We start from the raw sequence: 142,536 nt of genomic DNA on the forward strand, positions 1-142,536 counted from the left end.
GGCTGGCTTCTTTTTTTGAGTCGGAGAAGAACTTAAAAAATAATTTTTATTGAAGTATAGACATACAAGGCTATATTAATTTCGGGTGATTCCACAATTCTATCCATTACATAATGCTCATCATGATAAGGGTAGTTACCATCTGTCACCATACAAAGTTATCACAATATTATTGACTATATTTCCAATGCTGTACTGTTCATTTTCATGCCTTACTTATTTTATAGTTGGAAGTTTGGACCTCTTAATCCCTTTCATCTGTTTCTCCTATATTCTCTATGCTATACTTTTTATCCCTGTTACTTACTTGTTTTATAATTGGAAGTTTGTACCTCTTAATCCCTTTCACCTATATTGCTCCACCGCTTTGGCAACCACTGGATTATTCCTGTATTTATGTTCTATGTATTTATGATTTTATTCATTTGTTTTATTGTTTTGTTTTTTTTATGTTCCACATGTAAGTGAAATCATATGGTATTTGTCTCTTTTTGTCTGGCTTATTTCACTTAACATAATACTCTCAAGGTCCAGTCATGTCACAGATGGCAAGATCTCATCCTTTTGTATGGCTGAGTAATATTCCATTGTATATTTTGTATATATGTATAGATATAGCACATCTTTATCCATTCATCTATCAGTGGGCATTTAGACTGCTTCTATATCTTGGCTATTATAAATAATGCTGCCCTAGACTTAGGGGGACATATATCTTCTCGAATTAGTGTTTTCATTTTCTTTGGGTAAATACCCAGCAACAGAACTACTGGATTGTGTGGTAGCTATGTTTTAATTTTTGGAAGACCCTTCAAACTGTTTTCCATAGTACACAATTTACATTCTCACCAACAGTGCACGAGGGTTCCTTTTCTTTTAATTATTTTTAAAGATTTTGTTTATTTATTCATGAGAGACACGGAGAGAGAGAGGCAGAGACACAGGCAGAAGGAGATATAGGCAGAAGTCGGCTCCCTGCAAGGAGCCCCATGCGGGACTCAATCCTAGGACCCCAGGATCACGACCCAAGGGAAAGGCAGACGCTAACCACTGAGAAACCCAGGTGCCCCATAAGGGTTTCTTTTCTTTTCTTTTCTTCTTTTCTTTTTTCTTTTCTTTTCTTTTCTTTCTTTCTTTTCTTTTCTTTTCCTTTCTTTCCTTTCTTTTCCTTTCTTTCTTTCTTTCTTTCTTTCTTTCTTTCTTTCTTTCTTTCTTTCTTTCTTTCTTTCTTTCTTTCTTAGGGTTCCTTTTCTTCATAGAGTTGGTTTCTCCTGAGGACTTCTCTTATTGGCTTGTAGATGGCTGTCTGTCTTCACATAGTCTTCCCTTCTGTATGTCCTACTGTCTTTTTTTTAAAAAAAGATTTTTTTTATTTATTCACGAGAGACACAGAAAGAGAGAGGTAGAGACACAGGCAGAGGGAGAAGCAGACTCCCCACAGGGAGCCCCATGTGGGAAGCGATCCCAGGACCCCAGGATCACGACCTGAGCCGAAAGCAGACGCTCAACCACTGAGCCACCCAGGTGCCCTTGTCCCTCTTTTTTATAAGAACATCAGCCACAGTGGGTAAGGGTCCACCCAACGAACTCATTTAACCTTGATTACTTCTTTAAAGGCCTTCTTTCCAAATAGTCACATTCAATATATGAACTTTGGGGGACACAATTTAGCCCACAATAGCTGCTTTAACTGCTATGACCATTTTGGTGCACATTTTGTACTGTTGCCCAAAATGATTGAACCAGTTTTTTTTCACTCCTGTTAGCAACGTAGGAGAGTACAGTTGTTCTAACATCCTAACCAGCCTCTTCATCGTGTAGATGAGAAACAGAGACCCATAGAGTTGAAAGGCCCACTTCCCTCACATACAGATCATAGGTTTGAGGTTGCAGAGCAGAGCACGCAGAGGAAGCCCTGTCCCCAGTCTGCCTCAGGATTTTTTGAAATTCCCCAACATATCACCTCATTTAATCATTCACTCATCAAGAACTCTGAGAAACACCAGAAGCTCAGGTTCTGTGCTAGGCTCTGAAGGCTGCCTTGAGCCTCAGTGGCAAACAAGAGAGATATGAAACTTATATTTCAGTTGTAGCAATAGACAATGTGACTAAGTACCTGCAGATTGTGGTGAGTGCTGGGCAAGGGATGACCAGAACCGGAGCTAGAGTGTAGGGGCTTGGGAGTGGGGAGGGTAAAATCTATAGATGGATGATTCCAAGGGCCTCTCTGAAGGGAGAGCCTTCAGGATTTGAAGGAGCCAATCAGACCGAAGATCAGGGAAAGTGTTGAAGCAAAGTGAATAGAAAGATTATCAGCCCTGAAGTGGGAACAGCTCTTGGAGGTGGGAGATGGGCAGGAAAATGGTGGTCTGTGTAACTGGAGTCCAGTGCAAAAGGGCAGAGGAGAGGCAGGAGTGAGGTCTAGAGGGCTGAGCCCAGACCATGCAGGGCTGACAGGTCTTGAGGAGGAGCATGAATTTCATTCTCAGGGCACTGGGAAGCCACTGGAGGGTTTCAGGCCAGTGACAGGCAAACTCCACCTGACATTAACCCGTGCATTATAAAGGGGGAACAAGGAGGAAGAAGCAGGAAAGGCATCAGGAGCTTCTAACCTTGCTTAGGTGAGACATATCGGTGACTCAGACTCAGGAGATTGCAGAAGAGATAGATCGTGGCGGGAGAGACGATAGGACGTGGTGATGGGTTGGATAGGCCCGTTCAGAAGCGACGGTGAGTCAAGGATGACTTCTAAGTTTTGAGCTTTGAACCTCCAGACAGTGAGCAAACATCTTTCACCTATAACCTACTAAGCCCCGTCTGTGCATGTCCTTGTCCATCTCACTACTGTATATCTTGAGCCTCAGGATGTAATAGGTGTTCAATAAACATTTTTGAATGAGTAACTGCATGCAAGAATGTTTTAGCACACGGAATGAGTTCAATTTGAAGTTTTTATTGCCATAAAATTCGCATAACATAAAAGTAACCATTTTAGAATGGACAATGGCATTTTAGTACATTCCCAATGTTGTCCAACCATTACCTCTTTCTAAGATATTTTTATCCTCCCCACAGGAAATCCTGTACCCACTGAGCATTCACCCCACAAATCCTCCTCCCCACCAGCCCCAGCCAACCACTAATCTGCTTGCTGTTCCTATGGGTTTACCTATTTCTGGATATTTTGTATAAATGTAATCATACATTATGCAATCTTTTGTGTCTGGCTTTTTTTTTTTTTTAAGATTTTATTTACTTATTCGTGAGAGACACAGAGAAAGAGGCAAAGACAGAGGCAGAGGGAGAAGCAGGCTTCTCGCAGGGAGGCAGATGCAGGACTCAATCCCAGGACCCCAGGATCACATCCTGAGCCACAGGCAGACGCTCAACCGCTGAGCCACCCGGATGCCCCGATGTCTGGCTTCTTTCTTAGCGTGATATTTCAATAGGTAATATTTTCTAGGTTTATCCATATTATAGCACATTTCAGTACTTCCTTTTTATGCCTGAATAATATTCACTACACAGATGTGTCATATTTTGTTAACTATCAATCCCTCAATGGATACTTGTGTTCTTTCCAAGTCTTGGCTATTGTGAAAAACTGGGCTAGGAACATTTGTGTACAAACATTTGCTTGAATAACTACCTCCAGTTCTTTCAGGCATATGCTTGGGAGTTATAAGCATTGCTATATCATATGAGAATCGCTAGGTCATATGGTAATCCGTGTTTAACTTTTTGAGGAACTGCCGAACTATTTTCCAATAAATAGCTCAGTAAACTTTTTCTGAATGAACCGAAGGCAAGGTTTCCCTACCCTCCACGAGCAGCACTGGACTCTGCCTTTTGCACACTGTGTGATCCTGGGGACCCAGGATCGAGTCCCACGTCGGGCTCCCTGCATGGAGCCTGCTTCTTCCTCTGCCTCTCTCTCTCTCTCATGAGTAAATAAATAAAATCTTAAAAAAAAATCGCTAGGTCATATAGTAATCCATGTTTAACTTTTTGAGGAACTGCCAAACTGTTTTCCAATAAAGAGCTCAGTAAACTCTTTCTGAATGAACCGGAGACAAGGTTTCCCTACCCTCCATAAGCAGCACTGGACTCTGCCTTTTGCACGCTGTGTGATTTGGTTCAAATTACTTAAATTCTCTGGGCCACCTCTTCATCCTCAACGAGGGGGGAAAATAAAACTTAACTTCTGTGAGTTGAATGAGGTCTTGTTTCTGAAACTTCAGGCATAGACTAAGCTCTGTAAAAAAATTTTTTTTAAAGATTTTATTTATTTACTCATGAGAAACACACACAGAGAGAGAGAGAGAGAGAGAGAGAGAGAAAGAGAGAGAGAGAGGCAGACACAGGCAGAGGGAGAAGCAGGCTCCACGCAGGGAGCCCGACGTGGGACTCGACCCTGGGTTCCCAGGATCACGTCCTGGGCTGCAGGCGGCGCTAACCGCTGAGCCCCCGGGCTGCAGGCGGCGCTAACCGGTGGGCCACCCGGGCTGCAGGCGGCCCTAACCACTGGGCTACCCGGGCTGCAGGCGGCGCTAACCGCTGAGCCCCCGGGCTGGAGGTGGCGCTAACCGCTGAGCCCCCCAGGCTGCCCTGGCCGCCGAGCTCCCTGGGCTACAGGTGACGCTAACCGCTGGACTACCCAGGCTGCAGGCTGCCCTAACTGCTGAGCCCCCCGGGCTGGAGGTGGCGCTAACCGCTGAGCCCCCCAGGCTGCCCTGGCCGCTGAGCCCCCCGGGCTACAGGCGACGCTAACCACTGGGCTACCCGGGCTGTAGGCGGCGCTAACCGTTGGGCCACCGGGTCTGCAGGCTGCCCTAACAGCTGGGCCCCCCGGGCTGCAGGCTGCCCTAACCGTTGGGCCACCCGGGCTGCAGGCGGCCCTAACCGCTGAGCCCCCCGGGCTGCTGGCGGCGCTAACCGCTGGGCTCCCCGGGCTGCAGGCTGCAGGCTGCCCTAACCGCTGAGCCCCCCGGGCTGCAGGCTGCAGGCGGCGCTAACCGCTGGGCCTCCCGGCTGCAGGAGGCGCTAACCGCTGAGCCCCCCGGGCTGCAGACTGCAGGCGGCGCTAACCGCTGGGCCTCCCGGCTGCAGGAGGCGCTAACCACTGAGCCCCCCGGGCTGCAGGCTGCAGGCTGCGCTAAGCGCTGGGGCACCCGGTGTGCAGGCGGCGCTGATAGCTGAGCCCCCTGGGCTGCCCTAACCTCTGGGCCCCCCGGGCTGCAGGCGGCGCTAACCGCTGGGTCACCCGGTCTGCAGGCGGCGCTAACCGTTGGACCACCCGGTCTGCAGGCGGCGCTGATAGCTGAGCCCCCTGGGCTGCCCTAACCTCTGGGCCCCCCGGGCTGCAGGCGGCGGTAACCTCTGGGCCCCCCGGGCTGCAGGCGGCGCTAACCGCTGGGCCACCCGGTCTGCAGGCGGCCCTAACCGCCGAGCCCCCCGGGCTGCAGGCTGCCCTGACCGCCGAGCCCCCCGGGCGGCCCCGAGCTCTGCGGATCGCTCGGCCTCCAGCGCTGTGGCCCTGGCCCCTGCGCCCCGGGCACGCCCCCCCCCCCCCCGCCCCGCCCGGCTCTCCGGGACTACGACTCCCAGCAGCCCCGAGCCGGCCGCCTCCGCAGCCCGGTGCGCATGCCCTGGCAGACGTGGCACCGGGACCGGGAGGCGGGGAGCGGCGGTGGCACCGACCGAGGCGCGGGCGCGGGAGCCCGGGCGCAGCGCGGAGCCGGGGGCGGCGGCGGGGATGGCGCGGCTCGGGCCGGCGGGGCTGCTGCTGGCCGTCTGGGTGAGGCTGCGGCCCGGGGCGCCCCGCGGTGGGGTCCGCGCTGCGGGGGAGCCTCGGGGTCCCGGGCGGGGGCGGCCCCCGTGCCCTCCCCTGTGCCCTCCGGGCGGAGCGCCCCGGGCGCCGGGTGCTTGCAAGCGGGGGCGGGCGCGGGGTGGGGCGGCGGCACCTGTGTGAGTGCGGGTGGGAAGGGGGTGATACCTGCGCGGCCGGAAACCCAGGAAACCGAGCTTCGGACCCACCTGGCGCCCGGGACGCGGGCTCCCACGCTGGGCAGCCGGGGACCTGCGGGTCAGCGCCTGGGGTCCCCCCGCCCCGGGTGCAGGCCAGGCTGGGCGCGCCGGCTGGGGTCCTGCTGCTACACCGACCGCCCCTGGCTCGAGCCTGAGCCTCGGCCACTGTCTAGCTGAAGTTCGAAGGGAATCCTTTACCGTACCCGACTTAGTCTTCCCATCCATGAAATGGGGCCGGTCAAGGCGCCCCCTCCCCAAGGACATGAGGGGGGTCCGATGGAGGAAGTTCTGGGAATTGCAGCTCCAACTCGAGCTGGGATGTGCAAGGGGTGGGCCAGCGTGCTGGGAGGGGTGACTCTCTGAGAGGGGTTTGCTACACTTGGGGTTGGTGGGGGGGTGCAGGGTGGTGGCTCCAGGGCATCCCTAGAAGAGGCCAGAGTGTGTGTGTCCCCAGTGCCCAGGGCTCCCCGGGCCTGGCCTAGGTGTTACTGTGGGCGTGCAATGGGATAATGTGGCTTCTTTGCACATGTCTCCATAACTTCTGGTCTCTTGTTTTAGCACAGTTGGCTCCTTTTTTTTTTTCCCTTGAAGTTCCAGGGAAAAACTTTCTGCTGCTAGCAGCACCCTCTCCAGCCTAGCTTTTTCAGTTTTTTTTTTTTTTTTTTCTTTTGGGTGTGGCAAGGATGCTGGGCAACATGAGACAAACTGGAGTGTGGATTTAGTTACTTTTAAACATTTCTGTTTCCGGGTACTCTGCCTTTTGGGGATCCCCAGTGAAGAGTGGCCCTGCATTTTTCTGGTTGTCTGGAAGTGGGTGGGAAAGCAAGTCACCTGTCCTCTAGATCTGACCTTTCTCCCTCTGGAAGAGAACCAGTCTGGAGTGGGACAGTGCCCTTTCACCTGCATCCATGTGTGGATGATCTGTTTGCATTGTTTTCTGGAGCCAGCTGGCCTGGGCTGGTCTCTAGGCGGGGGGTCCTGCAGGGCGGTGCAGAGGGGGCCAGCTCTAGCAGGGGCCCCTATCCTGTCTTTGCGCTTGGGCTGTGTTAGGATATCCTGCTCTTCTCTTTTCTTCTTTTCCACCTTCCCTGCTGTAAAAATAGAGGGCTTGGGAATCTGACTGGAAAGAAGTTTCATTCAGCAAACATTTATTTATCAACCACCTTGTTTGGCACTGGATTGGATTTGGGGTGGAGAGCAAAGCACAGTGTGTCCCTGCCCTCCGGTGCTGCCCTGCTTTGCGCCGGGGAGTCAGTCCCATGAGCAAATAAAGACAGGACAGCGAGCCCTGATACCCCAAGTGCTGGGAGCCTCCATCGAGGGGAGCCATACATTAATTTGGTGGGCAGGTCAGTCCTGGCCTTCTTGAGGCAGTGGGTTGTACGGTGTGGAGGGGGTGTGGGGGGAGTTGGTAAGGCTGTTGAGGCCTGCTGGGCCCTCCCCCTGGAAGCACGGGGGGCGGGGGTAGGTTTGCTGAGAGCGCTAGAACTGGGAATCTGCAGCATGGAGTTGACGTTCTCCTTTCCCCACACCCTACCTTGGCTCAGCAGGTGTCAGCAAGGCCGTGTCACTGCCGAGTGGCTGGTAGACACCAGGGTGGGCCTCGGTAAAGTTAAACTCCGTGTCCATCTGATAAGGGCTTCCCAGGTCCTGGGAGTGTATTGGATTTCCTTGTTCACTCAATATTTACTGAGAGCTGATATGTGCGGAACCCTAGGCTGTGACCCAGGGGACATAAAGCAGTATAAAGGGGTCTACAGAGATTCATGGACAGTGGCAAATACCTACCACATTTTTTACAATAGCAAAAATTTGGAAATGGCATAGATGCCCAACAGTAATGGCATGGTTTAAATGACTTTTGGTCCTGTCCATGCCGTGGAAAGTGATGTTTATATTTACTAGAATGCCGTGATTATCAAAATATTTTATGATGCGTGTGAAGACTATTTAGGGACATGGCAAAGTGCTTCCGTGCGGTAATTAGGGGGAAAGCAGGGTATAAAATGAATTCCAGGGTGACTGAAGATAGCTACATAAGCGGTGGAGGAATTAGCGGTGCCTCAGAATGTCAACGGCGATTGTTCAGGAAGGCACAGCTGTGGTTGACTTTTGTTTACTTCTTTGCTTATCCTGTTTTTTCTGTTTCCCCAAGTTTTCTGTATGAATATTATTAGTTTTTTAAATAGATTTTATTTATTCATGAGAGACACACACGAGAGAGAGAGAGAGAGAGAGGCAGAGACAGAGGTAGAGGGAGAAGCAGGCTCCATGCAGGGAGCCCGACGTGGGACTCGATCCCAGGACTCCAGGCTGAAGGCAGTGCTAAACCGCTGAGCCACTGGGGCTGCCCTATTATTAGTTTTTTTGATCAGAAAAAGTTAATAAAGGAAAAAAGATTCCTTTGGGGCCTCTCAGCCTTCCATAAAGCATCCAGGGATGAAAAGAGTCACAGTCAACACTTGGGACGAGTCAGTTCCAGCACCTCCCTCCTGGCTGGGTGTCTGTGCCCTCTGCCGGGGGAGGCTGAGCTGTCCTGTCCCTACCCCTGCCGCGGACTGCCTCTTCCTGCTGCCCAGCCCAGCTCCTCTCTGCGGTGGCCCTGTCCCCAAACCATCCACGCTGATTGTGGTGTAGCCTACCTCCAGCCCTCAGAACAGAGCCCTGTTGGAGCCGGCAAGGATGCAAAGTCACCCAGCTCACGTGGTTCCAACGTCAGGCCGAGGAGCGAAGCTGGGCTGTGACAATTTTCACAGGTCCATAGACACATTGGAAAAGTACCAACAGTGAATGGTTTTTCCACGAATCCAGATATTTTCCGTTTAAAGACTTGTCCATTTTTTGGATGTGATGTCGTACTGGAGGAGGGTGGGGTTCAGTGTCCTTTTGAAAAATTAAAGTCATGATTGTATATCATGGTTTTTTTTTTAGAAGGTATTGACAAAATTGATTTTCAAGTATACATTATATATTTAAAACGTATGTTATATATTTTAAAATATTTTATTTATTTATTTATTTTTTAAAGGTTTTATTTATTTATTCATGAGAGACCCAGAGAGAGAGAGAGAGAGAGAGAGGCAGAGACACAGGCAGAGGGAGAAGCAGGCTCCATGCAGGGAGCCCGATGTGGGACTCGATCCCGGGTCTCCAAGATCAGGCCTTGGGCCAAAGCAGATGCTCAACCGCTGAGCCACCCAGGTGTCCCTATTTTAAAATATTTAAAAAAAATATGAAATATATTTGAAAAATATATCCCTGCTAGTCTGAGATTCAGAAGTCTGAGAACTACTGATGTAACTCAGCTCTTTCCATTTTAGAAAAGTGAGGCTTTGAGAGGGAAGGGTCTCGAGGCCACCGTGTTTGTAAAGGCAGAGCTGGGATTGGTGCCAGGTTCCTGAATTATAAATCAGGTTTCTTCCTGCTTCATCTCTGCCATACCCCCCCTCCCCCCACGTCTTCCACCTGCTTCCCTCCTCCCACGTCCCTGCTCTGGCCTCTGCCCTTGATGGTGGCTTGACACTCAGCACCTGGTGGGACAGTGGGCGGAGGTGCAGGAAGCAAGAGATGCTTGTCCCTGGTGTCTCCTGCAGAGTTTTTAATGTACACGTATTTTAGGTTCTACACCATTATATATTTAATGGACTTTTGTGGGCTGGCCTGGGGATCTAATTGCCATTTATAATGCTGCTTGGAACCTGGAGTGCACTTCTCCCACAGAAATAAACACGTTATAGAGGAAGTTTTAAAACAGAGCTGGCACATAAGTTGGAGAAATAGCTGAGTGCCATATGGGTGGCAGACACGGAGTGCTGTGGATTTGGGCAGGGATCAGGCCGCGGGGCACCTAGACACCAGAGAAGGGTCTTAGCTCACACCTCATAACGAGAGCTGACTCTGGGCTCTTTGACCGTGGGCATCCTTTCTGTTCTGCTCATTGTGTCCCCAGCACCTAGCCCGGGACCTGGCATATAGTCATCCCCAGTCCATAGTTGGCTGAAGGAACTAGTGTTGCAGGCAGAGAAAGGAACCTGAGACAAAAATACAGGCGATGAGGAGTTATGGGCCAGGCTGAATGGAAGGAGAGATTTGAGTCTGGGGAGGGGGAATAAGATCAGAAAAGTGGATTGTAAAGAACCTTAAATGACTGGCAGAGCTTTTGGGACTTGATTCTCTAGGTAATGGAGAGACATGATGAAAGCTGCCCTTTTAATAACAAGAGCAGTCAGTCCACAGTGTAGGCTTGGATTGGAATGGAAGAGACTGGGATTAATTTTCTCAGAACAACACTTTCTTCCTCTCACTTTCTTCTCCGTTGTCTACAAGATGAAGTGTGGTGCAGTGGATAGAACATGGGTTTTTAGCCAGCCTGACGTTCAGGAGCTGTGTGACCTTGGGCCCTGCCTCAGTTTTCTTGCTTGTTAGTGGTCGCAATGATAACCATTTGCAGAGTTGAAAGCATCCGAAGTAACACAGGAAACACCCAGCATGGTGCCGGCACCCGCGAGGGCCCCATAAATGGGAGCCATGGCATGTATCTCAAGTTGAGAAGGAGAGGTGCTAGGGAGGCCAGTTAGGAGGAGGTGGCAGTGGAGGGCCAGAGCGGGTGTGAGCAGAGACTTCAGGCTGGGAGTTGGGGGCTCCTGGTTCCTCTGAGCTGGGCTCTCGACTCTCCTTGCCTCTCCCAGTGGGCCCCTGTAGAGCCTACGGATGAGGAGGAGGGGGCTACAGAGGGGCGAAAGATTTAGGTGCTCTCAGTTTCTCTCCCCTTTCTTCTGACAGGGGATCTTCTTTTGAGAGTGATGATACTAACCACAGTGCCTCCCTGGAGGATTTGCCCCAGCTTTGCGAGTTTGTTTTGTGGGGCTCTTGTGTCTCATTCAGCAGGTTTTGGAGGCTAAGTGACAGTGGGTCAGAGAGCGATGCCTGCGGTATAACGAGCCTAAGTTCTCTTATGTTACTAGGACTTCCATGGTTTCTTTGCCTCCCATCCTCCCCTTTTTCCTTCCCTTCTTTCTTACCCAGCATCTTAGATCCCAGTGGAAGAAGGGAGGAACAGTGATGCCCACCCCATGCTGGACTGCCTGGCCCATCCTCCAGCACTGACTGGAGCCTCTGGCCACCCTGTTGACGAGAATTATAAAGCCCTGGACACACTTGTAGAGGGCTTTGGAGTTTGCAGAGCATTTCCATGTATTTTATGTTGATGAAACCACTTCTAATTAGCTTTGCAATCATGTGGTGGAGGGTTAAACACACTTAGATGGACTGTGGGGTCAGAATTGGTTTCTTATTCTCCAAGGTCATCCTGATCCCCCAGTTTGATGTACTCTGCTCCCAGATGGCCTGACAGCGAGTCTGTGCCTGACTTCATTGAAGCTATCTGGAGTTGGGGTAGAGCATCCCCTCACCCCAAGAAGCCTACCATTCCCCCTGCCCTTTAGCATGAGCATATGTCTTTAACTCACAAGCGGATGCTTCTAATCCTTACTGTGGAAGGTATTGATGGAGATCTAGGTTGAGGGCCCTATGCTGGGGCTGAAACATAGAGGTGATCTTGCATCTCAGCTGAGAAGTGGGGTTGGCTGGAAAGTTCTGTTGTTGTGCCAAGTAGGGCTGGCTTGCAATTGACAAGTGGGTTTGCTTTTGTCAAGGGGTCTGACTTTGCTAGGTCCTGGGCAGAGTATGGCACGTGCTCTGTATCTCTGAGGAATGTGGACAAGCATCTGCATGCTACGCGTGTCATAGATGTTCATTTATCCCACAGGCCTTTCTTTTTCTTTTTTCTTTTTTTTTAAACAGATATTTCTCAACAGGCTTCTATGAGTTAGATATACCACGCTAAGGCATTAGGGACATAATGATAAATAAGATGGACACCGTCCCTTCCTCCCATAGCCCAGTGGGAAAGCCACTAATTTATTACTCCGGGTAGTAAAGTGCTAGAAAGAGGAAATATAAGGTGATAAGAGAATGTGCAATACGGGTCCCTAACCTAATGCAGGGAGCCAGGAAAGGCTTCTCTGAGGGCTTATAGACCCTTTCTTAGAATAATATTTCTAAATGTTTAAAACAATGCATAGGATGACAAAGCAAATCAATGATATTAAAATACAGTTATCAAGATATAACAAATATGTGACAAAAATATTTATATTCATAAATGCATCATTTGAGTAGATCTCATAGCAGGTTTGGTGCTTTCTGTAAAATTTAGTGATGAGCAGAAACAGTGTTTCAAGATATCTGCACCTATTGCCTGTTGTTGTATGAGAAAAATGTGGTTTCTGGGGGCAAAAAAATACGTATGATTTCTGTTAGTGGCAAAGTCAGAGATGCTGCTAGTGCTACTATAATTTGTTACCTACATTCGTAATAATAAAGGTAAGGCTCTAATTTCATTTAGAGGTTAGTGAAAATAAAGATACAATTCTTTCCCCATCCAAGTTCATAGACCTCAGTGTAAAGAATTATTCGAAAACTTGGACAGAAAAGGTGATTTAGTGTCTTTTTAATGTCATATTAGAGCGTTGTCGAAGAAGGCCACCTGAGGGCCATCCGGTGCGCTAGGGAATATAACTTTGCTTTTTATTCTTTAGGACCCGTACTCTGCTGGTAGGTAAGATGCAAATGATTTCTGTTTGGTAGAGAAGAGAGACTGGGAGGGGATTGCCCTGTAAGACATGAACCAGTTTGATAGCTCATTTAGCAGTCCTATAACAGGATTCTTTACTCCCCCACCCCCCCATGAACCATATGCATATTGATTTCTTATGACTTTTTTTTAAGATAGATTTATTTATTTATTTATTTATTTATTTATTTATTTATTTATTTATTTATGATAGACATAGAGAGAGGCAGAGACACAGGAGGAGGGAGAAGCAGGCTCCATGCCTGGAGCCCGACGTGGGACTTGATCCCCGGGACTCCAGGATCGCCCTGGGCCAAAGGCAGGTGCTAAACCGCTGAGCCACCCAGGGATCCCCTTAAAACTTCTTTTTTTGAAAGATTTTTAAAGTCTTTTTGTTATATCCTTTTTTTTTTTTTTTTTTTGATGTAACTATCTTAGTGGGCCCCTTACTAAGAGTTCAGTAATACTTTGAAAGGTGCTCAAGGGCAGCCTTGGTGGCGCAGCGGTTTGGCGCCGCCTGCAGCCCGGGGCGTGATCCTGGAGACCCGGGATTGGGATCGAGTCCCACGTCAGGCTCTCTGTGTGGTGCCTGCTTCTCCCTCTGCCTGTGTCTCTGCCTCACTCTCTCTCTCTCTCTCTCTGTCTCTATGAATAAATAAAATAAAATCTTTAAAAAAAAAAAGAAAGGTGCTCAATATCTATTTGTATGAGATTTCAGTTTTTAACACTTGAGAATTGTGTGTGACCCCAGTTTAAGAACCACTGAGTGAGCAGGATGTGAGGATGTCTGGGCTGCATATGCTAATATAGGGGTGCTGCTCCGGAAGGAGGTGGGCCAGACCCTCACAGAGAGGAAAGAGAGGTGGAGCAAGTGAGCTCTGGGGAACTTCAACATTTAAAGGTTGGGGGGACCAGGGATTGCAAAGAGGTTAGGAAGCCTGGCTGAAGAGGTGGAAGGGAGGCCAAGAGTGTCCTGCTGGAGACAGAGGAGAACTGGAGGTGTGTGTAGGGTGTCTGTGTGGAAGTCATTGTGATTCATCCTCATTGAGAGCCTTCCCGGTGGTGGTGGTAGGCAAAGATCTGAGGGGGCTGAGGAATAGATGGAGGCAAGCGGAGATGGAAAATTCTGGCTGTGAAGGAGAGGGGAATGAGGTGGAGTCCAGAGATGAATGGGTGGTGGAGGTTTCTCAGCCTGGCTGTGGATCTGCATCACCCCAAGGGAATATGTGTACAGTGGGATTCCTGGCCTCCCCAGATCTGCGGGATGATGTCCTTCAAGGACAAATCCCCAGGAATCCATTTCCCTGTACTTAGAGCTGTTGTGCCTACAAACCAGGCAGGTTTACAAGTTACCGACATTAGTTTTGCCCGGTGCATGGTATCTGGCCAGCCAGGGCTGTTGCTTCTGGTTGAGTGGTGTGGACCCCGGTTTTGCCCCTGTCATGATTCATGATTCACAGGCGCTGGGAAGGGATGTGGTGCGGTTGCACTTGGCTTCAGGTGCCCTGCCGAGCTCTTCTCTGGGGGTGGGTGGGGAGCTGCAGCGAGCGGGCAGCAGGTAAGGATGCATCAGGCTGCTGCGGCTCTGACCCTTTGGGGGTGCTTAGTGGCTGCACGGGGAAGGGAAGGCAGACCTGCTGGCCCTCCAGTCTCGTTTGGTGGAGCTGTAGTGAGTGGAGAGGGCTTGACGGAGCCGGCGCCGAGTGTGCACGCTGACTCACTGTGCTCAGAGGTCAAGCAGGTCTCGGGCTTCACCTGAGGGCTGTCCCTTCACTTCTGTGAGACTCAGTTTTCACATCTCCAAAGTGGGGACAGCACCACCTCCCACACAGGTTGTTTATGACAGCTTCTCAGGTGTTTTTCCTGCGTGGGATTCCCGCAAGCACGATTGTGCATTTTACATTATAGCCAGGTGTATATGTGCATGAATACAACACGTATGAATGTTTTACCGGATGTCTTGCTATCTGCGGTATGTACTGATGTTGTCTATTTAATGTCGTTTAAAAAATGCTGGTGGCAATCCACTGAATTGATTTTGTGACTTGGCTCTCAGGCCGAAGCCCAAAGGGTCGAAAACACGGTTTTAAACCCTCAACTCCAGAGGACTGAGTGAAATAATGTGTATTAAAGCCTGGATGTATACCATGGATCTTGAGCACTTGAATTGTTATTTTCTTATCAATTAACTGAGCTTTGAGGCAGAGTCGGATTTCCGGAGTGGGAATTTACCTGCTCCTCCCCCCTCCCTGCTGCCTGATTCACTGTTCCCTCTACCGCACTCTTCCTTGTTAGCAGGCCTGGCACACCAGGCTGGCAGCGGCCCAAAGCCCTCTTGGCGCTAGGAGAGGTTTTTCAAAAACATTAAAAGCTTGAGGGACTTAAGTTCTGGTTAAATGCACTGCAGTTGCAATTTCAGGATAAGAAAACCTGTTTTTATAAGCTCTCGGATCAGTTGTCCGGCCCTGAATTGTCCCTTGTTGACAGCCACACGCTGTGGGGAATGTAGGGGAGGAGAACCGTACTGCTGCGTCGCCCCCATGTAAGGTGTGGCTTTTAAAGGAAGCAAAATAGAAGAAATGCGGCTGGCTTTGTATTTAGAAGAGCAAGCAGTAAGGTGTGTGTGGCTCCAGGAATCTGTGGTCTCTTCCTGCAGCCAGGGCACCCGAGCCTGGGAGACGGGGCTCTGAGTCACAGCACTGTCACCTACCTGCTGTGTGACGCTGAGCAAGTTTCTTAGCTCCTCTTCGTCTCAGTTTCCTTGCATATAAAATAGATCTACTAAAAGTACCTACTGACTTCCCTTGCCAAGATGATTAAATTAGGCAGGCACGCGGATTGCTTAGCAGCCCCTGGTCACAGGGTAAGCTCCCTGTACTCGGAGCTGTTGTCCTTACCATGGGCTCATCCCTAGACCCTGGATTTGGAGACTGAAGAATTCTCTCTTGGGTTCTGTTCCTTGCCAAGTGCTTGCCCATGTCTGTCTGCCCTGCCTGCCTGCCTTTCTTCTTCGTCTCCTCCTCCTCCTCCTCCTTCTCTCCTTCCTCCTCCTCCTCCTCCTCCTTCTTAAAAAAAGATTTTATTTATTTGAGAGAGCATAGCAGGGGGAGAGGAAGAAGCTGACTGCCCACTCAGCAGGGAGCCCAATGCGGTCTTGATCCCAGGATTTCGGATCATGACCTGAGCTCCTGAGCCGAAGGCAGACGTTTGACCAACTGAGCCACCCAGGCGCCTCCTCTCTCTTCTTTTTTTTTTTTTTTTTTTTTTTTTTGTTTTCCCTCTCTCTTTCTTAATAAGCACCTTTAACTTCTTAGCTGCAGCTACTCAGAGGTGTGCAACTCAGGGCCAGGCCCTCTCTGTCTGTCTGTCTGATGCACACACACCATTCAGGGACTCACAGTGCTTGTGTTTGTTTCCAAGGCTGCTGGGTAGTAGACATTTGCACGTTGGCAAGTATCAGCGGTGAAATTCCCAAACTTGGTTTGTGGTGAGGCCTTCATTCTGGTGAAGAGTGTTATTTAGCCTTGGTGGATGGTGACAGATGCTTAAAATTTGCCTTATTAAGGGGCACAAATTACCCATATTTAAAAATGAATGTTCTTTTGTATTTCTCTTTCTCTCTCTCATCAAAGCCATTCTAGGTATGTGTTGCATGCAGAGTGCTTTGCAGATTTCATATAATAGATCCTATAAAAAAATTCCACAGCATCAGGTGAACAGAGGAGCAGAGTCAGCTGGAAGGGAAGAAGGGCAGAGAAGCATCCTTCTAACATGGGAAAGTACCACCAGCGCGCTGGCTGGCCAGCCAAGGGTGTCAGGAAGAGGTGGGGACAGTATTTGGTTGTGTTCTGGGTCTTTTTTTTTTTTCTTTTTTTAAGTAAGGTTTTTTTTTTTTTTTCTAATTTCAGACTTACAGAGGAGTTGCAAGAAGATTACAAAGGATTCCCATCTGCTCTTTATCCAGATTCCATACATATTAACATTTATCACATTTGTTTTATCACATTCTCCCATAACATTTGTAAAGTTCACAGACGTAATGATGCTCCTTTGCCCCCTAAATCTTCAATATTTCCTAAAAGGCAAGGATGTTCTCTTACATAACTATAGTGCAATGATCACAATCAGGAATGTAGGCATTTGGCCCAGAACCCAGTTCAGAATCACACATTGAATTTCATTGTTGTTGTATCTCTTTAGTCTCCCTTAATCTGGACCGTTTCTCAGTCTTTGTCTTTCATGACCTTGATAATTTTGAAGAATGTCCTTCAACTGGGTTTTTGATGATGTTTCCATTCAGTGCATCATATCCCGAGGCGTATGGTGTCAATTTTACCCATTACCGGTGTCGCTATGGCTGCTTCCTTAGTTAAGGAGGTTTCCATCAGGCTTCTCCGCTGTGAAGTTATGTTTGCTTGTGGGGTGATACTTTGAGATTGTTAATTATTTCCATAATGGTGGCCAAATGGAGATAATTTTTTTTTTTTTTAAGATTTAAATTGGACATGCCTATTACGGTGAATGAGAAAAACAGACAAAGAGGAAGAGGAATAAAATCTATCCAAGGACAAAGTTTCACTTTGGTGCATTTTTTTCTTCCAGTCTTTTCCTGAGCATAATTTTGCATATAGTTGTAATCATACCGTGTACATTTGAATTCTATTTTTTATTTTATTTTTTAAGATTTTATGTATTGAGAGAGAGAGTACACATGAGCGGTGGGGAGAGGGTGAGGAAGAAGCAGACTCCCCACTGAACAGGAAGCCCGATGCGGGGCTGGATCCCAGGACCCCGAGATCATGACCCGAGCCAAAGGCAGATGCTTAACTGCCTGAGCCACCAAGTCCACCCTGAATTCTATTTTTCAAAACTTAATGTTAAAACAAATACTTTTCCTTTGTACAGTCTTCAAAAACATCATCTAAATGGCTGTGTTATTCTCTTGAGTGGTTTCCTCTAAATAACCATTACCCTGCTCTTGAGTATTTAGGTTGTTTACAGTTTTTGACTCCTATGAGTAGGATCGTGTGAGTCATCTGTCAGAACCTCTGCTAATTTCCTCAGGACAGATTCCCAAAAGTGGAATTACCAAGTCAAGGAGCATAAATACTTTTAAGATACTTGATAAATTGTGCCAAATAGCTTTCCAAAAGAATTGTACTTTGGCCAGAACTGTATGACATCTGGGCGCCATAATTTAAGAGATTTGTTAATGATGCTTTTCAACTTTTTTTTTTCTTTTCAACTGTGCCCTACCAGTCAAGGTTTGTGTTGAGATTAATTTCCTGTATTTTGAATTATGAAAGCATAGGTATTTATTTCCCAAAATAAATTCTAGTAAAATAGCACATTATTCTTTCCAAGCTCTAAAACTCCGCTGCCGGCATGGGATAGCTCTGAGAGTCATGAGCGTAGCTGTGTCTAAGGTAGGGCATTCAGGATGGTGAGGGACTTGAGGGCACATGTGAGGAACTGGGGAATTTCACCTACAGAATCCTAAGAAGGGGGACGCCTGGGTGGCTCAGAGGTTGAGCATCTGCCTCGGCTCAGGGTGTGATCCTGGGGTCCCGGGATCAAGTCCCGCATCGGGCTCCCTGCATGGAGCCTGCTTCTCCCTCTGCCTGTGTCTCTGTCCCTCTCTTTGTCTGTGTCTCTCATGAATAAATAAATGAAATCTTAAAAAAAAAAAAAAAAGGAATCTTAAGGAATGTATTTGCCACCCTCAGAGTGTGATAGAGTGGTATGGGAGAGGGCTGACGCTGTCCAGGGTGAAATGGTAGCCTAGAGGACATGGACTTAGAAATATTTAGTTCTCACAGCCTTGTGAGCCCACTGTGTTGGACAGCCTCTGGAGTTTTGAGTCCTTGGCTCCGGACGGCTGCCTGGAGGCTGGAGAGGGCACGTGAGGAATGTTGAAAGGGGTCACAAATCAGGGAAACCAACCAGCCCAACTGCAAGGCCTTTGGTCTCCTGCCATGAGCCCCTGAGTAGTAAAGGGCTGAGGTTGCAGGGAGAGCTGCTCGCTAGTTTTTCTTTCATTTCTGGGTAGTTGTCACCAAGTGACCACCTGATGAGAACAGGCATAATGAAGCTTGGGTAATTGGGAAGAACACGGGAGATCAAGCTGTTCATAGTCCTTTGTCTCTTTCCGTACAGCAATTTATCTGAAGTATGATACATGATTTAATGCCTTAGACACTTTGAACTATCCCAACTGGAGCAGGTGTTAATATTTCTTTCTAGTTGAAGCTTTTGTTCCAGTGGATACTCAAGACCTATTTGTATGTGTGCCAGGACAACCAGAATGATAGTACCTCACAGAGATCATATATTTCACTCATGTTGAAGCCTAGAAAGGGGTATTCTAGGGCCAGTGTATACTCCTGTGGGTCAGGGGCCCAGGTACCTTCTATCTTACTACTACACATCTTTAACAAGTCCATTCTCCTCATTGTCTCAACATGGCAGCTTGAGTTCCAGCCATCTTGTCCAGATTCCATCTGGCATGGGGAGGAGGAGACTAAGAAGACCCAGATGTCTATTAGGAACAATTGCACATAACATTTCTGCTTGTATTTCAGGGGGTGGAATTTAGTTACGTAGCCACACTTCCTGCAAGGGAGACTGAGAGGAGTGGCTTTTAATGTGGGTGGCCACATACCCAGAGAAACTCAACAGTTTTTTTCACAAGGTATAATTACCTTGTGGTACTTCACTGGTTGTGGTCATGAGGATGGAGTTAACAAAATGTCACCATTGCAAAGGGCTTTGGAAAAATCACTCTCAGCCCCTTCATTTTACAGAGACTTAGAGAAGAGAGAGGACTTGTCCAAGGTCACACAACCAGTAAATCCAGTGCAAAACTTAGGTTTCTAGTTGTTTCCACCAAACCTCCAGCTCTACATTCTCAGCCAGTTCGAGTTCTCTGACCTTGGGTTCAGGTCATCTGTTTTTAACATTTTTCCTGTATCCCTTTACCACCAGCTTCTTGAGAGTCTAGACTTTTAGATTCTGACATTTGAAAACTATTTTGAGCAAAATGTGGGTTACACTAAATTAAACCGGTTTCTTCACAGCTCCCAACATAAGAAGGGTATCTTTTTTCAGGTGACGGAGCAAGAAAGGGTCAAGTCCCACCTCCACCCTTTTCCCTAAATGCTAGACTCTGTGTCTTCAAATCCTTCTCCTTTAGCAAGCTGCTTTTACATAATTGAATACCTCTGGTTTCATGATCCGCATTGAGTAGTGAATCTGTAACGCCAGCCTCCCCTGCTACAGAGAACGTGAGGGTGCTGGCACGCACCCCAGAGATCTGGAGCTTTTTAAAGCCAAGGGTATAATGTGGCAAGGAGCGTTCTCGCTATTAGTTTCTAGAATTGTACCACTCTTTATCTCGTTAGTCTGGTGGGGGTGGTGGGTGAGGGTAAGTGAAGAGAGAGGAGCTCATGTGTGCTGTGTGTTAGGGCGGGAGGGGCACAGGCTCCTGGACACGACCTCTGATTAACAGCACATCTGGGCCGGTTGCCCCAGCATCCTGAGAACTGGGGCATACAACGGGACACTCTGGGCTTGCAGGAAGCAGAGGGTTATAAATCCCTTCTTGCCATGGGATTCTGGAAGTTTGAGGCTTTTGCAGCCTCTCTGAAGAGCCCTGTGTAGGAAGGAGGTGCTCCTTTTCTGCTTGGGTCCAGGGAGCTTGTGGGGTTGAGAGAAATAGACCGCCTCTGGCCAGGAGCCGGGAGACCCGAGGTCTAGTCCCAGCTCTGCTGCTTACCTACTGTGTGACCCTGGTAAGTGATATAACCTCTCTGAGCCTCAGTTTCCTTATCTGTGGGATGAGGCTGGTGCCCACTTGTTGGGTTTTGTGAGGGGCAGATGGGCGCGGAATCTGTAAGGAGCGTTCGGCACGTGCTGTGTGGCCTCTTGGTCTGTGCGGCCACGCAGATGGGTGATTATTTCAGGGTTTATTATGGTGAATGTGTGTACGTGCACACTCCTTCCTGCCTGGACGTGCTGCTTTGCCTGATTGCAGCCAGGACCCTGGAGAGGAAGAGGTGGTGCCTGTTTCACTGTTGTTCTTGCTCTATCTGTGATTTGTCTCACTAATAGTGCTAATAAAGATAATTATGATTATTATGTACTTCTGTATGCCAAGCATTATGTTAGGTTCTCTGTGTACTTTATCCCCTCGTTTAATCCTCAGCCAGCCCCACAAGGGAGGTATCCGTATTATCCTCCCAACTTTGTAAGTGGGGAGCTGGCACCCCGAGGGGGCTGCTAGCACCTCAGGTCATGTTGCTATATGTGATGGCGCCTGGGTTTGACCCCAGATCTGCTTGGCTCCAGAAACAATGCTCTTTCTGTGGTGTCTGAGGGGTGGGAATCCCTCAAAGGGGGAAGATGAGAGTGGGCTTCTAGGCTGGGCCTGATTTGGGGCAGGAGAGCCCTCAGGGCATCTGGAAGATGAGAAGACCTGTTGCCTCCAGCAGGCCGTGGTGGAGGCAGGGTGAGGGCTTCTGGGCTCTGGGGAGGGGCTGCGTGCTCTGAGTGGGGATGGGGCGGAGGGTGGAGGCACCCGCTACTCTGCTGGAGGGGCCTGGTGGTCGGATGGGGTTTGCGCTGGGACAGGGTTGCAGGTTGCGTTGGGGGCCTGGATTCCCCTGCAGCAGCAACAGGGGCAGCTGTCCTTCCCAGCAGGGTTTTGCTCTGCACTGGGTGTGTGGGGGGTAGTTTCATGGGCCTCAGCCCAGCCCCTGGGGGCAGCTCAGCCCTGATGTAAACACTGTTAAAGCTGAGGGTTGGTGAACAGAAAGAAAGTAATCATTGGGAAAGGCCAGAAGGAGTTTGCCAGTGGTGGACTAAGGGGATTTTTTTCCCCTCTTCTCTACCACCCAAGCTTGTGACTTAGGATGTAAAGAGCCTGCCACACCCAAGGACAGTTCCATGGCTGGCTGGGCAGGTGACTGGCTTCTGAAGCACTTTCTCAATGCTGCCCTCTCCCCCCTGAGGGCTTGACGAAGCAGAGAGTTTGTGCATCATTAACATTGTTATTGTTGTTATCAGGGTTTGTGGGTTGTGACTTATGAAGTCTGCAGGAAGGTGCTTGGCAAGGCGATCCGAGGCTCCCTGCAGCTGCATCTTAGGAAAGGAAGGAGCGTGCACACTGCAAAGGTTAAGATAGAAGTGGAGGAGAAGGAGGAATGTTAAGTGGCTGGAGGAGAGGCTTAGGGGAGGGAGGACAGGGCCGTCCTCCAGGGCTGCCCTGTGGTTGTGAGCTAAGGTGATGGTCTGTCCCCCAGCCAGGCAGTAGTGGTGGGGTAAGGATTGGGGGGTAAGGGGAGAGACACCTCCATAAGGGGTTCTAAACCAGGCTGGCCGTGGCAGTGCCCAGTTTAAACCCTAGGATCATATTGGGTGATAGTGTTCAAGCAGTTAGTTCAGTGCCTTTCTCACTGGGAGCTTAAGTTCTCTGCTACGTGAGGGTAAACGTTGGGTCAGAGGCTCTGGTGGCTGGCTGGAAAGCGGTTTGTTTACTGTGAAGGTGGCTGTTGGTTAGATGATTGGAGGGATTTACTGGGTTTTACAGAAAGGAAGCTGTGGGTATGTCATAAGACTTGACTCTTGAGGTTTCTGCTGTAGACGCTTTGCCGTCCCTGTGGGCCAGCAGCATTCCACTGTCCTGCCCGGGCAGGTAGGGACTGTGCCTGTCCTCTATCCTATCTCCTTTCCTTCTCCCCAGTTCCAGAAGTGTAGGTGCCTGCCAGTCTCAGGAGGGCTGGTCTACAGGTCAAAGTACCAAGGCACTGGGCAAGGGCAGTTGTTTTTCCTGACTGACCATATTATCTGAGGATTAAAAACAGAGAGGAAAAAATAAAACAGGACCAAATCAGAGAGGGAGACAAACCATAAGAGACTCTTATTAATCATAGGAAACAAACTGAGGGTCACTGGAGGTGAGGGGGTGGGGGGTTTGGGTAACTGGGCGATGGACAGTAAGGAGGGCATGTGATGTAATGAGCACTGGCTATTATATAAGACTGATGAGTCACTGACCTCTACCACTGAAACCAATAATACATTATCTGTGAATTAATTGAATTTAAATAAAGTTAAAAAAAAAACAGAATGGCATGAGTGTGTTTTTCCAACAGGTTCTTTTCTTTTTTTCCTTTAATCATGTGCATTCAGCTATGGACTTTTTAGTCTGAAGTCCATTAGCTCCCGGGGAGCAGTAGAATAACATGTACTAATATAATGGAATGAACTTTTTGGTGAGCTCTCCAGGTGGGTTGCATAAGGGCAGTGGATCCTCAGGGATTGTACCCAGCTCTGGCAGGGCAGAATGAAGAAGTAATTCCTCAATTCCTCCTCCTGGATAGTTTTACCCTGGGGAGAAGGAACCTCTGAATTCCAATGGCAGATTATATTTAGAAACACTAGAAGAGGGCCACGTTTCTGTCTTCCACTCTGCTGAGATGGAAAATCGCATTATATATTACGGTAACTGATATCTATTGCAGTGCTTTATGATTTATAAAGCGTGTTCGATAAGTCCCCCCATTTTCATCCTCACAGCAGTACCACTAGGGAGGTATCATTATTTCCATGTCAGATGCAAGGTACTAAGCCGTGGAAGGTTGAGTGATGTTGGCTGGGCATCTGAACGGTAGAGCTAAGATGCAGCTCCAGACTTCTAGCTGCCAAGAGGCAATGGACTGAGATGGCATCAGGTCAAATAAAGAGACTAGGATTCGGGTTCTGGCCCTGTTATTTAATTAGCTGTGTAACTTTGGTCAGATTATTTAACTGATTACTACACTCAAGCATATCAAATAATCCACAGTTACCTCCTTTTATTGACCACATTCATCCATAGCTCTTTACCCATGCTGCATTATGGGCTGGTTGCTCTATAGACTACAGGATATTTGTCCTGGACTCCTCTTTACCATTAATATGGTAATTCTCCTTGCCTCTCTCTGTGGGATCCTTTGTTTCCTTATGTTCCATTGACTTTCTCATTTTTTACTGGTCTTGATAGAGCATAACTTCCAGTATTTTTCTGAGAAAGGGTCTATTGGTGGTAAGCTCTTAAGCCTAAGTAAATCTGTACTCACAGTGGACAGATAGTTTGACTGGATATAGAATTCCAGTTGGAGATCATGTTGCATGAGAGTCCTGAGGGCAACGCTTCATTGTCCTCTGCTGTGCCAATGAGCAGTCTTAGGCCAGTTTTGACACCTGGTCTTTTTGTATGTGGTGGGTTTTTTTTTTTTTTTTTTCTCTGAAATTTTCAGAATCTCCTCTTTGTCAGCAGTGTACTTTGGTGAGAGTCTTTTTTTTAGTCATCATGCAGGACCCTCTCAACTGGAGATTTATATTCTTCAATTCTGGGGTATTTTCTTGAAGTATATTTTTGATTATCTCTTCTCCTCTGTTTACTTCTTTTTCTGGTTACTTTAATTTGGTTCTTGCGCTTAATGGATCCATCTTTTTTATTTTTCTTCTATTTTTTATTTCTTGCTTTTATGTTTTATTTTTTAGGAGTTTTATTTTTTTTTTTATTTTTTATTTTTTAGGAGTTTTAAAAAATTCTTTCAACCTATTGAAATTTTTTATTTCTGTGACGGTTTTACTTCCCAAAAGTTTTTCCTGATTCTCTTTGACAATTCTTTTTTCATTGCGTTGTATTCTTGTTTTATGGATGCAACATTTCATTTCTCTGAGAATAATAATTATAGTTTAGCTGTTTTCTGTTCTTTTTCTTTTCTTCTAAGTATCATCTTTCTTTTAGATTGTTTTCATCACTGCTTTTATGTTGAGGGCTTTCCTTAAATATCTGGTAAACTTGGGTTATCTGTATTGAATAGCAAGACACTGGCACATGCATTGGAGACTCTCTGAGTGTGAGGAGGAGATAGAGGGCATTTGTTTACTGAGAGGGCTTCACTGTGGACATTTCAGGGGGAACTCAGTTGTTTCATTGGAAGATCTCAAAATCACCATCCTTAGGTTGTTTTTCTTGTGCTTCTCAGAGAAAAATTCTCTAATCTCCTGCTTAGGGGGATAAGGCTGGCAGCATTCTGGAAAAGGGAAGGGAGATGTTGGGGGGATGGGGGCTGATGGAGATGGGTAATCTCAAGGTTCAGTTTGTAGACTTTCCCTTAATCCCCTTGTTTTTTTTTTTTTTTTTTCTCAGGGCCATACTTCCGCTGCCTGTCTGGTGTATCCCAGCAGAGCTTTTCTTAATCACCCTCTCCATATAGTAGTTCTGTGTTTACTGCCAGCTAGGCTGGCCAGCAATGTGGGCTGGGTAAGGGCATCTGCTGTGTGACTGTTTCTTTTTTTTTTTTTTTAATTTTTTTATTTATGATAGTCATACAGAGAGAGAGAGAGAGGGGCAGAGACATAGGCAGAGGGAGAAGCAGGCTCCATGCACCGGGAGCCTGACGTGGGATTCGATCCCGGGTCTCCAGGATCGCGCCCTGGGCCAAAGGCAGGCGCCAAACCGCTGCGCCACCCAGGGCTCCCTGTGTGACTGTTTCTTATTCAGACTTTTAACACATCTCCCCTAGACTGCTTCCAGCCCACCCCTCTTTGTGCCTGCAGAGGTGCTTGGGCCTTCCAGTGTCCGATGTTGTTCTCAAGATTCTCTGGGAAGAATTACTTGTGTCATTCTTCTTGTTGACTGACCTCCTGAGATCATCAGTTGAGTGGGAAAAGCCGAAAACCTTTTCACCCTAAATATGAGAAGTGATCTTACTTCTCTGTGGGTTTGTGCTTCAGTGTGTCTAGGTGGGATGGAGTTTTCACATTGCTCTGGTATATGGTGTTGGGGTCAGTGTGGAGTACAGATATTGACTTCCCAGAGTGTTCTGGATTGAGTGGGTGGCAGGTATGTCCATGCAGCATCCTTGTGTAGTATGCAGCCCATACAGCTTTATAAAAGTGCCTGAAGAGGAGTGGTGAGTTGGAGACTGGGAATGGGCTAGGCAGTGTCCAGGAGGAGAGTTGTTGGTGATTTGGAGAGGGGATAAGGTAGAAAGGTTGATACAGTGTCCCAAGAAGAGTTGGTGTGCCTCATACCTCTGAAGTAAAGTGTGTTCTAGGCAGTATGTCTGTAGGCACCCATTCTTCCTAGGGCCTGGCAGGAAGCTGGGGCTCACGGTCCTTGGCTTCTTGATCCCCAGGTGGTCCTGCCAGTGTGGCTGTCCTCCACAAAGGTCTCCTCACTCATCGAGAGAATTTCTGACCCCAAGGACTTGAAAAAACTTCTCAGGACCCGGAATAACGTGCTGGTGCTTTACTCCAAATCTGGTGAGTCCCCATCCTGGCCTTGAGGGGTCATCCCTCGGGGATGGGATGGTTTGGGTTCGGGGCACAGGTGGGAGGCAGAGACCTGAGGACCAGAAACCACTCAGGGAGGGCCTGAAGATCATCAGGCTTGTCAGCTTTCCCCAGAAGATGAGGCAGAGGCACCAGGAGGGTGTTCGCTCTGTCTGTTTTGGATCCCTGAGAGGCTGTTTCAGTTCCCTATAATCATTGTCTCTTAGGATGAGCCTCTGGGGCCCTTACTACCTCATGAGGGAGAGGGTGTGTGTGAAGGGGGATGGAGGATGGTGGTCACTGGGGTTGGATGTTGTGGTTTCCTGGCCAGGTATGGGCCGGCCAGCATGGGGCATGCATCGCCAGAGTTGTTGATGAACTGACTGGGTTGGCCTGTCGCCAGCTGAATTGGTCCCAGGCTTGGGAGCATGCACCCAGGCTGGCAGCCCTGGCCCTGCCTGGTCCCCGTCTGTCTCCCTTTGGGGTCAGAACGTGGGAGTGAGTTTGCAGTGGGCTCCAGGAACAGACAGAGCAGTTTGAGCGTGGGTAGGAGCAGTGGCTGGCCTCTGCTGACCTTGAGGCTGGCAGGGGCATAGTGGATGGAGAGTGGTTTGCTCAGCTCTTGGCTGCGACTTTGAACATCTGACTGTTGATGTTGTTCCAGCAGAGCTAAGTGTTTTCACTGCTCCTAAGGATGCCAAGTTTTCTGTGCCCTGGAGAAGCAACAGCCAGTGGCTGGGCCAGTTCCGGGCACAGTTCTCCCTGGCAGCTCATCCTCGACACTCATTGGCACTGGGGGCTGATGGATGTTTTGGACGTGTGTCTTCCCTGAAGCCTGCATCCTCTGAGCGCCCTGGCACTTGCTACTTCTTGCCCTTTTGAGGGCTTGGCACATACTTCCTGAGGTGGTTGTTGGGAGGCTAGCATGTTTCTAGCATTTCTCTGCTGTCAGGAATAGGGGGAAATTGAGGCAAGGGAAAAGCAGAGTTGCTCCTAAGGCCTGGGGTGCAGGGCCCTGAATAAGCATGGCTACCCCCTTTGGTTCCTCGGGGAGCTGGGTGGATGCCAGTGCAGAAACACCCTCAGTTCCTTCTCTGGGAAGGTCCCATCCGAGAAGCTCATCATCCTACAGACTCTGCAGGGAATTCCTGGGACATGCTCCCGTTTGGAGCGTTTGGTGTGGGAGGCACCACAGGTTGTCAGATAGCGTCCAGTTTACCAGTGGGGAAACTGAGGCAGAGGGCAACTAGCTGACTCGTCTGAGATGTAGCAGCCCGTAGATGATAGAGCTGGTCCTCTGTGCTGGCCCTACCTTGTTTCCTCTGCTGGAGGGTAGGAAGAAATGTATTAATCCTGCAGTGACGGGAGGGCTCTCAGATCAGGAAATGATTATGGTAGTTGTGGGGCAGGACGCAGGGCCTGGATCACTCATACTTTCTCCGCTGCCCCTCACCCAGCCACTGGCTGGTTTGTTGGCAGTGGGGCTTCTGGGGCTTCTGGAGCTTCCTGGGCTCCTCTCTGCCTTGGACTGCTGGGTGGCCGGACCTTCCTGCCTCCTTGCCCCGGCCTGCAGCCAGACACGTGACCCTCAGTGGGCTTTTGGAGCAGTGTGGTGACTAGATTTTCTCCCACTCCCATCCTCCCAAGCAGGGCCTCCCTTTCCCCTAGGAGGGGGTACTTCATGCAGCTCTACTTCAGCCTCCCTCCCTGCCCCGCCGAGCCAGGTCTGAGCCCGGATGAGCGCTGGAGCGATGGCTTCTCGCACCTCTGCTGTGCTCCCTCCTCCAGCTGTGCTGGTGGGGGTTCCTGGGAGCGCCCCCTTTGACTGGCTCCGTGCAGGTCTCTAGAAAGATGCTTTTTGTTCACTTCCATGAAAGGCTCAGCATGCTGTGTATTCACAAACAGCTGCCATTATCCACACTAGAAAAGGAGATCTGTGGAGGCAAATAATTCAGACATCATTTCAGCTCGGCTTTGGAATGTACCTTATGGTTTTTGATGGGGGAGGCAGCCAACCTGCTCTCCCCACCAGGGTCTGCATGGTCGGCCCTTCAGGTGAGCGCACAGGTATGATGGGATAAGGTACCACACTGGCCACAGCCGCTCTGCAGCAGCACCCTCGCAAGCTGGCAGTGTTGAGATCCTGGCCACGAGGCTCCATCCCCAAGGATCTGTCCTCCTCCTGTAGCTTCCAGGGTTTTGCCCAAATGCCTGGACCAATGAAAAACTTCCTTTTTGTGTGTTCACTCCACCCAGCCCCAAGGCATAGTGCGTGTTTTTGCTGCTGACCCTCCAGGTACTGGGCTGGCCCTTCTGTCGCTTCTGGGGAAATGGGCTGTGAAATGTGACTGGGTACGCTTGACATTGGTCCACCTGAGACTAGTGTCACATATAAACCTCATTTAACCACCAGGTTGTACTGAGCCCCGGTGGAGATGAGGAGGTGATGCACAGGTAAAGGGAAGGATCTGGTCCCTCCTCTTGCTCCCAGGTTGGGCTCCAGGACAGAGGAGTGTGGAATTGGCAAACTTGTTCCCTACATTATAGAATTATAATCGTTTGGTTATAGAACTCTCCCAATTTGTCCCAGTAATGGGACAGAGTAAAGTAATGAGTCAGAGATTCTACTGAGAGTTGAGGATCTGGCTGAGAGATTCTCAGAAGAGCAGGGTGTGAGGTGTGTCGTAAAGGAGGGGTGAGTTGGGCGCTCCGTGTCTGTGAGGAGGGGTCCGGAGGCTGGCAGGAACAGGGGGTTTCTGAAGAGTTCTCACGGACTGTTGATCCCAGGGTTGGTATTTTAACTGGTGCTCGGGACCTCCCTTCTGGGACGGTGTCTCCATCCTTCCTTGCCCCTAAGGGAGGATGGCAGGGGTGGCCCTGGTATGCTTGGGCACAGATGTTTATTTTTTTATTTTTTTTTTTACAGAGGCCGCAGCTGAAAGTCATCTCAGGTTATTATCCACTGTGGCCCAGGCAGTGAAAGGACAAGGCACCATCTGCTGGGTAGACTGTGGGTATGTCCTGGGGCCATGGGGCGTGGTGGCTGGGGGGCAGGGCGTCCTTGGGGGATTTGGAGGGTGGGGTAGGGAGGACGGGGTGTGACCGAGAGATTGCTATGAGAAAGCCTCTCTCACCTTCCTGCCGGATCACCCGTGGACTGGAGAGGGGGCGGTGCTGGCTCTCCCACCTGTTCCTTCCAGCCCCACCCTCTTCCCTTTTTCCACATTGCTTTTACTTGTTACTCTGTTGTCATGTGTCACTTGATTTTTTTCTTCCCAGAGGGCCTTGTTTTATAGAGGGGGCCTTGATGCCCAGAGAGGCAAGGTTATTTTCAGGGTCACCCCGTGGGCTTGTGTGGGAGGGGTCCGCCGCAAGAACCATGGGCTTTACACCCAGCCCGGGTCATGAATAGAGGTCACCAGTGCCCACAGCACAAACCTGGTGCAATCAGCTAGTCGGAGGGGCTGCTGCCTGCCTGCCGAGGTGGCTCCACTGGATCAGTGCTGGACAGGTGGCTTTGCCCTCCCAGCGCTCTCCTCTGACCTGTGTCCCCCTGCCCGCCCTGCCTGTCCCATCCCCGTGCCAGCACAGTCTGCTCCTTCTCCTCCTCTTTCTCCTCCCTCCTCCCGGAGAATTTCTCGTCAGCGTTAAGGTGTTAGGATCAAACAGCAGCCCAGGGAAGGTGTCCGTAGGAAGGGGCGGGGGCTCCTTCTCCGTGTGGGGAAGGGGGCTCTTGATGGAATTCCTCTGATTCTTCTGAGTGTGGGAGTTGGAGTCCAGGGTGTGCTCAGCTTCCCTTTCCGTTCAGTCATTAGGAATGATTTCCACGTCTCTCTGTGATTAGTGCACCGTGTGTGCGCGTGCACATACCCACACCGCCTTGTTATATAATTAGCTCCCAGTTTGGTATCGGTTGGCCCAAGTACAGAAGGCACGTAGATAGTGAATGAGTGTAGGAAAAGTAGCAACTGAGAGCAGGTTTGACCCTTGTATGTTTGAGCACCTACTGGATACAAGGCGCTGTGGACTTGGTGGATATCAGCATTTACATCCGCTTCTGACTGAGGCCTGGAAGTGTCTCCAGGGTCACTGTGTCCAGCTCCAGTTCTCACCTGGACTTAGGGTTTATCAGGGATATGGGCCTGGGAAAAGGAGGGGGGAAAGAAAATACCGCATTCTTGTTAGTACAGGGAAGAGGTGGTTTCTGCGGGGGAAAAGTTCTTTTCCTGGATGGCCTATAAAGGGCTTCTTAACCTTTCCTGAAGCTCTTCTTGCCTGAGCCACAGCCCGGCCACCAGCCTGTGGGTTAACTGAGCTTTAGGGGCCCCCTCCAGTGCCGCCTTCCTCCCCTTCAGTCTGAATTCTAAATGGCCGTTTTGTGAGTGAACTTCTGGGATGCACGGATTTAGAAGTTGATGCCCTCAAAGTTGTCCTGCCCATGATTGGAGAGAATCGAAGGGAGAGTGATATTTTGACAAAGCGCTGAATGAGACCAGGAGAAGTCTCAGCTGAGTGGTGTTTGCTGTAGGGGTGTGTGTGTGTGTGCTCGTGTGCACCCCTCTCTCTGGCCTCGCACCTCCTAGTTTATTTAAACACCAGTTTAGTGGAGGAGATTTCTCACCAGACCCTTGGTGAGGTCCTGGCCAGTGGTCAGTTCTAGTTCACAGCTGGTCTAAAAGTGTCCTTGTTTCCTAGGTTTGTCTTCAGTCTCCCACATTTTACCAGCAGTGCACTGTGTGATGGGCAAAGTGACAGAGCCTTCTAGAGGGGCCAGGGCACTTCGGAAGCTCCATATCTGGAGATGCCACTACTCCTGCCTGTCTGATAGAGCCTCATCACAGGAAGTTCTTAGGTGTGCAGGTGGCAGAAATGGGAAGAAGAGCTTCGGTGTGGTTGCTGCCTTCACCTGCAACATTCCTTTTTTTTTTTTTTAATTTTTATTTATTTATGATAGTCACAGAGAGAGAGAGAGAGAGGCAGAGACACAGGCAGAGGGAGAAGGCTCCATGCACCGGGAGCCCGACGTGGGATTCGATCCCGGGTCTCCAGGATCGTGCCCTGGGCCAAAGGCAGGCGCCAAACCGCTGCGCCACCCAGGGATCCCCACCTGCAACATTCCTACGTGCTTAGTATCCTCAGGAGCTCAGTGTGCAAGGAGGAAGCCGACTCCAAACCCAGTGATTACAGTCCACGTGAGAAGTGCAGTCAATGGAGGCTACGGGTGTGAGGGCTGTCACTTTTTTCTGCCTGGAAAGGTTGAGAAAAGCATCACAGTGAAAGTAGAGTTATAATTTGGGGCAAAGACCTTTGAGTACCTGGTCTTTGAAGTGCTCTGGCTTTCCCTGCAGGCAGCCCCCTGTGGTGTGGGCCCTGCGCACAGCACAGCCCTGGGTCCCCTCCTGATGGGTATGGATGGAGGCAGCAGTGCTGCTCTGCTCTCAGCAGGGGCAGGGCTGAATGGGCCGCAGTTAGAACATTAGAATTCAGGGCTTGCTTGGAGACGTGATGTCTGGAGTCCATGAAAGTGCCAACGGGAGAAATAATCCTGAAAATCTAGGGGGGCACCGTGGAGCTTAAAGAGTTAACCTGAAGACAAAAGGATAGACCGTTCCATGTAGTCACCCCTCAGTTCATCCCTCTAAGAGGAAGTATAAACCAAAATGTTACCTGGCTTTTAGAATAGTTTAGATAAGGGCGGCCCCGGGTGGCTCAGCGGTTTAGCGCCGCCTTCAGCCCAGGGCCTGATCCTGGAGTCCCCGGATCGAGTCCTGAGTCAGGCTCCCTGCATGGAGCCTGCTTCTCCCTCTGCCTGTCTGTCTCTCTGTCTCTCTCTCTCTGTCTCTAATAAATAAATAAAATCTTAAAAAAAAAAGAATTGTTAAGTAAATGGATCATGGAGCTCTAATGGATTGTGTCGGGAGCAGGAGTATCTGTGTCCAGGTTTGAAGTCAGAGGCAGGGTGCAGTGAGATCTTCCCAGAGCAGCCCAAGGGACTGAACTCAGGGCTCCTGTCCCGCAGGGCGTGGGCTGCTTCTGCCCTCCTGCTCAGCCACTCCTGCTCCTGGACTTCTGAACGTGCCCTGTGAACCATTAGGGGAACCCGCCGCATTACCCTGGGCCCCAGCGGTGACAGCTCTCACTCCATCCTTAATGTGTTCAGTCTGTGTTTATGCGTCTGAACGAGATGCCCTGGGGATGGGCGGAAGCGCTCTTGGGAACACGTTCTCTTGCCGTCTGCAGTGGAGTGAGGAGGTGGGATGGAGCCAGCGTCTGCTGTGCAATAGCAGGCGCTCAGCCTCCCCTCGCATGGGCCCTCCTGAGGTTCCCCATCTCTCAGCCTTTCCAGCTGAGCCTCCTGCCTTGCCAGCAGGGTGTTGGAGGCTAGGATGAGGATGCCAGGGCTTGGGAGGGGGTGACCAGGAGGTCTCGAGGGAAGAGCCCACTCTGCTTTTCTCCCTTAAAGGACAGGTGAAGGGAACAGGGGGCATTCCGGGGCAAGGAGACAGTGCACTGGTGTAAAGTGTCTTTGAAGATACGCAGAATAATGGCAGAGGCCTGGATTGAAGGGTCAGCTCTGCTTCTTACTAGCCCGGTGTCCTTGGACGTTCCCTCATCTGTAGATGGGACAATAGTACACATTCTGCTGCCTTTCCAGGTCTGTGGTGAGGAGCCAGTAAGTGCAAGTTCTTTCTAAACATGGCTTAAACATGAGACCCCATTTTTACTGTTACTTTTCATCTGGGCAGGATCGTTCAGGGCGTTCCCAGAAGCAGCCGAGGGGGAGAAATGGTGCGTGCCTTCTTCAGTGGCTCTTTCTTGGATGAGGATCCCTTGGTTGTTGAGAGGATGCCCCTGAAGAAAGTTCTGAGCATGAGAGTCAGCCCCCATGCGCAGGGTGTTTTGTTCTGACCCTTGAGGAGTTTGAGATGCAGTGGGACCTGGAGAACTGTCAGTCATGGGGCCTGGCTTTGAGTCTAGACTGACGGCTGGTAGCTGTGGGACCTATGGCAAGTCACTGCCCCTCTCTGGGCCTCAGTTTAAACTTGCGTGCACCGTGGAGTTGAATCTTCCAGTTTGCTCTCCATCTCTGAATAGCCTGGTTCAGAAAACCCTGGAAGCTGCCAGGTTTGGTGTGTAGTGTGTATCCGTGTAAGTATGTGGCAGTCTTTGGGGGCGGGGGTGTCTTTCTCTGTGTCACCCCCCCCTCCCCGTTCTGAGTGTCTTCCTTATGTCTCTCCTGTCCTTCCTCTGAGCTGCTGTCCTCTCTCCTGCTTTGTTCCCTCCCCTCTTCCCTAATAGTGTCTGCTGCCTCTTACCCATCTCTGGGTCCCTGCCTCTCCCAGTTTTTTTTTTGGTCTTTCCCCTCTCTTCTGTATCCGAGTATTTCTTTTCCTCTTTTCCTTGATTTTCTGGCTCTTCCCTCCGTCCCCGTGCGCATGTGACTGCAGACACACGCACCCCCCTGTGTGGGTTTTCTCCCAGGGCCCAGGCCCTGTAGCTTGTTGCTGTGAGGTGTCTGTAGGGTGTCTGGCTTCTGTCCACAGATTTGTCAGCTCTCCCTTCCCCTCACTCCACCTCCTGGCTCAGACTTCAGCAGCCACGCTCGAGTTGGCTGGTGGTGGTTGTCCGGCTGTGAAGTGCGCTGTGTGCGAGGGAGTTGGTATTCCCCTCGTGCCCTGCAGCCTGGCATCGGGCTCGGCCTTGGCGCGGAGCGCTGCTGTCGGGGCAGCGGAGCTGGAGCCAGCAGGCAGGAGCTGTGCCTGGTATGCTAATTCCCGAGGCTGATTCTCACTGGGCCGAGACTGCTTGCTTTTCCTGAGGGTTTAAGGTCATCACCGAGCCACATTTTCCTTTTTCCCAGCCGTCTTCTTCCCATCTGCTTAGTACCCCCGGAGCAGTGCTGGCTTCCCAGATCTAAGACTTGAGGCCTTCCAGGGCGGACATAACATATTTTGAAGTCTTCTGTTTTCTCCTAAAAATTATTTGAATGTAGCATTTGCTTCTTCTTGAAGGTAGCATGTTTAACATTACTTACCAGGGGACAAAGCAGATTTCCAGGAGAAGTGCCACGTTTACGCTGTGGCTTCACATGCCTCCCGGACACGTTGTCCTGTGCTCGATGGGGGGCCATCTCCCTGCTGAGGAGCCCAGCCTGAGAACCACTGGGCTGTGGGGGGCATGAGGGCGAGGAGAGGACACGCCCCACTCTCTTATTCCCGTCCCTTTTATTAACTGTGCTGCGTTCCTTCATTCTATGTCTTCTGGAGGTAGGTTCCATACAGACCAGCCAAGCCCAGGAGGATCCCTGTTGTCCCAAGTGTCTCATCCGAGGGTGCTGTGTGACCACTAAGGTTGGTCCAGCTTTAAGGCCCTGCTGTTCCAGGCTGTTCTCTGTCTCCTGCCTCATGCCCTCCAGCTGTGTTCTTTAAGGTTGTCCTGGGTATGTGGCACCTAGCGGTCACTCTGACAGCATTTCCTACTCACTCTCTCCTAGTCCTCTCCCATTTCTTCACGTCTCAGGAGTGAGGCCCTTCCTACATTTCCTGACCTGTCCACCCTCAGGGGCCACGGGTCCATGTGCTCAGAATCCCACCATGTTAGACCTGGAAGATGGGAGAAAGAGATTTTTTTTTTTAAGATTTTATTTATTTATTCATGAGAGAGAGAGAGAGAGAGAGAGAGGCAGGCAGAGACACAAGCAGAGAGAGAAGCAGGCTCCATGCAGGGAGCCTGACGTGGGACTCGATTCCGGGTCTCCAGGATCATGCCCTGGGCTGAAGGCGACGCTAAACCACTGAGCCACCCAGGCTGCCTGAGAAAGAGATTTTACTACTGCTTTGATGGGGCAATGGTACCCAGAAAGTCCAGGTTAGCCAGGGGCATGTCGTGGCCAGAAGTCTGCTCTGCCTTGTGCCCTGCTGTGTGTGGCTGCCCACCAGTTGAGCGAGGACCCTGTTTGGGGGCTGGAGGGTGATGCCTGAGGTTCAGTTCTTTCTGAGTCTCCATCCTAGGTCCTGTGGTCTGGCTCCTGATTGGCCTGTTACACGATATAGGCAGCCTGCTTTATGTTTTCGTAGTACTGAACGCTGTAGGGGAATTGGAAGTGCCGTTCACCTCATGTGGACAGCTCCTGCATTTTGCACCTCGGGAAACCAAGGGCCTCACCAGAGGTCACAGGCTGGCTGATGGCAGAGCCAGATCTAGAAGCCACCAGTCCCTCTGGCTGGCAGCTGGCCCTTCCTTTAGGGAGTGTCTGGTCCCATATGCTGTGACTTGGGAAAGGCAGGGTTCCCCTCCCTGAGCCTCTAGCACCTTGCTTTCACCCGTGGATCTAATTCCCAGGAGTGGGAGTGGCCAGCCTCTTGGATGACCATGACTGTACACAAAGATCTCGAAAGCACAGCCCCATGCACCTGCAGCAGCCATGCCGTGCTCGTACAAATACATGTGTGTGAGTCTTTGTCTCCCTGGGCTGGGGGTGGGGAGGGAAGTGTGTATAGGCCTCTGGAATCTTCCCTCAACATTCTGTGTAGAGAAGGGCCCAGGTGGGTGGGGCAGGATAGGATGTAGCAGGTCAGGGTGAGTAAACAGGCCGATGGAGGCAGGGTTCCAGCCTCCCTAGCAGACAGTCCAGCTGGTTCTTGCTGGACAGTCAGGGGACTGGCAGCAAGGGCCTTTGCATGGCAGTCCACTCTCTGGGATCCATGGTGGTTTCCTCCCTCCTTCTGCCTTCCAACAAAGCCTCTCATTTCCCTGATCGCTGCCTTTGTCTCCCTGCCTTTTTCCCCCAGAGCCTCACTCCCTGGCTGTGGAAGGGAGGTAGAGAGGGAAGTAGCCAATAAATCAATTAATCGTGCTTAATCTACCAACCCAGATTCTTTTAAGGTCCTGAGCTTGGGTAGTTTCACTTCCCTTCTTGAACTCTAAAACTTTTATTGTCTGTACCGAACAATTAGCACCTGCGTGTGTGCACATGCACAAGCATACGCGCACATACTCAGAGAAACAGGAGGAAGGGGAGCCAGTCAGAGAAAGTACTATTAGGAATTGTCACCTGGCAGGACTCCTGGTGTTCAGGAGACAGAGCCCAGAAAGCCAGAGGTGTAGAGCCTTAAGACATCATCGTTGACTCACTCACTCGCTCAGGCTACGTAGAGAGCACCTGCTATGTGCCAGCTGCCTCTAACCCTGCAGAACCAGCTCTGAACCAAACAAAGCCCTCACCTTCCCGGAGCAGACATTTCTGATGGGGGTGACAGTGGACACGGTCAGATGTGGAGACACACTGCTGCGGACAGAAAGACAGCGGGAGAAGGGAGTGCGAGCCTGTGGGAGGTCTGGGCCAGCGGTGCTTAGATGGGCCAGAAAGCCACCTCCTCACAGACCTATCCAGGATTATAGGCATTGACGTCTGTGTATTTGTGTGTGTGTCTGGAGCAGGAGAGAAGAGGGAATCCTTGGAAAATGTCCTAACCCCAAGAGGGAAGTGGGTTGTGCTGAGTCTGCAACAAGGAATCCTGTGGCAGAGACAGCTGTGACTCACTTAACTGGAGTGGGGGCTACAGGCTGAGCCAGACCTGCAGCTGGAGGTCCATGCTGAGGAACAGGCGGGAGAACCTCTGTGCCCTCCCAGCTCCATTCAGCTGAGGCGCTTGCTTTGGAGTCTTAGCCCCAGGCCTGTCCTGAGCTCACCAGGGACCTACAGCTGTAGCAGTGAGACTTTTCCTTGTAGCAGGTTCTGGCAGATGAAGGCAGGGATTGGAGTTGGAATGATTCTGAACCCGGTCCCTCCTCCCTCTGCTTCGTAAAAGTCACAGGAAGAGGCTGGCAGCCAGGTGGGATGGAAGAGAGCCAGCATGGGGTGGCGCTTCTCCCCTCGGTTGGCTGCCTTGCAAAGTCTGAGCGGCCCGCTCGGGTGTGGCAGTGTGAGCAGGCTGGTTGGGTGCCCCTTCTGGGTGCTAGGATGAGGCTGAAGGAGGCCTGGGATGCTCAAGATCGATTCCTGCCCCAGCCACTATTTCTTGTTGCAGCTGGATGAACAGCAGGTGCTCACCCAGAAACAGTTGAGCGCAGCAGAACAAAGCTGGACAAGGCAAGCGCCAAGTGAGCAGTTGTAAACATCCCGAGTGGAGTCCTCTCTCCTGGGGAATTAGCTCAGGCAGGGAAAGGGCACCTTAGATGCAGTCATTTGCAAACATACCTACTGCCTGTCAGCCTGGCTTCACCGCAGAGCCTCTGCGGGCAGGGCAAATAATAGCTCTTGTCAGTGGAGGCGGGTATGGCTTCCCCGCTGGGCTTTAGGGTATGAGTTTCCAGCAATTGGATTCCGTGGGCTGCCCTTCCCGGGGCTTTCTGATGTGTCCTCCTGGCCCATCTGGATCTCCTCCCCATCCCCGCTGATCCCTTCTCTCTAGATTCCCTTTCTCTAAGTGCCCTCGCCATCTTGGGGGAGCAAACATTTCCTTGTTATTAGCCTGTCCTTTTGGAATTCATCATGCATTTCTTTTGAGTCCCTGCTGTTTGCCAGGCTCTGGGGCCAGAAGCTGCAGTGGCTGCAGTGGTGGCTACTCCAAGTAGGACTAAACAGGGAGGGAAAAGCCTGGGCCTGGGTTGGGGTGGGGCAGGAGGGTGGGCCCCTCTCTGACCCACACATATCTCTACAGTAAGACAGGCTTCTTGAATTTGCAAAGTGCATTGTTACACTTAAAATGCTGTTCCACGACTTTCCTGGTCCATTGATGAGTGTTGCTTTTAGAATTGAGCTGAATGGTTTAAGTTGTCTGTACTGGGGCTGGTGAAGCCGATGGCTGTAGAAGGTGGTGAAGCCAATGGCTGTAGAAGGTGGCAAGGTATGTGAACAGGTGGGAGATGAAGGGACTTCCTTAAGTGGCTGTCATACCTGGCAGGAAAAGTTTCTCATGTGGTTTAGTCAGAGGGGACCAGTGGAGACCAGTGGCTGAGATACCCTCACCAAGCCCATGCTCAGTGATATGGAGAGAGGGCCCTGCACGGGCAGGGTAGCTGGCTGCCCCTGGCTGGCCATTGGGCAGACTTGGCCGAGTACGGTGAGGTTATGAGGAAAGCCATGAGACAGATGAGGTCACTGAGGGGCTGATGGAGGCCACAGGGGAAGCCAAAGCTTGTTGAGGTTGAGGCGAGGAGCAAGAGCCAGAGCCAGGACAGTGGCAAGCAGCAGGATCGCTGGGAGGGCTCCGCGAAACGTGGTTGCTCAGGTACCCGCAGAGTCGTGATTCAGTAGGTTTGAGAATGGGGCTGAGAATTTGCATTTCTAACTTGGGTGGTGCTGATGCTGCTGGTCCGGGGACCATGTTTTGAGATCCATTGATCTAACAGGAAGGAAACCAAGTTAGATGAGATTAGGCACGAGCACTCTGTAAACAGTCGATGGCACCAGACAGACATTTCTTATTAGGAGAATTGCAAGAGTGTACATATTGCAGACGCGGCACTTCACTGAAGCTTTCTCCTTTCTCCCTTTGGCTTTTGTCAATACCTGGTCAGATTTCGTATCCCCGTCAGCATTGTAGAATGTTTTCTTCTTATCCTGGTCAGACGGGATATAGCAGGTGGCCTATGGCACACATTTGAGCTTTAAAAAACCCAAACTTGCTTGGGCCTTAGGCAGAGTCTGAAGTAATGATCAGGGAAGGGCCAGGTTAATCAGTATTTTTTTTAAACACCCCCAGGTGATTCTGATGAGCTGCGAGGATGGGGAGCCACAGATCTGTACTGTAGTTTGTTTTTCTTCTTAGAATGGGCTGTCTACCCACTAGGCTTCTGGAGACTTGCTATGTCCAGAGCTGTCCCTGTTGCCCCTCGCGTGTAGTGATACATCCTTGTCTACGTGTCTCTTGACCCGTGTCCTTTTGGCTACTCCCCTTCCTCCGGGTCTCTGAATGCCCGTCTATAGTCAGGGCCTTACCACTATTGAGAATTCCAAGATACCAGGCTTTCATTGGGCACCAGCAGGTTTTACTCTGTCAACACCTTCCTGAGGACCTCAGGTAACAACCAGTTCCCGACATTCGTGTCTTTCAGTGATGCCGAGAGTAGAAAATTGTGCAAGAAGATGAAAGTTGACCTGAGCCCAAAGGACAAAAAGGTTGAATTATTCCATTACCAGTGAGTACACGTGGGCATTTCCAATTTTCAAGTAAGTGCTGAAAGCTTTCATTGGTATTCCTGTGAAGGGTGGTTTTTAGTTAGGTTAATTTTATTTCGGAATGATTTTTTTTTTCCCTGTGTTTACAGTTTCCTTTTTTTTTTTTTTTCTTTTAAATCCTGAACTGTGTTCAATAGCTGAATGTTATTGAGATGCTGCAGGAAACCAAAGGTATGTATCTTCACAACCATTCTTAAAGTTAACACCTTTTTCTCCTCATTTGACAGGGATGGTGCATTTCATACTGAATATAACCGAGCTGTGACATTTAAGGTAAATTTACCTCCCTCATTCTCAGCAGAGGTAGAGTCTGAACAGGATGCCAAAAGCCTGGCAGGTTCTCTCTGAGAGAAGGAAGGGCAGATTGTGCAGATAGCTCTTCCAAATGACCTGAGGGATTCTTATCTCCAGAGCACGTGTCAGCAGAATAGCTGGAAAAGTTTGTAACTGCTAACACAATGAGGATGACCGGCCTTGTAGATAAGTGGGTGAATCGATCAGCAGTCATCCGGCGAGGCACCTGACGTTGGGTCTCTCCCCTTCCAGAGGCCTGGGTCTCCCTCTGCTCTGGCCTGAAGCCCCCCTCAACTCTGAGGTAGCGTCTATACTGGCTGTCCGAGGCGGCGGGGTGGGGGTGGGGGTTGCTGTGCCCAGGTTAGCCCAGAGTGGGACACAGGCAGGTTGGCACCTGTCAGCTGATGCAGCTTGTTTCAGGTGACACGCCGATGTCCCCGAGCTACAGATCCAATTTAGAAGTAGATGGAGAAAAGCATCAACGAAGAAGGTGTGGGGGACCTGTGACCTGCAAGTGCTGTTACCACAAAGCAGCGGCCCCACCCCGCATCCTTCTCTGGCCCTTGGAATCCCCCCTTTGGCATACCCACTCGGCCTGTCAGACCAGGCTTCTCCTGTGTCTGGTCAAGGCGGCGTTCCCCTGCCCCAGCTGGGGGCCGCGTGTTTCTTCTGTTCCCAGCATAGGCGGAACCTACTTTTTCATACTCTCCTGCTCTGCCGCAGGCTGGGTTGGACCCCACGCTCCTCTGTCTCCCCGGCTCCATTCTTTCCTGTCTGTCCATCTGTCTGCACAGCCGTCAGCGCCCCGCTTCTCTGCCCTTCTTCCTCAGCTCCCTGGTCGTTTCCTGTTTATCCACCAGCACTCGTTCTTTTTTTAAGTCGCTACAGCTTTTACCTTATACAGACTCAGCCTGATTACTCATCCTAACACCCACTTAGACACTTAGAGAAAATTCTGCCGACTAGAGCTGCTTAAGCCTCTTATTCTGTGTTAAGACGTCAGCTGAGTCCTTCCTGGGAGGGCCTGAGTGCTCCCCAGGAACAAGGTGTGGCTGGGCAGGGTGGGGGAAGTGCTGCGTGGTGATGGAAGGTGGGATTGGGGCCTTTTTGCTTGGTTTTGGAGCTTGTGCTCAGTGTACATTTAGTGGCTCCCTCTGAATAGTCTGTCCTGGAATCGTGGAGCAAGAAATAGCGGTTGCTCAGAACTGTAGGAGCTGGGAAGGAGCAGGGAGCCCGGGTAGGCTGAGCTTGCCTATGTGGGGAAGGCCGGGTCCTGGCCTCTGTCTACCCCCTTACAAAGACCAGGTGTGTGGCATCTGCTCACTCTGCATCCTTCCTGTGGTTTCCACGTCAACAGGCTAGAGAGGAGGGGTAAGGGTTGGACAGGCTCACAGTCTTTAGTGGAAAGAGAACATCCTTAGGCCCAGGGTCCCCAAAGCCCACAGGGCCATTAGGGACTGGGGTAGAGTCCCTGGAGTTCTCCAGAGCAAGAGTAAGTGGCATAGTGTTTCCCATGACTGCCTGGTGGCTTCTGCTCTTCATTCAGCCAAGACAAAGCCATTTTTGGTCACAGGTTGGTTTTCTACTCAGAGATCCTCCTGGGCCTTGATGTCCAGAGAGACAGAGGAGTCCCTTGTAGGACTGGGCGCGTGGTCGCAGACTCATGCTCTGGCTGTTGTTGCTGTCATGCTGGAAGATTTGACAGGGACCCGGTCACAGTCACTGCACTGTGGCCCCTAAAGAAGCCAGAGGCCAGACAAATGAGAGTAAAGAGGGTGAACTTCCTGTGTAAGTGCCCTTTTGCTGGTCAGCAGTCTGTGCAGCAAAATCCTTATTACATGTAAGTGGTGAGGACCAGAGGTGCCTGGAAACCAAAATTCAGATGACCCTCTGATGACTGTCTCCAAGGCCGTGTAGCTGTGAGTGTGGCTTCCCAAGCCACCAAGATGTCCCAAGAACCAAGATGTGAGTGTGGGGCCATTTCCCTGGGATTCCGAGCACCCAGAACAGGATGACTGAGGGAGGGAGTGAGGCATTCCAGATGCTGCTCCCTGGAGACTTTTCCATCTAAGATCTTATTGGTCAGGCTAATTTGTAGAGAACCTGTGGATGGGACTATTCAACTTCAGTTAAACGTGAATAATCTCCACCTGAAAAGCAAGTATGATTATTTCAGTTATTACATTAGAAGAGGTGTCTTTTTTCCCTGATGCTGAGGAGGGGCTGGTGGTGGGGGAATGGGAGACGGTGCTCAGCCTTTAACTCAGCTCGTGCTGGTATGTGGACGGGAGCCCCCTGAGAACAGTAGTTCCTAACCTATTTCGGGTTCCTAATCCCACTGAGAATTTACTGAAAGGCATGGATCTTCTCCCTAGAAACAATCTGTTTGCATAAAGTAAGTGTAAAATGTTGTCATGTGAGTAAATGTAAATGCTAAGTAAAGTAACCTATAAAGTACGGCTTTCGTACGAGTCTGGGGTCTCACAGACTCCTGAAGGCTGCTGTGGGCCCTGCATTGAGAACCCCTGCACCAGGTGTTTCTGAAACAGGTGGACACCTGGAAGCATCTTTTTCACATGGCCTAGGCGGGCAGGTGCCTCTGCAGCTGTGGTGAGCATAGGTTTCAGGAGGCCCTGACAGCTCCGTTTTGGCTTATATTGTTGCAGTGAAGCTTTGACAGGGACAGAGGAGAGGCACGTCTGCCTTTGCTATGGTGGAAATGGCCCTTTTTCTCTTGCCAGGAGGCATTTCCTGGCTCCATTTGGACAAACAGGGACCATTACATGAATGAAATTCTACAAAATCTTACCTGTCTCCCATTCTTCCATGGCAGCATTTTCCAAACAGAAGTTTCCAGAACTTAATAGGCCTCACTGAGGTCCTGTGTGTGTGTGACCAGGGGATGGGCTGAGTGGACAGCCTTGCTGAGAGGGTGTTTCCTTGTCTCACCTCAGCCTACCTCCCTCCCATCACACTCTGTCATCTGCTCATTGGAGCTTGATTAAGTGGACAAGAGGTCACAGAATCTTGTATCAAATTGGGGGACACTGAGGGGCTCTGTGTGTTGACATGGAGGTCAAGGTTGGAGGGATGGAGGTTGACTGGTTTCTGGTACTCTTTCCTGGCTCTCACAAACTAGGAGCACTGTTTCCCAGAGTGGTTATCTGAGGGAAGGGAATGCCATTTCTGTCCTAGACCAGTGAAGTGTGGCAGGGGCCGAGGGCAGTGAAGGGACATGGGCCCCGTTTCCCGCCCCACATGCATCTTCCCCAGAGGGAGTGAGATTTATGTCGGCTGTCCACATGACAAAGGCTAGTTAAGCCCTTTAACCTGAAGGTCTTTATCAGATCTTCATCCTGAGCCTCTAGAAGGAGAGTCTTCAGGGAGAGAAGTACAACAACCGGGCAGCCACAGAGATGAGCACCCTGCCCGGGGGCTCTCCGGCCTGAGCCCCACAGAACATGCAGGATTTGACACGCTACCAAACCAGTTTACATCACAAAATACCGAGCAGGCGACAAGTAGGTGTGCTTACCTGCTTGTGCGATTGGCAGGTTTGGTGCATGAAGGTGGAGCCCTTGGACAGGACTGGAGGCCTTTATTCAAATTGATCAGAGAGCTTCCTGGAGATGAGACCTAGTCGAAGCAATTCACTGAATAAGCCGGTGAATTGTCTCAAATCTCTTTTCTGTCCATGAAGAAGCAGAGGTGTGGATCAGCTGACCAGAGTAAGGTGTCATGTGGCTGAAAATTTTGGTGGCGGTGGTGGGGGTGCATTTTTAGGGCCCTCGCCAGTGATGGCAGCACCCCCCTACCATTTAGGTTCCTGGTTTCCCCACTTTCCTCTTTGCCTGGCTAAAATGAGTTTTCCTGGGGTGTCTGGGGGGCTCAGTCGGTTAAGCGTCTGCCTTCGGCTCAGGTCGTGATCCTGGGATCCTGGGGTCTACCCTGCTTGTGCTCTCTGTCAAATAACTAAATAAAATCTTTAAAAAATATATATAAACCGAGTTTTCCTTTCTCTGTTTCTTTCCTCAGTCCATAGTGGCCTTTCTGAAGGATCCAAAAGGGCCCCCACTGTGGGAGGAAGATCCTGGAGCCAAAGATGTTGTCCACATTGACAGTGAAAAGGTAATTTGTTCCCCATAAATTCTGGTAGACCCTGGAAGCCTCCCCCAACCTGGTTCTCCCTAGGAGAGATGCCCAAGGAAATGAGAAATGGGAGTTTTTGGGGATGAGTTGTGCTTTCTTCCAAGGGAGCTGGGCTGCCAGGCCCCTCATATTTGTTCTTCCCGGCTCCATGAAGGAACCCACAGGAGATCACAGGCTGGCTGCCTGAGAGCTTCCTCCATTCTTCACTGTCTTATTTAACGTATTTTAACGTGTTTAGATTTTCCTCAGGAATAGCCATTTAAATGTCCTTTCCTTTTTATGTAACCCAGTCATTGCTGGGATTGGCTGCGTGTGTGTTTGTGTTTTTAAAAGTGGGTTTTGTTTTTTTGTTTTGTTTTCTTTAAGAATAATCTCAGAGGTTGGGTGGGATTTCTGGAGACTTGGGTCAGGTCTCTATAATTCTAAGTAATGTAAATTTGAACAAGTCATTTATCCTCTTAAGCTTTCATTTCTGGATTTAGCTAGGATGCGGGGGGGTGCGGGGTCAGGGTCGAATGGTAGTTCTGATTTATAGTCTCCATACAACCCTGATCCACCTTCTTTCTAAGCCTACTCCCCCTACCTCAGTGTGCATCTTTTTCATGTATGTGTACCTTGCCTGGCTGTGCCTTCATATAGGATGGGCAAGACCTTCTTTGTTATTTACCCAGTGGTCTGTGAGGCGAGCAGTGCTGTTTGTAAAAGGAAGGAGACTGTCCTTTTTTTTTTCCTAAGTGAAATACTGTTGACATACAGTAGCATGTATATTAGTTTCAGATATATAACTGTGATTCCACAATTCTATGTATCATGCAGTGCTCACCATGGTAAGTGTGGTTACTCTCTGTCGCCATACAAAGTTGTCGCGGTATTACTGACTATATTGCCTATGCTGTACTTTTCATCCCTGTGACTTACCTATTTTATAACTGGAAGTTTATACCTCTTAATCCCCTTCACCTATTACATGTATCTCCCCACCCTCCTTCCCTCTGGCAACCACCAGTTCTCTAAATTCATCAGTCTGTCTCTGGTTGGTTGGTTTTGTACATTTGTTTTGGTTTTTTTTAGACATATATGTGGAATCAGATGATATTTGTCTTTCTCTATCTTGACTTATTTCACTTAGCATTATACCCTCTAGATCCATCCACGTTGCTGCAAGTGGTAAGATCTTTTTTTTATGGCTGAATAATACTCCATTATTATTCAGCCATAAAAAAAGATTGTTGTATGGAGACTATATATATATATATATATATGCACACACATGTCACATTTTTATCCATTTAACTATTGATAGATGCTTGAGTTGCTTCCATATCTTGGCTATTGTAAATAATGCTGCAATAAACGTAGGGATGCATATATTTTTTCTTTTTTCTTTTTAAATAATTTTATTATTTTTTTAAAGATTTTATTCATTCATGAGAGACACAGAGAGAAAGAGAGAGAGAGAGAGAGGCAGAGACACAGGCAGAGGGAGAAGCAGGCTCCATGCAGGGAGCCCGACGTGGGACTCGATCCTGGGACTCCAGGATTATGCCCCAGGCCGAAGGCAGGCGCTAAACCCGCTGAGCCACTCAGGGATCCCATATACTTTTTCAAGTTAGTGTTTTCATATTCTTTGGGTAAATACCCAGCAGTGGAATTACTGGATCATATGGAATTTCTATTTTTAATCTTTGGATGAATGTCCGTACTGTTTCCATAGTGGCTGCACCAATTTATATTCCCACCAACAGTTCACAAGTGTTCCTTTTTATCTACATCCTCGCCAATGCTTGTCATTTGTTTTTGTGATACTAGCTGGAGAACGTTTGTTCTTATCTTGATAACATAAAATGTACTTTTTATCTTCCTCTACCTTTCTTCCCTTTTCACTTAAAATTATTGACCCTTGATGCTTGTTAGCCCCAAAGAAAAGGATGTCATTTATACTTCCTGGGGAGGGATCATGTGTGATCATTGTGGCCTAACCCAGTAGGTCTGTGGCGATTTGAATTAAGGGGCTGGGCATCAACATTTCTCTGGACTAGAAAGTGCCAGTATCATCAGGAGGTGAAAAGCAGGGGGGCAGCCCGGGTGGCTCGGTGGTTTAGCGCTGCCTTCGGCCCAGGGTGTGATTCTGGAGACCTGGGATCGAGTCCCACATCGGGCTCCCTTCATGGAGCCTGCTTCTCCCTCTGCCTGTGTCTCTGCCTCTCTCTATCTCTGTGTCTCTCATGAATAAATAAATGAAATCTTAAAAAAGAAAAGAAAAGAAAAGAAAAGCAGGGGTGCCTGGGTGGCTCAGTTGATTAAACATATGATCCTTGATCTCAAGGGTCTTGAGATCAAGTCTTGATCCGAGGGCTGTGAGTTCAAGCCCCACATTGAGTTCAAGCCCAGCTGGAGCCTACTTAAAAAATTTTTTTAAAAAGGATGTTGGGGACAAAGGAAGAGGGGCAAATGTCAGGAGGTAGTGGCATCTGTGCTTATGAATAAACAAGCAGCCTAGACTCACTTTTGCTCCTCACTAGATTCTGTGATAATGCACATTTCTGAACTTTTGGGAAAGTGATTGCCTGCCGCCTCCCTCCCCTAAGATTTACTTCTTAAACTCCAAAGATCCTTCTTCTATAACTAGAAATATTAAAAAGAAGGAAAATTGTTTTCACATCTGTAGGCAGTACTCTTGTTACATGTGGTGCTGCTCTCTCTCCTGTAGAAGTCTAAGGTATACCTGCTTTTCTCCTGATAGAATCCCCACATAAAATACCTAAAAGTTCCAAATTCAAGTTGGAATTGCCGATTTGTACTTGTAAGCTTAGAACTCCACACTGTTTGAAGGCAATTAAGCATCTTTGAATGTAATGTAATATTTGTTACTACCCAGGGTATGAAACCAAATTGCTACAGGCTCAGAAAAACCTTTTCTTTTCAGATCTTTACCAGATTTTTATCTCCAGGGATTTCAGCAGATCATTTTCAGAGCATTTGCATTTTCTCCCCGTAGTCAGGGTCAAAGCTATTAGTCAGTAATTCTGTCTTACAGTGAGTAGAATTATGTAATTCTAGTTATGTAAACAAGAGTGAACCTTTTCAGAATTTATTATGAAATGTTTTGAATGCCTGCAAAATATTTGTAATACTTTATCTAACTGAAAAATTATAAGTAATACATATGCATTGTTGAAAATTTAGAAAACACGGCTTAAGCATAAAAGAAAAAAAAAAAAGTTACGCTATCCCTTCCCATTGAGAGGTACCACTGCTGGTATTTTCTCTAGCCTTCCAGGCTTTCAACATAGTGCATATACATAAATATTTTTACTCACAAAAGTGTCATTGCATTTTATATGCTGCTTTGTAACTTGCTTCCCCCCCCCCACTTAATGTAACATGCATATCTTATTGTGACGTTAAATATTCCTCTTCATTGTTTTTAATGATGCACTAGTATTCCAGGGTGCGGGATGTACCCTCATCTATTTACCTAATGCCTTGTTGCTGCCAGAAAACTGCTTTTTGTAATCTCCTTTTATTTTCCTTATTATTCAAAAGAGGAAAAACCTCTAATTTTCTTCTATGGAAATTGGTTAGAGAAGCAGATTATTTTAATCAAAACATGCTCCGTCATTGCGCTTCTCTGCAGTCCTTGATAGATTTGCTTTTTCCCGAACATCGTTGACTCTTGTTGGAAGAAAGGTCTCCAGCCTTGCTTTACACTGAAGTCTCTCCATTAGCACTGTTGTGACCATTTGTCTGTTTACATTTATTGTATTTATTTAAGAAATAATTGTGTATGACCTAATAATGCGCCAGGCACTGTTCTAAGGTTTTAGAAATACAAATGATCTATTTAGCTTATAATCCCCAGGGGGCTCGGGGGCTTGGGGGCTCGGGGGCATGCCTCATCTGTATGCTCCTGGGCACATGGACCGTGGTGGCAGGGCTGGGGAGAGAGATTAGTGGGTGTGGGTGAACCCTCTGTTACCGTAGGGAGCAGATCCCCATCTGGCCAAGTTGGGCTACAGGATAAGAACCAGCCTCCCACAACCAAACTGCTCCATAGATCACATGGAGGGGCAGCCTGGTGGAGCCGCATGGGGCACAAGCAGCTCCTTACAGTCTTTGAATTATTCAGGCAGAGCTGAAAGTAAAGCTGGTAGCCTGGTCCTGACTACTTCATCACACTAAGGGACCTTGGGAAAGCCACGTGCCCCGCTGGGGCCTCAGTTTCCCCTTCTGTAATGTGCGGCAACGGTACAGATTGTCTGGATCGTCCAGCACCTGACCGGCCGTAACTCTGACCGCAAGCCCCAAATCTCAGGTCAGACCAAGGCATTTCTTCTCTCGCCAAGAGCCCCTGTGGGGATGTTGCCTCCTTGCCCTATTATTGGTTATTGTGACCTATTATTGGTTATGTGACCTGCCGTGTTCTTTGTTTGTGCCTTAGGACTTCAGACGGCTCCTGAAAAAGGAAGAGAAGCCGCTCCTGATGATGTTCTATGCCCCCTGTGAGTGACCGGAGTTAGCTGCTCAGACTCTTGGAAGGGCAGCTGGGGGTTGGGAGGAGGGGGACTGGGAACTAGCCCCAGCTCTCTTAAAATGCAAATTGTGTCCTTCACCCACTCTCTGTGCCTCTTTGCCTCTTCTTCGTGCTCCTCCATTTCTGCTGTGCACATCAGTTCTTCTCTCACTAGAATCAGCATCCTTCTGCCTTCACCCTGAGCTCCCCCAGGCAGGTACTCCCGCTGTCTCCTGTTCCCCCGCCCCTCTGCTTCCTGGCGGCCCGAAGCCCTTTCCTGCCAGCTGTGTGCCTGGGGGAGCCATGTGCTTGGTGGAGCCATGAGCTGGGGGGAGCCGTGTGCCTGGGGAGCCGTGTGCCTGGAGCAGCCGTGTGCCTGGGGAGTCGTGTGCCTGGGGAGTCGTGTGCTTGGTGGAGCCGTGTACCTGGGGGAGCCGTGTGCCTAGGGGGGAGCCGTGTGCCTGGAGCAGCCATGTGCCTGGGGAGCCGTGTGCCTGGGGAGCCGTGTGCCTGGAGCAGCCGTGTGCCTGGGGAGCCGTGTGCCTGGGGAGCCGTGTGCCTGGAGCAGCCGTGTGCCTGGGGAGCCGTGTGCCTGGGGAGCCGTGTGCCTGGAGCAGCCGTGTGCCTGGGGAGCCGTGTGCCTGGAGCAGCCGTGTGCCTGGGGAGCCGTGTGCCTGGAGGAGCCGTGTGCCTGGAGCAGCCGTGTGCCTGGGGAGCCGTGTGCCTGGGGAGCCGTGTGCCTGGAGCAGCCGTGTGCCTGCGGAGCCGTGTGCCTGGGGAGCTGTGTGCCTGGAGCAGCCGTGTGCCTGGGGAGCCGTGTGCCTGGAGCAGCCGTGTGCCTGGGGCAGCTGTGTGCCTGAGGGAGCCGTGTGCTTGGGGGAGCCATGTGCTTGGGGGAGCCGTGTGCTTGGTGGAGCTGTGTGCCTGGAGCAGTCATGTGCCTGGAGCAGCCATGTGCCTGGGGGAGCCATGCCTCTGTCTCAATGAACTCTCAGAGGTGCTCCTGCTGCTCCTCACCGCCCAGAGCCTGGCTGGCCTCCCGGGGCAGCTTTTTGCCCAGCTCTGGCTCCTGCACATCTCTGCTCGTGCCACCTGGGTGGTGTGGGGGGATCAGGGCCAGGGAGAAAAAAGCCTCATGTTTTGGTTCAGTCTCTAGATAAGGCAAGAGGGCATAGGAAGAGCAGAAAGATCATTGAGATGACAACCAGAAGACCCTTAGGTTCTAATTCCAGCTGTGCCACCCATCAGCTGGGTGACCTTGGTCAGATCCTTCACCTCTCCGCCCCTCAGGTTCGGTTTCTATAAGAGAGAGGCTTGGATCAGAGCAGTGGCTTTCAGAATTTTTGCCTGTATTTCATTGTATTCATGTAACAATATTTTTCCTTGCAGCCTAGCACTATAAGTATACACATGACTTATAAATACTTATAGTAAATAAGTTGAATAAGTCAAACTGAACAAGTTTTACAAAATCATATCTACCTTTACTACTTGCCATCCACTCTGCCAGATGCAGGACACACTATTTTCTTTTTCTCTTTTGTTTTATTTAGAAGATACTGGTTTTTCCTACTATTTCATAACCCTCTAATAAAGGGTCCGCAAACTCTGGCCCATGGACTGTCCACCTTTTTTGTTAAGTTAATTTTTGTTGCATCATAGACATGTTCATTTGCTTACACATTGTGTGTGGCTGGTTTCAAGCTAAGCAGAATTGAGGAGTTGACGGTGTGTTCTACAAAGCCTCTACTCTGCCTGGAGCACCCCTGTAGTCTAATGGGTCCCAACCCACAGATTGAAAAACCTTGGATTATTGCCTCTATAAAGCCCCTAGAACTGTGACTCTCTGTATTGCGTATGTGCTTCAGGAGACCGAAGACCCAAAGGCTGGAGAGAGAGGGCCATGTGTGATGGGAGCCCTGGCCTGCCCATGGCTTAGATGAGTGTCAGAGGCTATGGCATCAGGGTTCTACTTAGTTTTTTGGGTTTTTTTTTTTTTTTTTTTCATTTTGGAATTGGTATGTTTATTGCAATCTCAAACACAAGGCACAGTATAGGTATCCAAATCAATTATATATCACACTACCTGGAAGACATAAGGCATATAGCATATGGTATATTTTCTTTTTCCTTTTTTGTTTTTTTTAGTTATATAAGTTTCAGGTATATCACATTAAAATTTGATATCTGTGTATACAGCAAAGTGATCACCCCCCAAAAGGCTGTTTACCATCCATCACCCCACAATGGGCCCCCTTTACTTACCCCCAAGCCCCTTTCCCCTCTGGTAAGCCACTGAACTGTTCTCTGTGTCTGTGAGTTTGTTTTTGTTTTGTTTTGTTTTGTTTTAGATTCCACATGGAAGTAAAATTATGTTTTTTTTTTCTTTCTCCTTCTGACTTATTTCACTTAGCATAATGCCTTCAAGGTCCATCCGTGTTGTTGCAGGTGGCAGGCGTTCATTCTTTTTTTATCGCTGAGTAGTATACTGTTGTATATATATCCCACATTTCTTTATCCGCTCATCCATTGTTGGATATGTACATTGTTTTCATAAATTGGCTATTGTAAATAGTGCTGCAGTAAACATAGGGGTACACGTGTCTTTTCAAATTAACGTTTTTGTATTCTTCGGAAAGATACTCAGTAGTGGGACAGCTGGATCCTATGATAGTTCTGTTCTTAATTTTTTTGGGAATCTCCATACCGTTTTCATAGTGGCTATACCAGTTTACATGCCTACCAACAGTGTACTATTGGGTTCCTATTTCTCCACATCTTTGCCAACATTTGTTATTTCTTATCTTTTGGATAAAGGCCATTCTGACAGGTGTGAGGTGATATATCATTGTGGTTTTGATCCTCATTTCCCAGGTGATTGGTGATGTTGAACATCTTTTGTCTGTTGGCCATTTGTATGTCTTTTTTTGAGAAATGTCTGTACAGATCCTCTGCCCATTTTTTAACTAGGTTTTTTGTTGTTGTTGTTGTTGCTGAGTTGTATGGATTCTTTATGTACTTTAGATATTAACCCCTTGTCACATATATGATTTGCAGATACATTCTCCATTCAGCTGGTTGCCTTTTCATTTTGATGATGGTTTCCTTCACTGTACGGAAGGAATCAGGGTTTTAGTTCGAAGCAGTCCCATTTGTCTGTTTTTGCTTTTGTTTTCCTTGCCTTTGGAGTCTGAGCCACAAAAACATAGCTAAGGAGCTATGTTCATGTCAGAGAGCTTACTGCCTGCATTTTCTCCTAAGAATTTTATGGTTTCCGGTCTTACATTCAAATCTCTAATCCATTTTGAGTTCATTTTTTGTATGGTACAAGATAGTGGTCTAGTTTCATTCTTTTGCATATGGCTGACCAGTTTTCTCAACACCATTTTTGAGGGGACTATTCTTTCTTTGCTATATGTTCTGGGCTCCTTTCTTATAAGTTAATTATCCGTGTATATGTGGGTTTATTTCTGAGCTCTCAATTCTTTTCCATTGATCTATGTGTCTGTTTTCGTGCCACTACTGTACTGTTTTGATTATTATAGCTTTGTAATATAGTTTGAAATCAGGGAGCATGATACTTCCAGCTTTGTTCTTCTTTCTTATAATTACTTTGACTATTTGGGATCTGTTGCAGCTCATAAAAATTTGAGAATTATTTGTTCTAGTTCTGTGAAATATGTCATTGGAATTCTGATAGGGATTACCTTGAATCTGTAGTTTGCTGTGGGTAGTGTGGACATTTTAACATTAATTCTTCCAATACATGAGTGTGGAATATCTTTTCATTTATTTGTGTCATCCTCTATTTTATCAGCATCTTACAGTTTTCAGTATACATACAAGCCTTTTACCTCCTTGGTTAAATATACTCCTAGATTATTCTTTTTGATACAATCTTAAATGGGATTGTTTTCTTTATTTCTCCATCTGATTGTTATTAGTATACAGAAATGCCACAGGTTTCTGTATATTGATTTTTTATCCTGTGACTTTACTAAATTTACTTATTAGTTCTAGTAGTTTTGGGGTGGAGTTTTTAGGGTTTTCCATATATAGTATCACGTTATCTGCAAGTAGTGACAGTTTTACTTCTTCCTTTATGATTTGGATGCCTTTCACTTCTTTTTCTTGATTAATTATTAAACTAGAATTTCCTTTTTTTTTTTTTAAATTTTTTTTTAAATTTATTTATGATAGGCACACAGTGAGAGAGAGAGAGAGGCAGAGACACAGGCAGAGGGAGAAGCAGGCTCCATGCACCGGGAGCCTGACGTGGGATCTGATCCTGGGTCTCCAGGATCGCGCCCTGGGCCAAAGGCAGGCGCTAAACTGCTGCACCACCCAGGGATCCCTAAACTAGAATTTCCAATAATATGTCAAATAAAAGCGGCAAGAGTGGACATACTTGTCTTGTTCTTGATTGTAGAGGAAAATCTTTTAGCTTTTTCCTATTGAGTATGATGTTAGCTGTGGGTTTGTCATATATGACCTTTTTTATGTTAAGGTATGTTTTCTCAATACCCACTTTGTTGAGGGTTTTTATCATAAATAGATTTTGAGTTTAACTGAGTGCTTTTTCTATATCTATTTTGATGATCTTATGACTTTTATCCTTTGTTGACATGGTGTATCATGTTGATTAATTTATAGATATTAAACTATCCTTGCATCCCTAGAATAAATCTCACTTGTGTTATATGATCTTTTTAATGTATTGTTGAATTAGTTTTGCTAATATTTTGCTGAGGATTTTTACATCTATGTTCATCAAGGATATTGGCCTATAGTTTTCTCTCTTTCTATCTTTGTAGTGTCCTTGTCTGGTTTTGGCATCAGGGTGATTTTGGCCTCATAAGATATGTTTGGAAGTATTCCCCTCCTCTTCATTTTTTTGGAAGAGTTTGAGAAGGATAGGTATCAAATCTCTGAATGTTTGGAAGAATTCATCAGGGAAGCCATCTGGTCCTGGACTTTTGTTTATTGGCAGATTTTTGATTACTGATTCAATCTCCTTACTAGTAATTGGTCTATTCAGGTTTTCTATTTCTTACTGATTTAGTCTTAGAAGATTGTATGTTTCTAGGAATTTATATATTTCTTCTAAATTGTCCAATTTATTGGTGACATATTGTCCATTCTAGTCTCTTAGGATCCTTTGCATTTCTGTGATGTGAGTTGTAACTTCTCATTTCAGTTCTGTTTCCTCTTGAAAGCCTGACTTGAATCCCCCTTCTTGAGAAATTCTTTGAGCAAAGACCCCTCCCATTTACACCCAAGTGATCATGCCTCCTTGGGTGGCTGCGCTTCTCTGTTCTGGTGGTTCCGCCTGACTTGGGCCTATGGTTTATTCACCATGACAATAGCCTCTCCCCTGCCTCTGTTGACTGCTGGGTGTCCGCCTAACCCAGCCTCTTCTTAGACTCCTTGCTTGCCAACAGAAAGGAGTCCCTAGTGTCCCACTTCTTGTTAGATCTGGCTCTGCTCAGAATGGTTTGCACTTTAACCCTGGGTCATTCTCTTCATTACGGCTCCCTGGTTGGCTTCACCCCCTTTTTTTTTTCCCTTTGGAGGGATCTTAACTACCCAGCTGTGAGTTGCTTCAGGAATTGCCCTGCCTACCCAGACCCTGGAGGACAGGGCCTCCTGTGTTTATCTCAGAACCCTTCAAAACTCAATGCATTGGTTAAATGAGACTAAGAGTGTGTATCAGTGTACAGTTTGTGTCACGAGGCAGGATCATGGTATAGCCGTGTGGCTTTCAGTATATGACACTGGTTGGTCACTTGCAAAGAGTGGTTCCCCAGCAGTTTGCACTAGAATGTGCGTGCCATCTCTCCCCAGCCCCTCGCCAGGCTGTCTGGCAGCGTGCCCTCCTCAGCACAGCAGGCAGGGAGAGAGGCGAGTATAGTTACTGTCTTTATATAATGGAAAGCTGGGGTAGGAAAGGTTAGATCCCTTGTCACTGTTACAGAGAAATTAGTAGTTGAGGAAGGAGGGAGAAAACTCTGTTAAGCTCAAATTTGTGGAGGGGTCAGATTGGATGGCCTGCTGGGTCCCAGGTAACCCCAGGACTCTTTTATTGTTGTTTTTATTGACACAAACTTGTACCTTTGTTATATTAGTCCACTCAGCCTTCATGGCTTCATAATTCAGCTTATTCCTGGAAACACACCAATTCCCTAAGAGGGAAGTCTTTTAGGACTCTGATCCTTTGATCATGTTTGGGGTGAGTGAACCCACAGGCAGTGGGATGCTTTACTTGTGACAAGGAATCCAGGACCTACTGCTTATTCCGTAAATGTTTGTTGACTGAATTAGTGAGAAAAATAAAAGGGTGACTGCTCTAACTCTGAGGGTTGGACAGTGACAATTAGTCTTATTTCTTCCTCTGCCTCTCAATCGAATCCGTTGAAAGATAAATGCAGATAGAGATCACAGTACCAGCTCTGTTTTTGGTGAAGTTAAATTGGAAACTGGCTCAGCTGGGAGCTTCCTATTACTCTTCCATCACCTCTTCACCTCACTAACTTCTTCTCCCAGAACTGCTGGGCTTTGCCCATGGGGAGTTTGGAGGGGGTGGGGGGATCTTGCTGCTGCTGGCTGGGGACAGCAGAGCCTGAAGAGAGACACAGTTTGTAAATTCAGTTCCTTGACTGATGAACATGGCCTAGTGGGCATCAGAGTCAGACTCCCACCACCTCATCAAGTCTAAGTAAAGAGTGGGTGGATGCAAGTGCCCCTGTCCTGCCCCAGTGATCTCCCCCTGCGAGTACCATCCTGCCCACTGTGGAGGGGTTTCCTCACCGCTGCAGACCCACCGGGGGCAAGCACTCCAGTCTCCCCTGCTTAGTGTGAACCTGCAGGGCGCTCCATTCCACTCCACAGTGGGTGAGCTGGGGCTCAGACCACATGCCAGGCATGCACAGGCAGCGGACCGTCAGGGGGAGATGCAGACCTGGGTCTCCTACTCCTCAGTTGAGCTGCTTCCTCTGCTGTGTGGCATCCAGTCTGGAACACGGGCACCTGGCTGTGTTGGCCTTGTTGTCCCCGTTTCCATCCTCTGTGGATTCCCACAGTGGGGACGATGTCCCCTGACAGATATCATGCTCCTGTCTTCATGACACTTGTGGGGATGGTGCCGTGTGGGCTGCTGGAGAGAAGTACATCTTGTCTTCGGAGGCCAGGTGCTGTGGGCTTGTGCCGCGTGCTGACCTTACAACAGCTCCCAGCCCCCTAAGTCTCCCTGAGCCCAGGCTTAATGTGATGGTGTGTGAACAGCGTGTGTCCATCTGTCTGCCCAGGGGGTATGTCAGGGAGAGACCATGTCAGAGTAGCCTGCGTCACATTTGGTCCAGTAGACTTGGTGCCGAGGAGGTTCCAGTGGTCCCACTCATGGTCTCCAGCGTCTGTATCTGACCCGGTGGGTGAGAGCACCTCTCGGATCTCTATTACTCTGCCCACAGTCTGTCAGGGATTAGCTAAACACGGATTAGAGCCTGTCAGCCCACCGCTGCATGGCCCTCTCCCCACCGTGTCACGTTGAGATGAGATCCAGTCTGACATGGGCTTCCTAGGCAGCTTTGGTGTCCACGGCCTTCAGGTGCATCTCAAAGCCTTTTTGCAGCAGAGCAGCTGTCAGAAAGAGTAACAGCCTGTCACGTCAGAATTTCTTATGTCTGAAGAAACTGGTGCACGTGCCCTGTGGGATCAGTGCTGAAGTATGGCCTGCTCGGATTGATGCGGGGGCGGGGGTGGTTTTGGATCAGGGTCACTCTGAAGTGGTAGTGGATCTTTGGGACCTGCCTGGCTGTCTTGGCCCTGTGTTCCCCAAGGCTTGGGGGGGCCTTCACCATTCCAGAAGAAGAGTGCGACCGTGGGAGACCAAAGAACCCCACACTGGGTGGAGCCAGAGACATCACAGGATCCTCTGGTGTCAGAGCTGGAGGGGGCCTGAGGTTGTCTGCTCCAACCTTTCTCATTTGCCAGAGGAGCCATCGCCCAGAGAACAGTGGTGACCTGTCCAGGGCTGTGCAGTGCATGAAGGGAAGACAGGCACTCAGGTGTGCTGACCCTGGCCTGGCGCTCCGCCCTCAAGGCCAGGTCCAGTGCTTTCAGACCCAACCCATCTCCACTCACTGCCTCATTATTCGTATTGGTGTAAGAAACAGGGCATGGAAATCCCAAAGCTCATTGTATCTGTGGTTGTCCGGTTTTCTTCTTAATGGCATTTGATTCAATTTCATTTGTAGCCTCTGACTGGGCAGGAGGAGAGGCTGTTAGCCGTGCTTTCCTGTCACCTATTCTGGTTCCCTGAATTCCTCTTGAACTCATTATCAGCCCTAAATTACTCTGTGCTTTGTGCTTCTCCAGCCTGGTCATGTTTGCTTAGTCCCACATTTATTGAGGGACTGACTGCTGGGCTGTGTCCTGTTTTATACCATCAAGATTGTAAGCTCTTCGGAGGGCAGGGGCCTCTGCCTCCTTTTGCTTCTGTGTTCCCAGGCCCTAGGGCATCCTGCCCTCCTGCAGGCTGGATCATCGTTTGCTGGCAGAGGTCAGCCTGAAGGGAGGGAAGGCTGGGCATAGGGGCCTGGCCCCCAGTGTAACCGAGTCTGCTTTCTCTCCTGCCTGTGATTAGGGTGCAGCATGTGCAAGAGGATAATGCCACATTTCCAGAAGGCTGCAACCCAGCTGCGAGGCCACTTCGTAAGTAAGGCCCATGGGCCTGGCAGGGCTGGCCAGCTCCTGGGCTACTCCCCCTCACCTGGAGAGTCGGTGGTGGGAGGAGGGCAGGCTTGAGAATTTCGAGGACTTACTCTCCTGCTGCTACTCCTGCTCCTTGGGCACATGATCCAGCCTTGTCCTTGGTGGATGGTGAGAACTCTGCAGGGTTGCTGGGACCAGGAGAATTTGGAGCTTGTCCAACTAAGGCCAATGACGAAATAGCCAGGAAACCAGCAAGAAGCACCTGGTTTCTTGGTGGTGGTGTTGGGTGGCCAGGGGCCATCAGCAAACCATCAGGGCTCCAAAATGATTGGGGCTGGACTCCAAAGTGGGCCGAGGCTGCTGGTGCCGGGAAGCCCAGTGGCAAAGAAAGGGGCATGGTGACCAGTGGTAGGCCCAAAGCGCAGGTGGCTTCATGGGCAGTTTCCTGCCAGGCTTGCCAGGGAGCTGGTGCCTGTGGGATGGGAAGACAGTGGAAACAACAGCAGAAAAGAGGTCGTCCAGGTGGGGAGCTGGAGACCTGAGCTTGCAGGCGCTCTCTGAAGGAGGGTGTGCAGAGTATGTGGGGATGGGAAGCAGACAGGAGGCAGGGTTGTCTCGGGGATGCCCACCTTTCAGAGATAGGAGTGGGAGAGGAGCCACTGAGAAAGCAGGGCTCGGGGAAGGAAGAGCAACCAAGATGTGCAGCAAGGGGAGGGGAAGCTGGGCAGTCTAACCTCACCAAGCTGAGGACCACTGACTGATGGTTCTGGTCAGCTCTGTGTGGCCCCCACCTGCCAGCCTTGTCTCTTCCCTGTCATATGTCTGTCCAGCTTTGCACTTAACCCTGAGCCCCAGAGATTTGGGAGGGAAGGCTGTTTTTGTTGGCGGCAACACAAAAAGAATTGCTGGCTCCTCCAGGGAGCATGGGAAAATCCATACCCTTTATGAAAGGTTGTGGGGAGGAGAGCCATCATGGTGGGGCTGGCCAGAGTCCCACGAAGGGAGTTCTGAGGTCTTAAGACTGAATCATGATATTTACAGATCAAATTAAGTTGGTGATTAGTTCAAAGTCAATTTTAAAAGTTTACATGGCAGCACCTGGGCATAGTGACAGCCCCGCTAGCCTCGCTGGCTGCAGCATCGGGTTGCAGAGAACAGGTGCTTTCTCTTTTGACCTCATTCTGAGGTGACACCAAGGTCCTGCTTGTTTCTCACTAATGAATTTTTAGCAACTTGCCTAGAGATGTTTGGCCTTGGGGCACACGTACATCATTTGGGGGAAGAAGTTTCACTTTGCATTTTGGGGCCTCAACAGATAGCATATTTCATGATTATTTCGCCTGGAGAAAAGACTTAATTACCCAGTGTTCTCCCTCTCCACATTTGCATACCCTTGGAAAACTCCTCCCTCAACCTCCTGTGTGGTGTGCTAGTAAGTTGTTAAACAGCTCCAGGCCCAGATCACAAGTACCTGGCCACCCCCGTCGAAGCAGCTGAGGTCTTGGTGCCAGGCTTGTGCAACTTCTGGAAGATTCTCAGCCAGTGCTTCATCTACCTGCTGAACTCCGTGTTCCTCCCGGCCCCTCCTGTGCTCCCACAGAGCTTGTCCCTGCCATGCATGGCCGGGTATGCTCATCTTTGCTTTTATTCCAGATCATTTTGTTCACCAGTTGATACTAATTGTAAGATGATTTTCGCACTGTAGTGTGAGCTTCTTGAGCACCGGGGCTCTTTTTGGTTCCTGTCTATTTCTTCAACACAAGCACAGGGCCAAACTCATAGTGGTACCACATATGTGCTGATAAATGGGTGGATGAGTATGTGGCTTATCACTCCTGGGCACGTTTTATTTTAAGCTCTGCATTTAAATAAAAAATGATGTTCCTCTCTCTCTTTTTTAAGATTTACTTATTTTTGAGAGAAAGAGCATGCATGAGCAGGAGGAGGGGCAGAGGGAGAGAGAATCTCAAGCAGATTCCTCTCTGAGTGCTGAACCTGACACAGGGCTGGATCCCACCACCCTGAGATCATGACCTGAGCCGAAACCAAGAGTCAGACTCTCAACCAACTGAGCCACCCTGGCACCCCTGATGTTTCTCTTTTTAAAGGAATTCGGGGGGATCCCTGGGTGGTGCAGTGGTTTGGCGCCTGCCTTTGGCCCAGGGCGCGATCCTGGAGACCTGGGATCGAATCCCACGTTGGGCTCCCGGTGCATGGAGCCTGCTTCTCCCTCTGCCTGTCTCTGCCTCTCTCTCTCTCTCTCTGTGACTATCATAAAAAAAAAAAAAAATTAAAGGAATTCGGAGTATCAGTTATTAAGGACAGAAATAAAATGGGAAGGTTGTTAGTGGGATGAGGGCTTTCCCTTTGACCTTGGGCTCATAGAGCTCTATGAAGCTCTTTCTCAAGATTAGCCCTGAGGATTACTTGTTCTAAGGGTACCTGCTGCCAAAAAAGTAAAAAACAAACAAAAAAACCCACGCCTGCTTCTCCTGCTTGGGCTCAAGTCCAGAGACATAAAGAGTGATCCTCCCAGTTCCCTAGACAACATTACAGAAAACTCAGTGGGATCGTCTGGGTGCCTGGAGAGCCTGGCTGGTCAAGCCCAGCTTTGGCCAGGTGTTAGTTCCATGGCCTAAGGCATCTGTGTTGTGGGAATTCATTCATTTCCTTGCCTCTGTGTTTTCTTGCTTGGGATACATTTTGTTCTGTCTCCTAGGAAAGCACCTTTTCAAAGTTCTCAGCGTTTCCCAGCTCCATAAATGGGGAAGGGTCTGGCCGCACTCAGCCCACCTGCTGCAGGGCCCCCCCACTGGAGGCCAGGGCCCATGGTGCAGCCACAGCCCCCCAGGAAGAGGGTGGCCAGGAGCATGATTCCTTTCTTTTTTTTTTTTTTTAAAGATTTATTTATTCATTCATTCATTCATTCATTCATTCATTCATGAGAAACACAGAGAGAGAGGCAGAGACACAGGCAGAGGGAGAAGCAGGCTCCATGCAAGGAGTCTGATGTGGGACTCGATCCCGGGTCTCCAGGATCACACCCTGGGCTGCAGGCGGCGCTAAACCGCTGCGCCACCGGGGCTGCCCCCCATGATTCCTTTCTGTCCTCACACACAGGGCAGAGATGGGCCACTAGTTCCCTGAAGTCAGAAGCTTGCCCCCTCAGCACTGCTGAAACCCAGCTGGACTAGCCGCTCCTGTCTCCTCTTCATCTCTGGCATCCCTTTTTGGCTAGCCATGTCTGTGGCAAGGATCAGAAACCTTCCTCCCCTATAGATTTCTTGGGAGGTATCCAACTTGATGATGTCTTTAAGATGGAACCCAGGCCAGGTCAGGGATGCTCAGCCTTTGCCATTTTCCAAGCTCAGATCTGCCTCTCTTTTGCTGTCATTAATGTCTGGTGACTCATCGGTGTCTGTCCCATGCACTGCTGCTAATTGGCAACCTCGTCAGCAGCCGTTGCTGCTTCCTGTCTCGGAGCTGCCGTCAGAGTGCCTTCTCTTCCCAGCCTTGCTAGCTGCTGAGGTCCACACGGAGTCTTGTTAACCTTGGCCGTGATGGGCCATCTAGATGTGAACACCATGACATGAGGCAGTCATGGTCACAGACTTGGGCAGATCAGACTCTGGTGCTGGCTCTTACTAACCAGCTGGGAGATCTTGGGCAAATAGCCTTGGAGTCTCTATTTCCCTAGCTCTAAAATGGGGATGATGGTACAAACCCTGTCTACCTCACTGAGTTGTTGGGAAGAGCAAGCGGCTGGTGTGTGGAAACAGCTGTAACCTACGGACACACATGATTGACCCCCTCCACTGCTCTGTACTCACTGTTCCTCCCACTCATTAAATGAAGGTGCTCCCGAGGCTCCTCTTTTCAGCCTCTTTTCTTATCAGCACAGTGGAGCAAGGGCTTGGCTCTGTGCTTTCCTTGTTGTGGCGATCTCTCCATCCGTGACTTTATCTACCTCCACAGTGTCAACAAAATGTAGTTCCATGGAGCCTGAGTCCCTAAGTTCCAATACCATGTATCACACTCCCTGCTTGACATCTTGGTCCGGGTTTTTCTCCCCACGTCCCAAATGCAAGATGTCTAAAATAAAATTCAGTGTCTTTCCATCCAGCAGACTGCCAGCTGACTTTCGTGACTCTTCCCAAGTACCCCAGGCTCCTCTGCCTACATGCCTGTTTTGCCAGGGCCCTCATCATATATCTCTCTCCCTCATAGCTTTCATCCTCTCTCTGCCCATCATTCTGGGTCAGGCCCTGGTTAGCCCACGGGGAGATTGCTAGAGACTGCTGACTTCTCTCCCTGACCCATGACTTGCCCCTGATAGCCTGATGTGTGTATATTTTTTTAAAAAGGGGCGCCTGGGTGGCTTAGTTGGTTGAGTGTCTGGATTTTGACTCTTGGTTTCGACTCAGGTCATGATCCCAGGGTCCTGGGACTGAGACCCGCTTCGGGCTCCCTGCTCAGCAGGACGTCTGCTTCTCCCTCTGCCCCTCCCCTCACGTATGCTCTCTCTGTCTCTCTCTCTCTCTCAAATAAAATAAATAAAATCTTTAAAACTACTGCAGCTGGAAAACCCTCCAGGATCTCCTGAATAAAGTCCTGGTTTCTTAGGGATTAAAGCCTTTTCCAGAGTGATCCTTCATGAACCTGTCCAGCCTTCTCTTCCTGCCCAATTTTGTGTTGGACAGTCCTGTAAACCAGCATATTCCCTGCTTCTTGGGCTGCGTCTTGTTTGGTCTCACTTCCATGTCTGTGGAAATCTTACCCTCCCTTGAGCATTAGCTCTGTGAAGCTTCCATACTTATTCCTATTAGAACGTGAGGCAGAGCATGTCGTGCCAACTGAACAGCACCAGCACATATGGCTCCAGGTTAGGCCTTGTGGCCTTAACTTTTAGGGTAAGACCAGTTTTGCCTCATTTGGCTTTACAGACACCAAAAAGTGTTTGTATGTAGTTGTTCAAAAACAATATTTATCTCAAGACACCTGGATGGCTCAGTCAGTTAAGCATCTGCCTTCATCTCAGGTCATGATTTCATGGTCCTGGGATTGAGCCCCCATATCCAGCTCTCTGCTCAGCAGGGAGTCTGCTTCTCCCTCTCCCTTTGCCCCTCCCCCTGCTCATGCTCTCTCTCTCTCTCAAATTAATAAATAAAATATTTTTAAATTTTTTTATTTATTTATGATAGTTACAGAGAGAGAGAGAGGCAGAGACACAGGCAGAGGGAGAAGCAGGCTCCATGCACCGGGAGCCCGATGTGGGATTCGATCCCGGGTCTCCAGGATCGCGCCCTGGGCCAAAGGCAGGCGCCAAACCGCTGCGCCACCCAGGGATCCCAAATAAAATATTTTTAAAAGAGTTAAAAAAATATTTATCTTATTAACAAATGCCCCCAGGAGGCACAAGAGTACTACAGAAACTCAGAGAATTAAAAGTTCATCATACGCAAAGGCGTTTTCGAAAGGCTGTGCAGGAAGGTGGGATTTGATTTTGCCATAAAGGATGAATAAACCTTTGGTAGAAATTGAGACATGGGGAGTGGGTATCCTAAGCAAAAGGACTAGAAGATACAAAGTAAGGGTTAGGGGAACATAGCATTATATTCTGGAAATTTGGGCAGAGCTTCATAGTAGTATTAATGAAAATAGCTAACATATTTTGTTTATTAATATGTTTTTAAGTTTAAACTCAATACATAATGTATTATTGGTTTCAGAGGTAGAGGTCAGTGACTCATCAGTCTTATGGAACACCCAGTGCTCATTATATCATGTGCCCTCCTTAAAGTCTATCACCCAGTTACCCTATCCCTATTCCCACCCCAGGAACCCTCAGTTTGTTTCCTATGATTAAGAGTCTCTTATGGTTTGTCTCCCTCTCTGATTTGGTCTTGTTTTATTTTTGCCTCCCTTCCCCTATGCTCCTCCGTTTTGTTCCTTAAATCCCACGTATGAGTATGAGTGAGACCATATGCTGTCTTTCTCTGATTGACTTATTTTGCTTAGCATGATACCCTCCAGTTCCATCCATGTCATTGCAGATGGCAAGACTTCATTTATTTTGATGGCTGAGTAACATTCCGTTGTGTATGTATACCACTCTTCTTCATCCCTTCATTGCTGATGGACGTCTGGGCTCTTTCCATAGTTTGCCTATTGTGCACGTTAATAGCTAACATATATTGAGTGCTGTAGATACTTTACCTGTACTACCTCACGGCAATCACAAGAAGTGGCTCCCGATGAGGAAACTGAGGCACACAGGCAACTGACTTGTTGAAGGAAATGCATCTACTGAGTAGGGAGTTAGGACTCAAACCCAGCATCCTGACACCCGGGTCTGGGATCCTAGCTGCCGTGGTATATTGCCCGCCTGCGAGGGGTCTTAGACACAAGCAGTCCAACTCCCACCCTATGCAGGGGTCTCAGACTGTCCCATTCCCAGGAGAATAAAAAACCTAGACCCTCGCAGGTACACTATTAAGGATTCTGTAAGAAAGAAGAATTCAAAAATAAGATAGGGACCATATTGTCTTTGAATGTGGAATTAGATGCTAGCCGGTATTCAGTGGAATTGAAAGGTTTTGTGCAGGGAAGTGATGTAAGGAAAGAGGAGGACGTGGAAGATTAATCTCATGGTAGATGTACACCGACACTAGGGAGATCAATTAGAATAAAAAAAAAGAACTTTAAAGTAGACAGTTATTACTGGAACAGGCTGCTGAATCAGTCTGGGGAAATGAACAGAATGGTTTTTAGAGGGTCCCAGGGCTTCTGGTAAGTTCTATTTCAGGCTTATTCTCCCCGTGTTCTTTGCAGCATCCCACAGATGTGGGGGATGGGGGGAGTCAGTGATTTAGGAAGCATTTATTGTGTGCCTACTGTATGCCAGGCATTGTGCTAGATACCTAAAATTGGAAAGACAGGTTTAGGTGCCTCTAGGGAAGGCGCTGCCAGAGGCACAGGTGGCGTCCATCACCAGGAGAATTGGTAGGAAATCACGAACTTAATGGTTATTGAACACCAGTTTTGTGCTGAATCCTCTGACGTGGGTCCACCTCATTCAGTTCTTTTAAGAGGCCGATGATAATTTTCATCACCCACGTCTCCCACACAAGGAGCCTCCGTAGAGTGAGTGACTCGCCCAAGGCCACACGATTGCTGAGTGGACATGGTCTCCTGAATCAAGTCTGTTGTCCACTTGAAAGGATGGTTCTCCTTTTTCCTCTCCCTATGTTTCCTTGTATATTGTTCAGCAAAATAGCTTCCCGGATTTCTTCTCTCTGCTTCTGTAACTGCTCTTGGCTCTTTGAACCTCTTTCCCCTCTCCTCCATGCTGCCCTGCTTTGTGGAGCACTCTTTCTGTATCTGGCCACTCTGTCTTCATTCTCTGGTAAGAAGAGATTCAAAAGGTCCTCTTTCCAAGCACCTGATCCTGCGCTAGAAAAGAGGATTCCTGCTTCAGGGAAGGAGTTTTAGGTAACTCTGGGTTGTTCTTAGTATTTAGTAAGACAGCTACTAAAATTCTCCTTTCCCAGTTAGGGGTGTCAGGTATAGGGACCCTTACAACTAGAACAAGTTCAGACTTTGGAGATGGTCCAGTCAGACTGAAGGTGATGGTTACAAACAGGAGGGGAGAGGTAGGGGACCTAGCCATCTGGAGGGAGGAGAGTCAGGCAGGTGGATTGCCATGAGAGCCACACTTTCTACTTGGCCACATATGAGCTGTGAGTTCTGAGAATGTTGCACAGAAAGCCGAGGTGGACAGATTGAAGACAGGCCATGAGGACGCTGTGGAGGGGCCGAGTGGTGATCCCGTCACTTAAGAGAGGAATAGTACAACCCTAGTTGATATGGGCAGGGAGAAGGCATCATGTGTACTTGGGAGGCAGTAGCCCCACTCTGGGACCTGTTCGAACTTGGTAGCAAGGCCAGGTGTCTTGCTCAGCCCTCAGAACTCTGGTTTCCCTCTGGGATGACTCCCCCTACAGGGCAAGTGAAAGGAACTTCTGATACAGAGGGCAACCCCTGGCCCAGACCCAGCATCTTCCAGAGCTCTCAGTCATTCCCAAGCTGGGTTAGCTTGCCTTGCTGCCCAAGGCTGCCTGTCACCCTTCATCTGTTTCTGGGGGGACAGATGGATGGGCTGTGCATGGACCTGTGGGGTTGTCTGCGGGGCAGGGCGTGCATAGACCAGTTCTCCCTTTGCTCCCAGGTGCTGGCTGGGATGAATATCTACCCCTCGGAATTTGAAAACGTCAAAGAGGAGTATAATGTGCGAGGCTACCCCACCATCTGCTATTTCGAGTAAGTCCCCTGCTTCCCTTCCGATGCTCTCACTCCCCTCCGTGACGGCGTTTGCATGCCTGGCTGAGCCCACGTTTGTCTGTCCACGTTTCACAGGAAAGGACGGTTTCTGTTCCAGTATGACAACTATGGATCCACGGCCGAGGACATTGTGGAATGGCTGAAGAAGTAAGTGGGACGGTCGCCTCAGGGCTGTGTGCCTGGAGGGGAGGGGGGTGCTCAGCTAGACCCCAGGGCGGCTCCTGGTCCCGGGGCTGAGGCTGGGGAAGAGAACCGGGAAGGGAAAGATCTCATCGTGCTTTCTGGGTTGCTTCCAGGTGAGGTTGGGTCTTCGTGGGTTTAGGATATAGGAATCGGGAGGATTTGGTGTGACTCTGACCATAGTTGACTGCATTTCAAATCATTTTATCCCCTTTACTATCCGATGGATAGGGACATTTCTCATCTGGGATGTCAGTTTGGAGAGAGGCTCACGGCAGGTGTTTCTGAAAATCGGATTGTCAATTGAACACTTATTTCAAACACAACACTATATTAGGTGCTATGAAGCTCCTAAGAAATATTCTGATACCTCAGATTTGCAGAGTGCTTTGCCATTTCACGTGCACTCCCCACAGACGCTGCTTCATGGCAACCCGTGATGCTTGGTTCTAATGTGGTTAGATTCTCGTGATCCAGAGCACCCCTTCCCTGGACCCCTACCGTGCTAGGTATGTGACTCTGGCATGACCCTGACTGGTGTGTTGGATGGGGAGTCTGGCTCCCCATCTCGTCTCCCACCATGGGAGCTGGGGAGGGGCCACCTCTCCTGGCAGCCTCCTGGGGCCATCCCAGCTGAGCACTTACCCTGCTTGCTTTGAGTTCTGCGTGTCATCAGTGTGGCACTTACCAGTCACTGCCCGTGTGTGGCTATGTGTGTGTATTTCTTGGAATAATACCAGCTAGCATTTTTTTGGGCTCCACGTCGTGGCTGACCCTGTTCTAAAGCCTTTATTATGTGGATCTCACGTAATCCTCAGCACGGCCCTGTAAGGAAGACATCATTATTAGCCTTATTTAATGAATAAGGTAGCAGAGCACAGGGAGAAGGGGCTTGTCCAGGCTCCTGCAGTGGACAAGTAGCAGGGCCAGGCTTGCTCCTGCCCTGGACAGCAGCTCCCCTGAGTTCCGGTTGGAGCCCCCTTCCCCTTCCCCAGTTGCCAGCATGGTGGATCTTCATTGACGTCATTACCCGAGGGGGACAAGGTTAAGGAATTAGTCATCCAAAGATAAGGAGGATGAAAATGTGTGTTTCAGAACGGGAAGGAGGATGAATTTTTGTACCCCTCCCCCACACAAACGAACAAAGGAACAAACTGTCAGATTCTAAGGGTTGAAGCTCTCAGTCTTCTGTTCCGTGGGTCCCCAGGAGATAAGATACAACAGTAGCATCCCGTTTGCACAGCGCCTTTTGTTTCTTGGAAGCATTTTCTTATCTCTGTCCCCATCTATTCCCTCATTTCCAGCTCCTGCCCAGGAAGGGGGGTGAGGGTGCCATTCTCCTGTGTTCATTGTTTTAACCTGAGCCTTCACTCCCCTGTCTTCCTTTTACATTTGATAATAAGCATGTCCTCTCCTCCAGCCAGACCTCTTACTCTGCTTTGGGAGAAGGTTTCAACAAATAGCAATCTCATTTGTCACCAGAGCATAAAATCTGTCTGCCTCCCTCCCCCTTCTCTAACCTTTTCTGGTTTCAAAATGCACTCATATCTTTTTGGAAGCATAAGGTTTAGGGGTTTTTTTTGTTTGTTTGTTTCTGTTTTTTGTTTTTTGTTTTAAGTGTTGAGAATTGCTTGCTAACCCTACACAGGGGAGCACATCAGTGGAGTTTCTGAGACAGGTGATTATCTCCCCACTGGAGCCTGGCACTGCCCCCTCCCCCCACCCATCCCCACCCAAGCTCCTCCACCAGGCTACTCCGGGCGGAGAGCTGGAGGCAGCCCCAGTCTGGTGCCTCCCCACTTGTACTTTCTCTTTTATCCCTCTCCTCACCCCACGTGAGGAGGAAACCTTGTTGGCAGTTCCTGGTTCATCCCTGGTCTCCAGGCTGAGGAGGTTGGTGGGGTGACTCCAGGGAAGGTGGTGTGGCGCAGCCTCTGGGTCTCCCTGGGCAGCTCTGCCCAGCTGTCTGACCCCCAGTGATCACTGGCTCCTCTGAGGGCAAAACTGTGGCCCCCTGCCCCCCGCCCCAGGACAGCAAGAGTAGTGAGCACCTCTTGAAGGACTCCCAGTGAACCCCCTCATCTCACGCCCCAGCAAGAGCTAGTAATGTCACTGTGCTGCCAGCTGGCTTCATTTAAAAAATATATATATATTTTCTGATTCCAAGGCTCTTCAAGGGAGATATGCTATTATACAAAAACTTAAAAATATATTTAAACAAAAGGAAAAGCTCTTCTCCCTCCCCACCCAAAGATGATGTGTCGTAATATTTTGGTGAATTTCTTTCCAGTCCCGCACACCCCCCCCCCCCCCGACGTGTACTCAGCTCTGTGTGTGGCTTTCCCCTATATCAGGTGTTTTAAATCTTCACTGACTTTGTCCCACATCCTGGTGGTTAGCAGTGTACCCATATTTCCTGCTTCCCGGCACCTCTTCCCCAGGCCTTCCCATTGGCTGCTCAGGGCTTAGGTATAGCCGAGCGTAGAAGAATGAGAGTGGATCCAGCCTTGCTATAAGGACTCTGGATGACTTTCAGAAGCCCAGGAGAGAAGAACCCAGATCTCACCCCACCTCCACCCCCTGCCATGAGTGGCTGGCCACTGGGCACTGAATGAGGCCAGGTAGAGACGTCGGGGTCCCAGTTGCAAGGACTTTGGGGTGGGTGCGTTGATCATGGCAGATGTGCAGGCTCCATGCTGCTGTTTCATGCTGCTGAGCTGGGCTTGGCACCTAGAGGAGATATACACAGTAGTCCATTTTGACCTAGCCACCCGTTTCTGCTTATATATTTTTATTCCAACCAGAAGTGAACTGAAAGCGATCACAAAGTTTTCTTGACTTGTAATGCTTATTGCATCTTCTTCTCTGTGGCACGGGCACGTACGTCAGATAAGGGTCTGATTTGTGGGAACTTCCCAGGAAATCAGAGTCACAGGATTGGAAGGGAATAGAAACATCACTAAATCTGTCCCTAGCCGTGAGCCTTGTCACGTTTGCATTACCTCTAAGACAGATGGTGATTCTCTCAGTCCTGCTGAAACACCTCAGAGAGCAGGGCCTTGACTCATGTTGGGGTCACCTACTCCTGCTTGAACGATTCTTTGACTTCAGTTTTATTTTTATTTTTTTTATTTTTATTTTTATTTTTATTTTTTAAGATTTTAGTTATTTATTCCTGAGAGACACAGGAAGAGAGGCAGAGACATAGACAGAGGGAGAAGCAGGCTCCTCGCAGGGATCCTGATGCGGGACTCAATCCCGGGACTCCAGGATCACGCCCTGAGCCAAAGGCAGACGCTCAACCACTGAGCCACCCAGGCGTCCCTGATTTCAGTTTTAAATGATATCTAGGAACATTCAGGTAGTACTTTAGAAATTTATCAAATATCTTACTCCAGAGCATCACCTGTCTCGATGTACCTGAGAGGTGAAGAAGGGCCTCCAAATACACAGTCCTGTAGATGTTTGAAGTCTAGTTGGTTGTCTAGCACTAGAGCTGGTTAAGTGGAGGAAATAGGGCTCAAATTCAGCTCTTCTGAGTCCCAGCATGACTCTCTCTCCCTCTTATCTGTTGTAGATAGAAGGTTCTTAACTTCCAGTGACTGAAGTTTCTCTGGAACTTCCACTGGTCAGCATTGCTTTTCTTCCTCAGAGCCGTAGAAAATAAATGTTTATTTCTCTTCCTGATGCAGTCTGAAATATTTGAAGATAGCTGTTGTGTTCCCCCTCTCTTCCCTTCTCCACCTCTACTTCCTTTAGGCATTCTCCTCTCATTCCATCATTTATTCAGAAAGCACTTACCGGGTGTGTGCTGCCCATTAGATGCAGGAGGTCCAGCGGTCGGGGGGGCCCTGTCTTCAAGGAGACAGATGGTAAAAGGCAGAAGTCAGCAAGAGTGGCTTCAGATTCCTACTCCGTCCTTCCCTTTGCAGTGGCCCTCTTACCACTATGCCCAGCTTTGCAGTCCCTTCCAGAAAATAAACCATGTCTACGGGGTGGGAGAGGCCTGTTCACCGGGCTGATAGCACGAGGGCCAGGATCTGAGGGCCTAGCTGCTCAGGCTTTCGGTATATGCCCTGTCTCCAGCCCTGCTCCGAGGAGTGGTACCCTGGGGTCCTTCCGAGCCTTCGCCTTTGCTATGTGTTCATCGGGTCCCTGCACCTCAGGTCTCTGCCCTGTTTTGCTAGATCAGTTTCCTGGCTTCTCAGATTGCACTGACCTCTTTTTCTCTCTTCACTGTCATCTTCTTTCCTGTTCTTTTTGCCTCTGTGGGTTCTTACTTTTTTTTTTTTTAAGTCTTGTCCTATTATTTTAGTGGTTTTAGAGTTGTGTTCTCTGTCTTTATCTAGAAGTTTCTCAGGCACTTTCATATTCCTGTACTGCATCTAAGCCACCGCTCTCCCATTCTGTGCTCTCACAGGATGTTTAACAGTTATTTTAATTTTTTAAAACGATTTTATTTATTTATTCATGAGGGACACAGAGAGAGAGAGAGAGGCAGAGACACAGGCAGAGGGAGAAGCAGGCTCCATGCAGGGAGTCCGATGCAGGACTCGGTCCCAGGACCCCAGGATCAGGCCTTGGGCTGAAGGCGGTGCTAAACCGCTGAGCCACCCAGGCCGCCCCTAGTTATTTTAATTTTTGAACAGATTCCATTTACATAATTAAATAACTCTGTAAAAGATACTTAAAAATGATGCATTAGAAAGTCTCGCTTCCACCTGTGTCCTTCATCCTGTTCTACCTCCTATCCCCTAGAGGCAACTCCTTTGATTAGTTTCTATATGCAGATATAAGCAAATAGGGATGACTATTTTTTAGCTCTCCCTACTTTATGCAAAAATTAGTACATTGTGGCCTGTTCCGTAAGTCCCAGTGGTCTGTCCACGTCAGCACCTGGAGCGCTCTCTTGTTATTCCTTACCTTGCCTGGCCTCCATCGTGTGGACGGCCTGCGGCTTATGTAACCATTTCCGACCAACGAGCACTAGGTTGCTTCTAGGCCTTGCCATGACAGATCATCTGCAACGAATACTTCAAACATACACAGTTTTGCATGTGTGCATTTGTATCGGAAAGGAAAATTCCCTGAAGTGTAATTGGTGGTATTTGGAGGCCAAGTATGGGAGCCTAGGTCTCCTGGTGTTGGTCTGGGACTATCGTCTGGCTCGTGACTCATTCCAAAGCACCATTTTGCCACCAGCCCCATCTGATGTGGGATGTACACTGGCTGGAAATGGTTTGCCCTCTTCCTGCCGCTTCCCTCTGCTTGGGCCCAGGGTGGCTGACATTGAACCTGGGCTCTCCATGGGGTGGGGGCAGGTTCCCCTTTCTGCTAGCCACTCGGCAGGGGGACAGCAGATCCCAATGTGTCGGCCATACTCTCTCTCCTGATTTCTAGCCCTGGCTGCTGGAACTGTACACTTTGTTTCTACTGTAGGTTCTCCAAGGCAGGAAACAATGGTTGTCTTTCCCATTTGTCATCCTAAAGGGTTTTTTCAAAGTGGCAATTAAGGTGCTCTGGCAAAGATGCTTGTGGCAGCAAAGCAGCTGGAGCTTGTGTCACCAGCAGTCCTGTCCTCCACTCTGGAGCAACAGAGGGCCCCTGCGCGCCTCTCCCTGGAACAGCTGGTGACGCATTTACCAGCATGCGGTCGTCCCAGGTGGAAGCTGACTCCCAGGAGCTAAGACAGCTTCCTGAGGTTTTCAGCTCGCAGATGGGGAGGGGGCATTTGGACCGCCTCCAAGCCCGACCCTGCAGCATGCTGCCTCTGGGAGAGCCAGATAACTTTGTTCCTGGTTTCTAGAAAGGATAAGTGACGTAGTGTAGACGCTGTTGAGGTGACGGCATCCCCGATCTTGTACCCCCTGACCCCAGTCTTCCTCATCATGACTGTCCTCCCACGCTGGCCAGTGAACACGTTGCACCACCCATGTGACAGCCTCCCCTTCCCAGCCCCGGCCCCTTCCCTCACCCAGATTTGCTCTTTCTCAGACCCTCGGCCTCTCCTTTCTCCTTCCCTCTTGCTGTGCGTACCCCTGCCGCCCCCACCCGGTTCTTTCCTCTCCCGACTCTCTGCCCTTGCCTGTAGGGAGCTACTAAACACAACGGCCAGCTTTGCCAAAGGTCGCTCTTTGTTGTTGCTATGTGTTCTTGCCAGGTTGCTGAAAGTTTGAAAGAGCTTGAGATGCCATCAAACCCCCAGATTCCTGGGAGGAAGAAGGTTTTCGTGAGCTGCTTAGGGAGCTCGAGCTAAGAGCCAGTATTTGTAAGACACTCAGCTAAGCCCCTCTGGGGCTCCGTGGGGACGACGAGGCAGGCAGGGCCAGATCACCCAGCCTCTGCTCCTCCACTGAGGGGTTTCTGGTGAGCCCCTGCGGCAGCCACGCGAGCCAGTGGGGGCTACTGCCAGGGGGCTGGATGTCATAGGGCTGCTCAGGCCCCGGGCTTGCTCTGAGCTCTGCCTGTTTTTGGTCTTCCAGTCCGCAGCCGCCACAGCCCCAGGTCCCCGAGACTCCCTGGGCAGATGAGGGCGGCTCCGTTTATCACCTGACCGACGAAGACTTTGACCAGTTTGTGAAGGAACACTCCTCTGTTCTCGTCATGTTCCACGCCCCATGTGAGTGGAACCTTGCTCCTCCCGCCACATCCTCTCCTCCCTGAGCGTAGGACGGGCCCTGCTCTGGGACGCGAGTCCAGGGAGCACTTGCCTGGTGGATGCCTCCTCTGTGCCAGGACGCCCTGGGGCCGGGCGAGGTCGCGGCCCTCACGGCACACCCAGCCCACCCTGCGTCACCGTCGGAGCAGCACCAGAGTCCTGATCAAGTTGCAGTGTTCCTCAGCTCAACCTGGTGGGCCTGAGCGGCTTCCTCTAAGTCCACACGAGTCAGGAAATGCAAACGAATTTCCCAGAATTGGAGGAATTAGGACTGGAAGGGCCCTTAGATAACCACGTAGGACAGTAATCACCCCTAATCTAGGTGGGGAAATTGAGCCCTATATCTTGCCCAGCAGCTGAGAGGGCACGGTGAGGCCAGGGCCAGAGATCTCCCAGCATCTAGAATGCCTTCCTTCTGCTTCACCGGGAAGTTTCATAGCCTGAAGCGGCCACAGTGGATCAAGGAAGGGACATGTGTGAATGCTGTAAAAGGTGTTTGCAATAAGGGCTGAAGAGCCTGTAGCTCAAAAATTTTCTAGGTCACTATCCTCCCCATTCCCATGGAGAATGGAAAATTGATTACAATTTGTTTCCAAGAGAGAGAAGGTTGTTCCTAGGGAGGTGAGCAAGGGGGTGACAGCCCCAAGGACATAGAAGTCCTAGGAAAAGTGGGCCCACCCCCATTGGTGGACAAGATGGGTCCTCAGCACCCTGGAACAGGTGCGTGTGTTGGGGAGAGCGTGCTCTTCTCAGAGCCTCGTGCCAGCTCTCTGGCCCAGTGAGGGCAGGGAAGAGATTGTGAAGAAGAAAAACAAGCAAGAAGTAACTACTTGGTGGATCAGCGCCATAACCATCCAGTCCAAGGAGGCACATTCAGTGAGGACAATGCAGTATTAATTTATGCCAACAGTTGGGTATCACCCTCTGGTGAGAAAGTGGCTCCCCACAGGGTCACCTCCTTTCATCTTACCCACAGTGCTGAAAGGCAAGGATGATTAGTCCCATTTTACAGATAAGGGGACTGTCACACAGAAATGGCACAAATTGTTCGCTGCTCCCTAAATGCTATACTGCTCACCCCTGGTCTGCCCTCATCCCCCGACCCCCTGCTTTTTAGTATCCCATGGGTTTGGTTAGTCGGGAGATCCTCATAAGCCGATCACTACCACAGATTTCCCCAGCAACTCCTTTCTCATGAGTGCCAGGTTCTTAAGAGAATCCAAAGGAAAAGTATTCCTACGACCCTTCTTCTGAATTTCCAGAAAACTGACAAAACACGCAAAAAAACTAAGTTTCAGAGAATCTCCCAATGAAGGGCCGTGATGGGGTCCAGGGAGCACTTCACCCCCAGCCCTGCCAGGGCCTCATGTCCCTAGGGTTGGTGGGACCTGAGAATCTGCAGTGTCTGCCTGGCTGAAATGTGCCCTCCCAGCCCATCCGGGAGCTGCTGATGGAAGCAAATGTGGCAGGAAGTTACACAGCAGGTAGAGTTGGGATCACCCTGGGAAGATCCTGGGTCTACACCCCCGTCGCAGGAGTACAGGCAGAGAGTGGAGGCTGTTTTCAGTCTCCCTGGGGAGCTTCACCCCCGTCTCTCCGTCCTTGCAGCCCGACACAGTACAGAGTGGTTTGAGCAGTGGTTTGTGGTTTGGGCCTCGCAGCGTGAAGAGCATGTGTCCCCTTTGATGAATCCTGTATGTTATCCAGAGACAGTGTGCACCAGACAGATGGGGATGTTTTGATTGTGTTCTTTCTTGTCGTCATAGGTTGTGAGCAATCCACTGTAGTAGCTGATGCTTGCGGGGTCCGGGGCCTAGTGTCCCTCCTTTTCTCTTCCCCTCCTACCCCTACCACATGCTCTTCCCTCCCTGACCAGAAGATCTTGTTCATCACTTCCCCCCTTCCCCCACCCAAGGTCGTCTGTGGGCACGGAGTAGGGGCTTAATGGATGAGAAAACAAGCCAATGATGAAGGTGTTTAGAGCTAAGTGAGAGAAAGAACTGGAAACCAGATGGCAGCTTTTGTCTTCCCCCATTAGTCATTATTAATATTTTGAAAGCCACCCTGCTCCATGTAGAACCCTGTGGGGGAGGGGCTCTGGCTGCAGATTTAGCACACGGAGACCTCTGAGGGTGTCTGCCTGTGAGGGAGTCTGTATTCTCCGGTGAGGTGCCCACCAGCCACCGCCCCCCCCCCCCCCAGCTATGCATGTGTGTGCATGTGTGGCTTTGTTTCTGCCAGGTTGGCGGGCAAAAGCATGAGGTAGAGCTTCCTGTTAGGCTCCCATCGAATAATCTCTCTATGCAAGCCCTCCGTATCTGGGAGCATGCATGGCCTGTCACCTGGAAGGGGATGGAACGTGTGTGGTTTTTGAGAGAATTCAGAACCGAGGAGGGGATGGCTGGGAGCAGAGAGCTCCTGGCTGCCTAGCTGTGCACCGCTTGCTGGAGGGCTCCAGAGGACCCACGGTGCTTGTGAAACCGCTTTGGTGGCATTTGAATGACCGGGAAAAAGGACAAACATCCGGAGGCCAGGGACTGGCCGGGCTATCCCAGGTTTTCAAAGTGCAGAAAAGGTGAATTCTGGAAATCACAGTAGTATTAAGGTTTCCATCCCAGATCAAACAGGGAGTGGTTTAGAAACAGTCCATATTGGAGACTTAGAAAAAAGCAAGTCGGCATCTGTTGACACATAAGACCATAGTTTCTGCTAAGGATTGCTGCATATACTTAGTTTGTCTCTTGTGACAAGATTACTAGGTTGATGAATTAGCATGTCTTTCTTTTATCAAAAGCAAGTGTCTGTTTTCCTGACTGTGATGGGGAAAAGGGACGGGATGGGGCCACCCAGACTGCAGCACCTCCTTGGTGCTGAATGACTATGAGCCCAGCTTGCTTCTGTCGAGAGGGTAGTACTTGTTTTTTATTCAGCAGTTTTGTTAAAACTATAAAAAAAAAAAACAAGGCATACTTCTAAATCTGCAAAGGTTAGAGCTGGAAAAAAGATAGCTGGCTAAAATATCGAACAATTGCATTTAAGATTTTTTAAAGACGCCAACAGACTGAAATAGGGCTCAAAGTGAAAAGCTGACTTTATTTTTATGACTTTCTGGCAATTAAAGAGGAATGCATGTACATTTTGTAAAGGGATAATATGGGAAAATACACAGAAGAAAGTTGACATTCCTGATACTCCCAGGAAGAGCCGCAGCCCCTCTTGACAGTGTTTCTTCTGTGCACAGAGTATATGCTCCATGTCTGTTGCTCAAGGTTCTGCTCTGAAAGGCCAGGGAGTAAAAGGGTCTTCAGCTTTCCACCGGACTGGTGCCTGCCCCGGGTGGGGTTCCCTGGCACCTCTAGGTTCCAGAGGCAGAGTACTTGGTTCCGTGCCTAGAACTTTGACGGGGTGCATGGGGTGCTACGCTCCTGGGTTCTCGGCAGGAAAGGCACACAGGCCCCTCATTGTTGCCAGTCATCAGACCTCCAACGGTCTGCTTCTTTACCCTGTTTTCCAGCTTTCCTGCCACTTAACGTCCACCCTCAGCCTCCTCATCTTCCCTCCCTTCCCCTTCGCTTCTGGCTGGAATGGGTCTAGAAACCTCACACAGACCCTTCTGCATCCTCTGCCTCCGAGGCCTGAATCATCACTGAACAAACAAGCACAGGCCCAGCACGGCGGGGACCCCTCCACGCACATGAGCTCCAGTTGTGGCCCCGGTTACACCGAGGGAGTGATGGCAGCTGAGGTTTACAGGCAGGCTTGCCCCGTGGACTTTGCTTTCCATCACAGGCTGAGCCTTCTGGGGGGTAGGGGTTAGGAGGGGATGGTCTCAATGGGAGCAGCGGGCTCTGAGAGGAGGGCATGCAGGGCACAGTGCAAGGGTAGAGCCTGGGGGCAGCCCTCCACCGCTCAGCGCTCCCCGTTTGTCGTCCATCTGGCTCTGATTGGGGGGCCTGGTGTGGATGGGGGAGGCTGCAGCCCCAGGCCCTGTCCTCGGCCCCCCAGTGGACAAAAATGGTGTCCAGAAGGGGTGTGGCAGTGGGACGCTGACTGTTGCTGCTCCGTGGAGCCTCTTGTCTCGTTCTGCAGCATCTGAAGGAGGAAAGTCAGACCATACATTGTCACTCGTCTTTTTGTCACTGCGTGTTTTGCTGCAGCCACAGCCACTGCTCCTCCTTTTCCGTGTACCTCCAGGCCCGCAGTAGGCCAGGGGAGGACACGGTGCTGTAATAACACAGCCTGAGTGAGCGTCACTCACATGGGGATGGTAGAAGGAACAAAGAGGGGCTCCAGGGAGGGCACCCCTTCCCCATCCACCCCCTTTCCTTGGCAGCAGGCCCAGATGTGTTCTTAGAAGCGTGTGCTGGAGGCTTCTGGGCCTGGCCTGCCTTCCAGGAGCTGGGCTGCCTCTCTGGATTCCGTGGCAGATCCCTGTCAGACTCCAGATTTGCTGCTTCTTACTTTCTGTCTTATTCTCAAGTAATACGGTCTTTGTAGAAAATCTAGAAAGTGCAGGGAAGTATAAATGACTATGGGGAAAAAAAACTACCTATAATCTCATTATCCAGAAGCAACTACTTTTCACTTTTTTGGTGTCATTCTTTCTAGTTTCTTTTTTCCACCCTTGTTTTTAATTGTTGTTGTTGTTTTTTATTTTATTTGAGACAGAGAGAGAAAGAGAGCACATGTGCATGAGCAGGGGGAGAGGCTAAAAGAGAGGGAGAAGCAGACTCCCTGCTGAGCAGGGAGCCCTAAGAGGGGGAACCCAGGATCCTGGGATCATGACTCAAGCTGAAGGCAGCCACTTAAGCCACTGAGCTACCCAGGTGCCCCTAATTTTTTTTTAGTTATAAATAGGTAATTGACTTATTTTTCTGATATATGTACATTTGTGTAACCATCATGCCATAAAATTCCTTTGTACTATCACTTGTATTTTTTAATTGCACAAATAATGTGAGGATAATATTTTTCCTTAAATATTTTATTTATCTACGAGAGACACAGAGAAAGGCAGAGGCACAGGCAGAGGGAGAAGTAGGCTCCCCATGGTGAGCCCGATGTGGGACTCGATCCCAGGACCGCGGGATCACAACCTGAGCCGAAGCCAGATGCTCAAGCCCTGAGCCACCCAGGTGCCCCTGTGAGGATAATATTAACGACATTTTTGTTCTTGGCAGTTCAAGGTTCAAGGGATACATTTAAGACTATAGTGCAAGCAGTGAAACCCCGGCTCCCCACCCTGTCTCCTGACCCGACTGACCCCGTTGCTCCAGTGGGCACATCCTTCTTCTTCTGTACTTCTATGTAAACAATAGTGTTTTGGTTTGAGTTTTTTTAATGCAAATAGGATCATTTCTTGTCTCTTTTTCCGTGGCTTGCTTTCTTTCACTTACCATTGGGTCTTGAAGATGTTCTTATGTACATGTAGATGTTGGTGTGTAAATCTACCTCCATCTTTTAACCGTTAAATAGTATTTAATAATTGAGATGTAGATTTTCAAATCATTCCCCATTGCTAGACATTTGCTGCCAGTCTTTGATTGTTCAAACAATGCAATGAACATTTGTAAACATATGTATTTGGGAACATATCTAAATATTTATGACTACCTCCTGAAACCGAAGCTCTGGGCCATAGGATAAGCATGCTTGCACTTCCATGAAACTGCCAACTGCCCTCCAGAAGGGTTTCAGCACTCCTGGCCGTGTGCGTCAGAGCCTGCATCCTCGCCAGCCACGGACACCGTCAACCTCTTATGTGTCTGCCAAGGTGGGCAAAAGAGCAACTTGTCCACAGCTCCCTGGCCTCCAGAGAAATTGAGCATCCTTTCATGTGCTAGTCAGCCTTCTATATTTCTTCTGCAAACTACCTATTGTATGCTTTGCCCATTTTTCCGCTGGGGCTTTTTCTTCTTGAGCTGGAGCTCTCTACTTACGAACGGTAATCTTTATCTGTTTTCTGGGTTCCAGATACTCTCTTTGTAGTCTCTTGCCAACGTTAACTTTCTTTATGGTGCCTTTCATTGCACAAAAGCTTTACATTTTGTGTAGTCAAATAGTGAATACAATATTTATGGAGCACTTACTATGGATCAGGCATTCCTTCTAAGCACTCCCTGTACTAATTTAATATTCGCAACAAATCCTATGAGGTAGAGATCATGCTTATCCTCAGTTTACAGGTTAGGAAAGAGAGGCACTAAAAGATTGAGAAACTGGCCAAAGGTCACTTAGCCAAAAGGGGAGAGCCAACATTAAAACCTATACCTCTGAGGCCTGCATTTCTTCATCCTGACCTCTGGGATTCATGGCTTGCTTGGGAAATCCAAAACACTAGTGCCCTGCATTTTGTTCTAATATTTTTGTTTTTTTCATCTCATTCTCTAATTTATCTGGATTCTTTTTTTTTTTTTTAATTTTTTTAATTTATTTATGATAGTCACACAGAGAGAGAGAGAGAGAGAGAGGCAGAGACACAGGCAGAGGGAGAAGCAGGCTCCATGCACCTGGAGCCCGACGTGGGATTCGATCCCAGGTCTCCAGGATCGCGCCCTGGGCCAAAGGCAGGCGCTAAACCGCTGCGCCACCCAGGGATCCCTGGATTCTTTTTTTTTTTTTTTTTTTTTTTTTTTTTTTTTTTTTTTTTTTTTTGGATTCTTTATTCTATTATGCCAGATGGGAGGAAAGGATTTAATTTTATTTATTTATTTTTTAATGTTTTTAAGATTTTATTTATTCATTCATTAGAGACACAGAGAGAGAGGCAGAGACACAGGGAGAGGGAGAAGCAGGCTCCATGCAGGGAGCCCGATGTGGGACTCGATCCCTGCGATCTGGGATCACGACCTGAGCTGAAGGCAGATGCTCAACCGCTGAGCCACCCAGGCATCCCAATTTTATTTCTTTAAATCCTTTTCTTCATGCATGTTTTTCCTTTACATTTTTTTAAAGATTAGCTTGTATTTTCTCATGTTACTAAAAATGCTTTTCTGTGCATGCTTTTTGTGGTCACATAATATTCCATTGTATAATAGCACCATAAATTACTTAACCGGCACCATAATGTTGAAGGTTTGAGTTGTTTACCGTATTTCTGCATTATAAATCACACTGCAAAGAACAGTTTCATGCATAAATATTTGTCCACATGTCAGATTATTTCCTTAAGATAGAAGCCTGGAAGAAAAAATTTAAAAGCTTGTTATCTACATTTTCCACTAATATAAAGGAATAAAAAAAAAAAACACCTCTTTTTGCACAAAAAGAGGGCTATGTGGTAGATGGAGGCATCCATCAGTGTGTGACTGCCCCAGAGTATCTGTGAGTGTCTACGAATCAGCTTTGTTGTGTAGACAGCTGGAAGCCTTGAAAGAGCCCTGAGGTCTCCAGGGGGTTGGGGTGGGGGCTCATCACAATGTTAAAACTTGAGTGTTTCTGCTAGCCTCTGTAGGAGCCCCACTTCCCTGAAAAGCCTCAACCAAGATCCAGCAAGGCAGCAGAAATGTGGATAGGAAAATCCAGGCTCCTATAGAGCCTCAGCTACAAGGGAGCTGAGATTAACCTGGCCCCCTGGAAAATTCTGGTTCCAGGATCCAGGAAAGACTCTGTAGCTGGCCTGTAATAAAACCATACATGTAATTAATGTAATCCAAAGGCATTGGAAAGCTCGGGGTTGACGGGAGGTTCCCATTCCCATAGCCAGGAAAGAGTGCTTGAGAAGTTGACATGCAGCCTCTGTGCCAGGTCATGAAAATCAGCGTAAGCGCACTTACACAGATGATAAAAACCCAACAAGGAAGTTTGGCAGTAAAACTTAATGGCCTATCAAATCACAATCAGGACACTAAAACGCAGTGGGCTGGAGTCCTGCTCCTGCTTTATAACTCCTCCTCTGGCTGTCCCGCAGCCCACACAGCCAGGACATCCTGAAGGCCAGGCCCAGGAGTCCACCCATGACCCCGGTCTCTAGAGGAAGTGGGTGCCAGCAAGGGAGATGTTTGCTTGGCCAGACCTTTCTCCTCTTTGGGGCCCTGGCCAGTCTCTTTGTCATAAACTCTCTTAATAGAAGTTTATTGCTTAGCCTTCGTATCTTGTTCAGGGAGCAGAGGGAATTGATGCTGTAAGCAAAAGCCAAGACTGCTCTAGGGTATGAATGAGAAGCTGTAGAACAATATCCACAGATGTTGGGGATTTCCAGAGATGTTTTTCAGACCTTGTGAGGAGCAGCAGAAATGTGTACGTGGTGGTGGGGAGGGGAGGGTACGTGCACAGTAACTGGCTTGGCTGCCAGTTATACTGAATAGGGCGATTTGGTCAAACTGACAACTATTCAGGTACAGGCATGACCGTTGCCCCAAAAGAATTTAGTCCGGTTAAAGCTGATGTGCACAGGTGCAAACCTGAACAATGTAGCCGTGAGGTTAATTGATCCAAAAAGTGTGTGGAGTATCATCCTCAGTACCAGGGATGTGATGGTGAGCTGCACAGCCCGCCGAGCCTATGAGGAAGTCACATTCCAGACGCGATGGACAGGTTCAAATCAGCAGATCCGTCCAACTGTGTTGAGTACAGTTGAGACAATAAACAGGATAGCGGAAGAGAGCATGACGTGTGAGGCTCCTGCGGGTTCGATGGTGAGAGAATTTCTCCATGGAAGCGAAATTGGAGCTCAGGCCTGCTGACGTGAAGTGGTCAGCCGTCCCCAGTCCTGGGGGAAAGATCGTGTTCCAGGTAGCCGTACGTGAAGAGCCCTGAGGTGGATGCGAGCTTGGTCTGATAGAGGAGAGCGAAGGCCGCAGGCTGCAGCATGGAGGACGGGAGGGAGGTGACCGGAGCTGAGGTTGACGGTCGGAGAGTCAGGTGGTGTGGCCATCTGAGAATTGGGATTCCGATCTACCTGTGACGGGAGGCCATTGCGAAGTTTTAGCCAAGGGAGTTTGATCAGATTTACGTCTTGAAAAGATGTCCTGGGTGCTCCTAAATATCAGAAGACAGCAATAGAACAGTCACAAGGCAGTCCAAAATTAAATGCCTCAGAAATGCATGAATAAGAAGTACTTTGTGAGTGAAGAGGAGTGGGTGTTTTGGTGGGGTGGAGTGAACGGAAGACTCAAAGCTTGATAGGGACTCTGTGGAGAGGCCTGGTCCTTCAGGGCAGCGGCAGTGATGGTGAGGAGCGGGTGCTGCTGGACAGAAGGACTTTGGAGAAAGGGTCGGGGGAGGGGGCTCGTGTGGACACAGCAATGGGAACTCCAGCCCAGAAGGTCCACCTTAATCCCATATTGGGGCCCCAGGTTTATCACTTCATCTCTCAGAGCTACCATTTCTGGCTCTAACGAGCTTTGTCTTACCGGTCTCGTTGGGCTGCTAAATAAAGGGTGTGGAGACGCAGTAAGGAGAGACACAGGAGCCTGGGCTGGAAGTTCAGGAGAGAGGCATGAGCACAAGCTAAAGAGTCTGGACTTCTGTGGCATATCCTCTGTCTCTCCTTCCTCTGTCCATGACAGACCTTTCCTCCCAGTGAACGAGCTCTCAAGCTCAGAGTCCATCTCTGGCCCACCACTGGCAGAAGCTGGCCTGTGATACGGAGTCTATTTGCCACCTCAGCAGGGCAGGGCCTCAAAGGGCCAAAACCTGATAAAGGTATGAAGGTGAATTTTCTCATCTTCAGGGGTCCTGCCATATTGACTGGGATATTTTGGAAAGAAATCGTGGTTTTGTGTCAGAGGCAATGGCTGGCTTTTCTTTGTCTCTCCTCCCCCATCCCCACTCCTTCCCACGGCCCACCTTGTCCGCGGGCCCTGCTGGCACTGGCCTGAGCGCAGCATTCATATGGTGTTTAGGGGAGAGGCCAGGGCTGCATCTCTCTGCCTCCCCTGCCTTCTCTGGAGGCCACTTGGAGCCTTGAGGCCAGGTCTTTTTAGGCCTGCCCTGGTGTTCTCCCTGCGGCCTCCTGGGCTGAGTGGGTCTGACTCAGGCCACTCACTTGCTCCTCTCCAGGGCACGCTGAATCTTGGGTGACAGTTCAGCCTCAGGACTGTCTCTGAGCTTCCTTTTCTTGACTTGCCTTCGTGTAAGGTGAGCCTCTACTCCGTCAGTCAGGGAAGGCCAGCCTAGCAGCAGGAGAATGGGGGTAAGTCTCCTGGGGCAGGTTGCAGGGAGCTGTCAGCCTGGACATAGACCCAGGGGGAGTCCCCTCCTAGAGTTCTAGAACCCCTTCATCCCAACCATAAGCTCCCACAGAATGACTTATTCCTTTGATTTTAGTGAAAACCAAAAAAAAAAAAAAAAAAGTTCATTTTAGTATATTCTATGTTATGTCAGTAGAATCTTCCCTAAAATATCTCATTACTCCTGACACATGGGTCAGCGTGAAAGGGACACCCGTGGGGACAACTCTGTGTGCCTCTGTCCTACCTCCAATGGGAAAGTGAATGCCCCAGAGTCGGTCCTCGTCTGCCTTGGCTTTTTTTTTTTTTTTTTTTTTTTTTTATTTATGATAGTCACACACACAGAGAGAGAGGCAGAGACACAGGCAGAGGGAGAAGCAGGCTCCATGCACCAGGAGCCTGACGTGGGATTCGATCCCGGGTCTCCAGGATCGCGCCCTGGGCCAAAGGCAGGCGCTAAACCGCTGCGCCACCCAGGGATCCCTGCCTTGGCTTTTAACCGGGGAGCCAGTCAGGGGGTTGGGTCCCCATGAAGTTATACCTAAATTTGGACTATTTATGCATCAGTGTGGGAGAAGGGGAGAAGCAGCTTTATTAAATTCTCCAGTGTCAGTGATCCAAGAAGGCCCGGAGACCCAGCCTGAGCCAAGGAAGACATTCCTCCCTTGTGCTGCGGCGGGTCGCCGCCACCTGCAGGGAGTGTGGGACAGGCCTGCATGGTGTCCCGAGCGGGGCCGGGCCGCAGGCCGCGTGCTTTCCGTCTGGGGGAGGCACTGCACGCTCCCTCTGCTTCAGGCCCATCCTGTGAAATGGGCGTCTGTGGTCGTTCCTGAGAATCTGCCTAGAATCTGTGGATGAAATTGTCTCTTTGGGGAGAACACATTTTCAGTTCCAACCAACCAACCAACCTACCACAACGAAACAAAACACCCTTTGTAACCCGATGGCTCAGAAAGTAACAAATGGTTTGTGATAGCACTACATGTTTACTTCTGGAAAACGACATTCTTGCGTTTCAAAGTCATGATGACCTTGATACCCCTACGGTTCACGGGGTCCTCAGTGGGCTCCAGTCAGACCAGGAGCTCAAAGCTGTCGCTCATCCTTGGGCCCATTTGAGAAGGACCGTCAGGCTGGTGCAGCCGAGAATCGTAGCTGCTCCCTGGGCCGGCCTCCATCAGGGACGGTTCCACCCATGATCATCTCGTGCCGCCCGAGTGCTCCGTCCAGAGGCGGGGCGGACAGCTCTCCGGCCTGGGACCTGGATGATGACGTACAGTTTCTGCTGTCACTGTGGGGTGCGGGGTGCAGCATAGCCACTGTTCAACCCCTTGTCCCTAGAAGGGATGGGTCAGCAGACTGAGGACGCTGGGAGTGAGCAGGAGTGGAAGGGACATGGTCCCTGGTGGCACCAGGACTGAGCTCTGGGGAATGACCTGGAGGAGATAGGAGCTCTTGCCTCGGCCAGGTGCTCACATAGGAGCCAGAAGCCATTTCCGTAGCTTCCAGTGGCTTCTGGAGGCTGTGGGAAGTCCCCTCGGCTAATCCTGGAGAGTCTGTCTGCCTCCCTTTGCCCCAAGTCAGTCGTGAGCATTGCGGTGCTGACGGCTTCCACACAGCAGCACCCACCATGAGAAGGCAGAGCTTGGCCCCTGCCTTCTGCTTGGCCTGCTTCCTGCCTGGCCTCCACACCGCCAAGGTCCCTTTCAAGCCATCTCGAGCCTCACCCAGTCTGCACCTCCTCGCTTCACGGCCCTGCAGCATTAGAAGCCAGAACATACTGTCCACGTACAGGGGCACCTGGGGGGCTCAGCGGTTGAGCATCTGCCTTCGGCTCGGGTCATGATCCTGGGGTCCTGGGGTCCTGGGATCGAGTCCCGCATCGGGCTCCCCGCAGGAGAGAGGGCTCCCCTCTGCCTGTGTCTCTGCCTCTCTCTCTCTCTCTCTCTCTCTCTGTGTGTCTCTCATGAATAAAAATAAATAAAATCTTTTAAACAAAGAAAGCAAGCAAGCCATGTACAAATGTCCTGACATCACTTATCAAAGTGCTTGTTTGCTTTTCAGTGTATCAGGTCTTATTATTCATGACATTACTGCATTTGTGTGGTGGTGAGGAGAGGACAGAGTGGTCTTTATACCAAGAGAAAGGCATTTGGAAATGACCGGTCACATCCCTGTGCCTACCCTATCATGCGCCCTCCCGTGCGGGGATAACCAGAATGTATTCTTGCTTCTGTGAAGGCTTATTCCCAGGTCAAGGCACAGATCCCCTTCCGCCCTGCGGTGGGGTGATGACAGCCATAGTGGCACAAAGCACACGCTGCCTATGGCCACGGCCTGCAGCCACATGGCTCTGGTTCTCCGCCTAGGTCTGCAACCTCTGGCTGTGTATGTGGCCTCAGCCAGTCGCCCACTGTCTTGTGTCTTAGTTTTCTCATCTGTAAAATGGAGATCATGTGGTTTATACCTTGTAGGGCTGTCGTGAGCCTTAGAGCAGTGCCTGGCACACAGGACCTATCTATATATGTTCCCAGGATTTTTTATGTGGTTACTTCATTTTTGCCTCTTGCGGTCTTTCCCCTTCCCCCACCGAGTGGATTAGGGAAAAGATTTCTTTCCCCTGAGCTGGTGCTTCTTTTCTCTCAGGTACCCCTGGTGTCTGGGAACAGGGCCCAGCTGTCTTCCAGAGGCGGGGGACCTCACTGGAGCCTCCGTGCCATGGGGATGGTTTCTCTTGATTTTTTTTTCCCCCCACAGGGTGTGGACACTGTAAGAAAATGAAGCCAGAGTTTGAGAATGCAGCGGAAGTCCTCCATGGAGAAGCAGACGTAAGCTTCCTCTCCTTGACCTCCCCCTGCCATTTTCCTTTAAAGAATCAGTGACAGCGACCATCCCGGTGACTTTGCCCTGCAAGCTCCACAGCCACTGTCCTGGTCCCTGGAGGTCTGCAGTACTAAATTGTCCCCAAGTACACGTCTTTGATAGGTTGGGCCCCTACCAGGGATGAAGGGGTGCAGAGAGACTATAGGGTCGTGTTCCCACTGCCAGCTATGGCTCTGGGGTGAAGCCCCCAAGTTCACCTTCTTGTCTCTGGGACCGTAGCTGTGGGGAACAGCCGTAGTTTGCGCAGCCTGATTGCTGGGGCAGATTTAAAAGTCCCATTTCAGCCCACAAATGAGAAATAATAGACATTCCAGCAGACATATCCTGGGATATATGAGCCCAGGGGGCCAGCTGCCCCCACCACCACCCCAGTGAAGTGCTGGCGGGTCCTGGGTGGGTTGGGGGCTGGCATCAGGGCTCCTCTTCTGCCAACACCACATCTGAGGCTGTCATGCATGGTTGGCCTCTCCCCCATCCCAGAGCTCTGGTGTCCTTGCAGCTGTCGATGCCACTGTCAACAAGGCCCTGGCAGAGAGATTCCACATCTCCGAGTTTCCTACACTGAAGTATTTTAAGAACGGAGAGAAATACGCAGTGCCTGCGCTCAGAACAAAGAAGAACTTTATTGAGTGGATGCGAAAGTAAGTTTGGTGGTCTCAGTAGCACATCCGGACTTGTGGCCGCTGGAGCTGGCCTAGAGGACACAGAGTAACCCTTTGGGGCCGCTGGCCTTGGCTCCAGGCCACGGGAGCCGAGGCAGACTTGACTTCCCAGTCCTAAGGCCACCTCTGGTGTGCAGGCCACACGTCCTCATCCAGCATGTCACTGGTAGCCCTCCCGGGTGCAGTTTCACTGGTACCTGTGCCAGCGGGTGGCGTGTCTCTCTTCTCGGAGGACCCCCGTTCCCTGCGTCCCAGCCCCAGGCTTCATCGTGGTGTTTTATTCCCTCTGCTTTGAATGGCCAAGGGTCGCACACAGCTCTTGACACGCAGAGCTGGACTCCTTCAGGCCCAGGCGTGCTGGGGGTTGACTAGGCCACCGGTAGTGTCCGTGAGGCAGCCTGCAGTGGTTCGGGCTTGCGAACACGGAGAGCTCCCTCAGTCTGGGTAGTAGTTTGCCGACTTCCCACAACAGGTGATGCAGAATTAGGGCCTTAACAGCAGAAGTTTATTTCCTCACAGTTGCACAGACCAGAAGTCCAAGATGAGATGTCAGCAGAGGGGGTTTCTCTCCTTGGCTGTCTTCTTCCTCTCCGTGTCTTCACATGGTCTTCCCTCTGCATCTGTGTCCTAACCTCCTCTTCTTGGAAGGACACCAGTAAGATTAGGGTAGGGCCCACCCCAGGGACCTCTTTTTTTTTTTAATTTTTATTTATTTTTGATAGTCACAGAGAGAGAGAGAGAGAGAGAGGGGCAGAGACACAGGCAGAGGGAGAAGCAGGCTCCATGCACCAGGAGCCCGATGTGGGATTCGATCCCGGATCTCCAGGATCGCGCCCTGGGCCAAAGGCAGGCGCCAAACCGCTGCGCCACCCAGGCATCCCCCCAGGGACCTCTTTTTAACTTAATTATCTTTCTAAAGACACCCATCTCCGAATACAGTCACATTCCAAGGAACGTGGGGGCTGGGACTTCAACATGTGGATGGGGCGGAGGAGAGGGTCACCCTGCAACTCAGCCTGGAACAGCCTACAAGTCCAGAGGACCTGCGTAGCCTCTTAATTACTGGCCCAAGGACTTCCTACTCACCCAGGGTCTTTGGAACCTGCAGTTCTTAGCATCTCCCTGTCCTGTGAGAGAGGGGGACCATCATACAGGTGCCCGGGGAAGTGGAGGAAGCCCCAGGCCTTGCTTGAGAGGCAGAAATTGTTAAGATGTAGTTAAGGAGACGTTGTCCTGTCCACACTCTTCCCCTGAGTGCTAGCCCGAGACACACGCACACACGCACGCACATATTGCTTGAATATTTGAGAATATTTCCTCATTTCAGCACAGGGGCGGGGAAGATAAAGCAAAAGAAGACCTATTCCAGCCTTTGCAGAGGTCCCTGCTACGTGGCATAATGATGCCCATGTGAGAACCCGCGCTTGAGTCACAATGTGACCTGAGAGTCATGCAAAATAGCAGCGTCTAGATTGAGTTATTTAATAGGACATTTGTGCTTACACTTGGGTGTGCATATGTGTCACCTTGTCTGCAGGTGCTTGTTTAAAGTGCAGATTCTGGGGCTGCTGTCCCTGAGGCTTTGATTCAGGAGGTGGGAATGGAACCCTCAGCCATGGTGTTTTGAGAAATAACTCGCTTATAGAAAGGGAGCAAAGTTACCACTGGGTTTAGGAGAGACTCCTGGGCAGAGGTGAGGACACTGGCAGGGTCCTGGTCTCCGCGCCTCCCACTTGGTCCTGTTCATCCCTGGGGGTGGCTTCAGTGGTTCACTCCCAGAAGAGTCAAGGTACTCACCCTTTTGGACCTCTTGGCATGAGAAGCAGGTTGCTATCCACACCTGCCTCTCTAGCCTCCTTCTGGAGGCTTCTGGTGCCAGGACTGGTACACTGTGGGGATTAGCAGGGTGGGGGTTCAGGCAAGTCCCTGGTGCTTGCACTTGTGGTTAGAGAGCCAAGGGAATCAGGGGAATCAGAGCCTGGATGCAGGTAGTGAGCACTGAGGACCTGTGTGCCTTCCGTGCGCCGTCCCTGCTGCTGAGTGCCTGAAAAGCTCTTAGGGAGAAAAGCATGGACTTTGGAGTCTGAGAGCCCTGAGCTTAGATCATGACCTCGGGCCATTTACTTGACCCCACTACACCCCAGTTTCCCATCTGCAAATGGAGACAACACTTTCCCAAAGACTTGTCTAGAGAATTAAAGTAGACTACTGCTTGGCATGGTGGTAGTGTGGCCATATTCAGAGAAAGGAAGCTGTTTCTATTATCGATGCCAGCTGTTCTGTGACGCTCTAGCAGACAGTGTCGCCACATAAGTGGGAATACCTTCCCAGGCTTTGCCAATTGATTTTTTTTTTATCTGTTGCCCATTTCATCCTCAGATCCTCTGAGGTCAGAGGGGTTTTTTTTGTTTTGTTTTGTTAAGATTTATTTAGTTGAGAGTGAGAGAGAGTGCACGTGTGTGTATGGATGGGGGAGAGGCAGAGGGAGAGACTCCTCAAGCAGACTCCCTGCCGAGCGGAGAGCCCGACGTGGGGCTCAGTCTCACTACCGGTGAGTAAATGATCTGAGCCAAGACCAAGAGTCAGAATCTCAACCTACTGAGCCACCCAGGCACCCCGAGGTCAGCGTTTTCATTCCTGTTTCCTTGATGAAGGAACTTAAGTTCAAGAGGTTATGGGTCTTGCCTAGAGACAAATAGTCATTCTTTTAGGAGCTCGGAAAGAATCCTTAAGCAGAGCACGAACAGCAGATAGCTACACGCTGACTGAGGCTGGTCACCCCGGAGCAGGGTGAGCAGTGTTGGGCGAGGCCGGTGGTGTTCCCAGCCTCATAGACAAGGGGCGTGCTGCGGGTGACTGCAGGCCTGCCTGGGGGGGCAGGAGCCCAGGCACAGGAGCTTCTGTACGCGTGGCAAGATGACCGCTGACGCCTGGAGAGGCTGTCCCGCCCTACAAGGGGCTCAGGACTTCTGTACCTTTACACAGTGGCCTCCTGATAGACTCCTCATAGGGACCCAGAGTCTCTGCTGATGGTACAGATTTGTTCATGCCTACGCTCAGCTTTTAAATTACATTTTAGAAAGGATGCAAAGTGATTTCTTCTCGTGCTCCTCTGGGTCCGGGTGGAAGTGCTTGCCTAGACGCAAGGCTCTCCTTATGACTGTCTCCTCTCCCCCCTCCCACACCTGCAGCCCTGAGGCCCCTCCACCCCCAGAGCCCACCTGGGAAGAGCAGCAGACCAGCGTGCTGCACCTGGCAGGGGACAGCTTCCGGGAGACGCTGAAGAAGAAGAAGCACACCTTGGTCATGTTCTATGCCCCTTGTAAGTAGCTGGGGGGGGGGTGCTCACCATGGTGTGAGGTGAAGGGGTGGGCCCGCCCAAACCAAGAAGATCCTCCCCAGGGACCAGGGCAGCCCCATGGACTCTGGCCCATCTCTGCTGTGAACAAGGCTCCCCGGTGTCATTCAAGGCCGAGGTCCTTGAAAATCCAGGGCCTCCTTCTATCAGGTCTGTCAAGGTGTCTCCCTCTTTCTGGGGAGCTGTTCTCACATCAGTCCTAAAGCCCTCTGCTTCTATATGTGGCAAGAACCTGCCATAAAATTATTCAGTCTCCTCATGTCCCTGGAATCTTCTAGGCTACCTGCCTCCCACTTGCCACTTCCTTCCACCCTGGGGCTCCCTCCATCCCACCGGGCACTGACTTTGCCTTCAAACCTTGGAGTTTAGAGATGCCTGGGTGGCTCAGCAGTTGAGCGCCTGCCTTCGGCCCAGGGTGTGATCCTGGAGACCCGGGATCGAGTCCCACATCAGGGCTCCCTGCATGGAGCCTGCTTCTCCCTCTGTCTGTGTCTCTGCCTCTCTCTCTCTGCGTCTCTCATGAATAAATAAATAAAATCTTAAAAAAAAAAAAAAAAAAAACCTTGGAGTTTAGCTAGCCCATTTTGGCCCCCGTTCTCATCTTCCTGAGCATCCCCAGCCCAGCCCCATCCCCGACCTCCCCATGTGGCTTTGAGGCCATGGGGTTTGAAGCTGTGGGAAAAGCACATCACATTCTTCTGAGCTAGCTTCCCCTCCTCGATCCTCGTTTTAATCAGTTTAAGTTGAGGAAGTGACATGTATGTTCGTGACCTTTGGTTTTTTTGTGCTCCGTTTTGAAGTTAATTGATACTTAAAAGGGAAGGCTCCTGAATTCCCCACTCTTCTGGTGGCCTTGTCTCCCTCCCCTAGGTTATAGCTCAGCTTAATGGAGTGGGGATAATAAAGCTCTCTGCGGAGAAGCCAGGCAACTCCATCTAGTCATAAACCCGCTTGCTTGTAGCCAGGCCTCCTGTTGGCTCCTCTCCTGCCCCACTTTTCAAGTGTCAATAATCCATAATGTCTCTCCTCCCCCTGCTTTCCGGGAGGGGCTGCCTCCTGCTGGCCGTTCCCAGCCTCAGACCTCTGCCCCCCTGGCAGCCAATGTGTCCCTCTGATTTTTGCCTTTTCTTCTCCACTGGGAGTGGGACTCGGGCTCTTTCTTGTGGAGCTTCTCACCGTCTCATCTGTACTTAGAACATGCCTAGAAGGCTGAGTGGGTTCTAAGGAGCTGTCTTCCATCTGGGCAGAGTGGGGTGTGTAGGACCGAGAGCAGAGGATGCGTGACCTACACGAGGCCTTAGAGCAGTGTACGGACAGAGGCCTCCCTGCAGCCTGGGCTGGTGCTCTTTCTGTCGCAGATGTAATTTAGAGAAGAGGCGCTTTCTCAGTAGCAGGGAAAGCCTGGCCACAGAAGTTGAGGTCCTTGACCAGCTACTGAGTGGATTTTAGAACATCCAGACTGGGATGTCTGGGTGGCTCAGCAGCTTGGCACCTGCCTTCGGCCCAGGCTGTGATTCCTGGAGACCCTGGATCGAGTCTCTCATTGGCCTCCCTGCAGGGAGCCTGCTTCTCCCTCTCTCTGCCTCTCTCTCTCTCTCTCTCTCTCTCTCTCTCATGAATAAATAAATAAAATCTTTTAAAAATAAATACATACATACAAACATACTTTGCCCTAGAAATGCTCTGCTCTTTCCCCCAGGCCTCTGGGGTCAGGACTCCTACCCCCTGGGTAACGAACTCCCCCTCACAGAACCACTATGTGCTGGGTGGTATCTGGGGCCCAGGATACAAGGGAAAGAGGCCTGGTCCCTGCTTAGCCTCAAGGGCCTCGCAGTCTACTCTGGCAGGAAACAATACATCTTCATGCTTATTTGCATATAAAGAACCTAATACTACAGGAAGGTCACACACCTGATGAGGTCGGTATACAGTAGAAGCAAAAGCCAACCCCCATAGCCTTCCCCAGTCTCCTTCTCTCCCCCCTCCGGCCTCCCTGCCCCACTTCCCACCTCCCCACATGTCCTCTCCCCCGCCCCCTCCCACCTCCTGCTTCCCCAGTTTCTACACAAATCTTCCTCTGCCTGTTTCACTGTTCTCTCCGGTTCCAAGCCCTCCCTGCTGCCGCCCCCAGCCTTGCTTTCAGTGGCCCAGTCCTGGTGACCCCTTCTTAGGCCAGCTTGCCAGAGTCTCTAGCATTTTCTCTCTTGTCCTCGGTCTTTGTTTCGGACTCCCCACTCTGGGAAGCTTCTCTGGTTTCCTGCTACACAAAGGTGGTGCCTTTGTAAAGAGCCCAAATTTAAAAAGCGTGCCTCTTCTGGCCTACCAGACACCTCTTGGAAACATCTTCATGCCCTTTTTTTTTTTTTTAAGATTTTATTTATTTATTCATGAGAGACACAGAGAGAGGCAGAGACACAGGCAGAGGGAGAAGCAGGCTCCATGCAGGGAGCCCGACGTGGGACTCGATCCCGGGTCTCCAGGATCATGCAACCCGGGCCCAAGGCGGCGCTAAACCGCTGAGCCCCCCGAGCTGCCCCCATGCCCTTTCTTAAAACAACCTCCCCTCCAGTTATTCACCTCCCTTGCTCTTTCTTTTGGATAATGATAAAATTAGATGCACCAGAAGGTGATTAATCTGAGACCTAGATACTTTAAATTGATGGTAATGGGAATTTGCACTAGGCTAACAATTACCTTTATACTTTCAGTAAGCAAAGAGCTTAAAAAGGAAAAATTAATAGTGATCCCAGATTGGGGGGGAGGTGATAACGTATTTTCCAGCCAGCCTCATGCTTTAGGGGGCATCCATGTCGCACTCCCGAGGGACTTGTAGGTGCAACAGGGATGGTGCTCTGACAAGCCTTGTCAACCAACACTCTGTGACCTCTAAATGTTTGAGAATGTATGAACCATCATTCCTTCATAGTGTGAAATTTTCATGAATTTGAGCTATTTTTCCCTCTGCTGGGTCAGATGAGTAAAGTGTTCATATAATTACCATTGAGGCAATTAAATCATCCATTAGCATCTATCACAAGTGAGGCTATGCTAGGCGCTCTGTTGCATTCGGCTGTGATAGAGCCCATAACCAGCCCGGCTCTCTTCTCTACACCTGCAGTGGATGCTGGGAAAATCCCTTTACTGCGCCTCCCTGTCACCGTCCAGCTCCCAGGCAGGCCGGATGGGTGGTCGCGCCCACCTCAGGAACTGGCTCAAGTGCTAAATTCATATTTAAGTTGCAGCTTAGCCTTGATTTGGCTTCACAAAACTCTTTGAAACGCCAGTCATTATTATCTTATTTTGAAGAGAGAGGAAGCAGATGAGGAAAACCATTTCCGTTCCACGCCTTGGCTGGCCCGACTCTTCTCCAGCTCTCCCATGGGGGCATTTGGCCTCGCCCACCTGTGTTTTAATCAGAATTAATTACCACAGTCAGGGAGCTCCTCCCTCAAAGCAGTTCTGTTCTCCTGGCAGTTGCGCTCAGTGTCTGGGGGATGGCGGGTTGGCATCAGCTAATGCTGAAAGGGGGCCTGTGATGCCAGGTGACAACAGCACCACTGTCACTCTCAGGGCCTCTGGAGTTGATGGGCCTCTTCCCTCGGTCAGGAACCCAGGCTCTGAGAAGCGTCGGGGACTCCCTGTAGCTTGTCCTCCTCTTAGCCTGACCTCAGCTCTCCCGCCCCTGGATCCAAGGTTCAGGTTGATTGTAGAGCAGAGGGTAGAAGGGCAGCATGAGGACCGGGGGCTTGGTTTGGCTGCTTGGTCTGGGCTGGAGATTTGCTGGGAATGGAGAAGCTAGCGGGAGAACGTGAGCAGTGAAGGTTCGGCGGTGGATGGAGGAGGGGGGCTGGTTGCCCCTGCTTCCGCTTGCCCCAGTCCTGTTTTCTCAGTCATAGACATAGACATAGACATAGACATTGTCCCTAGGAGACAAGAAGGGGACTTTGTAACAGGCTCCGAGAATCCTGAGCACACAGCCTCCTTTGCCACGCCCAGAGCTCCCCTCTATACCCCAGCTCCCAGGGCAGCTGCCCGGGGAAGGAACTGGGAGGGCAAGACTACAGGAATGTCTCCTCCACCCCTATCCCCTCGGCCCGGTGTGTGATGGGAGGATGCGGGGTGGGAGGTCCTGGGCAAGAGCAGGCCCGATGTCTGCTCAGGAACTCCCAGGAAGCCTTTGTGCTGACAGCAGACACACAGGGCAGTGTTTGAGCGGCAGGGTTGACGCGTGGACCCTGACAGTGTGGTGTGCAAGCAGTGGGGGTCAGATGAACCCCCGTGGTCTGTTGGGTGGAGGGAAGCTCCTGGAAAGGCTTCTCTGTCAGCTCCAGGAAGGACCCCTGGCTCTGCAACCTCCCCTGGACGTGCAGCCTCCCATCCTTCCCCTCTCCCGCAGGGTGCCCGCACTGTAAGAAGGTCATCCCGCACTTTACCGCCACCGCCGACGTCTTCAAGGATGACCGAAAGGTAAGGTACCCGTGTCCGTCTCTTGTCCTGCCTCTGACCTTGCTCTGCCACAAGCTCCTATACCATCCTCCCTTCCACGCGGGTCCCTTCCTGAATGGACTCTGCTGAGATCAGGGAATCCCTGGGAACCAGGACATTGTTTTCATAAGGCAGGATAGAGCAGGCTGGAATTAGGCTGTAGAATCTAAAAGGGGTACGCTGAACTGTCACAGCCCTTCCTTGGGAGAGGGAATTGGTAAAAGGGGTCATCTATTTATTTTTATTTATTTTATTATTATTATTTTTTTAGTGCTTGAATCTTTTTTACAGTAGGGTTTGTGGTCATGCATTACTTATATAATTGAAGATACAAATAAAAAAATACCCAACAGAAGTCAACAGGAGGCAGCCAAGGTGGAGGAGAGCAAGGCTCTCTCTGCAGAGCCTCTTCCCTCCTAAAGGCTCCTGCAGCTGCTGACTGATGAAGCATAAAATTAACAAGCTAGAGCTGCAGATTGGATTAAAGGGTGGGGAGGGGGACCCCAGGCACGTTCCCCAGGCAGCTGCAGCAGCCAGGACAGCACAGGCTGCTACCAGGTGAGGGCAATGTGTGACTCCAGGGCCGAAGAGTTGTGTGGTGGGGACACTGGACTCAGGCCCAGGGCAGCTTGACTGTTGCTGAACTGTGTGGCTTGGAGAAGTCATCTTGACTCTCCAGGCCTTGAGCTCTCTTCTCTCTAGTTCGGGCTGCTGCTCTAGATGATCATGAAGACTTGCCCAGCCTGGGACTCTGCTGTAGGAACCTGTCCCCCGACAGGCCTCAGATGGGTGCTCACATACACCCAGACCCAAAGTTGCACACATATCTGCTGTGGTGCCTTGTTTTTCTGGGTGAGATTCTTAGGTGCAGCCAGGGCAGGCTGGTCGCACCCACTATGACACCCTGGCATTGGCCCTGTGGGTGTGACAGTGATGGCAGGTGAGCGCTGTACAGGGATAGCGGGTCAGAGGGCGCCAGGCTGGGCACAGGCATAGGGAGTGGGACAAACTCAGGACTGAGACCCCAGGACTCTTCCCTGGAGTCGCGATGCCCTGTCATCACCCACGAACTCTGGCTGTGCCCTTAAGGCTCCCCTCACCCACCAGGAAGGAGCATAAGCACCAGAAACCTCTTCTCCTCTGTCTGCCACTTGGCCTTAATCGAGAGGGACATGGCAAGAAGGGCCTTCCTGTCTTCCATCTCTCTCCCCACCCACCCTTTCTGCCACCAGGGCCAGTCTGGGGAGGTTCAGCATGGCCCACATGGCCGGTCCCAGCAGGGCTCCCTCATAGTCCGAGTGGTGGTTGGTGTGGGGAAGTCTTTCCTCCCTGCAGCCAGCACAGGCCTGGCATCGTTCCGCACTCACTCCCACGACCTCTCACCTGGAAAACTCTGGACAGACAGGACAGTGGCTGACGAGTGGGGTTTCCCTGTCCCTCGGCCTCTCAGGTCTCTGTGGCTCCAGGGTCTGTGAAGGGATCGCCTCAGTCCAAGTGGGGCCAGGCTGGCTGTGCCCCCAGTGGGCAGCCACGGGCCGGTCCTCCTCCTCCTCCTCTCTCCCCTCTGCTGATGCACAGGGACTTCCGTTTCCACAGGGGACCCCTCCTTCTTTGAGACACTGACATGCCTTTGCTTAATTGTCCCAGCGTGGGCCACTCCTGTTGCTGGCCTTTTCCTGCGGTCATTCCCTCTGTCTGTTATTTCCCCTCTTCCCTCCTTCCAGCTCCCTTGATTCCAAGCCAGAGGTCACCCGCACTTGTTGCCAGGAACGCATTCTCTGTCCCTCTCTGCCAGGCAGTTGGCAGGCCTGGGGTTCCTGGAGGTGACTCTCAGTATCCACAGGGAAGCATCTGCTCTCGGCCTGGGGCAATAAAGTGACCGGTGCCACAGTTGCTGGGTGCCATCCTAGAACTGTCACATCAGAGGTCTAGGGATGGTTCCAGGAATTTATAATTTTTTTCTTTTCCTTTTTTTTTTTTTTCTTAGAGAGATCAGGGTAGGGAGAGAGGGAGAGGGAGAGAGAGAGAATGAGAATCCTAAGTCAACTCCATGCTCAGTGCAGAGCCTGACGCAGTGCTCCATCTCACGACCCTGAGCTCATGACCAGAGCCAAAATCAAAACCAGGGAGCCACCCAGGCACCCCAGGAATTTGTAATTCTTAGGAGCTGCCTCTCGTACTGGCCACGGGCTGGTGTCCGGGGACTGGTGGCCCATCCAGCCCTCTCCTCGTGAGGGATCAAGGCCCGGAGAGGAGCTGTGTGTCCCTTGCCCAGAGACCCCCCCAGCAGTAGTCATTGACAGCCACAACAGAGGCTTGACTCCCAGTTCTCTGGACACCCTATGCTGTCCCCTCTTAGCCAGAATTATATATTTTTTTCCACCCAGAAGCCAGTCTCTTCTCCTTCCCCAATCAATATGCAGTTGGTTGTTCACTTCCATTTTCATAGCCAAAGTCAATATTAGCTCCTGCAGAGATTTATTTTACTGAATCAATAAAGCCGCATGAGGCAGCTCATATTTTAGCTGGGGGAGCCTCCACCCCCTCCCCGGGGCTTACTGGGGAGCTTTAGCAGTTGACACACAGGGTGGAGAGAGAGCTGCATGCTGCTAGTGTTGGAATAGATGACAGTAGGGAAGGGGCCACGGAGGACAGGGCCTGGGGTGCAAGGCTGGTGGGGGCAGGCAGGAGTCAGGGCAGCACCTACCGGGCCGGCAGGGTGGGGCTCCTCTCTCACTGCACATCCAGGTGTCCCCAGGTATGAAGGTCCTCGCAGGACAGGTGCCCTGAGGCAGAGGGAGCTGCTGGGACTTCGGCCACGGTGCATGTACTTCCTTGTGTGGACAAGGAAGGCCGTCCATCAGAAAGGAAAGCTAGCTGAGGGTAGGGGCCTCATTTGTCCTTGAATTCCCTCCAGTCTACACACCTGCACCCTCTGTAAATGTTGACTGAATGCAGAAAGAGTAGCATTTGGTATTTTCTGGAAACTCCTCTTCCACTGATGCTTGAGAGCATTAGGTCATGTTGTCCTCACAGTAGCGCAACCAACTAGGTGGTATTAATCTCCCGTCTTACAGAAGAAGAGACTGAATCTTGGAGAGATGAAAAGATGCTCGCACAGTCGTCCAGCTGGGAAGGAGCAGCTCAGAACCAGATAAACAGGCATTGTCAGGGGTCTCCCAGAAGCGAACTCAGGTTCTGGGACTCATGTGTAAAGGGTTTATTTGGGACATGGTCTCAGGCTAGAGCCTCAGGGGGTGGAGGAAAGAGCCAGAACAGGTGTATGAATGAGCAGATGAGTGCAGGGGTAATTAGGTTCAGGCCATGGAGACCTCACCAGGGATAGAATTGTCCCACCCAGAAGTCAAGGAGGCCAGAGGACATGTCCTCAAGCCGCGTCCGTCACTGGCCTTACTTGTGGCTCTCTGCAGATGAGACTTGTGGGTGCCAGTGACGAGCGTGTGGCTGAGGGGCCATGACTGGACACCAGCTACCGTGGAGCAAGTCTAGAAGCGATGGTGTACACTCAGTGCTGTAGTTCAGTCGGTGTAAATCCGGAGTGGGTAGGGTGGTGGGGGCAGGCGTTTACACAGGAGACGTTGGGATAGGTGAGGAGAGGCTTACTTGCTCTCTCCTTTCCAGAATCTAAGCCGCTTCCTGTAGAAAGAGCTGCGCTTGACTCCTCTCCACCCGTGGAAATGGGAGCGTGGAGGAGCCTTTGCAGCCAGAGGTAGCGCTCCGTGTGTACGTGGCTGGCAGCTAGTTTAGGGGACTCAAAATAAGTACACATTTTTAATTTAGTCGATTTATAAAACTATACGCTATATTTCCCACAGCTCCGGGGCATGTATACAAATTAAATTCATAATTTAAAGCAGATGCAAAAATAAAAATTTAAAAAATAAATAAATAAATAAACAAAGCAGATGCAGGGAGAGCAGCCTGGGCAACCCGCATCGAGCGCTCGCTCAGCGTGGCAGAGGCGCACGGGCCCCTCGCTGAGGGCCGGACGCAGGAAACAGGCCGCTGAGGACAGCCAGGGAGGCCTCTGCCTCGTGTTTCTACGTAATTCAGGAAGCGTTTTAGAGGGTGAGCTGGGGTTCTCGGCAGCCGCAGGGCCCGGCACAGCAGGCTCTGGGTGGCCGCGGCGAAGGGCTGGTGGCCCCCGCCCGAAGGAGACAGCTGCCCTTCTGCTCCTGCCACGCGTTGCCTGTGGGATGCAGGGCAAATGCCATCAAATCTGGCTTTTAAAGAGAAGCTGGAGAGCCAAACTTTTCTATAAAATCTTCTGGCTCTTTTTCTAGGTTGGCAGCTAATTCAGGTTTATTTTTTTTTTTTCTTTTGAAACTCTGTGTGGGCCAAATAGAACAGGACTGAGAGCCAGATATGGATTGTGCGCAGCGAGTTTGCAAACTCTGCTCTAAGAAGTCTCCCCGTGTACAGACGTTGTGTGGCTCGGTGGGAGGGAAGCGTGAGGGCGGGGAGGGGGCAGGCGTGGCCTGCTGGCGACCAGAGGGCGGTCACCCCCGCTCTTCACTCTGTCCTGCCACCTGCAGAGCAGCGGCCCCGCTCACCTGGGCACGGGGTCAGTGACCAGCAAACGTGACCGTGGGTGGCCTGCGGCGCTCTTCTACTGGAAAGGGAGCCTCCGTCCACGTGTGAATAACCCATAGCCATAGAACCATGTGAATCGTAGCTATTTCATAATTTTCCATTTCAAGCATGGCCCTGGTCCCTCTAGGCGAGTGCTCTCTGCACGGGCCTTCGTGCACCTGCTGCCTCCTCCTGGCTCAGGCTGCAGATCAGATACTGTCTCTTGGGAAAGGCCTCCTTGGCCATAAAGCAGCCCCTCTGGCTATCGTCCTCCTGAATCACCCTCTTTTAATTTCTTCAGAGCATTCACTGGGCTCTAAAATGATCTCACTTGTTACGTGTCTATTAACTGTCTTCCTGCAGTAAGAATGGCAGTCACTTAAATGGCTGGACTTTGTCAAGGTCACCACGGTACCCCTGGCACAGAGCCGCACTCGGGGAAATGCCGCCTCTCACCAGTCTGCCCTCCCCTCCGTAATGCTTGTGTGTGGTGTATTGTCACTAAGCCACCCGCCCCCTCCCCTCCTTCCCTGCTGCTTTGTGACCCTCAATAGAAAGAAGGTTCCCCATGTCTGCTTTCTACCCTCCTACTTGGAAAGAACAATACATAATAAGGAGAAACTGCCAGCATATGGAATTCGTTAGATGGGCGGGAAGAGGCCAGTGGCCAATTTGGGAAGCTCCTTCTGCTCGAAAACTCTGTTTGCTTTCGTCATGCTAAACTCGCCCAGTTTCCGGGATGCACTCCCCTTCAGGCCGCGGCTCCAGTGGGAAACCGTGCAGAGCACCTTTGTGCCACTCCCCTTGGCACCCTGGACCAACTCCAGCACCTCACACCTCCTATCCTGCCTGGGAATCGTCTCTTTATCTGACTCTCTGACCAGACGCTGAGCTCCTACTGCGAGGGACAGAGCTCATGTCTGGGGCCCATAGGAGTGATAATGAGAGCAGCTGACATTCCCGGACTGCTAACCAGGTGCCAGGTCCCGTGCCCAGTCACCTCCCCTGGATTCTCTTGCTCAGTCTCTGTAATATCCTGCTCACCTAGGTATCGTTATTACTTACCCCCATTTTACAGACGAGGACATTGAGGCACCAAGAAACTAGGTAATCTTCTGTAAGTCTTAATGTGCTGCCAAGCCAAGATTTGCAACTTGGGGAAACTTGACTTCAAAGCTCCTGTTCTTGGGGATCCCTGGATGGCTCAGCGGTTTAGCACCTGCCTTCAGCCCAGGATGTGGTCCTGGGGACCGGGGATCGAGTCCCACATCAGGCTCCCTGCATAGGGCCTGCTTCTCCCTCTGCCTATGTCTCTCTCTGCCTGTCTCTCTGCATCTCTCATGGATAAATAAATAAAACCTTAAAAAAAAAAAAAAAAAAAAGCTCCTGTTCTTAACCTTGATCCCATCTGCCCCCCTAGACAGATGCTCAGGAAGTGTTAGTCGATGAACGAACGAGTCCGGCCATGCTTCCAGGAAAGCATCACAAGACCTGCGGTGTTTACAGATGCTTTCAAGTCATGATTCCCTTTGTGGCCACCACGCTCTTGATTATCAAGGGTGGTCTGAGGGCACCGCATCCGAGTCCCCTAGCCTTGGCCATCTGCCTTGAGAATTGGAAACCAGCACCACCAGTCTCAGTGGAGCTCTGAACTGGGGAGGCTCAGGTTCAGCTCACCCTTGGTATTGAGAAAAATCAGAGAAAGCCCACAACACTGAAGTGCAGAGGATCCGGGCCTCGAGTCCCTCATGGGAGGGCCCCCTGTGCTGACCCACCCTTTCTTGGGGCCCGCAGATTGCCTGTGCTGCTGTTGACTGCGTCAAAGAGAAGAACCAGGACCTGTGTCAGCAGGAGGCTGTCAAGGCCTACCCCACGTTCCACTACTACCATTATGGGAAGTTTGCAGAGAAGTATGACAGCGATCGGACGGTAAGCTGGGGAGAGGCGTCCGCCCTGAGCTTTCTGTGGGGGCCGGGAGACGGCCGCTGAGAAGGGCAGCCGAGGGACGCTTCCCAGACACTGCACGAGTCCGCGTGGCGCTCCCCGGGGAAGGCAGGGGCTACAGGCCTGGCTGGAAATATGTGCCACCCCAGAGGTGGTCTCAGGGCCCAGCTTGGAGCCTGGGTGGATTCCAGGGTGTTGGCCAGGGCTCCTCTGGCCAGGGCGACTCTCCCCACACGGCCAGCTGCCCCCCAGGCCACTTCTCTGGAGGCGTGAACACATGGAGGGGTAGGGAAGGAGGTGGGGGGGGCAGGGGAGGGTGCAAATCCACTTAAGGGCTGAAGTTGTTTTCTCCTCCTCTTCCCCTTCCCCTTCCCTACAGGAATCGGGGTTTACCAGTTTCATTCGAGCGCTCCGGGAAGGAGACCACGAGAGACTGGGGAAGAAGAAGGAAGAGTTGTGATTCCTGCCTCAGAGAGAGCTTTTCCATTACACTGTGAAATGATAACCTGCTTTGTTGTTCTTTCTGAATTTCCACGTGTTCCGAAAACGAAATTTTTTATAGCCGCTTATGGCCATTTTGTACAATTTTGAAATAAAACTAAACCAATTGTTTGGTGTTGTGGGCTGTTTCCGCAGAGCTTGCACTGACGGAGATGGACACTCGTGTGGTCCCGCATCTTCTGGGAGGCGGACAGACTCGTGAGGGCGGCAGTCGGCGTGAGGAGGGTGGCAGGGCCGCTGCCCCCTTGGCCAGGGGAGAGCAGACCACAGGATATCCTGTTGGCAGTGACCGCTTTGGGGAGGAAATATGTGTCGATAATGAGGGAAAATGGGATGCTGAAGCTAAGGGTGGCGACCAAGTACTAGCTCTTTCTGGATTGGTTCAGTTTGGGGTGTTTTCCTGGAACTCATTTACATGTTTCTCTTTCTTCAACTATTTCTGTCTTCTCTCTTCCTTTTTTTTTTTTTAAGATCTTATTTATTTATTTATTCATAAGAGACGCAAAGAGGCAGAGACACAGGCAGAGGGAGAAGCAGGCTTCCTGCTGGGAGCCTGACGTGGGACTCAATCCCAGGACCCTGGGATCAATCACTGAGTTACCCAGGCACCCCTGTCTTCTCTTTTCCTCTCTCCAGTCCTGCCTGCTGTCCTGTCACAGGAAAGCTGAGTCTCCAATTTGGGGATGAGCCCCATGGTCAAGCCCAGGCTCAAGGAGGCATCTAGAACAGGGTGGGGGAGGGAGCTTTGGGCTGCTGCTTGCTCTGCACACTGTCTGGAAGGGACAGACGTGGGTGGCATATTGTCCGTAGTCATGCAGGTGCTGGGTCAGCCCCCCGTCCCTCCCACCACAGTAACCTCCGAATGTCACCTCCATGTCCTCCATGGATGGGTCCCACCCAGGTTCCTGCTCTGCCTCCTCCCTGCGTGCCATCTCCTGACCTGCTTTCGCACCTGTCGTGCTTTCTGCATCGCTGGGTGACTTAGCACCAGCCCTGTGCCCGGCAGCGCCCGCGGAGCCGGAGAACCCTGGGATGGGTCTTGTCCTTCCACTCACTGGTACTTCTCCCCAGGGAGGACAGCCCCGCTCCCTCTGCCTCAACTTTAGTTATAAGCAGGGATTAGTTATAATCCTGGCCTTGGATTTGGACGGTCCAGAGGGGGTTGCCTTAGCTGGCTGCAGTGCTTAGCTGCTCACTTGGGTGGTTTTGTTGGCAACTCGACCTTCAGGAACAGCTTTGTTTCCAAGACCAGCCCCCTCTCTGTGGCCTCCATCCTTCCTGCTGTTGGGTCCACTGAGGGGAGGACCAACAGTCAGGAACCGCAGAGCCCCTCATGCCTGTGCTGACAGGTGCCACTGCTCCGTTAGGCCACATCGGAGGGTCCTAGCTCCCCAGTCCACCCCCTGCCACTTCAGCCTTGCTTTTTTTTTTTCTAAGCACGCATTTCCTCAGCAGTAGCCCTGGTCTTGCCCCAGGTGAGTGGACCTGAAAGAAGCAAGCGTGCATTTAAACACATGTACTGAGCTCCTGCTGGGTACTGCATGCTGTTGCACAAAGAGCCACGTCATCCTGACACTGTGTAGTGCACCCATTTGAGCAAGGGGCTCCTGGGAGCATGAGTGTGCACAGACATGCTTTTCCTTAATGGTGATCTGGAGGTTTTGTGGGAGGAACGTATTTTCTTGTGTCTTCAAAAAAATTTTTTAACTGCATCTTTAGAACACTACCTGACAAAAGCCACTTCCTGACTGAGGACCACTGTCCTCATGGTCAAGGTGTGTGGCTTTGTCTTTGTCCATCCCGTAGCTCCAAGGTCAGATGTGCCTGGCCTGGCTTCTTGGGAAGGGCTCAAAAGCACCAGGAAATGGTAACCTCTTCATTTCTCTGTTTGCAGGATTTGATAATTATAAGGCTTTGTCTGAATGTCTAGTGTTGGGGCGCCTGGGTGGCTCAGTCAGTTAAGCGTCTGCCTTTGGCTCAGGTCATGATCCTCGAGTCCGGGATTGAGCCCCACATTGGGCTCCCTGCTCAATGAGGAGTCTGCTTCTCCCTCTGCTCCTCACCCCACTCATGCACTCTCCCTTTCTCTCAAATAAATAAAATCTTAAAAAAAAGAAAGTCTAGTGTTTGCCATGATTTTGGGCATGAGCTGAGCAAGTTCACCCCAGCTCTGGGCGGTGGCCTCTATGGACAGAGCTGCACTCCATACCCCTACCCTTGTCTGCACACTCTCTCTCCCACCCTTCACCCTATTCTCCAATTCTGGAGCTCCGTGTAGATGAAGCCAGTATCATGGCATCTAGTGAGTTCCATTTCTTGTGGCCACACTGTTTCATTTGGAGTTTATTGATCTTCAGGGAAGGCCTCTCTCTACCCCTGCCAACTCATGCTCCCTCTTCCCCTGGATCCTGCATTCACAGGCTGATTTCTCTGCAGGAAGTATGTGGGTTAGGAGAGAGTTGGTTCCTAATCTTCTTTCTGGGCTTTGGCATGAGCTTCACCTCACTATCTCTCCTTTGGGCTACTGCTTCTGCTTCCCCTCCCCACTGGTTTGCCTTAGTTTCCCGCCTTACTCTGTCTGCATCCCCCATACCTCTCGCCCACCAGTGATTCCCCAATTGCTGCCTAACTGAAGCTTTCAGAGCTGACCCCCCAACCCCTCTCATCGTCCCCATGCTACTGCCTCCCTTTCAAGAGGTGTTTGGCTTCCAGAAACTTCTATGCCGGCCACAGGAAGGTGATGCTCTGAGTTTAAGAAGTAGTGTGTTGGGAGTGTGGGGGGTATCTCATTGTTATTTTGATTTGCATTTCCTTAATGATTAGTGCTATTGAGCATCTTTTCAGTGCTTTTTGGCCATTTATGTCTTTTGCCCATTTGCCAAATGGGTTGTTTGTTTTTTGTCTTTGGTGTCTTACGGGAGTTCTGTATATCTTCTAGGTATGAATCCCTTATCTGATCTGTGATATGCAAATATTTTCTGGCATTCTGTGGGTTATCTTTCCACTTTCTTAATAATGTCCCTTGATGCACACAAGTTTTTAATTTTGATAAAGTGCAGTTTACTTTTTTTTCTTTTGTTGCCTGTGCTTTTTGTGTGATATCCAACAAGTCATTACCAAATCCAATGTCCAAAGTTTTTCTCCTATATTTCCCTCTAAGAGTTTTATAGTTTTAGGTCTTATGTTTAGAACTTTGATCCATTTTGAGTTCAGTGTAATAAGGGTCCAGCTTCATTGTTTGGCTAGAAACTACATATGGCTATTCAGCTTTCCCACCACCATTCTTCCCTCATTGAATAGCCTTGGTACCCTTGTCAAAAATCATTTCACCATATATGTAAGGGTTTATTTCTGGGCTCTCTAGTCTATTGCATTGGTCTCTATGTCTGTCTTTATGCCAGAGCCACAGTTTGGATTACTGTAGATTTGTAATAAGTTTTGAAATTAGTAAGGAAGATTCTTCTAACTCATTCTTTTATTTTTTTAAATTTTTTTATAATAAATTTATTTTTTATTGGTGTTCAAATTACCAACATACAGAATAACACCCAGTGCTCATTCTTTTTCAAGATTATTTTGGCTGTTCAAGATCCCTTGAAATTCTACATGTTGACGCCATTAATCATGTGTATAACTTTCAAAACCAACACTGTAGTCAAAATGCAGAACTATTCCATCACTACAGAGATTTCTTCTGTGTTCCTTTATCTTCAAACCTGTTCTCTCTTCTTTCTCTTCACCAACTCTGGCGGCCAGCAACTTGTTTTCCATCTCTATATACTTTGCTCATTTGGAGAATGTTAGATAAAGGGAATCATACAATAAGTAATCTCTTAAGATGGACTTTTCCATTCTGTGTAACGTCCTTGAGATCCATCCATATTGTAGGTATCAATATTTTGTCCCTTTTTCTTGCTGAGCAGTAGTATTCCATGGTATGGTCGAATGTACCACAGTTTAACTAATTAGGGGACATTTTGGTTGTTTCCAGTTTGAGACCATTACAAATAAAGCTGCCTTCTGTCTAGATGTAAATTTTTATTTCTCTGGAGTAAATACCCAGGAATATGACAGTTGGGTCATATCTTAAGAATGTGTTTAGTGGGCAGCCCGGGTGGCTCAGCGATTTAGCACCTGCCTTCAGTCCAGGGCATGATCCTGGGGACCCAGGATCAAGTCCTACATCGGGCTCCCTGCATGGAGCCTGCTTCTCCCTCTGCCTGTGTCTCTGCCTTTCTCTCTCTCTGTCTCTCAGGAGTAAATAAATAAAAATCTTAAAAAAAAAAAAAAAAAAAGAATGTGTTTAGCCTTTAAGGAAATTGCCAAACTTTTCCAGAGTGGTTGTACCATTTGCTTTCTTACCAACAATGTATGAGAGATCCGGTTTCTCCATATCCTGCCCAATATTTGGTATTATCATTATTTTTTAAATTTTAGCTGTTCTAATAGGTGTATAGTAATAATATCATCATGGTCTTACTGTACATTTCCCCAATAATTAGTAATGTTGAATATTTTTTCATGTGTTTATTTGCCATCTGTATAGCCTCTTCTGTGAGATGCCTGTTCATTTTCTAACTGGATTATTTTTTTACTGTTGAATTTTGAAAGTTCTTTATATATTCTAGATACTAATCCTTTGCCAGATATGTGACTTATAAATATTTTCTCTCATCTGTAGCATGTTTTTTAATCTTAACAGGATCTTTCAGAGAACAAAAGTTTTTAATTTTGACAGAATTAATTTTTTTCGTGGATCATGCTTTTGGTGTCATATTTAAGAACTCATCACCAAGCCCCAGGTCCTACAGTTTTAATTCTATGTTTTTTTCTTAAGTTTTACATTTAAATATATGATCTATTTTGAGTTAATTTCTGTACAAGGGATGAGACTTAGATTATGTCTGTGGATGTCCAGTTGTTCAGCACTATTTGCTATAGACTATCTTTCCTCTGCTGCATTGCTTTTGCACCTTTGTCAAAAACCAATTGGCTGTATTTACAGAGGTCTATTTCTGGATTCTCTGTCCTATTGATTATATACAATATATATGATATATATAATTATATAAGATTATGCTTACATAATGTACTTGTTATACAGTAAGTCTTGAAATCAAGTAGAATGATTTCTCGCATTACCTTTTTTTTCTGAAAATTGTTTTAGCTGTTGCAGTTCCTCTTCCATGTACATTTTACTTATTTTTTTAAGATTTATTTATCACTTTTAGAGAGAGCAAGTGTGCATGGGGAGAGGGGCAGAGGGAAAGAATCTTCAAGCAGAGTCCCCACTGAACATAGAGCCCGAGTCGGGGCTCCATTGCACAACCTCATGACCTGACCCAAAACCTAGAGTCAAACACCTAACTGACTGAGATACCCAAGCACCCCTTCCATATAAACTTTAGAATATCTTGCCTATATCAAAATTTTTTCTGGGATTGTATCCTTTCAGATGATTCAGGGAAAAAAATACATAGATCTATTTATTGATATGTACATATATATACACACAGAGAGAGAAAGATAAAGCCAAAGACCCAAAATTTAAGTAACTGGGTGAATCTTAGGCAAAGGGTATATGTGACCTTTTTAGAAGTTTGAAATTTCATCAAAATATAAAGTGCTCCCCATCCCGGCCCCTGAAAAAAAAAAGAAAAAAGATTATACATGGAAAAAAAAGGCCTGACCTCATTATATAAACTCAACGACCCAGTTTAGCAGGGAGGGCCTGAGTTTAACTCTCTCTAGGCAGTCATACTTTCTGTGTAGCCAGGACCCAGAGTTGCCCCTGTGCTCCCACAGACTACAGAACTTGGCTGAATCTGGCTAAGTTTGCTAGAGGGAGTCACCTCAGTGAGATCACAGGCCAGCCTCAAGGGGTCACAGCACCAGCAGGAAGGAGGAGGTACCCAGCCAGGACTGGAGAAGGAAGGAGAGTGCATGCAGCCCAGGTTTCAGAGGCAAACAGCCACGGAATACCCCAAAGCAGGCCCAGCTGCCCTCAGAAGTGTTGACCAGCAGGGGATGCAAGGATCTGCAGGACCTGCTGTGGATCTAGGTCCCTCCTTGGCTGTCTTGAGGGCAAAGTGAAGGTTTGTCTGCACCCTTGTAGAGGAAGGAGACTCTGGAAGTTTGCCTAGGGAGTCATCCTACAGTTACCCAAAGAGAATTTTCAGTTTATTGGATCAGACTGAGATCACTACTTCTACTAGATCAAGTAATAGGAAAACACACCCACATACATTTTTCTCTGCATGAGTAGGCACTCTGCAAACACACAACACCTCCATTTCTGATAAATTGTAGTGTCCAGTACTGAACAAAAAAGTCCAGGTGAGAAATGGCCAGCAAAGGGGAAAGCACCCTGAATCCCACATTCCAGATCTTGTAAGATATATCTTGGCTAATCTAGTACAAGATTACAGGCTCACTGTCAACAAATCCATCAAAACTTTTTCATACTGTTCACAGAGAAGACCAATCCCTGATAGTTCATTTTCACTGGATTTTTTCCTTCATTGATCTTCAAGGTAATACATGTACATGTGTTATAAGAAACTTTGAAAAATGCAGAAAAGCATGCAGGAAAAAATTTAAATCACTCAGACTTGCTACTCATCTGTTATTCAATATGTTGGTATGCTGTCTTCCAATTTTTTAAAAGGTTTTTATCTATCTATCTATCTATCTATCTATCTATCATCTATCTATGAGATAGAGAGGGCTTGCAGAGGGAGTGGGACAAGCAGACTGCCCTGAGCACAGAGTCCTATCCAGGGCTCAATCCTACTACCCCAAGATCACAGCTTGAGCCAAAATCAAGAGTAGGATGCTCAATCAACTGAGCCACTCAGGCACCCCCATTTTCCAATTTTTTTTTAAATCACACATAAATGAAATTTTTAAGACCTGTGATAGGTACTGTCAACTTTCCTTCCATGGTGTGCCTATTTGTACTCTTACCAAGACTATATAAAATTAACTGTTTTTTTTAAAAAAACAAAAACAAAAATCTGGCTAATGCTGGAAATTATAATTTTTAAAGATCTTTGCAAATTATATATATATTTTTAAATTATATTTTTGATACAATTATAAGACAAAATTATTCTGGTTACATTTATCTCGAAAATCCATCTTTGTTTTAGCCTACCAGGATGTTTTAGATTCTGTTTTTGTCCCTGACAAGCTTTCTATCCTTAACTTCATGTCACTTGCAAATTTGATAGGAATTAAAATGTGAAAGATAGAGTAGAGCCTAGGATGTTGTAACAGGCCAGTAGAAATTTCCTGTCAATCCGTTAGTTCAGCATCCATACGCAGCATCCTCCCCATTTAACAAGTTCCTAACCCACCCAGTTGTCCCAGCCTCCAACTCTGATTTTCCAGCCTTTCCTGAAAAATACAATGAAAAATGTCATCAAATGTTTTGTTGAGGTCTGGATAATACTGTGTCTACCACACTCCTCTGCTCAATCAATCTAATAACCCTATGAAAGAACAATAAGCCTTCATCTGTGCACAACGCCTTACAGTTTGGAAACATCTTTAGCTTCCCCATTTCATCCAGCGCTCACACCTTTCCATGGTGTTGTGATGAAGAGGCCAAGGCTCCAGGAGGCCAGATGAGGTGAGGCAACTTGTCCAAGTTCACAGCGGTGGTGAGTAGTTGAGCTCAGAAGCAATGCAGGGGCCCTTTCTCTCCCCCAAAACCAACAGGACTTTCAGTTGGTGATGCTTCTTTCTAGTGGCTATTGCCTCCTTTCAACAGCCACTAGTCTTTACTGAACTTATCAGCGTAATGCTGCTTAGTACGACTTCCCTTTCCTGGACTATGACATCGCCACGTCTCACATATTTTCAGGACCCGATGGGGAGATTTGTCTGGGCCAAAATATTTGAAATTATTTAGAGCAAGCAAGTGCTCTTCTTCAAACTCTCAACTAGCGTTGACCTTTTACAAATTTGTCTTTATTTTCTATATCTTCTCTGCAAAACTAAATCAACTAATACCTAATACTTAAAAATACATTAAATGTATATTATATATTTATATTATACATAAAATATGTATTTAGTTATTAACTTAGTGTGCCTATATTTTTATATATGTATTTATATATTTTATATATATATGTATATGTGTATGTTTATATAGAGAAATATATATTTTGAAATCTATATATTTTTATATATGCACACTAAGTTAATAACCAAATTATATGGCTCAGTGGTTGAGCATCTGCCTTCGACTCAGGGCATGATCCCAGGGTTACGGGATCGAGTCCAACATCAGGCTCCCTGCATGGAACCTGCTTCTCCCTCTGCCTGTGTCTCTGTCTCTCTCTGTGTGTCTTTCATGAATAAATAAATAAAAATATTTTTTAAAAATAACCAAATTATATATACACATATGTGTAATTGTGTATATATATATATATATATATATATATATATATATATAATATATATAGGGAGAGAGAGAGAAAGAGAAAGAGAGACTGAGAGAAAGAGGGAGAGAGAGAGAAACTGTCTTTATTGTCTTCCAGTTTCATGCTCCAAAAATGATTGCTGTCAAGTTTGATGTGTATCCTGCCAAAAATTTGTTTTCTTTTTTTGGCTCATAAATGAACATATAGAATGCTTTTAATGTGTGTGTTTATGTATGTGTGTACACATATATGTGTACATATATGCATGAATATGTACGTGTATATAGAAACACAGATTCAGAAAATTCATTTCCACCAAGATCACATACAGTTGGCCCTTGAACAATGTAAGGATTAGGGGCACCAACCCCCATGCAATCAAAACTCTGCATGTAAATTGTAACTCCCCAAAAACAGTTGCCAATAGCCTACTATTGACCAGAAGCCTTACTGAAGACATATTAAGTCAATTAACAAATATTTGATATGTTATATACATTATATACTGTACTCTAATAATAAAGCTAGAGAAAAATATTTAAAAGTCATAAGGAAGATAAAACATTTCACAGTACTATATTTATCAACAAAGTCCATGTTTAAGTGGATTTGCACAGTTCAAGTCCATGTTGCTCAGGGGTCAACTGTATACATTCATTTGTATTTTTCCTGGTATTTTAAAGGACATCTCAAATTTATTTCATTTTAAAGAATCAAAACCCAGCCTTTTTTCCCCAAAATGTCTAGCCACTTGGCCCAACGCCATTTTGAACAAATCTTTTCCCCACCGAAATAACATTTTATCAATAGTAAATTTCAAAATCTATTTGAGTGCCCCGTCCCACTACCTTATCCATTTTCATTTCATTTTATTTTTTTAAATCCCATTCTAATTACTTTTTTAGTTTTAGAATTCCCCTGGCTATTTTGCAAGTTTTTTTTCAGGTAAACTTTCTGTCTTAGATCCCAGTTCCTTATCATCAGAGATCATCCTATCCCTTTCAGAACAGTGATGGTTCTTTTTGACAGAGTAAGCAGACATAACAGTTGTGGCATTTCACTTTTCTTCCTCATCCATCGACATGATGCAGTTGGATCCAAGCAGTGAGCCCAGGTTTCCTTCCTCAAACCTCTCACCCTTGACTTCATTACAGCAACCCCTTGTCTTGTCCATAGCTCTTTGTTGCAAACGTCGGCTGGCTGGGCTTCCCAGGAACCCCTTCCAGATCTCCTTATATGCCCTCTTTGTTCCCTGTTGCTTTCTGATTGAGCTGCCTCCTAGCACAACCCCTGCTGGGTTCTTCCCCGTGTGTCCTCCTTTTCTTTTCGCTGAGATCATTGCCAATTGTAAAGTCAACATGCATTTTCAGGAACGTTTTCATCCTTCCAGCCTCATCTCCTCCTCCAAGTATATCAGCTTAGAGGAAAGGCATTCTTTCAATGACAGCACCTCATGACCTGAGCTGAGGGTTATGCCCCTGGACCTCAGACGCCCCCTCCTCTCTGGAGCTCTCAGTCCCTCACAATGAAGAAAAGGAAGGAAGAGATCCCACCAGCATTTCATCTTTGGAAATCAGTAACCCCAAGGGTTGAATTCCCTGAGATCTCCAGAATTTTCTGCTACTTCACTCCCTGGGAAAAGGATAGATTGACGTTCTTGCCCATTTCTTTCCAGGTACAGTGGTTCTCAATCCTGGCCTCATGATTAACCATGTGGAGACCTTGCAACACTCTCAGGGCCAGGGTCCCACCCCAAAACCATTGAATCAGAATCTCCAGAAATGGGTCCCTGGCATTGGTGTGTGTTAATGGATCTCTAGGTTGTTCTAATGTACAGTTGAAGTTCAGTACCGGTGTGTTGAGTCCTGCAGGCTTCACTCATGTGCATGACCAAGCTTACACATACGGGAAGCAAGGCTAGGGGAATTTGGGAAAATCAAGGGAAAGACATTTTTTCTGAGATTATTCTGCAAAGATGGAGATTTTTCATTATGATTAAGTAATTAAGTTGCTTGTGGTCTATTGCTACCTTTAAGTGTCCTGAAAATTGATTCTAAAGCAACATTCACTGGGAAGCTGTATATGTAAATCTGTCCCCATTATCAATGCAGTGCAGATCCATGCAGCTAAAATACCTTGGCTCTAGGACTCCAGGGCAGCCAAGTTAGTGATGGTAACACCACCACTGTATTTGCGCAGACCGTAGAGTGAGCAGGACATGCAGAACCTGACATTTCAAACGTTGCCACATCACTGGGCGATCAGCCTGGCAAGTAAGCTGGGAGACTGCCAAGCAAATGTCTCCTCTAACAGGATGTTGAAGTCTCCGCAGACGAAGACTTTAATTCCTGTCATCATCCGACTGCTTGCAAACCTTCCACTTTCTGCACCGAGGAAAGAAATTGGTCTGGGCTTCAAAATTCTATCAAGAAGTAAACTAACCTGTGAAAGCGTAGAAGGGCTATCTGAATGCAAGCAGACACTGGGGTTCAGAAGTCTCTGACACGTTGGGAAATAAGAGGGGTCTGAAGAAGGTAAATTGCTGATAGCCGTAACTCTGCAAACGAATTGGAGTAAACCAAGCTCCATCAGCCAGGGTGGGAGGGAAGGCCGGGCAGCTGCATGAGGGGGCAGCGGAATCTGGGGGCGTCCCTTTGGCGCTGTGTGTATTACACCCACCCTCTTGTTTGCAGCCTCACTTTTGGGTGTACTTGGGGCCCCCAAATCCTAAACCTGCCCAGAGTTCTGTACTGTGAATCTGCTTCTGGGCTTTTCCCCTGCAGGGCTGGGCTTCGGATCAGCCGAGCCAGTGACCACCCACCACTGGCGGAGATGATGGGTCAGTGCCCAAAACCATTGTAAAGAGGTACATCTCCCAGACTCCCTTACAGAGGGTGCTGCTGGCTCTGGATTCACCATGTGTGAGGGTTAGGATTAGAGTTAGGGTTAGGGGTTAGGGTTAGGGTTAGGGTTAGGGTTAGGGTAGGGGGTTAGGGTTAGTGTTAGGGGTAACGGTTAGAGGTTAGGGGTAATGGTTAGAGGTTAGGGTTAGGGTTAGGGTTAGGAGTTAGGGTTAAGGTTAGGGTTAGGCTTAGGGTTTATACAATTTAGGGGGCCGCTTTAAGGAAAAGAATACAAAACCAGTGACAAAGATGAATGTTTATTCAAAATGAAAAGGAGAAATCACAAATAAAAAAACTCAAAAGCTGAAATATACCAGAAATAACATCAAATCTAGGAAAAAATACTGCATTTTCATTAATTAATTAACTAATTAATTATGGAATCTGCTCAACTATCATCTCTTCAGGGAGCCCTCCTCTCTCACCACCTCATGCAAAGGAGCCAGCTCCTCTCCCATTAGTCTCCATCACTTACCTTGCTTTCTTGCAACAGCACATGTCTCTTGAGATGTCATGTCTATTATTATTTGTTTGCTTGTTGTCTCTCTTCTGCACTGGAATGTAAGGTCTGGGAGGGCAAAGACATTTTATGTCTACTTTTCCATATTGCTCCGACACTCAGAATGTGGTCAGTGCTCAATAGGTATCCATTGAGTAGTTTGGAAATTTTCGCATGAATTCAATATTTTACAAACTATATGTAGAGTATGATCCAGTTTTTGTAATAATATGCATAAGAATATGCTAGGAAAGGAGAATAGAAATAAATAAGTCAAAATATTAAAAGTGATTATATCTAGATGATAAAATTATGGGTGATTTTCATTTCCTTTATCCTGCTTTCGTAGATATTCCGATTTATTTTCAATGAGGTGTTACAAATTTTAGGTAAATTAGATGTAAGTTACTCATGATGAAATGTTAAGTGAGAAAAGCTAGATATAAGATGTATCTAATAAAGGGGCACCTCAGTGGCTTAGTTGATTAAGCATTTGCCTTCAGCTCAGATCCAGATCCTGGGGTTCTGGGATCAAGGCCACTTTGGGTTTTCTGCTCAGTGGGGAGCCTGCTTCTTCCTCTCCCTCTGCCCCTCTTTGATCCTGATTTGTTCAGGTTGTGGGTTTGTTTTGTGTTAAAAAAAAAAAGACTCAAAGGAAATACAACAATAAATTAATAGTAGTTAACTTTGGAAGTTGGAATAACAGGAAGTTTTCATTTCTCCTTACTTTTTGGTGTTTTTGCAGTTTTTATAATGAGCATTAATTACTTTGAAAACCTACAAAAATTAAGACAAATAGTAAGAAAATATCTTAAGTAATATTAAGAAAAAACCCCAGAAGTTATAAAAAAAATGAGGTCCCCTTAACTAGAGATGCAGCTACATATTTGGTGGTGGTCAAAGAAAGGGCAGGGGAAGACAAAAAGAAGGGCACCCAAAAGGAGGGAATAATGTGGGAATTTAGAGCTTGATGAGATTAAGGTAAAATAGTAATAAGAAAAGAAAGAAGAAACCAACTAGAGGGAGGGATGAACATGATGATGGAAAAGGAGAAATGGAACAAAGGCCTTCACATTAAGTAAATTGTGCTTTCCTTCATTTGATTCAAATATATGCCTGCCATTAGAGCTTCCTAAATTTTGGGAAAATCCAAAGTTAAGTGGTAAGTAAATGGACATTATTTTGTAAAATTCTGATGGACTTTTTAAAAGAGCAGTGAAGAAAAAAATACATTTTGAAATTGCCCCAAAGCCTTAACTCCAGTTTTTCAAAAGAAGCATCTGAGTCAGGATATTCATGACTCGACCCAATTGTGCATTAATTCCAATGGTGATGATTGACCATAACTGCAAATAACAGGATACATTCTTGTGGTCTCCTAAGACTACCAGGGTGAGAGAATAATAATGATAATTAGGACATGGTGAATCCACCTTCTCACTGTGAAATAAAATCCCAAATATAAGTAGTTAGTATTCATGAAAGCAGCATGTGAATAATCAGATAAAAGAAAAGTACTTACTGAAGGCACAAAAACATTTAGTGAAAAGTCCTTTAACATTATTTTTGTAGCATAATAAAATAAAAATGTGTTAGTTTTAAAATTCATAGCTTTTCTAAAGGAACTCCCTGGGACTTACTGCCTACATATAAAATTACTTTAAAGAGAGAAATAGGAGACTGTATTATAAAATGGAAAGAAATTCAGAGTTCCTTTTTATTAGAATACACATTGATATGTGAAAGTGCTTTTAATTAGAGATAATTAAAATAATCAGCTATATTTAAAATAATTACATACTAAAAGAGGTCTATAAAATGATGGGAACTTGGCTATAAAATTTTAACATGAGCAATATCAAGGCATAATAATACCTTACCTAAATGAATATGTTTTTTTACTAGTCTATCTGTTCACCTCACTTGCCCTTCTGCCTAGGGGGAAAAAAACCCCAAAACCTCACTTATATACAGACCCTGGTTCAGCAGGTATAGAAGAAATTTACTGGAGTTGTATCTCTATGACAAAGTTATAAACATAAATTTACTATCGAAATAAAATTTGAAAGATCCCCTGAGCTATATATTCAAATTCATATATCTATAGCTATAGATAGGTACATATTTAATATATGACAGATCTGACCATGTTTCTCACAATAATAATTAAAGGAAATAAAACTAGGATGTTGCACCTACAAAAGATGTTGAATTTAAGCACTAATAAAATGAAATGCAAATTAAAACAAGGAGCTTTTTTTCTTCACTTAAATTAACGAAGTATTTTTTTAAATGATGGTACCCAAAACACCATCATCAATCATCACTGACGGCATTTTAAAGTGAATCAAACCTTTTGGAAAGTAATCTGGCAATATGTATTGAGAAAATTATAACTTTCAATTTAGCAATTCTAGTTCTAGGAATTTTTCCCAAGGAAATAATCCCAAGCATGGAAACAGCTATAAGCAAAGAAAATATTCACCTATGCATTACTCATGATACGGAAAAAGAAACAAAAGGAGAGAGAATTTCCTGGAAAAATGCCAAATATTTAATAAAAGAATAGTTAATGTGAACTGTGGTACATTCATTTGATATATTCTGCAGCTGACAAAATGCTAGTTATGAAAACTAGGGAGAAACATGGTAAGAATCTTATGGTATGCTAAATTTAACAGCAGAATGCAAATTTATATATACTGTATGACCGCAATTCTTCAAAGATATGCTAAAAAAAAAAAAAAAAGAACCAGAAGTAAGTACATGAAGATGATAATGATGGGGCTACTAGGGTGATCAGAGTGTAGGCACTTTTATTCTTTTCCTCTACTTTCTGCATTTTTGTGATGTAATTATATTATTTTAAAAATGAACATGTTATTAAAATTTTGGACTGGGGATTTGCTGGTGTGTGGGTTTTTTGTTTTTTGGTTTTTTTGCAATGTTTTTCTAGCATATTCTCCAATTCCATTATTTCTCTGAAGGCTTAATAAAACTAGATAGTATAGCCTTAAAGTAAAATTCTGGGGAAAATTCTTAGGTAAGTTACAGATGAAATGCTCATAATGAAATATGTGAAAAAAATGTATGGAGACCAATGTTTAATCTAGTATGATTCCTATTTATTTTTTATTTTATTAAAAATAAGCATTGGCTGAGGTGTCTGGTTGGCTCATTTGGTTTAAGTGCCACATTCTTGGTTTTGGCTCAGGTCGTGATCTCAGGGTCCTAGGATGATGCCCTGAGTGGGGCTCCACGCTTGGCTCAGATTCTGCTTGAAATTCTCTCTCTCCTTCTCCTTTAGCCCCTCCCCTCTCTTTCTCTCTCTCTCGTGAATAAATAAATAAATCTTTTTTCAGAAAAAAAGCCTTGACCTTATATATGACATGAAAATCACAAGCAACAAAGGGAAAATAGATAAATTGGATTTCATCTAATTTAAAAACTTGTTCTTCAAAGGACACTACTGAGAAAGTGAAAAGATGGGGCGGCTGGGTGGCTCAGTTGGTTGAGCGACCGACTCTTGGTTTCAGTTCAGGTCATGATCTCAGGGTTGTGGGATTGAGCCCTGTGTCAGGCCCCGCTTTGAGCTGCATGTCCACTTGTCCTTCTCCCTCTGCTAACCCCACTCGTGCTCACTCTCTGTCATAAATAAATTAATCAAATCTTTTTTTTAAGTGAAAAGACAACCTGCAGAGTGGAAGAAAATATTTGTAAATCAGATATCTTATAAGGGATTTGTATCAAAAATATGCAATGAATTTATAACTCAACAATAAAAAGACAAGTAATCCGATCTTTCAAATAGACAAAAGATTTACATAGACATTCTCCAAAGATATACAGATGGCCAAGAAACACATGGAAGATGCTCAATATTACTAGTCATTAGGGAAATGCAAATTGAAAGCACAGTGAGGTACAACTTCACACCCACTAGGTTGGCTATAATCGAAAAGACAGACAACTAGTTTTGGCGAGGATGTGGAGCAAGAGAAACTCATTCATCGTGGTGGGAATGTGACATGATGCACCTGCTTTGGAAAACGATTTGGAAGTTCCTCAAAAACATTAAACAGGGTTGTCATGTGAGCCAATAATTCCACTCCTAGGAGAAATGAAAATGTCTATCCACACAAAACCTTATATGTGAATCTTTAAAACAGCCGTATTTAATAGCCAAGAAGAGCAAAGAGCCCAAATGTCCATCAAGAGTTGAATAAAGAAAAGGTGCTATATACATACCATGGAATATTATTCCATGGAATGAGGTTCTGGTAAGTGCTGCAGCATGGATCAACTCAGAAAGCTCCATCCCAAGTGATACAAGCCAGTCATCATAAAAGACCACATATTGTATGATTCTATTTATATGAAGTGTCCAGAGTAGGCAAATCCATAGGGATAGAAAGTGCATTAGTGATTGCCCAGAGCTGGGAGGTAAGAGCGTGGGGGGAGTGGATATGGAGCTGCTTTTCGGAGTGATGAAAATAATCTAAAATTAGGTGGTGGTGGTGATGGCACACCTCCTTGCAGCTACTAAGAACCATGAATCCGTATGCGTTAAATGGGCCACTTATGTGGTATGTGAAGTATATTTCAACAAAGCAGTTGAAAAAGAAATAATGTCACCTCTATTTTGACCCAAGGGTGTGCAAAGAAAGGATGAAAGGAAATACAGCAATAAATTAATAACAGTTACCTCTTGATGTAACCTCTAGAATGACAGGTGATTTTCATTTGTCTCCTGTTTTTGGTGCTAACCAGTATTCCTATCAATAACTAGGTATTATCAGAGGGCCAGTGAGGCAGAGCTGCTAAACGCTTCTCTTAGGAACCAGGCCACAATCCTTGCTCAAGGCTGCTATTACCTAGTCGTGCAATGTTGGACAAGTCACCCGACTGCTTCTGCGCGCAAGACATGATGATTATTTCTCCGTCCTGGGCTGTTTTAAGCAACAACATAGAAAGTTTGTGTAAGTGCGCAGCACGGTGCATGGCCTGTGGCAAACTCAGTAACTGCAGGTTAGTGAGAGGAGTCACAGGAGGAGAACCTTGGTGGCTGTAATGCTAGTGGCAGTACTGATAAGAGGCCCACACTGCCAAGAGAAAATTAAGAACGTCCACGCTCAGTTGCAAGGCCCTCTCCCTGCAGGTCGGTCAGCTATTGTAAGTGAGGAGGGCAAGGAGGGCATCTCCCCAACTCCCAGGGCTTTTGCAGAAAATGTTGAGAGAAGCCTCCTTTTGGATTTTTGGGCATTTTGAATTACTAATACTGGTTTTTGTGTTTTTTTGGTTTTTTGGTTTTTTTTCTCTGAGCTTGTGGAGCCCAGAGGGAAGCCAGCTCAGAGGCAGAGTGCTTTTTTTTTTTTTTTTTTTTAAGTTTTGCTGCTTTTTGTTTGTTTGTTTTTGTATTTTTAAAGATTTTATTTATTTGTTCATGAGAGACACAGAGAGAGGTGCAGAGACAGGGGCAGAGGGAGAAGCAGGCTCCCTGCAGGGAACCTGATGCAGAACTCGATCCCAGGACCCCAGGATCATGCCCCGAGCCGAAGGCGGACGCTCAACCACTGAGCCCTCTGAGCACCCCTAGTTTTGCTGCTCTGTACAATTAATTGTTCCCTTTCTTCTTTTCAAAACTCACATCCAAATGATTGAATTCGAATTTCTCCTTCAATGAAATGAAATTACCTCCTCAGATTCAAAAAACAATACTTTGGGAGATATAAAGTAATAGACCTTAATGGGATGGAATATTTATTTAACACTATCAGATCTCTTCTGTCAGCATAAATTCTACAATTGTACTGAGCTTTTACCCAACTAGGGAGAAATTAGGCTGGATTTTTGCTCTTTTTATACTTAGATTTGCTGTTGAGATGAATGCGCAAAGTCGGGATTAGTTGTTTCTCTAAATAAGTGGCCACATACTATAGTCACGTGCATCAAAAGCTAGCAATTTTTTACTTCGTCAAGAATTTTCCTGATACCGGTGTCTGGTAGAGGCAGCACAATGCATTTCTCATCCTGTTTGCTCTTCTTGGGCCCTCAGGAAGACCCTCTCCCAGGTATGGATGTCTGCGGCCTTTATCACGTGAAATGTAGGGAAGCGAAGTAAGCCTCCTTCAGTTTGGCTCTTAAAACCTGTGTGATCCTCTGGCTCTCTCTTCCCCACTTGCCATGTGTTCGAGATGAAAGAGCCAAGATTCCTGAGTCCCTCTTTGGAGAGGAGCTGCCAAGGGAGCAGCCCGCCAACACCAGATTGTGACATGAGTGATAAATAAAGACCTTTATTTAGTATCTTAAGCCTATCCTGTCTCATCTAAAACAAACTGCATTTTAACACAGAACCCCTCAAATTCTCCCATAACAGGGTTGGTGCCACATGATATTAATTTGGGTTTAGTAACATACTAAGTAGGATCAGACATTCATGAGGCCCGTGTCCTTACATGTGACACATGGCATCTGGATATTTATGTTCTTTTTGTTCTTTATGTCCTTTATGTTCTTTTCCCTCCCACATGAAAGAGGGCTTGTGCTTGCCCATGCCAGGGATGCGACACCCTTCACCGGAGCTCTCTTTTCTCTCTCTATGGGCTTCTCTCTGCAACCGGCACTCATTGGTCCTTCACTGTAGCCAAGTGCAACAGTTCAAAAGGGTTGAGTGCATGAAAAAGGGTGTACTCTACGAAATACCTTCCCCTGAACACAGGATGATAGTCTTTTTCCCCTTTTGGAAAAAAAAAAAAGTTTGGTAACCAAACTACTAATTAGAGAGATTAGCATACCGCCTCTCTTCCTAAGAATCCAGAAGTTCTTCGTATTTTATAAGCCATCACGTTTATATTGCAAAAATCTCCCCCACTAATTCATAAGCACCTCAAGGTTAAGGAACCAGGCTGGGGGGTGTTTTCTTTTGTTTTTATTTTATTTTATTTTTTTTAAAGATTTTATTTATTTATTCATGAAAGATACAGAGACAGAGAGAGGCAGAGACACAGGCAGAGGGAGAAGCAGGCTCCATGCAGGGAGCCCGACATGGGACTTGATCCCGGGACCCCAGGATCACACCCTGGGCCAAAGGTAGGCGATAAACCACTGAGCCACCCAGGAATCTCCATTTTGTTTTGTTTTTAATCTTAAGTCCTGAGAGTTGGGTTAATCTTACTCCTGATTCATAGCAAATTATCATTATCACTCCACATAAGGCCCCTTTCTAGTTTTATATGATTTTATTTTATTTCTACCCATTCACCCTGATAGTCACCCACCAATGTATCTGATATATGTTGTTAAATGTGTATGTACCCTTTTCAGATATGATGTGTGTGTGTGTGTGTGTGTGTGTGTGTGTGTAAAATCTTTGTTTCATTTCCATGGATACTAGAATCTGGTGCAAACTCTGGGCTGGCTTCTAGAATGTAAGTAAGTAAACCACTTCCTCCACAGACTTTCAGGTAACAAGCTGATGATTAGACTATGCACCTTTATTGTATTTATAGGGTTTTCAATGCCCTTTGAAATGTGATTAGGTCTTTTAAGGATCATGGACCCTTACGATACTTAGCTTATAAATAATTAAATCCTATTAATACTCCAGACTGACTCAAACCTAATTTATTTCAAGTTCTGAGTCTCAGTAGAGGAGGCCTTGGCTCACTACTTTCAAAATAATGTCACTGCCTCATTCCATCTTCCCCTCAATTCATTTGAGTGGTAAAATACAGGTGACAAAAGAAGGGGAGTTGTGCACAGAGTATTATTAAAATACAGGATTTTATTAATTTGAAAAAAGCCTTCAAATTCCAGAAAAGCAGAGAGAATAATAAACCACATGCCACTGAATTTCTTCTTTAGAAAATAATGTATTTCAGATACATTAAAAGGGACTAAAAGAATATAAAGAGCACCACTGTGTCCATTCCTCAGCTTTAGATCTTACAAATACAATTGAAGGCAAGTTCCTGATCCAATTCCCTTCCATCCTTCCATCCCTAAAATCACCATTTTTTTGCATCTTATGTGTCACTCTCATGGAAGCCTTTATGCCTTTACTACTCCCATATGCATCCAAAACAGCAATAATATTTTGCAGATTTGAAATTTTGTATCAATGAGATCATACCCTTAGTAGCCTTTTGTAACTTTTTTATTTACCTTTTTTGGAGGTTTTTTCCTCCTTGTTAATATATGTGGTTCTAATGCATTTTTTTTTTTTTTTTTTTTTTTTTTTTTTTATAAATCTGGTGGTACCATCCTCTACAATGGCCCCCAATGATCCCTGCCTCCTGCTATTCATAACCTTTGGAGTCCCCTTCTACATTGAGAGTTGATCTGTGAGACCAATAGCATATAGCAGAAGTGATGGCATGCTACTTCCGAAAGACTTAGACCCTCTCTCTTGCTCTCTTTTTTTGGAATATTCGTCCTGGTAGAAGTCAGCTTCTTTTTTTTTTTTTATTTTTTTAACTTTTATTTATTTATGATAGTCATACAGAGAGAGAGAGAGAGAGGCAGAAACATAGGCAGAGGGAGAAGCAGGCTCCATGCACCGGGAGCCCGACGTGGGATTCGATCCCGGGTCTCCAGGATCGCACCCTGGGCCAAAGGCAGGCGCCAAACCGCTGCACCACCCAGGCTTCCCGGTTCTAATGCATTTAAATTCTACTGCCACCTGTTTTATTGCATGACTAAAGTTTATTTTTGCTCTGACAAGCAATGCTGACGTGCGCATTCTTGAGCACGTCCTCTTCTGTACACGAGGGCATTTCTCAGAGTGGCTGTTGGGAGGTGAGATGCTGGTTTCTGGTGCTCCTTGCCTGCAGGCCTGCCTGGCCCTCCTCACTCAGCCCACTCCTGGTGCAGCTCTCTCCTCTGTGTCTTGCAGCCACTGGGGCAAATGCTCTGATGAGGGCAGCCCCATGTCAGTGGCTGAGCGCGTGGGAGGCGATGCTCCCTCTGGTCGTCCTCGCCCTGCACAGTTGCTGTGACTGTACCCTCTAATTCCAGCACCCAGGCTCTCACCCACAGCCTCCGGGGGAGCAGTCAGCAGCCCTCCACGGGAGCCCCTCTGCACACTGGCCTGTCATCAGCTTTGGGCACGGCACTGACCTCAGCTCTGACCTCTTCACGCTCCCCCGTCTCTCTGCTTCTCTCAGGGCATCCGACTTCACCCTCCATGCACGCCCTTCACCTGGCACTGTCCTCCTTGCCACCTCGCTGCCATGGGCCCTTACCGACCAACCTTTGTTCCCCTCCTACCCATGTCCTATTTCCTCTGCCACCGGGCTTATTTATTTCTCACGTATCCTTGTTTCACCCCTGTCCCCAGTTTTCTCATCTTTGCCGCCAGGATTCTCTCTCCTGCCAGACCCACCTCCACCAATGTCCTCCTCTCTGTCGCCATGACCCTTTTGGCCACCAGCTTCAATCACCCTCTTTCTTTTTGTTCACCTTCACCATTGGACACCTCTCTACCACCAAATCACTTAATTCCATTAAGCCACACACTTTTTAAAACTGAAGTATAGTTGTCACACAATGTTACATTAGTGTAAGGTGTGCGACATAGTGATTGGACAACTCTGTGTTAGGCTCTGCTCACTGCAGCGTAGCTCACCACCTGTCACCATGTGATGTCATCCTAATACCACTGACTCTATTCTTCAGGCTGGGCTTTTTAATCCTGTGACTTGTTTGTTCCAGAACTGGAAGCCTCTATCTCCCTCTCCCCTGCACCCATTTCACCCGAATCCCCATTCCCCCTCCCCTCTGGCAACCATCATTCGATCTCTGTATTTATGGATCTGTTTCTGCTTTTTTTTAATAATAAATTTATTTTTTATTGGAGTTCAGTTTGCCAACATACAAAATAACACCCAGTGCTCATCCCGTCAAGTGCCCCCTCAGTGCCCGCCCCCACCCCCTGCCTGTTTCTGCTTTTTGTCTATTTATTCATTTGTTTTGTTTTTTAGACTCTGCACATAAGTGAAGTGATATAGTATTTGTCTTTCTCTGCCATCTAGCTCCATCCATGTTGTCACAGGTAGCAAGATTTCATTCTTTTTATATAGCTGAGTAATATTCCTCTGTGTGTGTGTGTGTGTGTGTGTGTGTGTGTGGCAGCTTTATCCATTCATCTGGCGATGGACACAGGCTGCTTCCATGCCTTGGCTGTTGTAAATAATGCTACAATAAACATAGGGATGCATAGATCTTTTCTTTTTTTTTTTTTGTTAAGATTTTATTTATTTATTCATGAGAAACACAGAGAGGCAGAGACATAGGCAGAGGGAGAAGCAGGCTCCATGCAGGGAGCCTGACATGGGACACAATCCCAGGACTCTAGGATCATGCCCGGAGCCAAAAGCAGATGCTCAACCACTGAGCCACCCAGATGTTTCAAATTAATGTTTTCATTTTCTTTGGGAAAACACCCAATAGTCAAATTCCTGGATCATATGGATCCTATCTTTAATTTTTCAAGGAATCTTTATCCTATTTTCCACAGTGACTACACCAATTTACATTCCCACCAACAGAGCATGAGGGTTCCATTTCCTCCGCATCCTTGCCAATTCTTGTTATTTCTTGTCTTTTTGATACTGGCCATCCTGACCAGTGTGAAGTGATATCTCATTGTGGTTTTGATTTCTATTTCCCTGGTAATTAGTGATGGTGAGCATCTTTTCATGTGTCTGTTGGCCATCTGTATGTTTTTGTTTTTGTTTTTTTTTTTTTGAAAAATACTTATTCAGATTCTCTGCCCAGTTTTTTTTTTACAATAAAATATTTCAAATTTTATTATGATTATGACTATGATTGCTATTTTATTGTTGACAAATTTACAGGCACAGATTGGTGGGATGAGAAGAGGAGGCAAAGTTTAAAGAAATTTAATTAGGCTATCATTTTCCTATATAGCCACTAGACCATCTTCTCAGCTATTCGTCCTTTTTTTTTTTTGTATGTTTTTTTATTGGAGTTCGATTTGCCAACATGCAGTATAGCACCCAGTGCTCATCCTGTCAAGTGCCCTCAGTTTTAAATAAAATTTTTTGTGTTTTGGGTGTTGAGTTATAGAAGTTCTTTAAGTATTTTGGATATTAATTGAATGTATCATTTGTGAATATCTTCTCCCGTTCGATAGGTTGCCTTTTTATTTTATTGATGGTTCCCTTCACTGTTGAAGAACTTTTTACCATAGTGTAGTCCCAATAGTTTCTTTCTGCTTTTGTTTCCCTTGCCTGAGGACACATACCTAGAAAAAAATTGGACTCAACACCCCTAACAGACAAACTTTCACCACTGACATGTGGCTTTTTTTCTCTCTCCCTAGACCACACTCTGATCTGAAATCTTCACCAACGAGACCTCACTTTCTGTCACTGGGCCCTTCCCTGTCATCTGACCCCCAATATACCTCACTTTAATCCAATCCTATAGAATTATTGTGCCACAGAGCTCATCTCCATGGACTCCTTGTTGGTTGGCTTCTGCTGTCCCAACAATCTTAGACTTTGATCCCTTGCGCCTGTGTAAGAAGGTGGGCTGCTCCTCTATGCTGATTTCCATGTTAGGAAAGTGATGCGGGAGGTTGATTTAGGAATTCTTTAAAGGGTCAGAGAATCCCAGGAAAGAATCAAGGCTGAGCTTCTCCGCTGCAATCAAGAAATGCCCCTAGGTATAGTGACCTGGGAAACTCCCCAAAGTAAAAGGGGTATCTATGCAGTCTCAAGGCTGCAGGGATGCAGAAATGCCCTCCACCACAAGGAGTGTTGTTACCATGTCTTACAGAGTGCTTGCTGGTGATTTGAAGCTCAGATTTGAAATGAAGCCACAGAACCAGTCCCAGGTCTGCCCTTTGGTGAGGCACTTTGGCTTCTCCAGTCTCTCTGGCCAGAGTGCGCCCAGGGGGGACGTGGCAGTTTTCCAGGGGCTGGGCGCCCTTATGGAGGCCAAAAGATGCTGCCTGGGACAATGGGAACACTGGTCTCTGAGCTGCTGGCCCCAGTGAAGAGCCCGGGTAAGTATTTCTCCCCAGTGGAAAAGAGAGGCCTCTAAGAGATCTAATACAGAAGAGCAAGGAGGACAGCAGGAGGAATTAGGGACTTCCAAAGCCGGAGGGAACAGCCAAGCTGTTTGGGTCAGAACAGAGACTCTTATAGACAAGACCCCCCGACTCCTGGCACAGAATGAAAAGAAGATTGGGAGAAATGATGAGGCACTTTTTACAGAGGCTTTTCCAGGAAAAAAAGACAAGGGGCAAGAAGATGCCTTTCCAAAAGCCAAGTCAGTGTCGACTTCTACAGAGTCAGGCCCGTTAGAAACTAGACTGTCTTCAAGGGCAGTGGGGGTGCTCCGGAGCTCAGGAACACCTGACAGTCATGGGTCTGATGCTGGAGAAGAACCTGGAGCTTAGGCGTGGACTTCACACACAGGAGGAAGGTTAGGACAAGAAGGAAGCGTGTTCCTTGCAGAACCTGGAGACGGGCATGCCTGCGACACAAGGTTCCCTTTGTCCCAGAGCAAAGGAAAGTGATGAGCACCCCACCCTATGGCAATCAAGCAGGCTTTGAGGGGCAGAGCTGTCCCAGCAGTCGCAAGTCCTAAGTCACCAGTAATAAGACATGTCGCTATCATGTGCCCCTCCGCGTGTGGTGCACCGAGGAAGATACAACATGACTTCTGCGATATTCTTGCCAAACGTGCATAAGCTCAATCGAATCAAGAAAATACCAGTCAAACCCAAATTGAGGGACATTTTATAAGTTAGCAGTACTTTTCAAAAGTATTGGGTACATGAAAAATAAGAAAAGACCAAGGAAATGTCACAAATTGGGGGAGAATATGGAGTTATGATAACTAAATGCATTAGGAAGGGGGGGGTTCTGGATCAAACCCCAAAGACATTTGCAGGAGAACTAGTAAAATTCTCGAAATCTGTAGTGTTTAGTTTTAACACCAATATTAATTTCTGGGTTTTGATTATTGTACTGTAATGATGTAAATTGCTAGTAGTAGGAGAATTATACAAGAACTCTGCAATATTTTTGCAACTTCTCTGTAAGTCTAACATTATTTCAAGCTTAGTAAAAAGAAAAATTTTTTTTTTTAAATCTGGGTCTGATACCTTTTGGCAGGGGGCAATTTTTGGTCATAAGTCATTATCTTCATTAGCTATGGGTCTGTCTAGGTTTTCTATTCCTTCTCTAGACATCTTTAAATTTTCTCCAGAGTTTTCCATCTCAACTATGCTTTCAGAATCATTGGCATAATATTCATTATATTATTCTCCAATACGTTTTGAAATTTGTTGGGGTTATAGTTCTAGCCCCTTTTTCTTTTCTTTTCTTTTTTTAATTCAGAGGTTTTATTCTGTAAAGCACATATGCACATATTTCAAACACAGAAAATTAATCTGGGAGTGAATGCCACAACAGATCAGCTACTGACCATCATGCAGCAAGGTAAGTGAGGTGGGTCCACTGGCCCTCGTAACCCCACAGTGCCTGCAGGAGGGTTGAAAACCAGGATGCTGAATCCCTACATACTGCCAAAGAAAATGCAACCGAAACGCAGGCGCCTAGTAATGAGAAAAACTTACAAATAGAATCAAAACTGATTCAAGTCATACAGTGAAAGGACAAAAGGAAAACGGAAAGAGATCAATATGATTTGAAACAACCATTTAATAGTAAGTTGCTAACCTTTAATTGCACCTCCAGTCCAAGTTGCCTGAGGACGCGCCAGGAGTCCTGTGCAGGGTCACTCGGAATGGCACATGGGCCCCGGATGGGACGCGTTTCTTATCCTGAGGTCCCCCAGCAGGATGTGGTGGAGGACTGGGCCTTGTCTGCAAGTGCCCAGATATGAACAGGACTCTGGACTTCCTGAGATTCCACGGGAGTCTCTTCAGTTCCTAGACCTCTTCACCCATGTCCATGGCCACCATCCTTTATACACCTGCCTGACTCTGGGTTTCCATAAAGATCTTTGAGAATTACCTGGATAGCCCTTTTCATTAATGCTATTATGTACTTATGCTTTCCCTTACTGTTGTCCCCTTTGATCGGATTGGGACTGCAAGGGGCTTGTCTTTTTATTAGCCTTTCAAAGAATCTGTTTTGGTTTTGTTAGCCATTCTTTGTTTTCTATTTTCAGTAATTTCTAGTTTAATTTCACATTTTTTCCTTCTTTTTTGTGTGTTCACTCTATGATTTTCTTTTTTTTTAGATTTTATTTATTTATTCATGAGAGACACAGAGAGAGAGGCAGAGACATAGGCAGAAGGAGAAACAGGCTTGCCATGGGGAGCCGGATGCAGGAACTCAGATCCCAGGACCACACCCTGAGCCACCCAAGCATCCTCATTCTATGATTCTTTTTCTAACTTCTTGAACACTTTGCTCATGAGTTTCCCACCCTTCTTATTTATATTGTAAACAGTCATTAGGGCATAGTCATTGCTTCTAGTTCTATTTTTATCACTTATGTTTTCATCTGTAGTGTATTCATCATTGTACAATTTTAACAGTCATAACTTCTGTTCTAGTTTTTCCTTTAATTGATGGGTTATTCATAAATATGCCTTTTTTTCATAAATATGCCTTTTATTTCAAGATACACGGGATATATTTTTATATAATTTCAAAATGCAATTTATTTTTTTGTATATAGTTCAACAGGATTTGTATAATTTTTCACCATAACTTTTTATTATTAAGCATTTTATTTTACTAAAACATGGACATTCTTATAGTCTAAATAATATCATTGCCATTTGGCATAAGGTTCACAATACAATTTTAATAAAAACTGTCCATCTGCTCTTCACTCTTCCCACCAAAACAGTTATTGGTTGCCTGAAATGAGGAAAGTGTTTCAAAATAGAATGTGTCATTGACTGAATGATCTAAGGCTTCAGGTTTGACTCACCTCCCCTGTACCTTTCCAATGATTTTGTATACTAATGAAGAGTATTGAAGCACACCTTGAGCTTGATTTGTGATTCAGTTCACCATCTTCAAACAAATTACAGCCAATAAAAGTTTTTAAATTAACATCTCTCTGGCAGTTGCAGGTATCAATGACATTTGTGTGTGAATAGAGGTTACGGAGATTTGTGATTATGCCGAAGAATATAGGTCCAGAATCACTACTTATTATTGCTAGTGTTAAAGTATGACAAGTAATATTCTGGTGAATTTATATATTCCCACTATTTGAAACACTGAGGGAAGCTGGAATCTGGAGACAAGGTCAGGAAAGTCACTCTCTAAAATGGAATCTAATGGGATTTAATATACAAGGGAGGGGAGTTTTTATACCATATTCTGTTTTGTGGTTTTGTGTGTTTTCCTATGAACCCAAAATGCCCTAGGAATAATGGCCCTAACTTATCCACAGTAAAAAGAGAATCTAATATTAATTATCTATCATTGCGTGTATTAGGGGTGTCCACAGATGCAGAACCAATAGGATGTGTGTGTGCCCGCACACAGTGTGAGAGAGGGGTGGGGGGACAGAGAGAGAGAGAGAGAGAGAGAGAGAGAGAGAGAGAGAGATTTTAAGGACTTGGCTTACATGATTATAGAGACTGGCAAGTCCCAAACCTGCAGGGTGGGCCAGCAGACTGGAGACCGGGGGAAGAGTCAATGCTACAGTTCAGATCTGAAGGCCGTCTGCTGCTAGGACTCCTTTTTGCTTTGGAGAGGTCGGTCTTTTTCTATTCAAGCCTTGTACTATGTGGATGAGTCTCACTCACATTATGCAGGACAAGTTGCTTTTTCTCAAAGTCCACAGATTTAAATGAAATCTCGTCTAAAAAAAAAAAAAAACCATCTCAAAAACATTCAGAATAATGTTTGACCAACCACCAAACACTGGCCCAGCCAAGTGGACAAATAATATTAACCATTGCAGTGCCCATGGAGGATGGGATTGTAATGGATAGCTGTTACTATTTTAGTCTTTAGAAGACAGGCTGCCCACAAGGAAAAGCAGCCTTTGATTAGCAACTGTATTTTTTCTTAGTTTTGTGGCCTTGACCGGTTTAGTTAACCTCTTGCAGCTTCAGATTCTTTCTATAACTAAATAATAAGGTTGTGAGAATTAAATGATATTATTCTGTGTAACATCCAAGGGTCCCTTTGTAGGTGCTCAAAGATTGCTCATATCCCTCTGCGTCTCCAGGAAGGAACATTCTCCAGCTGCTGCCTCGTCTAAGCCAAACTTCTTATGAGATGAGTCAACATTCTGGGCTCTGGCATCCTGATCACAAAGCCACATCGGATTATTAATTCTATTTTCCATGTATGCAGACATAAAATTCTTGTTAGAAAGGATTGTCCCATTGTTCATGAAGACAATGGCATTCTTTTCTTTAAAAAAATAGAATTATGTCGAGGCGTCTAGGTGGCTCAGTCAGTTAAGTGGCTGACCTTGATTTCAGCTCAGGTCATGATCTCAGGGTCCTGGGATTGAGCTCCATCTTGGGAGGGGGGTTCCATGCTCAGTAGGGAGTCTGCTTGAGGATTCTCTCTCCCTCTGCCCCTCCCCCCTCTCTAAAATAAGTCTCTCATAAAAAAAATAGAATTATGTCCTCCATGCATGCAGTGTGTGCGCATGTGTGTGTAGTTATTTTCTTCATTAAAAACCTTGATACACAGTGTTACATTAGTTTCAGGTGTACAACATAACTATTCGACAAGCTTATCTTATGCTATGCTCACCACAAGTGTAGCCACCATCTGTCACCTTACAACACTATTACACCATTGACTGTATTCCCTATGCTGGACCACAATGTTATTCTTATTCATAAATCAACGTCTCAGTCAGAAATTGTTGGTAAGAAACTCACTCTAAGAAACTCATAAAAAAATTGGTTGTTGTTGTTTTTTTACTCAGGACTGAGGGGAACCTCACAGAGATTTAATTACAGGAAATCACCTATCCTCATTGGAAACCAGAAAATGAGTTACCTGCCTCCATCTCTAGCCTGGGAACACATAGGCTTGTTCATTTCTCTTGGTCTTCCTTACTATGTTCTAAATATTTGCTCCCCTGTAATTTAGGCTTTGTGTGGCACTTCATAGTTTTGCTGGCCTACCCTCCACATGGCCTTCAGCTCCATGCACATGGCATTTGACCAACTCACTATGTTTCTTAGATCAACTTTGGAGTCTGGCTGGTTGCTAACCAGCTCCTATGGTCAGATGGTTCCACTGGCTGTGCTAAGAAGGAATGGATTGTGTAACTGATAGACTGATCCTTTCAGGACTATAAGTCAGAAACTTAGGCTGGAAAGGTAAGTTGGGTACGCTGGGCAAAGTAACCTACAACTTAATTCTATATGGCTACCTCGATGGGTCCGTTGATGTACCTCAAAAAGCTGTGCCTGCCCTCTACTCCTGCAGCCCGAGCCTATAGTTTGCCTTTAACTCAAAGCTAGCTTCCAGATTTGCACAGTCTGATTTCTCCCCAAGTGAGAGAAGCCAAAGCTCCTACAGGCCTTTCTAACCCCTGGCTGCTATTTGTCCCACCAGGGGAGAACTTGGACCACATCATAATGTGGCTCTCAATAGACTACTATGATCTTTGGCATGGACTGGACATCTCTTCTTGTCTTGTCTTGCTTTTGTATCTCTGTCTGCAATCTCGGTGGCCTTCCTGGTTTTTGTCTCCTCTTCCCTCCACAGACCTGTGGATTTTGCCTGTATTCACATTCTCCTAGTGTCCAGCTGGATCTTCTCATTCCTGATGCTCGTGGCCCAGTACTTTACTCCACTCCAGTATGAACCAGCTTAGAATGCTGGCTTTCTGAACTTGCACAGCTGATGGGAAAACCCAGATGTGGCTGCATCCCTGTGACATGTGAAATGTCCTGAGAGGACAAGCCTATAATAGCCAGCCTGCCAGCACCCCTATAGACCCACCAACTGCAAGTGGCAGCAAAGCTTCACAGTGAGAAGAACCAGCATGTGAGTCAGCAGGCCTGGATTTGAATCCTAGACCTTCTATTCACCAACTGCGGGAACATGGCCAAGTTTTCTGAGGCTTAGTCCTATAAAATAATAATAATTGTAATAGTTAAGGCACACAGTTGCTAGAAAAACTAAATGAGATGAGTGCAAAGTAATTAGCACATAATAAACAAATGGTAATAGTTCTTTTAAATCATTTTTATCAGTGTTAATAGCAACATTTCCTAGTCCCCAGGAAATGGTTAAAGAGGAGGTATTGTTAATACCACACAGTCAACTCCTCATTTCTGAAATAGGTTTTTCTCTTTACTCCATCTATCCTACAAGGTCATTGCTGTATGCGGGTGGAGAAGAAATGATGAGTGTATTTATAGCATTTAGGGAAACTGTATTTTGGATGTGGAGAACTCCCCCACCTAAAACCCTCTTCTATAATAAAAGTTTAAAATCCTTTCCTTGCAGCTTACCTTATTTTTTTCCCCCTTAAACCACAGCAGCAATGTCACATTGAGGTTTCTCTGTGCGAGCACCACCATACTAACACATATATCTTAACTGAATTTTGGTTAGAGGGAAAACTATTTATAAGTAATTTTTCCTATAGCCAAGAAGTAGACAGTAATTAACACATTATTTGTAAACAGGAACAAGAAATAATTTATAGCTAATGTGTGGTCGTTCCATTCTTTCATGAACTCACAAATTTATGTGTTGAATAAAACCTATGAATACTAACTGGCTCTTTATTCCAGTAAATGAGACTGGTGGGGAGTGAATTGGAAAAGGAAAGTGTGGGACAGATAATTGAAAAATAAGGTGGAATGATGGATTTGAGATGCATGTCTGCTTCTGAATCATTTTGTGACTCTAAATAAAGACAACATTTTCGGGCTCTGGTTCTCCACCTGGAAGATTATGATAATATAACTATCTGGAAAGTATGGCATGAGAGTCAATTTTTTAAAGAGGGAGAACATCAAAAAAGATTTTTGGATTTTTGGATCCAAACAGACAAACATTAAAACCAAGAGTCTGGGAAACATTTTATCCTTGGTTAACAGATTTTGTAATATTTGAAGAAGCTATTTTACATCTACGGTTTCATTAAATTAATAGTTACTTATACATTGTTTTGCCAAAGAGACAAATGAATGGGCAGTTTACAAAAGTTGAAACACATTTGCCCAAGGAACATACAAAACAATTGCCATCCTCACTAATAATATCAACATCGCAAGCTTAGCTATGAAGTAACTTTTTTTCCCACTATTCAAATTGGGAAAAAAATCAAAGTTTGATGGTACAAATACAGCTTTGGTTGAAGGTATGGGGAAATGTGCACATTGGTGATGGTATAAGATACTAAAGGATTTTTGAGAGCAATCTGGTAATAGCTCTAAAAATTTTAAACCAGCATGCCTTTGGACCAGGAAATTGTACTTTGAAGGATCTATCCTATCTAAAGACAGAGATATACATATGACGGTGTTTGTGACAGCGATGTCTGTAATGATATGAAACGAGAACCTGATCATCCATTAATAGAAAGTGATTCAATAATTTACCGTACATCCATATTACCATCTGCCACTGTGAAAAGGAATGAAGCAAATCCACAGATACTGACAGATGGGGTATGAAGAGGGATTGTCCATGAAATGTTGTCATAAAGACAAGTTGCAGAACAATATATAGAATATGATATCATAAAAAAGAATATGATATCATTTAAAAAAGTTCATGTGGAAGATACCCACTAAAATAGTAAGAGGAAGATTATTTTAAAAAGATTAAATGATGACTTTCTCATTTTTTATTTATATTATGTCTCAGAAATGAAAATTTTAGATGTTTTTTGTAAATGGGTAGCTAGCTCTAAAGATATGATAGATTCAAGCTAAACTTTTTTTTTTTAAGATTTTATTTATTTATTCATGAGAGGCACAGAGACATAGGCAGAGGGAGAAGCAGAGAGAGACGTAGGCTCCACTGCAGGACCCTGAGATCATGACCTGAGCCAAAGTCAGGTGTTCAACCGCTGAGCCACCCAGGTGCTCCCAATCTAAACATTTTTTTTTAATTTTTATTTATTTATGATAGTCACACAACAGAGAGAGAGAGAGAGACAGAGACACAGGCAGAGGGAGAAGCAGGCTCCATGCACCGAGAGCCTGACGTGGGATTCGATCCCGGGTCTCCAGGATCGCGCCCTGGGCCAAAGGCAGGCACCAAACCTCTGTGCCACCCAGGGATCCCCTCTAACATTTTTTTTGGAAAGAATCCATCACAGGTGATGTGTACTTCTTACTGCATCACACCAGGGGACTGAGAAACAGCATCTTACAGCCAGTGAGCGATGTTCAGATTGACCCGTGGAGTAGAGTGGCAGCAACCTTTTGCCTTCATTGTACTGGTGGGTATACCTGTGTGGTGTGTTTTGGTGTCAAAAGAATATCCTTGGGGATCCTTGGGTGGCTCAGCGGTTTAATGCCTGCCTTCAGGCCAGGGTGTGATCCTGGAGACCAGGGATCGAGTCCCACGTTGGGCTCCCTGTAGGGAGCCTGCTTCTCCTTCTGTCTGTGTCTCTGCCTCTCTCTCTTGTGTCTCTCATGAATAAATAAATAAAGTCTTTAAAAAAAAAAAGAATATCCTCTGTCCATCCACCATTTACCTACTGACTTTACCACCAAGTTAATTTCTACCTAAATTAGTGTTTTCATTTGAGTTGAAAATAATGAGTTTATAACTCCACCATCCCTTCTGTTATATCTATTTTCATTATATTATTAAGCAAAGTTTTCTCTCATTAACTGGGACTACTTATTTCCTCTGAAATACAGCTCCTACTAGAAAAGTAGGAATTTTTTCACTTTATTTATTTATTTATTTATTTATTTATTTATTTATTTATTATTTTTTCACTTTAATTAGCATTTAAATATTTGTTGGGCACTGATAGTTCTTTTGTGAATTATCTTTTTTGTGCCTGTTTGCCATGGGTATGTTCCTAATTCTCTTATTGATATGCTGACTTTTCTTTTTTTGTCATATGTGGTATATATGTCACTTGGTTTGTTGTCTGGTTTTTCATTTATTTATTTTCATGTATAGACACTTTAATGTGGTCTAGTAAACTTTCTCTTTGTGGTTTCTTCGTTGCTTTTGTACATAGAAATGCTTCTTTATCCCTAAGTCAAATCCATTTTTATTTTCTTACAGCTATTTTATAGTTGAACTTTCTTTTTATGATTATAGAATGTTTATTTTAAAAACATTGTATCTTTCTCTTTGTTCTTTTCATTTAAAAAATATATGTATTTATTATTCCTCTGTCTAAAATCTTTCTCTGCCTTCCTATTGCCTGTCTGATTAAAGTCAAACTTGGTAGTTTGGCATATCAGCTCTTTGGAATCTAATCTTTTTTTTCTGCTTCATTTCCATCCATATCCTAGCACTAAGAGACCACTTGCACTTGCAGTTCCCTGAATTGTTAATGCTTTTCCACAGATCTATGTCTTTATATATATATATATATATATATATATATATATATATATATATATATATTCCTTCTCTATGTCCCACCACAGTTTGCCTGGTAAACTTTTCTTCTTCCTGTAAGTCTCCTCAAACATCACTTCCTTTTTTTTCTCTCCAGCTCAGTTTGTCACCCCTTTGTGATCTTCCCAGAGCCTTTGGTTAGATTTTTTTTTTTCATTAACTTTTAGCTTATTTCATTAGCATTGTCATTACCATTTTATGTCAGCCTTCTTCACTGTAAAGTTCCTGGTGTTTTCTTTATTTAAGAGGCAATTTGGGAAGACATTTTGAGAATATATAAATATCTTCATTAAACTTTGGACTACTAGTGTTGGCATTGGCATCTATTAATGGTTTTCTAACTCCATCATTCCTTTTGTATTTAGTACTTGGCATCCTACCATAAGGAAAAGCTTTCTTTTCTTACTTTTTAATTAATTAATTTATTATTTAAATTATTGTGCATGGACTATGAATCCGTAGTTTGTTTAACTGATTACTTTTATTCCAGTCGATGGGCTATAAAACATTACAATCACTGTTTGATTTGATGTTCATATTGTCCCAGATTGAATCTGTGGGAATTCCCTCAAGCTGGCTCCAATGTCCTGTCACTCTTTGGTACTTCTTCACTTTCTGATACAGGTTGGTCCAGATTCATATTCTTCTTTCTGTGCCCAGGCCGGAGATTAACTTTTCCCCCAAGATCTCTGGTTCCTTTTAGTGGAAATGGCATTATGTTCCCTTATTTTTAGGTAACTCCTTTATTTTCAAGTTACTCCCTTTTTTAAAGTAAGTCCCTTATTTTTAGATAACTCCCTTATTTTTAACTACCTTCCCTGTCATGAGAAACTGGCTTCCATGATCCTCAATGTATTTAGTCATTTGCTTAAGCCTAGAAAATACAGAAAATCATTTCAGAATTGCTAATTAGACTTCAATATATGTATGCTATTTGTTACTTTTGAGGTAAAATTTACATACAATGAAATGCAAAAATCTCAAGTGTACCATTTAATGAGTTCTGAAAAATGCACACACCTGTGCAACCCAAACCTCTATCAAGATATAGAACATTATCACCGACCCCAGAAAATTCCCTCATGCCCTTTTCTAGTCAACCCAACCACTAGAGGCAACCATTTTATGATTTTCTTTTTCATTACAGGTTAGTTGTATTTGTGTAGAACTTCATTTAAATGGAAAAATACAGAATGTACTTTTAGTGTCTGGTTTTTTTTGCTTTACATAATCGTTTTTTAAAAATTATTTTTATGGCCCAACATATGGTCTGTCTTGGTGAAGATTGCATGTGCACTAGGAAAGAATGTGTATTCTGCTGTTGTTTGGTGGAATATTCTATAATTGTCAGTTGTGTCAAGTTGGTTGCCAGTTCGTGTCTTCTATTACCTTATTGACTTTTTGTCTACTCTTCCTATAACTTTTTAAAAAAATATTTTATTTATTTTATTTATTTATTCATGAGAGACACAGAGAGAGAGAGTTAGAGACATAAGCAGAGGGAGAAGCAGGCTCCCTGGGAGGGGCCCAATGTGGGACTCGATCCTGGATTCCAGGATCATGCCCTGAGCCAAAGGCAGATGTTCAACCGCTGAGCCACCCAGGCATTCCTTCCTATCACTTTCTAAGAGAAAGTGTTGAAATCTTCAACTATAATTGTGGATTTGTGTATTTCTCCTTTCAGTTCTATCCATTTTTGCTTTGTGGACTTTTAAACTGTTATTAGATACATTTCTATTAGAATGTATGCCTGTTTTGATGAAATGATTCTTTTGTCATTATGAAATATCTCTCTTTAGCCTTGATAATATTCCTTGTTCTGAAGTTCGCTTTGTCTGATATTAATACAACTACTTCACCTTTTTTGGATTAGTGATTGGGCTTTTCTTTGTTCATCTTTTCACTTTTAACTTATCTATGTCATTATATTTAAAGTGAGCTTCTTGTAGATAGCATATAGTTGGGTCTTGACTAATTTTTCAAATCCAGTATGACAATTTGCCTTTTAAAACAGAGTTTAGACCATTTGCATTTATTTTTTTTAAAGATTTTATTTATTTATTCATGAGAGACAGAGAGAGAGAGAAAAAGGCAGAGACACAGGTAGAGGGAGAAGCAGGCTGCCCTGCAGGGAGCCCAGTGTGGGACTCCATCCCATGACCCCGGGATCACGACCTGAGCCGAAGGCAAACGCTCAACCACTGAGCCACCCAGGCATCCCATAGACCATTTCCATTTAATGTGACTATCAATATGTGTTTTGTGTGAATTAGTCATACTGGATTTCTTGCTGTTTATCCTTTTTTGGGCTGGCTTTCTTTCTTGGACCTATGGGTTTATATTTTTTATTAATCTTAGAAAACTTTTGGTTATTATTTTTTTGTATTTTTAAAAATCTCCTTACCTGTCTTTCTGGATTTCTGTTTGCACATGTGTTAGATAACTATTGTCCTACAGGTTACAAGGCTATGCTCATTTTATTTTATTTTTATTTTTATTTTTATTTTTTTTTAATTTTTTTTATTTATTTATGATAGTCACAGAGAGAGAGAGAGGCAGAGACATAGGCAGAGGGAGACGCAGGCTCCATGCACCGGGAGCCCGATGTGGGATTCGATCCCGGGTCTCCAGGATCGCGCCCTGGGCCAAAGGCAGGCACCAAACCACTGTGCCACCCAGGGATCCCTCATTTTATTTTTAACTTTATTTCTCCCTGCACTTTGGTGTAGTTCATTCTTTTTTTTTTTTTTAAGATTTCATTTATTTATTTGAGAGAGAAAGAGCACAAGTGGAGGGCGGGCAGAGGGAGAGGGTCAACAAGACTTCCTGTTGAGTGAGGAGCCCTAAGGAGGACTTGATCTCAGCACCCTGAGATTATGACCTAAGCCAAAGTCAGACACTTAACCAACTGAGCTGCCCAGACGCCCATAGCTCATTTTTGTATTGTTTCCTCATTACAGATCTTTTCTTCTGCAGTGTCTAAGTTGCATTCAAACTCATCCAGTGAAATTTTCATTTGGGATATTATATTTTACTACTCTACAAGTTTTACCTAATTCTTTCTATAGTTTCTTTTTATAATACTTTAATTACATTTGTGTTTTTCTTTAAATTCTTGACCACATTTATAGTAGCTGCTTTAAAGTTCCTATCTGCTGGGGCACCTGGGAGGCTCAGTCAATTGAATGTCCAACTCTTGATTTCTACTCTGGTTGTGATCTTGGGGTCATGGGTTGAGACCCATGTTGAGGCCTGTGTGGAGCTCTACAGGGGTTCTGCCCTGGGTGGAGAGTCTACTTGGGGTTCTCTCTCTTCCTTTCTCTCTGTCCCTCTCTGCCATAAGCTCTCTCTTTGTAAAACAAATAAATACATCTTAAAAAAATAAAGTTCTGGAGATGCCTGGGTGGCTCAGCAGTTAAGCATCTACCTTCAGCTCAGGACATGATCCTGGAGTCCTGGGATCGAGTCCCACATTGGGCTCCCTGCATGAGGCCTGCTTCTCCCTCTGCCTATGTCTCTGCCTCTCTCTCTGTGTCTCTCATGAATAAATAAATAAAATCTTTTTAAAAAAATATAGTTCCCATCTATTGATTTTATCATCTTCACCATTTCTGGGTCTACTTCTATTGACTGATTTTTCTCCTGTTCATGGTTCACGTTTTCCTGCTTCTTTGCATATACAGTAATATTTTCATTGGATAATGGACATTGTGGGTAATTCCTGGTTTGGTGCCAGGATTTCGTCTTTATTTACAGATTGTTAAGCTTCATTCAAGCAAGAAGTTAATTATTTGCAGATAAGCTTTCTCAGCTTTGTTTAAGTGGATAGAATAGGCTTTATTTACTCTTGGGTTAGTTTAGCCTTATTTCTAAAATGTGGCCTTTCTGAGGTCTCCCTATTGAATCCTCCAGGTGTTTAGTAAGTTGTCTGCCTTCCAACTGGCCAGAATTTGAATGTTTCTAAACTTTATTCAAGCTCTAGTAGTTGTTCAGCTTATAGTTCCCCCAGTAGTTGTTATTTGACTAGCCTCACGAAATCTATCTGTAAGCCTACACCAGAGATTCATGGAGACCCTCATGCATGTTTCTGGAGTTCCTTTTCTGGTATCCTGCCCTGCAAATTTTACTTGTCTCCTAATTCCAATTTGTCTCTCCTCATTTAGTAAGAGTAATATCTCTTTGGCCTTCTTCTATCCTGTGCTTAGGTACATACCTCCAGAAAGAAACCTGGGGAAACCTTTGGGCTCATCTTATTTGTTTTCCTTTTTTCCAGTATGTCTACTGTCCAATGTCTGAAAACACTTCTTTCATAGATTTGGTCCAGTTTGGTTTTCTAATGTTTGTGATAGGAAGATTAGTCCGGTGTCAGTAATTTATGGCAGGATCACTCCTAATATTTTTAAAATGTAAACTTTCTGTTGAAAATTTACTGGAAAATTGCATAAATCTTAAGTGTACAGCTTGATGAATTTTCATCAATTGAACACACTGGTGTAATCAACACCCAGATCAGGAACAACAGTATTAGAATTGCAGGAGCCCCCTGGTGGCCCTTTTTAAACATTAATACCACATAAACATAACTGATATCCCAACTTCTACTATTATTTATTATTTTTGTCTATTTTTGAATATTATGTAAGTAGAATCATATAATATATAATTTTTGTGTCTGACTTCTTTCATTCAATTTTAAGACTGTGAAATTTGTGTGTTACTGGTAAGTTGTTTGTTCTCTTTCCTGTGTACTATTCCACTATGTGAATATTCTAAAATTTACTCATCTTCTTAACATTCTTAAACATGTCTTTTGGTGAACATATGAATATATTTCTGTTACATATATACCCACAAGTGGAACTGCTGGGTTATCCCACTTCAATAAACATCAAATTTATATAGTCTAAACATTTCTTCTTAAGTCCGGCCTTACACCTTCAAATCTGTTTGACACCTCTGTTTACAAGCATCTCAAACTCATATCCAAAACCATTTGCTCCTCTTTTAATGTTCCCCGAATCAGTAAATGGCTTCTTAATCCATCTAGTTACTTAAGGAGTCATTCTTTCTTTCTTTCTTTTTTTTTTTAAGATTTTATTTATTCATTCATGAAAGACATAGAGAGAGAGGCAGAGACATAGGCAGAGGGAGAAGCAGGCTCCCTGCAGGGGGCCCAATGTGGGACCCGATCCAGGGACTCCAGGATCACACCCTGAGCCGAAGGCAGATGCTCAACTGCTGAGCCATGCAGGCGTCCCTTAAGGAGTCATTCTTAATGCTCCTCTTTTCTTTACTCTTCCCAGAAAACCAATCCATTATTAAGTCCCTTGGATTCCACCTCTCATTCATACACGTCTTGAAATTATCCAACTCTCACTGTCTCTACTGCCATTATCCTAGTTCAAGCCACTGTCATCTCTGCTTTGACTAATGTAACCACCTCCCACCTGGCCTTTCAGCAACCCCACTTGCCCTCTTCCATACTATTTCCCACAAATAGCCTGAGTGAGCTTTTAAATATGTAAATCAGATCCCGTTTAACGTTCCCTATTAGCTGCCCATTAACCTTAGGATACATTCCAAAATACAGTCTAAAAGCCATTATGTGGCCAGTAAGAGCCTGCTCGGTCTGGCCTCTGTCTCATCTCAGCCGAAGCTTGCTCCCTACATCTCAACCACACTGACTTCCTTTCAGTTCCTAGAACACCCCAAGTTCTTTCATGCCCCAACAACCTAACGATTTTAATGTTCTCTTGGCTTGAACCATTCTTTAAGGCTCTTTCATATGCCTGATACTTAAAAGGCGCTTCTTCAAACACTCTTCCCTGATAGTCCAGAATTAATCCATCATCACACCTACTAATTTTCCTTCATAGTACTGATTGCAATTTATAATTATGTAATGCGTTTTGCTTTAACGTCTCTCGCTCTCGTTGCACTTTAGATTCCCTCCAGTGTTACGTTCATTCCTGTAACCCGGTGCCTGACACCGTGCTTTGCACGTGGTCCACAGTCATTAAGTGCTTATTTAATAATGTATGGCGCATGCAAAAGTTGGAAGGGGCTGCAGGGTCTGCATCTGGCATTTCTCTGCCGAGGTTAGGTGCTTCCTCTTGCGAGGTGATAGATGGGACAAATCCCTTTTTTTTTTCTTAGTTTCCCCCCTGCTCCTTGGATAAGTGTTTGCTGTAGGGCCGCGTGAGAGACAAACTGCCTCTAGATAGAGGCGGCAGCAGGACGGATGAGCTTTATTCGTGAGACAGCATTAGCCGTCAGCTGAGCGCTTTGCAACCTCTCGGCGCAGGTGCGTGAAGAGCTGTCAGTCTTTTCGGGAAGGGGGCGGGGCGACTCCGGGCCCCCAGGAGGGGGCGGGTCAGCGTGGCCTCCCCGCAGAAGCTGATTGGCCTAGGCGAGGGGCCGGGGGCGGGGCCTGGTCCCGTCGGGCGCCAGCCACGTCGGACGCGGGGCCGCCCCGCAGGAAGGCCCCTCCCCGGCCCCACAATGCACTGCGGGCCGCGTCACTCGGAGCGGCGGGTCCCGGCTCGACAGGTACGACCCGGGCGGTCCCGGCGCTCGGTCCTCCGCTCCGAGGGTCGCTGGGACCCCGGCAGGCGGCCCCTGGCTCTGACTGCCTGCCGCCGCGGCCTTCGCGGCCACAGACCTTCCCCCCGGGCGGGGACCCAGCGCGTGCCGTGGGGGCGGGAGCCGGGTGGTTGGAGCCGCGGCGCTCGGGAGAGGTGGAGAGGTGCGATGCCGGGGGCTTCGTCCCCTGCGACGGGAGGGGGCTGTGGGCGAAGCCGCGAGCGGCGGCTGCCCCGGGGCTGACCCAGGCAGGGCGCTCCGGGAGGGAGAGTCGCTGTGGGCGCCCCGCGGCGGCGGGGGGCGGGGCGGGGGCCGAGGGGGCGGGGCTGTGGGCGGGGCAACCGGCGTGGCGCAGTCCGGGGGGCGGGGCGGTGGGCGGGGCAACGCGTGTTGTGGCCGAGAGGGGGCGTGGCGGTGGGCGGGGCGTGGCCGGTGGGCGTGGCCCCCAGTTGTTAGAAACACGGTAATCCCTCGAGGCTACTTAGGTGGCCCAGAGAGCTCGACCTGGCGTTTACTGCTTTTTAAAGGCTAGGGTGGGATTTGAACCAGCAGCTTACTTCGCGTCCTGTGGGGATTTAATTTGCATTGAGCCCAGAGATCGGCCGTCGTTGGCCCAAGAGAAACGCCTGCCCTGCCTGCCCCTGGCAACTTTGGGAGAGATGTGGCCTTACAAGGAGACCTGAGCGCTTGGCTGGGCAGGTGGAAGAGGGGCTCGGAAATAGGAGCCCCAGGGACTTGAATCTCTCTGCCCGCAAAAACAGCTTTGGACTTTTTCTCTGCCTTAGTTTCCTGGATCGTCCGCTTGGGGGCAAGTTGGAGAGCTTGAGAAGCAGCCCCTCCTATGCCTAGACAGCCAAGGCAGAGCCCAGGGCTAGAGCGTCAGCCACCAGACGCGAGATGTTGTGATGCCAGCTAACAGGTGGAGCATCCACTTTTCTAAACTCTGAATTTGCTCACGTGCTGAGAGATTATAAGGAGTTGGGCAGTACTGGAAACAGTACCTATGCTTTCCGGTGTTGAAGGTTGTAGTTGAGCACTTGAATCCAACGTATGTGGCCATGCCCTAAATTAATGGGGCGCCTGGGCATTTCCTGTGTTGAAAACCGTGGTAACAGTTTAGTGATTTGTGTGTGTGTATGTGAATGAATTGATTTTTAAAAATCTACGCATATTTTATGTTGATGTTTATTTTTTAAAGATTTTATTTATTCACGAGAGATACAGAGAGAAGGGCAGAGACACAAGCAGAGGGAGAAGCAGGCTTCATGCAGGAAGCCCGACGTGGGATTCGATCCCGAGACTCGAGGATCAGGCCCCGGGCTGAAGGCAGGCGCTAAACCACTGAGCCCCCCCCCGGGCTGCCCTATAACGATGTTTAAAAGAAGCACAGGTCTTATCAAAGACTTGGCTCTGACTTTCCATATACTTGAGTAGGAAGCTTGGCTGTGTCGTGAGGCAGTGTTTGGTTGGGTTCACTGTTTGGTTAGAGTTCAGCCTGTATGGAAGTCTGTCACTTACAAACGTTGGACTTGCCTAAATTCTTTTCTTTTTAAATTTTTATTTATTTATGATAGTCACAGAGAGAGAGAGAGAGAGGCAGAGACACAGGCAGAGGGAGAAGCAGGCTCCATGCACCGGGAGCCCGACGTGGGATTCGATCCTGGGTCTCCAGGATCGCGCCCTGGGCCAAAGGCAGGCGCTAAACCGCTGCGCCACCCAGGGATTCCCTAAATTCTTTTCTGAGCTTGAATTTCCTCAAAGGTAAAACAAAACTGATAATACCCATCTCACAGGTTATCAGAAGGCCTAAATGAGGTAGTGTATAAAGTGCCTGGTAAATAGAGAGCAGTTAATTATTAAATAATAATAATATTCTACTTTTAGTCCTACAGGGTGATGTTTCAGGTTCTTTATGTATCCCTATCAGGTAGATACTATTAGTAGCTTTCAAA

General features: G+C 47.5%; 2 protein-coding genes across 6 annotated transcripts in view; both read left to right on the forward strand.

The window, feature by feature from the left end:
- The first annotated feature begins 5,699 nt into the window (after window positions 1-5,699).
- Window positions 5,700-100,722, forward strand: PDIA5 (protein disulfide isomerase family A member 5). Its single transcript, XM_038583040.1, has 17 exons — window positions 5,700-5,797; window positions 25,852-25,978; window positions 28,914-29,001; window positions 39,047-39,130; window positions 39,398-39,443; window positions 43,500-43,592; window positions 48,055-48,115; window positions 56,768-56,835; window positions 65,063-65,154; window positions 65,251-65,322; window positions 71,838-71,974; window positions 84,943-85,013; window positions 85,549-85,709; window positions 88,922-89,052; window positions 93,485-93,555; window positions 99,961-100,095; window positions 100,490-100,722. Exons 1-17 carry the CDS (start codon window positions 5,756-5,758, stop codon window positions 100,568-100,570), a joined length of 1,560 nt encoding a protein of 519 aa, XP_038438968.1. The 5' UTR covers window positions 5,700-5,755; the 3' UTR covers window positions 100,571-100,722.
- A 39,724-nt stretch (window positions 100,723-140,446) lies between these two features.
- Window positions 140,447-142,536, forward strand: part of SEC22A (SEC22 homolog A, vesicle trafficking protein) — a 69,086-nt gene continuing 66,996 nt past the window's right edge. For 2 of the 5 annotated variants that reach the window (XM_038583044.1, XM_038583041.1), the window contains exons 1-2: window positions 140,447-140,551; window positions 141,370-141,503. In XM_038583044.1, coding sequence (XP_038438972.1) covers window positions 141,490-141,503 — 14 coding nt within the window. In that variant the 5' untranslated portion in view covers window positions 140,447-140,551; window positions 141,370-141,489. Of the gene's footprint in view, window positions 140,552-140,621; window positions 140,748-141,026; window positions 141,504-142,536 lie in introns of those variants that run through there. The other 3 variants (XM_038583043.1, XM_038583045.1, XM_038583042.1) reach the window with 3 other exon arrangements.

This window comes from Canis lupus, chromosome 33, assembly GCF_011100685.1.
Source record: "Canis lupus familiaris isolate Mischka breed German Shepherd chromosome 33, alternate assembly UU_Cfam_GSD_1.0, whole genome shotgun sequence".
Classification (NCBI taxonomy): domain Eukaryota; kingdom Metazoa; phylum Chordata; class Mammalia; order Carnivora; family Canidae; genus Canis; species Canis lupus.

What these genes read in the sequence shown, in the direction of transcription:
- PDIA5 (XM_038583040.1), top strand. Translation starts at nt 5,756, where the DNA reads ATGGCGCGGCTCGGGCCGGCGGGGCTGCTGCTGGCCGTCTGG. An exon ending in GTTGAATTATTCCATTACCA is followed by an intron (nt 39,131 to 39,397) that starts GTGAGTACACGT and finishes CTCATTTGACAG; the next exon opens with GGATGGTGCATTTCATACTG. An exon ending in AGTATGACAGCGATCGGACG is followed by an intron (nt 100,096 to 100,489) that starts GTAAGCTGGGGA and finishes CCTTCCCTACAG; the next exon opens with GAATCGGGGTTTACCAGTTT.